At 51.1% G+C, this 127,910-nt stretch overlaps 6 protein-coding genes and 1 non-coding gene across 14 annotated transcripts; 4 read left to right on the top strand and 3 right to left on the bottom strand.

The window, feature by feature from the left end:
* Positions 1-5,227: 5,227 nt before the first annotated feature.
* LOC101442595 (myosin-7) lies at positions 5,228-26,167 on the top strand. Its single transcript, XM_058293716.2, has 40 exons — positions 5,228-5,289; positions 6,563-6,617; positions 7,040-7,248; positions 7,517-7,660; positions 7,945-8,101; positions 8,298-8,325; positions 8,924-9,032; positions 9,118-9,210; positions 9,317-9,380; positions 9,785-9,883; positions 10,107-10,210; positions 10,841-10,979; positions 11,081-11,199; positions 11,315-11,464; positions 11,718-11,888; positions 12,269-12,578; positions 12,820-12,887; positions 13,238-13,325; positions 13,986-14,103; positions 14,254-14,377; positions 14,655-14,791; positions 15,015-15,270; positions 15,903-16,145; positions 16,331-16,507; positions 17,283-17,428; positions 18,038-18,128; positions 18,861-19,250; positions 19,476-19,602; positions 19,815-19,933; positions 20,714-20,910; positions 21,416-21,599; positions 21,772-21,937; positions 22,056-22,180; positions 22,817-23,125; positions 23,376-23,579; positions 23,705-23,830; positions 23,963-24,238; positions 25,110-25,205; positions 25,315-25,449; positions 26,030-26,167. The coding sequence occupies exons 3-40, from the start codon at positions 7,048-7,050 to the stop codon at positions 26,045-26,047; spliced, it is 5,808 nt and encodes a 1,935-aa protein (XP_058149699.1). The 5' UTR covers positions 5,228-5,289; positions 6,563-6,617; positions 7,040-7,047; the 3' UTR covers positions 26,048-26,167.
* A 5,037-nt stretch (positions 26,168-31,204) lies between these two features.
* LOC101427411 (myosin-6) lies at positions 31,205-55,869 on the top strand. The gene is made up of 37 exons (XM_058293719.2): positions 31,205-31,405; positions 32,581-32,724; positions 33,047-33,203; positions 33,283-33,310; positions 33,579-33,690; positions 33,941-34,033; positions 34,680-34,743; positions 34,998-35,096; positions 35,628-35,731; positions 35,819-35,957; positions 37,402-37,670; positions 37,924-38,094; positions 39,268-39,577; positions 40,236-40,306; positions 40,598-40,685; positions 40,775-40,892; positions 41,042-41,165; positions 41,438-41,574; positions 43,257-43,512; positions 43,757-43,999; positions 44,166-44,342; positions 44,602-44,747; positions 44,978-45,068; positions 46,723-47,112; positions 47,494-47,620; positions 47,715-47,833; positions 48,211-48,407; positions 48,980-49,163; positions 49,336-49,501; positions 49,620-49,744; positions 50,741-51,049; positions 51,392-51,595; positions 52,424-52,549; positions 52,682-52,957; positions 54,564-54,659; positions 55,330-55,464; positions 55,792-55,869. The coding sequence occupies exons 1-37, from the start codon at positions 31,205-31,207 to the stop codon at positions 55,813-55,815; spliced, it is 5,820 nt and encodes a 1,939-aa protein (XP_058149702.1). The 3' UTR covers positions 55,816-55,869.
* On the bottom strand, positions 43,579-43,684 carry LOC111759456 (U6 spliceosomal RNA). Its single transcript, XR_002793432.1, has one exon. It is a non-coding gene; the product is annotated as a U6 spliceosomal RNA (small nuclear RNA).
* CMTM5 (CKLF like MARVEL transmembrane domain containing 5) lies at positions 46,412-61,300 on the bottom strand. Of its 7 annotated transcripts, XM_071214019.1 has the most exons (10): positions 61,036-61,300; positions 60,513-60,747; positions 59,394-59,546; positions 58,725-58,817; positions 55,846-58,528; positions 55,351-55,431; positions 48,087-49,472; positions 47,695-47,815; positions 47,500-47,553; positions 46,412-47,034 (listed from the first exon to the last, which is right to left on the bottom strand). In XM_071214019.1, the coding sequence occupies exons 2-5, from the start codon at positions 60,636-60,638 to the stop codon at positions 58,100-58,102; spliced, it is 801 nt and encodes a 266-aa protein (XP_071070120.1). In that variant the 5' UTR covers positions 60,639-60,747; positions 61,036-61,300; the 3' UTR covers positions 46,412-47,034; positions 47,500-47,553; positions 47,695-47,815; positions 48,087-49,472; positions 55,351-55,431; positions 55,846-58,099. The 7 variants fall into 7 exon arrangements, with proteins under 7 accessions (XP_071070120.1, XP_058149700.1, XP_071070118.1 ...); XM_058293717.2 differs by having other exon boundaries at positions 47,695-55,524; positions 55,846-58,334; positions 58,444-58,528; XM_071214017.1 differs by having other exon boundaries at positions 47,695-49,472.
* Positions 61,301-62,050: 750 nt separating this feature from the next.
* On the bottom strand, positions 62,051-64,847 carry IL25 (interleukin 25). Its single transcript, XM_023583505.1, has 2 exons — positions 64,459-64,847; positions 62,051-62,306 (listed from the first exon to the last, which is right to left on the bottom strand). The coding sequence occupies exons 1-2, from the start codon at positions 64,845-64,847 to the stop codon at positions 62,051-62,053; spliced, it is 645 nt and encodes a 214-aa protein (XP_023439273.1).
* An 8,031-nt stretch (positions 64,848-72,878) lies between these two features.
* Positions 72,879-81,840, top strand: EFS (embryonal Fyn-associated substrate). The gene is made up of 6 exons (XM_004474532.5): positions 72,879-74,408; positions 77,620-77,883; positions 78,142-78,252; positions 78,364-79,086; positions 79,406-79,495; positions 80,587-81,840. Exons 1-6 carry the CDS (start codon positions 74,391-74,393, stop codon positions 81,019-81,021), a joined length of 1,641 nt encoding a protein of 546 aa, XP_004474589.1. The 5' UTR covers positions 72,879-74,390; the 3' UTR covers positions 81,022-81,840.
* A 3,201-nt stretch (positions 81,841-85,041) lies between these two features.
* SLC22A17 (solute carrier family 22 member 17) lies at positions 85,042-91,519 on the top strand. 2 transcript variants are annotated; one of them, XM_058293721.2, is made up of 10 exons: positions 85,042-85,304; positions 85,504-86,019; positions 86,123-86,226; positions 88,484-88,638; positions 89,251-89,416; positions 89,607-89,752; positions 89,916-90,021; positions 90,176-90,393; positions 90,656-90,767; positions 90,906-91,519. In XM_058293721.2, the coding sequence occupies exons 2-10, from the start codon at positions 85,603-85,605 to the stop codon at positions 91,192-91,194; spliced, it is 1,713 nt and encodes a 570-aa protein (XP_058149704.1). In that variant the 5' UTR covers positions 85,042-85,304; positions 85,504-85,602; the 3' UTR covers positions 91,195-91,519. The 2 variants fall into 2 exon arrangements, with proteins under 2 accessions (XP_058149704.1, XP_058149703.1); XM_058293720.2 differs by having other exon boundaries at positions 85,048-85,304; positions 85,501-86,019.
* Positions 91,520-127,910: the final 36,391 nt, after the last annotated feature.

Below are 127,910 nucleotides of genomic sequence, written 5' to 3' on the forward strand. Positions count from 1 at the left end.
CCACCTTATATCTTCAGACTCCCCATAATCTAACCAGACATACGTCCTTTGAATCTTTACTCGCCACACCATTCTCCCACCGTGCCTTCAGTCATGAACTTGCACCATCTAGAGTATGTCTCAATTTCCATGGCTTCTCAAAGCCCTACCTTTCCTTCAAGCCCCTGTTGCATGTCCCCCACCTTGAAAATTTCAATTATTCCAGCCCACACTAAGCAAGAGCTTCTTTTCCTTTTACTTGTTCCAGATCTGGACACAAACCATTCTCCCTTGATTTCCACTCTGTTCCAGCTACTGCCTTACCAGATGGTAGTGCTGGTGAGTCAGAGGCCACGTGGCCCTCCACATACCCTCCGTGGAGTTGGGCATACAGCAGGGGTAACAGTAAGGCATCTGACTGACTAGGACTGACTGACTGGGACCCGGGTGGGGGGTGAAGGGAGAATGAGATAGTTTGAGCCATCTTGGAAGCTGGGAAGCCCTCCTGGTGAGCTCATCAAATACCAAGGCTCTGTCCTAAAACTGACTGTGGAAGATAGCTCAGACTGTGTGGTGTGTGTGTGCAGAGACGTATGCATATGCTTGTTTATATATGCATGTAGTATGTGTGTTTGTGTGCATTCACCTGCATTTATGTGTGTGGGGGAGTAGAAGGTAGGGACATAAGCAATTGTTCCAGGGAGGCCTGCTTAAGAGAGGGGGACCTCTGGTGAGAGGAATGAAATATAGAATCTATTTTCTCCTTGGGAAGGGGGCTACTGATTACCCAGCCTCTTAGCCCCTCACAGAGTAATTAATCTCCATTCCTCGCAGATCCCAAGGACTCTCCATGTTCTGTGCTTACTGGCAGCCACAGGATACTGCCCCAAGGAGGCCATGAACAGAGCAGAGATCCTCAGGTGGAGCAGGGACCTGTGTGGGTCCCTAAGTGGAACCCAAAGAGAGCAGATTGCAGGGTTCTGGGTCTAAATCCCAAACATCCAGCAGGTGACTCCAGTATGCTATTTATCAGTTTATTATTCAGTTTATTCTGAATAATTTATTCTGGTTATTTCACATCACAGTAACTTGACCATTCTCCTTCCAGAGGTTTCTAGCTCTTCTGCATCCTAAGATCAGTTTAGCTCCAGTGAAAGAAGTAATTGATACCATTAAATGAACTTTGCTCAGCCAGGGCTGGTTTTTGCCTGCCTCCCCTCAGCACCCTCAGGCCTCTGCCAGGCAGCTCCGTGTGTCCAGTATCCCTAAGATCTTCAGGCCAGGATGAAAAAAAAAAAGTAGCTGATGCTTGGCTCTATTGACTAAGCCACTTCCACCTCTCCTTCCATCAGGTGCCCTTGGCTGATGGCTCTACTAGGCCCGGACCAACTCCTCGTGGACCTCAGCTTAGCACCTTGGACTGTCATAAGGGCAAGTTCAGGGGGCAGCAGTTAGGACACCGTCTCCCAGCCCTGAGGCTGGGATGTGGGTCTGGACTGAGTTAAAAACAGCCTGGGGACCTTGGCCTCCAGGTCATGATGTTTCCAAGGGTAGCCACAGGCTGCTGGAGACCCTGGCGCACTCTGGCCCAGACTATCCCTTAAACCAAGTTGACTTGGTGAGCCTGGGAGAGATGGAGGAGCCGAGCAGGCAAAGAGCCTAAGGCAGGGGAACTGGCCCTGCCTGTCTGCAGTCTAGCTCTTTGAGTCCGTGTTCCTAATGATAAAAATGGTGAGAGCCTACTATGTGTCTGGCACCATGCTACACCCTTTACCTGTGCTACCTCTGATGACTCCAAAGAGGAAATGTGGCTTATCTCCATGTTATAAATGACTGAAGTGACTCAGAGAGGTTCTGTGACTGACCTAGACCACGCAGCTAGAGAGCGGAGGGTCTGGGTTTCAAGTGGGTCTTTGTGACTGACTCCAAAGCATGTCCTCACCCGGCTGCCCCTCCCATGTCCCTGAGGCCTCCAGCGCTGGAATCCAGACTGGCCACTCCCCACAAAGCCTCCCTTTGGGTGAGTTGTTCCACTCCAAGCACTCGATGATAACAAGATCTACCTTCCCAAGCCACCCCAAACCTGAACGGGGCAAGCCTCATACTCTGCCCTCCTCCCCTTTCCTCTTTCCAGTTGTCCACTATGGATCAGAAAGCCGAGACTATGGGGTAAAGGGTGGGTGGTGCAGAGGTACAGCAAAGTGTCGAGCCAGCAGGAAGACAAAAGAATGACAAGACGGAGCAGCTGTTTGTAAAGGGAAACCTGAGACAGGCACAAAGCTCAGCTCTTTAATCCCAGGCTCGTGTGGAGCCAGGGTAGGGGTCCCCCCAAGGTCAGGTATTCTAGGGGCAGGTGGGTGGGAGAGTTCTCTCTCCACTTCTCGGTGGGTCTCCCCTCCCATGTGTGCAAACAACTGGTGCCTCAAGCCTCTTCCTGGACCACGTCTCCTGGCCCTTTCTGTCTTATTTCTGTCCTGTCCTTTTGGGTTTCTCTCTCTGTGCTGAGAGCTCTTCTAATTTACCCTGGTGGCCCCCCACCATTCCTGGTAGTAATTTTAGCAACTTTTCCTCTGACCTTCCCCTGGCATGTCCACAGCAAATGGCTCCTGTTTGGGCCTGACACTTGATCAGGGTGGTGACAGAGGCCAGACAAAGCAGGCACAATGCCGGGGGCAGGAGGGGTGACAGATCACCTTCCTTCCACTCCAGGCCTTATTTGGTCTACCTTGGTGAAGTTGCCCTCCCTCCACCTCCGCTCGCCTCTTTTTATTTATAACATTCTACTCTGCCCTCCTTTGTCTTGTCTGTTCTCACTCTGCAGTGCAGTCTGGATGGCCCCCACCCCAGCCCACCCCGCCGCTCACTCTGAAGTTCTCCCCACTGGGAATGCATATGTGTACACAGAGCCACTGACTGTACATGCAGCCCTGAATTTCACTTCTGTAAAAAGTAGAAGAGAGTTGCCCTGGAGAGTGCTCTTTCTTTTGGTCACAATATCCTCATTGACTGGAACAATGCCTGGCACATAGTAGGCACTTGCCTGGCCTACTCAGTAAATACTTGTTGAATGAACAAGTCAGCAAAGCTGCTCCATCTTCAGACAGCAGCGGGCGGAAGGAAGAGAATCATAATGCAGCCAAGGCAGGTCCTGGAGGGGCTGAGCGATAAGTGGGGAATCTTTAAGGACATCAGGCCTCAATCTGCCTGAGACATGAGGCAGTGAGCTTAGAGGCAGGAGGTGGGTTCTATCCCATGACAGGGTGTGGAGAAAGTATCACCCGAACACCAGTAGGCCAATGCCCCCCAACCCAAAAAGAGGGAAACAGTGTGATTGATTCTACTAAATGGGGAAAAGGCTTCCCAAGGAGGCTGGGGGCTGGCCTGTGGTAAAGACACCGCTTTGAAATGGCCCACCTTTGTGTCCTTTGTGCATCTAATTGCCTGCTCGGGAGCCCAAGCCCCAGGGAAATCAGGGAGGGCAGCAGCCCCTTGCTTGGAAAGCTGGAAGAGGTGGAAGAAAAGATTTTTAACCCTATCATCGCCAGTCCCTGAGGGCCCTACCGGTGGGCCTGACTCAGCACCTGGCAGGGCCTGGTCGAGACCCTCACGATGTGTCCTGCTGGGCATGTCAGCAATAGGGCCCGCTGGGACCGCCTCAGCAGTTGTGTACCTCAGCACGGCCCAGCTGTGGCCGCATCAGCCACGGCGCCTGCGGCTCCTTGTTGTCCGTCCCCACCAGCTGCTCCATGTCCTCAGACTGCCTTGGTTACCAAGCAGCCCCCGCTGATCCAGGCCCTGCCTGGATTCGCTCTTCCCTGCTGTGTGCCCCCTCCTTCAAAATGTACCTGCTCTGTACCCCAAACCCCAGGCCTTCCTCTCCTCTTCCAAGCCAACAGCTAATCAGATGGATTAATCCACATGTGCCAAAGAACTGTGCTTGGGCCGGGAAGGAGGATTTCAAACCACCCCGCAAATTGGTTGCCTGGACACAGAGCCAATGGGGCTTGCACGCCCCCCAGCCGAGAGAGTGCGGCATCGGCTGTGTTCAGCGCTCAGAGGCTGAGCCCGAGCTCCCTTTCCTCACCTCCTGTGTGGCTGCTCATAAAGTTTGGAGGAAAGAGGGATGCCGTTCCTATCCCTCTGCCCCACTTGCCAACGCGCCTGGTGTGGGCAGAGGCTGCACCTGCACAACACCAGGGAGCGGGTGGGCTGGGCAACAGCCGTCTCGTGAGGGGCTCCCTGCTGGCCCTGGGCAGCCAGTGCTATCCACAGCTCAGAGAGCCTGGGCTAGGGCTGCTAGTACCCACAGGCAGGGCTCCAGAAATGAGGCAGGCAAAGAGCTCCAAACCCACGTTCCCACTGGGCAGCTGGGTCCTGCCTGCCTCCACACACAGTGGGTCCTCACCTCCTTAGAATGCCTGCCTTCCTTCCCTGGCCTCCTTCCACAGGCCGGGGCTCCATTTCCGCCTTCTGAGGTTTCCTTCCTTGAATCTTGCTACCCTGACTAGCAGTATGACTTCAAGCGAGGCGTTTCCCCTCTCCATAAAATGATGGGATTGGAAGGATTGCTAAGGCCAGTCTGGCTCTAAGGCTGGGTGACCTCAGCACATCGCCCGGCTTGTCCAAGAAAATCACTGCCAGAGCCAGAGTCCCCAGCTCTACACTCCCTAGTCATGGTTCCTGCCTTTTGGCTGGGAACTGCCTTCCAGTTGCCCCAATCTAGACCCCCACCATGGGACTGTGCCACAACTCTGCCCTACCCCTCTCTGCTGCTGACAATTAACCCCTTCCCATCTCACAGCTGGATGTGGGACCCAGAGCAGGGGAGCAGGGAGGCTCCTGGGGAAGTGGGCCCAGGTCAGCACTGAGGGCGGGGGGCCCAAAGGGCAACGGTGGCAAGGGCGGGGAGAAGCCTGCTGGAGGGCCTGGGCCCGGCCTGCCTGAGTTGGTGGTGGTCAGTTCCCTCTGCTGCTGGCTGTGGAATGTGAGGCCTGGCCTGGGAGATATTTCTGATGCACTTTGAGCCACCCCGCCCCCTGGAACTCAGACCCTGCATGCTCCATGCCAGAACAATGACGACCACTTCCAATTGTTTCCTAATGGGAGGGGGGAGGGGAGCACCGTTTGGGAAGGGGGGAGAGCCTGGGGGAAATGCTTCTAGTGACAACAGCCCTTTCTAAATCCGGCTAGGGACTGGGTGCAGGTGGGGGTGGGGGTGCCCTGCTGCCCCATATATACAGCCCCTGAGACCAGGTCTGGCCCCACAGCCTTTTCTCCTGCCCTCTGTGTCTCTTGCCTTGCTGCTCTCAGGTAGGAGTGGGTAGTTGAAGGCCTTCCTCTGGGATAAGGGGGGCCCAGGTTTAGGAAGGAGCTCCTCTAGGACACAGCAGGCTTCATCCAGGGCTTCACGCAGAGTGCCAAGTCTGCTCATCCAGCACACGTGTGCAGGCCCGAATGTGCGCATACGTGCCCCAGGAATGTGGATACTCGTGTGTTACAGTGGAAGATATCTACGAGCTTTTGGGGCCAGGACGTGTAAGAGGTGTATGTGCAGCAGGCGTGTGTTGAATGTGAGGGACGGGATTTGCCTGTAAGCATCAGGGCTCCCTTCTAAGATACAGAGATTCCAAGTGGGAGCCAGGGGGTTATGATCATGTCTGAGGACAGCGGTTCTGTTTGGCGGAGGGGAAAGAGAATTCTGGAACATATAAATACCCACGCATGTGCAGGTGGAGGTACTTGTATGTGCACATAGGGGTGTGAAAATTACTGTGTGTGAGCTCCTTTTCGCACTTGGATGTGGGTGTTCCAGGTCTTTGTATCCTTGAGAATATACACTAGCAGGTGTCTATTTACAGTCTACTATAGTGAAAGTGCACATCTGTTTTTGAGGCATTGGGCACCCGAGGAGGGATGTGTGTGTGCTGACGTATCAGTGTGTGAGGCATCAGTAAGTCTTTGTGTGGGTTGTGGGCACGAGTAGCGGGTTTGTGTGTTCATGGAGGATGTGTGGCAAGTGCCTGTGCAGTGGGTGTGTCTCTGAGAGGATACCCATGGTGTCTCCTCTCTGAGAATGTCATAAAGTTCTCATTAATAAAATGGGGACATGATGGAACTACCATGTTTCACACCGGGTTCCTGGGCAAGCAGGTCGCTTGACTTGATGGCCTCATCTGTAGAATGGGGTGAGGACTCAGTGAGAGAGCATGCGTAGGAGTGCGCTGTAGCCTGGAAAGCACTGAACAAATGTGACCATTAGTTTTTATCAGGTGGCTCAAAGGAAGAGAGTTTCAGTAGGTGGGGATAGGCAGGGGTGGGACCATCTCCCAGAAGTGAAGGGAATTAGGGCTTCAGAATGGAGTTGACAGCAGGATATAGTTACATCTAGTACTTGGGGGCGGGGGGGAGGGGGCGGGTAGGGACAGAGAATAGAGCTTGAAAAACAAGAAAGAGAATGCAACCAGAAAAGGCGACCACCAATTCCAACTGCTTAGGGCTGGAGGGAGAAGGGGGTTGCTGGAGGGCAGAGCTAGGAAGAAGCAGGGAGATGGCCCTGCCCTGACCCTGCCTTCCCTCTGTCCAGGTCGCTGCTGGCCTGGGCCCCTGTCCTCATCTATAGGCACATTTGAGAAGCCAAGGTAAGAAGAGCTGAAGATGGAGTATGGGAGGATTTAGGAAATTGGGCCTCACAGCCTTAGAGCCAGGCAATGAATCTCTAGTTGCTGGCTTGCCTTGGGGAGATTATGTCGGTTGCCAGGACCTCCCTACCTATCACTAGTGAAGGGAGCCAGGGACAGATGAGGGTCAGAGTCCTGCTCCCAGGAGAAGCCCAGGGCACTCATTGCTCCCTAGGGGATCCTCAGCCTGAACAACAGTTAGCTGCCCCTTGCACCCTGACAGGCTTGCTAGGCCCTTCTTCTGGTTACGGCAAGTCAGTGACCCCTCCTGACTCCAGAGCACTGTGCGAGGTGTGGGGCTTCCACTGCAGGGGAGAGTCCAGGGAGGGGGAAAGAGAGTGGCAGACAGGAAGGCAGCCAATTTCTTCTCCTGCACACCCCAGGCGCAGCCATGGTGGATGCGGAGATGGCCGCGTTTGGGGCGGCTGCCCCCTACCTGCGCAAGTCAGAGAAGGAGCGGCTGGAAGCCCAGACCAGGCCATTCGACCTCAAGAAGGACGTCTTTGTGCCTGATGACAAAGAGGAGTTCGTCAAGGCCAAGATTGTGTCTCGAGATGGTGGCAAAGTCACTGCCGAGACCGAGCATGGCAAGGTGGGTGCAGGGCTGGGGTGCAAGAGTTGCAACCAGGATTCTCCTTTCCTTTGGGAAGGCATCCAAACCCTCTGAACAGCCCTTCTCATTCCCAAGACTCAGTCTACCTTCTCTGTGAGACCCTGGATTCTCCTCTCCAACACCGTTGACCTGCCACTCTCCCAACTCCTATTCCTAAGAAACCCTCAACTCTGAGCCCTGTTGAGAGCAGGGAAAGGTGAAGGTGGACAGCCTGGGCTGACAGTATGGCTGGTGTGGGCTGTTGCAGACGGTGACCGTGAAGGAGGAGCAGGTGATGCAGCAGAACCCACCCAAGTTCGACAAGATCGAGGACATGGCCATGCTGACCTTCCTGCACGAGCCCGCCGTGCTCTATAACCTCAAGGAGCGCTACGCCTCCTGGATGATCTACGTGAGTGCCAGCACCTATCATGTCCCTCTGAACCTAGCAGCCCCCTGGTCCATGTGTTTCTACCTCACTTTCTGGAGCCAAGAGTCTCTGTTCTCTGTGTCCAGGCAGTATGGCCCTCTCATCCTAGTTTGGACAACCTTGGCTCCGTGCTGGTCCTCTGGGGGCTGCAATTACTCAGATTTAGTGCATTTGGAGCTGACTCTTTCTTTTCTTCCTCTAACTCTGAAACCCACCACACTTCCCCCTTCATCCCTGGAAATATACTCCTTCTTTTCTACCCCCAGACCTACTCGGGCCTCTTCTGCGTCACCGTCAACCCCTACAAGTGGCTGCCGGTGTACAATGCTGAGGTGGTGGCCGCCTACCGGGGCAAGAAGAGGAGTGAGGCCCCGCCCCACATCTTCTCCATCTCCGACAATGCCTATCAGTACATGCTGACAGGTGAGAGTCCACACAGGACAGGCCTTCCTGAAAGGGCTCCCCTGGAGAGAACTCACACACTTGTTCCCTTCTTCCTCCTGGAGAGACTAAGTAAACTGGGGGATGCCTAGGGAGAAGCAGGGACAGGGGTGAGGAGAAGCCAGATGGGTACATCCTGGACTGCTCCTGACTTTTCCTCTCCATTTTCTCCCCACAGACAGGGAAAACCAGTCCATCCTGATCACGTGAGTGTGACTCCATGGTGTTATGTTCCCTTCCAGAATCTCCCTGACCCAGCGCCCCACATGCATGGACCTACGGTCCTGCCCCCCACGCGCATGCCCATCTCCTCCTTCACTGAACTTTACTTTACTCTTCTCTTCACTCTCCCTCTTCCTTTCTGCTTTCCATTGCCTTCTTTTCCTCTCCCATCTCCTTCTCCCACTCTCCTCCAACTCATCATTCATATATCCATAACCCTCTCATCACCAGGTCTTCTTCACCCCTTCACTTCCTTTCCCTTCAGAAACCTTCCCCAGCCTTCTAGCCCCATCCCATTCTTTTTCCAAGCACCCCAGACCCAGCTCCTCCGATTGGTCTTGCCCAGCCAAACACAGGTTCCACATGTCCCGAGTCAGTGCCTGCTCACAGCACCCTTCTGGGTCACTCCCCAACCCTGTGCAGGTCTGAAGGCAGCCATGTGCCTTGGGTGTATGTTACCTGGCAGCTTCCTGCTTTATCTCCCACTCTCACGAAGGACCATGCATTCTTTCCTTACACGAGCCTTGTTGGTTTCAAGCAGTGTTTGCTCACTGTCTAATGAGCCCCTGGCTCTCTCAACAGCGGAGAATCCGGGGCAGGGAAGACAGTCAACACCAAGAGGGTCATCCAGTACTTTGCTGTCATCGCTGCCATTGGGGACCGCAGCAAGAAGGACCAGAACCCAGGCAAGGTAGGCCTGTGGTCCTCCCAGGACCTGCCCTGCAGAAAGGGAGTTGGAGGGCCTCTCAACTGCCTCTCCTTCCTGACCCCTGCAGGGCACCCTGGAGGACCAGATCATCCAGGCCAACCCCGCCCTGGAGGCCTTCGGCAACGCCAAGACCGTCAGGAACGACAACTCCTCCCGCTTTGTGAGTGATCACTGACCTTGGGCTTGGGGCTTGGGCTGCTTGAGGTTTGGCCTCAAATATGGGCCTTCTCCCCTGCAACTCATCTCCACCCCCTCCAACTCTCCAGGGGAAATTCATTCGAATCCATTTTGGGGCAACCGGAAAGTTGGCATCTGCAGACATAGAGACCTGTGAGTGCCGTGGGCCTGCTGGGGGCTGCCTGAGCTCACTCTCCTTCTAGACTGTCTCTGTCTCAACCTCTCTGTCTCACTGTCCTTCAGTCCTGCTGCCTCTTTCTGTCTCTCTCTATTTGCGTGTGAGTCTCTTCAGTCTGTATATTTGTTTCTCTCTGAGACTTCCTCTGAGTCTTTCTTCATCTCTGCCACGTCTGTGTGACTTTCTTTGGGACTTTTCTCTGGGTCTCTGTCTCCATCTCCACACATGATCTCTGTGCTTATGTATGAAGCTCTTTGTCTCTTCCTCTCCCTCTCCCTTTACCAGTTATTTGCTTCATTTATCATTCAATTTCCTTGATTTACTTGTACCTAATTGTAATCTTTTCTTTCTACTCCTTTTTCTATCCTCCTTTTCACAGACCTTCTGGAAAAATCCAGGGTAATTTTCCAGCTGAAAGCAGAGAGAGATTATCATATTTTCTACCAAATCCTGTCTAACAAAAAACCTGAGCTTTTGGGTGAGTCAGAGCTACCAACTGAGACCAACTATCTCCATGGCAACCTGGTCTCCTCTGCTTGTGGCTGGCTTCTGTTAATATGCCCTGGGTTTTATGGCACTTCTGGACTTGTTTCTGTGGGAGGTGGGCCATGTCCAGCCCTGCCAAGTGCTCTCCTGTGGGCCATGTGATGTGGCAGAGCCAGCGGCTCGCGTCCCATCCTAACCACATCTTCTCTCCTCAGACATGCTGCTGATCACCAACAACCCCTACGATTACGCATTCATCTCCCAAGGAGAGACCACCGTGGCCTCAATTGATGATGCTGAGGAGCTCATGGCCACTGATGTAAGTGTGGGTGAGGACCCAGCCAGGGGTGGGGAAATTGGTGGTGAGGAGAAAATGGGGCCTGCTCACTTCCCAGGAGCAGAGCTAAGACATAGGCTGTCTGTTCAAAATGATGTGGCCCTTTCTTAGACATACAGCATGTGCCCTCTGATCAGAGTGTGCTGGGGTATGGGCTGGCCAGGATTTGGCATGCAGTCAAGCTAGAGGGGGATTAGAATCCTACACAGGCAAACAAGCCAAGAAATAAAGCAATCATGCCAGGGTGGGTTGAGGGGGCAGTGGAGGGAGGGTCATGTGGACATCATGAGGCTGGGACAGACTGCTGGGTGAAGAACAGAGAAATAGACAGGTATGGGAAGCAAGTACAAAGTCTGAAAAAGGGGGAAGAGCAGCAACCATAGGTGGGTAACCTGGAGCGGCCCCAGAGAACACTGATGGCAGGGCTGAGGCATCTACACTCCATCTTGCTCTTGTATGCTTCCATCTTTGTTTAGGGGTCCCCACTTGGTCTGGGAGTCTCAGAACCTATAGGGATTAAGGAAACAAGTTCTCTCTATAACTTACAAGGGCTCTCATTTACCTGCCATACTTCTTTTTTCTGGGAACCACCAATATGTGGTTTTCCTACAGAACGCCTTTGACGTACTGGGCTTCACTTCAGAGGAGAAGAACTCCATTTACAAGCTGACGGGTGCCATCATGCACTTTGGAAACATGAAGTTCAAACAGAAGCAACGGGAGGAGCAGGCAGAGCCAGATGGCACTGAAGGTGGGAGGCAGGGACACTGGGGACAGCTGTAAAGTCACAAGGGCCAGGTCTGGAGAGAAGTCATCCCTTTCCCAAATTTGCAACCTACCCTTTCTGTCCAGAGGCCGACAAGTCTGCCTACCTCATGGGGCTGAATTCAGCTGACCTCCTCAAGGGACTGTGCCACCCTCGGGTGAAAGTAGGCAATGAGTACGTCACCAAGGGGCAGAATGTCCAGCAGGTGTGTCTTTTTTTTCCAGAAGATAAATGTGGGAAGAGGCTGACATGGTGGGGTGGAAACTTAGGAACACTCTTTCAATAACCCTGCTCCTTTGGGTCTCTCCCTTACTTTCCAGGTGGCATATGCCACTGGGGCACTGGCCAAGGCAGTGTATGAGAAGATGTTCAACTGGATGGTGACACGGATCAATGCCACCCTGGAGACCAAGCAGCCACGCCAGTACTTCATTGGTGTCCTGGATATTGCTGGCTTTGAGATCTTTGATGTGAGTCAGGGGAGCCCTGGGCACAGGGAGAATATATCTCACACATAAACATAGTTAATAAGAACTTTGTACCAGTCGTGGGCCAGGCTCTGAGAAAGGTGGCGTGGATTCAGCAAGGGTGGAGGCAGTTGTCCCTGTGACATCAGGGCAGTTCTTCCTCCCCTGCCCTGAGATGGGAGGGGACCAGCTCATCCCCTCGGCCACCCGGACACCCGTTTGCCTGACCTTCTCCCACCCCTCGTTCCTCCTGCAGTTCAACAGCTTTGAGCAGCTCTGCATCAACTTCACCAATGAGAAGCTGCAGCAGTTCTTCAACCACCACATGTTCGTCCTGGAACAGGAGGAGTACAAGAAAGAGGGCATCGAGTGGGAGTTCATTGACTTTGGCATGGACCTGCAGGCCTGCATTGACCTCATTGAGAAGGTGCTGCCTTGGCCTTACCACCTGAACTCTCTGCCCACACCCACATGACTGCCCCAGACAAAATAACAGCCTCTATCTCTTTTGGGGATCAAGGAAGTTTGGGAATGATCTGGGCGATCATAGGAGTCTACCTATTCTCAACCCCAGCATCTCAGGGTCTGCATGATAGAGTGGTGTGTGAAGCACTAGAGAACCACACTCCCATGCTTTCACAAAGGTCCCTCTATCATCAAAGTGTTCCACCTTGGGGAAGTGTTGGGCTGGTGCTAGTCAGTAGACAACCCAAAGGAATATCTCCTTGGGCAAATATTGACCCTAGAGCGGAATCCATTTCCATCCATGTGAAGCATGCTCAGTGATGCTCTTCCCTCTCTCCTCAGCCCATGGGCATCATGTCCATCCTGGAGGAGGAGTGCATGTTTCCCAAGGCCACTGACATGACCTTCAAAGCTAAGCTTTATGACAATCACCTGGGCAAGTCCAACAACTTCCAGAAGCCACGCAATATCAAGGGGAAGCCGGAAGCCCACTTCTCCCTGATCCACTATGCTGGTACCGTGGACTACAACATCCTGGGATGGCTACAGAAGAACAAAGACCCGCTCAATGAGACAGTGGTGGGCTTGTACCAGAAATCCTCCCTCAAGCTTCTTAGCAACCTGTTTGCCAACTATGCTGGGGCTGATGCGCGTAAGTAGAGACTGGGGCCTCTGGGGGACCAGGAACTGGATTTTCTGTCTCAGGTCAATTGCTACACCCCACTACCTCCATGTCAGGTTGTGCCCCAAAGTTTTCAGATTCAATGAGATGGAATTAGGTGGAGAGGAACCCACACTGAATAGCCTCACCTAGAGGCCAAATGTCGAAGAGGCTGTGATTTTCTGTTCTCTCTTTTTCTTTTTTCTCTTTTTCTGGCCTCTCATTTCCACAGCTGTTGATAAGACCAAAGGCAAGGCCAAGAAAGGCTCCTCCTTTCAGACTGTGTCAGCTCTGCACAGGGTGAGTGTGTGACCCTGGTCCCAGGCCAGCATGGCTCTACACCCATTCTGTTCCTCACTCACTCACCCTGCCTTTCATCCCCTGACTCTCCTCACTGCCTGGTCCTGTCTCCTCCATTCTTGATCTTTTCCAATTTGTTCTATTTTTCTCTTTCCTTCCTCTCCTGCCTTCCATCCCTTCTCTCCTCATCCATGTCTTTCTTCAGCATCCTTCATTCTCCTCTCCTTCCTTTCCATCCTCCCTGCTCTCCTTGCATCCTCTCCACCTGTACATTCCCTCTGTCCTCTCCTCTCCCTTCCCTGCTTTACTTTCACCTTCTTCACTATGCCCTCTTGTTTCTTTGGCCACAGGAAAATCTGAACAAGCTAATGACCAACTTGCGTTCCACCCATCCCCACTTTGTACGATGCATCATCCCCAATGAGACAAAGTCTCCAGGTAAGCCTTAGAGCTGGGCCCAGGCCACTGCTGGAAATGCCCCAGAGAAGGGTCTTCTAAATCATCTCCTGATCTATCCCCATAGTGTTTTCTAAATCACCTTCTTCTTCTCCCATCCCCTAGGCAGTCTCTCAGGCTCCTCTCCCACAGTGCTACCTTACACTTTAATGTGTAACTCAGGGTAATGGGTAAGGCTCGTTGATGGACATTGCCTCATTGGTGCCTTAGAGCCCCCAGTAAGATGTATAGGGCAAGGATTGTTACCCTTGTGTGACTGGTTAGTAAACGGAGATTCAGGGGACTGGGTTCAAGGCCTGGTTCTAATTTTGAGTTAGCTTGGTAAAGTCCCTTAACCTCTCAAGTCCCTTAATTCATTCATCCAGAAAACGGGATCTATCTGCCCTGGCTACTGCCCATGATACTAGGTTAAAGCCTATAAAACCAGGAAAGTGAAAATCTTTTGGTTACTCTTAAAAGTATGGCCAGAAAAAAAAAAAAATGAGACGAATAGAGGATTATTAGTAACTACTTGCTAAGGTTACAGACTAATAAGTGGTGGAGCCAGGATTGCAGCCCAGGTTTTTGACTCCTAATCTAGTGCTCTCCCTGTGTCATTGCCCAGCTTCTCACACACTTGTCTCCCCTCCCTTCCTGCCACAGGGGTGATGGACAACCCCTTGGTCATGCACCAGCTGCGCTGCAATGGCGTGCTGGAGGGCATCCGCATCTGCAGGAAGGGCTTCCCCAACCGCATCCTCTATGGCGACTTCCGGCAGAGGTAGGCATGGGGACCCTCCAGAGCGTGGGAACGGAGCTGGGGCAGCCTTGGAGGGAAAGGGGGTCTGAAGGTGGCCCCTGGAATTATTTGGGTGGAGAAGATCAGTGCAGAATGAGGGTAACTCCGGGCACTTCCTCCCACTTCCCCCAGGTATCGGATCTTGAACCCAGCGGCCATCCCTGAGGGGCAGTTCATTGACAGCAGGAAAGGGGCAGAGAAGCTGCTGGGCTCCCTGGACATTGACCACAACCAATACAAGTTCGGCCATACCAAGGTGAGGAAAGAAAGAAGACAAAGAAAGACATCTCTTGTGCTTTAATTCCTCACCTCATGCACCCTTTCCTTTGACTAACCATCTTAGGAAAACTCTGAACCATATGCTACTTCTCCCAGTGGAACATCCAGCACCCACTCCCCAATCCCAGCTTCAGCTGCCACTGACTCCCTTCCTCCAATTCTTTCCTAGGATGCTACCTTCCTAAGATAGTTCCCACCTCCTCTTTTCCCTCATGCCCCTTGCTAGTCATGCCCAACACACACGGTCTCTGCAGGTGTTCTTCAAGGCTGGGCTGCTGGGGCTGCTGGAGGAGATGCGGGATGAGAGGCTGAGCCGCATCATCACACGCATCCAGGCCCAGTCCCGTGGTGTGCTCTCCAGAATGGAGTATAAGAAGTTGCTGGAACGCAGGTAAGAGATCGCAAAAGGAGGTTCTTTCAGAGGCCCACCCTTCTTCAGGGTCTATGGCAAGAGAAAGTGCTCATACAGCCTTCAAAGAAACTGGGAGGAGGGACTCACATGGACACAGGGTGGACCTCAGGGTCAGAGTATGGGATGGAGGAAAGAAGTCAGTTCTTCAGAACGAGAAGGAGGCAGGAGGGCTCTTACCACCCCCCTCCTTGGGCTCCTGCAGAGACTCCCTACTGGTCATCCAGTGGAACATTCGGGCCTTCATGGGGGTCAAGAATTGGCCCTGGATGAAGCTCTACTTCAAGATCAAGCCACTGCTGAAGAGTGCAGAGACAGAGAAGGAGATGGCCACCATGAAGGAGGAGTTCGGGCGCCTCAAAGAGGCACTGGAGAAGTCTGAGGCACGCCGTAAGGAACTGGAGGAGAAGATGGTGTCCCTGCTGCAGGAGAAGAATGACCTGCAGCTCCAAGTGCAGGCAGTAAGGCTCCAGGGCCATTGTTGGCTCTTCCACCCTGCTCTGCCTACTCTTCACACACACCCTGCACCCCCTGCACCCCTACCCCAGGGGTTCAACATCTTTGTCTCCTCATAAGCATAGGATTCTGGGGCCAAAACTTCCAGAGATTTCCCAGAGATCCCTCAAGAAGAGGAAAGAGAAAGGGGAAGAATTAACTTTTAAATTAAAAGTACAAGCTTTATACCTGGGTTCAACCTGGATCCACTATTGAATACTCTTATGGCCTTGGACAAACCACCAGACTCAATTTCCTCATCATTAAGCAGAGAATAAAGATGCCCATCTTGCTAGGTTGTAAATATGTAAAGGGCTTGGCATCAGCAAATTTAAATTCCCTCCCTGGGATGGAGGAGATCAGAGGAAGAGAGTTAAATAAAGGGACCTCTAGTTCCCTTCCTCTCTGCTCCTCTCCCCCACTGCGTCCAAGCCACATTGCCCTAAAACCCTTCCCCTCTCCGTCCTTCTGAGGTTGTTCTCAGCTGGGACTATCCTGAAGCTCCCCTTCTGTAGTAAGCAATGAGCCTCTCCCTCTCTCTACCCACTGGGTGACAACTCTGCCACCAGACAGTCTCTCCTCTCTGCCTTGCCCTCAGGAACAAGACAATCTGGCTGATGCAGAGGAGCGCTGTGACCAGCTGATCAAGAACAAGATCCAGCTAGAGGCCAAGGTGAAAGAGATGACTGAGAGGCTGGAGGATGAAGAAGAGATGAACGCAGAGCTCACTGCCAAGAAGCGCAAGCTAGAGGATGAGTGCTCAGAGCTCAAAAGGGACATTGATGACCTGGAGCTGACTCTGGCCAAAGTGGAGAAGGAGAAGCATGCAACAGAGAACAAGGTGAGGACAGTTTTCTCCAGCTCCTGACCAGGTCTTTTCAGGGTTCCCAGAAGACACTGAACTTGAACAGGTCAGGCTGCTCAGGTGATCCTGAGATCACTGGTCCCTGACTTTGGAGGTCCTCACAGATGTCTCCAGGCTGGTGACATTTGATCCTAATGTGAATGGGGGTTCTTGGTCGGCAGGTGAAAAATCTGACAGAGGAAATGGCTGGGTTGGATGAAATAATTGCCAAGCTGACCAAGGAGAAAAAAGCCCTACAAGAGGCCCATCAGCAGGCCCTGGATGACCTTCAGGCTGAGGAGGACAAGGTTAACACCTTGACCAAGGCCAAGGTCAAGCTGGAGCAACAAGTAGATGATGTGAGTAGATTGAGTTATGGGGCCTTGATATATCATGCAAGTCTGTGCTCATATTTGGCCAGGGGGAGGCCGATTGGAGGATGTTCCCTTTCCTGATACCTGCCTACAAGGGAGTCAGGGAATAAAGGGGAAGAATAATCAATTCTGAAATATGCATCTCAACTCCACTAATATGATCAATAGTGGAGAGGGGCCTCCTTATTTGTGTTCAGGTTCAAGCCCACATTTCTCTTGTCTTCATCCACCACAGGATTTAAAAGATTGTCTCATGGGAAAGTGATTCATTTCTTTGGGAATCCTGTGAGACTCCTCGAGCAAGATTTTAGGCTCCTAAGATTTTAGGCGGGATCTGACCCTGAGTGATTATTGTTCCCACAGAAAGTCCTTTGAAATATCTCTATTGAATAATTTATCACTCCACATTATAATAATTTATTTCAATATCTGTCTCAGCAATAAGACAATGAGCTACTTTCATTCAAAAACTTGAATTTATTCAATTTTGTATCTGCAGTGCCTAGCACAGAGCCTGGCACCCAGTAGGTGCTCATAGGATGGTGAATGAATGAATGTAGATTTGGGTTTCATTTTATAGTCATTCATCCATTCATTTAGCAAACATTTGCCAAACATCCCCTACGTGCTAGTCACTCCTGGTAACCTTTGGAATAACTCTGGAGAAGACACTCCTAGAATTCCCCAACCCCTAGAATGACAGGGCTACAAAATGACCAAATCAGGATGCTTGGTCATGGCTGGTCCTTCACCCCATCAGCTGGAGGGATCCCTGGAGCAGGAGAAGAAGGTGCGCATGGACCTGGAGAGAGCAAAGCGGAAGCTGGAGGGCGACCTGAAGCTGACCCAGGAGAGCATCATGGACCTGGAGAATGACAAGCAGCAGCTGGATGAGCGGCTAAAAAAGTACCACATTGCTCTCCCTGCCACCTTCTTTCCTCCCCAGCCCTGGAGACTGTTCTGCCTATGACAGTACAAACTGAGCCAAGACACCCAGCCTCAGGAGCAAAGACCTCAGGCAGCCTAGATAGTGGATACTTAAACAGTGGTCAGAGGCCTCCAGGACGAATGCTTCCCTCTCAGACACACACACCAGGTCCTGGCAGTCCTCCCTGCCAAGGAGTCTAACTTGGGTTCCCTCAGGCTCTTTCTTCCTGTTGGACACTCCATAGGGATAGAAAATAACAGCTTACCCTCTATACACAACTCTCTTTGGAGACCACTTGCTTGACACAGAGGAAGTTTCCACTAGAAAACCCCTTTCAGGCTTTTCACAGAGACTCCAGAGGGGCACAGAGAAACTAACTCAAGAAGTGAAAGAGTCTGAGCCATTTCTTTTTCTGATTAACCTATGGTTCAATTTCTTATTCCAAGTCTTTCCAAAATGTATTGCTCCACTTTCTAGACTGGGTAAACAGTGAGCATGCAGAGCATATTTTGATCATTGATCCACTTGTGGGGCCCTCCTGGAGACCAACCAGCCTCCCTTGCCTCACTCTCCTCCCCTTTACACAGGAAGGACTTTGAGCTGAATGCTCTCAATGCAAGGATTGAGGATGAGCAGGCTCTGGGCATCCAACTGCAGAAGAAGCTTAAAGAGCTTCAGGTAAGGTCTGGGGTGCCCAAAGTGGGTACTAGAGTCCTTGGGCTGGTTCTCCTGACTCCTGCTTCCAGGGTGGCTGCTCCCCAGTCATTATGGAACTTGCCATGCGTCCATGAAGGACGACACAGAGCTATCACAGTATTACTATGGAGCATCCCCTAGAGAGGCTGGGCTGCCCAGTGATGACATAGGAAGAGACCCTGAAAAGATCAGAGGTCTGGAGGATTGGATTCCTGGCTTCCTGTTTCAGCTCTGCTTTAGCAGGGTCATCGAAAGCAGCCCACTCCAGATCTCTCAGTCTTCGTGTTCTCTCTATAACTTGGTAGCTTTTAGGGTCCCTTCCAACCCTGATGGTCTGTGACTTTGGTTCTTACCTCTAGAGCAGACCAGATGTTGGGTGTTTAGTTGTCTGGTCAGACAAACATGGATCTCTCATTTTTAAACTTTTGTTATTTCTTTATATTAAACTGTTAAAATATCCCTAGAATACAGATCTCTTTATCCCTCTTGAAGAGTGAGTCTCAAGAGTCAAGTAAAGAGAACAGATCTTGTTCTGTCCTAAATTGGCAAATCAAACCATTTCCCCAAATCCTTCTATTTGCATCTCTCCACTGGTAGAATAAAACAGACTTGCTACTCCAGACAAGCCAGCCAGGGGTCATTTAGAGACCTGGGGTGCGGGTTCTGCTAGACGTCTCTGGGTGGTGGATCTGAGCCCTTGATGTCCGGGTCCAGGCACGCATCGAGGAACTGGAGGAGGAGCTGGAGGCCGAGCGCACGGCCCGAGCCAAGGTGGAGAAGCTGCGCTCAGACCTGTCCCGGGAGCTGGAGGAGATCAGCGAGCGGCTGGAAGAGGCCGGTGGGGCCACGTCCGTGCAGATCGAGATGAACAAGAAACGTGAGGCCGAGTTCCAGAAGATGCGGCGAGACCTGGAGGAGGCCACACTACAGCACGAGGCCACAGCTGCTGCCCTGCGCAAGAAGCACGCTGACAGTGTGGCCGAGCTGGGTGAGCAGATCGACAACCTGCAGCGGGTGAAGCAGAAGCTGGAGAAGGAGAAGAGTGAGTTCAAGCTGGAGCTGGATGATGTCACCTCCAACATGGAGCAGATCATCAAGGCCAAGGTGGGTAGCCGCTTACCTCTCCCAACCTCCAGTGGGTCTCTCCACTACCACATTCTGTCCACATCCTCTCTCTTTGATGGGTCATTTTCCCACTTCCCTTCATCTACTTGGTCTCCAATCTCCTCCTTTCTCCCGTGCCCTCCCTCTGCCTTTCTCCTTCCTTTGCACCCTTATAATCCTCTCCATCTCCCCTGCACTAATCATTATCCCTCCTTCCTCTCTCAGGCTAACCTGGAGAAGATGTGCCGGACCCTGGAAGACCAGATGAATGAACACCGTAGCAAGGCTGAGGAGACCCAGCGTTCTGTCAATGACCTCACCAGCCAGCGGGCCAAGCTACAAACTGAGAATGGTGAGCCTAGAGCTGAGATCCACAGGACCCACCCCAGTCTCCCTCTCTTCCCGAGCCACCCTAGGCTTTGGTAGGCTCTTAAGAACACATGTGTGTGTGCACACATGCACACACACTCACACAGTATCTCCAGAACATAGGGCATGAGGGTTGGGGGGATTGGAGGTAGAGAGGAGTGACTGAGAATTGAGGGTGCCTTGGTGCCACCCCAGGTGAGCTGTCCCGGCAGCTGGATGAGAAAGAGGCACTGATCTCCCAGCTGACCCGAGGCAAACTCACCTATACCCAGCAGTTGGAGGACCTCAAGAGGCAGCTGGAGGAGGAGGTGAAGGTAAGGTGTGGATTTGGCTCCCAGCCAGGCAAGGAGCACCTCAGCCAGCCATGCGCTTCCTTTCCCCGAAACTGGCTTGCTGTCTTTGCATTATTCTCCCAGAATTACAAAAGGAAGAATAGCCCAACCCCCATCACATGCCCCTAGATCTATTTCCCAGGCTGAGGCCCTCTGCCCTTCTGCTGCCATCCCGGGGGGAGGGTGGGGGTGTGAGAGGAGGGCATGGAGAGGGGCTAGGGGGTGGGATAGGGAGGTAAGGGAGGTGGGGGAGAGGAAATAAAGACATATCCCCAGAATTCTGATACGTCCTGCCTGGGCACAGGTATCGTATGCTGGCAATCTGAAAACGGGAAAGAAACTGGAGCTTATTCTGGCACACCATGCTGAGCTCATAAAAAAGCTCACAAAAATTTAAAAAGAAAAAGAAAAAAAAGGCCAAGATTCAAATACCAAAGTGCGCCTTATAGCTCTGTGAACTTGGAGATATCACCTACATGCCTCTGAGTCACCCCACTCCGTCCCCCGAAAAAATGGCGGTGATATAATAATCCAGTTGCAGAGAGGAGCCCAGAGCGATGGGCACGAAGCATTTTATAAATAGTGCAGGGTCCGGTCGGCATTCCTTGTTACTAGTACTCAGTAAACCATGCCAGCCCCGCTGGGGATTTGGAGCTAGGTGGGGCCGCAGGGAGAACGTTGAGACTAGGGGGAGGAGACGGGCAAGGTCCGCGTTGCTTGATGGGGAAAGCTGAGCCCCTCCCGGTGCCCGGCCCTCCCCAGGCGAAGAACGCCCTGGCCCACGCGCTGCAGTCGGCCCGCCACGACTGCGACCTGCTGCGGGAGCAGTACGAGGAGGAGACGGAGGCCAAGGCCGAGCTGCAGCGCGTCCTGTCCAAGGCCAACTCCGAGGTGGCCCAGTGGAGGACCAAGTACGAGACAGACGCCATCCAGCGGACTGAGGAGCTCGAGGAGGCCAAGTGAGTCCCGTGCGCGGCAGGACTCCCCAGCCCTGTCTTCAGTGGATTCCCCTCAGAGGATGCTCGGCTAGTTTTTGACAGCACAGGAAGACCCTGCCCAGCCCCACCTCCTTCTCCTCTCAGGGAAGCTTTTTGCTCGCGTTATGTTTCTCATCCGAATATAAGACGAACAAAAGGTTTGTCTGAGGGCAGAGTGCTCCCACTCGGGGCAGGGTGCTGTAGGCTGCAGAAGCCCCTGCCGCCTCCATCCTCAGCCTAGACCCTGGCACAGGTCAGACATAACTCCACCTGCACCCCCAGAAGGCACTCCTCGGGGCTGAGGGCCTTCACGCCCTGCGATCCTCAGCCTGCTCAGGTCTCCGCCCCCTGGGTCCTGTCCTCAGGCTTCTCCAACAACTCTTCTGGATTTCGGGAATTGTTTTCCAGAAGGCTCATGTTGTTTCCCCTTGTCCCAAATCCACTCCCTTCCATCCTTCCCACCCTCTCCCCACCCTCCCCCGGGCAGGAAGAAGCTGGCCCAGAGGCTGCAGGATGCTGAGGAGGCCGTGGAGGCCGTCAACGCCAAGTGCTCGTCGCTGGAGAAGACCAAGCACCGGCTGCAGAACGAGATCGAGGACCTGATGGTGGACGTGGAGCGCTCCAACGCCGCCGCCGCAGCCCTGGACAAGAAGCAGAGGAACTTCGACAAGGTGGGCCGCGCGGTGGGGGGAGAGCGAGGGAGGGGTGGAGTCTGTGGGAGCCCCCCATGTTTGGCTCAGGGGAGCGGGAGGTTGGAGCCACAGGGAGGGTGAGGAGGGGAGAGCCAGGTGAGGGGCCTGGAGCAGCCCCTGGAGCCGCGCAGTGAGCCACCTCCCTGGGCAGATCCTGGCCGAGTGGAAGCAGAAGTACGAGGAGTCGCAGTCGGAGCTGGAGTCCTCGCAGAAGGAGGCGCGCTCCCTCAGCACCGAGCTCTTCAAGCTCAAGAACGCCTACGAGGAGTCCCTGGAGCACCTGGAGACCTTCAAGCGGGAGAACAAGAACCTGCAGGGTGCGCTGGGGTCAGCGGCCGGGAGGGGCCTGCGGCAGTGTCCCCATGTGGAGACCTGCCCCACCCCCTGCACTGGACCACAGCAGCCCCCAACCAAGTCCCCGTGCCCCTCCCACAGAGGAGATCTCTGACCTGACGGAGCAGTTGGGCTCTAGTGGAAAAACCATCCACGAGCTGGAGAAGGTCCGCAAGCAGCTGGAGGCGGAGAAGCTGGAGCTGCAGTCCGCCCTGGAGGAGGCGGAGGTGTGTGTGTGTGTGTGTGTGTGTGTGTGTGAGAGGTGTGTGTGCATGGGGGGAGTGTGGCAGGGGGTGAGGGAGGGGAGCAGAACTCTAGACTTGTGGTCCCTGTTCTCATCTCCTTTTTTTTTTCTTCCACTGTTCCCTCTCCCAGAACTCAGAACAGTTTCCGGCACCTAGTAGACACTCAGCAAATATTTTTGAATGAATGAATGAATCAATCCCTTGACTCCCTTCATACAAACATTTTATATACTGCATCTTAGACAAATAGTCCCTGTTCCACTCAAGGCCCTTTTCCCATCCCTGCCTCCCTCTTTGTTCTTTTTTGTTTTATTTATTTTTTGGTTTGTTTGTTTCTTTTTATTCTGTGCCTGATTGCCTGTTTCCTTGGCGACACCTTTCTTTTCACTTTCCTCTTTGTCTTCTTAGCTCTCTCCCCCTGCAAGAGCCTGAATCATCTCTCCTTAGGCTTGATTTTATTTTTCTTTCAAACACTCTTTTCGTCTTCCTCTTTCTGCCTCTTTGACTAAATCCTTTACCCCTGTCTTGAACTCATTTTGCATCTGTAATTCCTAGACACACTCCTAACCTGTGCTCTAATTGCCTGCCTTGGCCCCTCTCGCCCCACCCTCCTCCCAGGCCTCCCTGGAGCATGAGGAGGGCAAGATCCTCCGGGCCCAGCTGGAGTTCAACCAGATCAAGGCAGAGATTGAGCGGAAGCTGGCAGAGAAGGATGAGGAGATGGAGCAGGCCAAGCGCAACCACCTGCGGGTGGTGGACTCACTGCAGACCTCCCTGGACGCAGAGACACGCAGCCGCAATGAGGCGCTGCGGGTGAAGAAGAAGATGGAGGGCGACCTCAATGAGATGGAGATCCAGCTCAGCCATGCCAATCGCATGGCTGCCGAGGCCCAGAAGCAAGTCAAGAGCCTTCAGAGCTTACTAAAGGTACCTGGTGACTCTTGGAAGCAGTAGGTCGCCTCCCTGGGAGGTGGCTGGTGTCTGTGGCCAAGTTAGGTGGTGGTGTGACCCATAAGAGGCACCAGATCCCTCCTGGCCCTGGCCATTGTGAAGACATCCCACCAGCCCTCTGCAAGCCATGGCAGCAAGTTCCCCTCCAGCACTGAGTTCCATGTACCATCCTTCTGACGGGCCCAGAGGCCAATTCCCCACTCATGCCCATTCTCCTACTCCTCAGGACACCCAGATCCAGCTGGATGACGCGGTCCGTGCCAACGACGACCTGAAGGAGAACATCGCTATTGTGGAGCGGCGCAACAACCTGCTGCAGGCTGAGCTAGAGGAGCTTCGGGCCGTGGTGGAGCAGACAGAGCGGTCTCGGAAGCTGGCTGAGCAGGAGTTGATCGAGACCAGCGAGCGGGTGCAGCTGCTGCACTCCCAGGTGAACAGCTCCCCTGGGCATTCCTAGAGGGAAGCCCAGCCTGGCAGGACTGGGCAGTTGAGGGTTAGGAGCGACTCCTGGGTGCTCAGAGCTTTCCATGCTCTGCCCACCTCCCACCCCCGCAGAACACCAGTCTCATCAACCAAAAGAAGAAGATGGATGCAGACCTGTCCCAGCTCCAGACCGAAGTGGAGGAGGCGGTGCAGGAGTGCAGGAACGCCGAGGAGAAGGCCAAGAAGGCCATCACGGATGTGAGTCCAGCAGAGCGCAGGCCCCCTCCGCCTGCCCCTGCCCGTGTCTCTGGGGAGCAGGGGGGTGGGGGAGAGCAGTGAGCGCCTGAGGACCCAGCCAGACCCCGGGCACCCCTCTCTCCTGGTCCGCAGGCTGCCATGATGGCAGAGGAGCTGAAGAAGGAGCAGGACACGAGCGCCCACCTGGAGCGCATGAAGAAGAACATGGAGCAGACCATCAAGGACCTGCAGCACCGGCTGGACGAGGCTGAGCAGATCGCCCTCAAGGGCGGCAAGAAGCAGCTGCAGAAGCTGGAGGCCCGCGTGCGGGAGCTGGAGAACGAGCTGGAGGCCGAGCAGAAGCGCAACGCTGAGTCGGTCAAGGGCATGAGGAAGAGCGAGCGGCGCATCAAGGAGCTCACCTACCAGGTGCGGGCAGGCGGCTGGTGCCAGGCGCTCTAAGCTGCCACTCAAAACCAGGGCCAGTGCCCACCCACAAAGAATGAAGTGTTTTACCTTTTTCTGGGGGTAGAGGTGGGAGTGCAGCCCCTGTACGCCACCTGCACTCTGCCTAGCTCTTTCCTACCCCACACTCGGTCTCCTGGCTGGCCACAGTCAGTCTCTGCGCCTTCTGGCCTGGGAGCTCCACTTCAACACCCACCCTCAGCTGGTCCCTTGAGGACACACCCAGAGCTCCAGACAGGGCTCAATCAGCACAGATGACAAGGAAGCAAATATGCCATCATCCCCCCAAAATCCACCAAAGCCATTATCCAGGGAAAAGGTGTAGGCTGTAGCTTCTACTATATTTGCTAGATTCAGGCTTTCAATTAGATTTTGTTTCTTGTCCAATCCAGAATGTCACAATCCCTCAAAACCTTTGTCTTTAAGTTACAGAAAGCCTGTGTCATCTCCACTGCAGTCCAGAAAATTCCTTCATGCCTGAGTTCCTAGGGTTACTCCCAGCATATGTTGGGCTCTAGAGCAGGGGAATTTATCTTTAATGGGGGTCCCTTGACCCTCAAAGGCCTGCTGCCCAGAAAACTGCACACCATAATTTTGTGTACAGTTTCAGGAAAACTATCCACTTCTTGGACTTGATCCTGGTACAAATCTTTTAAAATAATCACAGTTTTTTTCTAAGAAACTAAAGAGAATTCAAGTGTTTAGTAAGGACCAGGAACTAGAATTAAGTTAAAACATTAGATTCAGGGGAAAGAGGACAGGGAGAAGTTGGGAGAGGGGAATACTGCTTCCTATGACTGTACCATCTTCCCTCCTGACTATCCCTGACCCCCAGACGGAGGAAGATAGGAAGAACCTGCTGCGGCTGCAGGACCTGGTAGACAAGCTGCAGCTGAAGGTGAAGGCCTACAAGCGCCAGGCCGAGGAGGCGGTGAGTGACCCTGCTGGACTGGGCCTGAAGGAGGAAACGGGAGAGCCAGTCCTGAGAACATCAGAACCCCAGGGCACCTCTCACCTCATGCCTCTCCCAACACCCACAGGAGGAGCAGGCCAACACCAACCTGTCCAAGTTCCGCAAGGTGCAGCACGAGCTGGATGAGGCGGAGGAGCGGGCGGACATCGCCGAGTCCCAGGTCAACAAGCTGCGGGCCAAGAGCCGTGACATTGGCACCAAGGTGGGCCCTCCCCTGGCTTCGCTTGTCCACCCCTACATAGGACACCCACCCGGCTCATGAGTCCCTCAGACAAGCACCCTTATACCAGGATGCCTCCTTTTCATCTTTCCCCCAAAATTGAACTATAAGGTCCCAGTCTGATGAGGCCCCTTTGCCTGAATCTCGCTACCATTGACTTGAGTGAGCTTATTCAGCCCTCCGGGATGTCTGAGCTTCTTCTAGCTCTAACTTTCAGTGATTCTGTGAATCCCAGCCCTAGGTTGTCAGCAACCCTAGAAGACCCCAATTTATGTGTACCCAGTATGTCCCAATTTCCATGTTCCTTCCACCTAATTTTGGCCCTCAGCCTTATAATTCAAACCTAACAGACATCCCAGATGACTCCCTTGTCCTCACCCAGGCAGCCAGCCCCAGAGCTCTGCTTTCCAGAACTAGCTCCCTCATTGACATCCCCATCAAGTCACACAGCTGTCCTCTATGTCATCTGGTCCTCCAGCTTCCTCTTTATTTTCTGTGCCCCACCTCTGAACAAACTCCCTCCTTCTCTAGAGCTAATTTGGGCTTTGTTTCCATTCACAAGGGCTTGAATGAGGAGTAACTGCCACATCTTCTTGATCTGCCCAGCCTTGAGGGTGCCAATGAAGCCCCCAGATCCAGAGCCCTGTATAGCAGCCCCTTTGGAGGAAGCAGAATAAAGAAATTTTCCTTAAAGCCGAAATCCTGCCTCCAGACTCTTCTTCAGTACCTGCCAGCCATCAGGATATGGGGTGTGTGAGGCCATGGAACTCCAGGAAGGGGCAGTTCAAAGGCCAGGCTAGATAGGCCTCCCCATGGGACCTCCTTTACCTCCTCTGAGTTGAATGAAACAGAGAAGTGATACTTCTCCTCCTGTCCCTCTTCCTGGCCTCCAGGCCTTCAGGGTTAGAGATTTAGGGAAGCTCTTCACCATCTTCTGGGGCCCCCTGAGTCCATCTACTACAGTCCTACAGCCCCAGCTCTAACCAACACCACTGAGAACAACCAAGTGGGCCATGGAGAGGAGGTTTAGTGTGTGTGGGTGCTGACCAGTGCCCTTTCTGAGCCATCTGAGGTGTGATCACTTGAACAGATGTGGTAATGACCCCTAAGCCCTGATCCAAGGCAAGTTCAGGGTCAAGGACTCACAGTTCTAGCCCATTCCTCATCCACATACCCTTCCAGACACAACTGCCACCATTTTCCAACAACCCAGAGAGGCCAGTCCCCTTCCCCACAACCAGGAGAAATGCACCCTCAGCCCACTTTCCTGTCCTCCTCATCCCTCCTGGTGCCAGGGTCCCAGGTGCTCCTTTGTTCTCCCTCACTTCTTCCCACTGTAACTTCCATCCCCAAGACCCTCCTCCTCTGGGCTGGAGGGAAGGTGGGGGTTCTTTGGCCCAGTTATGGAAAGCCATCTCGAGGGGAGGCCAAGCAGGTGAGGGACTGGGGGACAGTCACGTGTGAGCAGGACTCTGTGAAGAAGAGTGGGGAGGGTGGAACATCCCCAGAGGGCTGGGAAGTGGGGAAAGGAGCACAACCCTCTCCTAGTAACCAGGCCCAGCCATCTGGACTTGCTGCCAGAGCTGGGCTGCTAGGCTAGACCTGGGACGATGGGCCTTGGAGGGCAGGAGCTCGGGAGGCAGTGGGACTGTGGGCCTCCGTCTGGTGCGGCCCTGGACTGCATCTCCACCCACGCCGGCACATACACCTGGCCCCCACCTGCTCCTGCTCCACGGCCTGCTCTGAGCTTTGAGTTCTGAATGCAGCAGCCAGAGTAAGGGCCTGTCCCAGGAAGGACAGGATACTAGTGTTGGTGGGGGGGAGAGAAAGGAAAGAGGGGATGAGAAAAGGAAAGATCTGAGGGAGCAGAGGTGTCGGTGGAGATCATACGCATGCACAGAGAGAGATGAAGAAACTGGGAGAAAACGTGACCAGGAGAAACACACAGACACGAAGGAAAACGAGAAAATGGGGAGGACTCAGAAAGCTCCCCAGGCCCTCCCCCCTTCTCCTTGCACTGCCCTACAGTCTCTCTCCCTGGGACCATGCTTCTTCCTAGGAATAGAAGTCGAGAGGATGGGAGGGATACACAGAGAGAAGAGAGGAACACACTAGAAAAGAGAGATGTGGGAAAAATTCAGAGCATATAACCACCACAGCAGAAGAAATAGAGAGAAACAGATGCTAAAGGAAATGCCAGGGGTCCTGACAGCAGACAGTGAGGTACACAGGAGGGCAGGAGAGCTGAGCCGTGGGAGAATGAGGGATGCTGCGAGAGGGTGGGCAGAGAAGAAATGAGAGTGAGCCCTGGATGTAGAAGCTTGAAGAGCTGAGGGAGATGATACTGAGTACAGGAGAGAACAGTCACCTTCAGATGGATGGAGGAGCAGTGAGACCAGAGAGAGGAGGGACAGAGACCCTGGGGCAAGGTGTGGAGGCAGAGGTGCACCCAGCAGGCACAGCGGCGTCGGGCTTAGAGAAGACAGGCGCTTGTGGAGTTGGAGCTGTGCCAGGCCCTGAGATGGGTAGAGACATGGGCACCAGGGAGAAACGGAGACCAGGTCAGCCTTTGAGATGGGGAACTAGGCAGAGGCAAGGAAGGTCAGACGCAGTGTCAGAGGCCCCGGGGCCAGGTGGAGGAGAGGCCATCTGGAGCCAGAGGACACCGGCCCTGCCTCCTCGTCCTGCTCACCTGTGGCTGGAGTCGCCCTCTCCTGCCCTCACCCTCCAGGACTGCCCGCAGGAGGAGCTGGCTTGGAAGGTAGGGCAGGGAGGACGGAGAACAGAGATGTGAGTGCCAGGGAGAGGAGGGCGAGCCAGACCAGGCAGGGGCAGAGCCTAGGAACCTCGTTAACCCCCTTCCTTCCTCCTCCTCCCATAGGCAGGGGGACTGCCTGCCCACCCCTTGCCCCCCACCCATCCAGAGTCTTGCCTGCTCAGAACACGAGGTTCCCTGAGGTCAAAGCCTGGTCTTTGTCACCTGGACCTGACCCAGGCTCACCTGATTTTCTCAGCCCCTTATCATGTCCCTAGGGCAGCGACACAGGGCCAGGGGTAACTTCCAGTTTGCACACTGGGGCTCTGAGTGGCCTAGTGCTGGGACGGGTGGTCTGCATCCCCTGGCAGTAATGATTCGGCCTCTACACCTGCAAGAGACAAGGGTGTGGGTCAACTCTAGGCTGGTTTGTGAAGGTCTCTCCAAGGACACTGATTCTAGGATATAAGTTCCCTGGGAGAAAGGACGGGTGTTCTGGTCAAGGGGCAGTGGGTGTCCTAGAGAACTGGGGACCTTGAGGGAGAAGCCACCTCTTTAAAGGAAAGCTCTCCCACCCAGGGAAGCTGACCCGTGTCCATCCTACTTTCCTTTACACTCTAGAGCTATATTGAGAGGTGACAGTAGATGGGGTGGGAGGGGGGAGAGTGTTCCCAGGCATGGAGGTGGGGGAAGCAGAGCAGGGGAGTCTGGCTTTGTTCCCTGAACACAATGTCCACTTAGTCACAGCACGCATGGCCTGCTGGAGCCCTGACACCTACTGCCCCTGAGAGACGGCATCATAGGGGTGGGAGAGGTGCCTGAGGGTCGAGGGTGCTTGGGAACACCCACAAGAAGGGGCTGTGAGTGTGAGCCCCAGGGGGGTTCAGAGGGGGCACCAGAATTCCACCTGGGGAGGGGGGTAGCAGATGGCAGAGCCCACCCCAGCCCCATGGAATGTGGAGCCTGAGGCCCAGCTGGTGTAAATCCCCAGCCCGCCAGGCGCGCCAGCCACCCTCAGCGGCACCTGCACCCTCTGGCAGCCCAGCGAGGCGGAAGGGAGCAGCCGCCCTGTCCCTGCCCCCACCCCTCTTTCCTCAGGTCCCAGGATTAAACGCCTCCTGCCTCTCCCCACCCCCACCCCAACGCATTCCAGGCCAGAGGGTGGCAGTGGGAGGGCACAAGCCTATGTGGGCAAATGTGTACATTCATGTGTGTACATGCAAGTAGGAAATTTCACAACTGTAAGTGTTTACTTGTGAAAAATCCGTGTGTGAGGCTCAGGATGAACCTGTCTATATGTGAGGGGCCCAGACTGTGAGAAAACCTGCCCAGGGCGGTCTGGGAGAATCCCTTCCACTGCTATCAGGAGCATCAGAGAAGGTGCTGGGGGCTCGAGACACGTCCCCAAACCAGCGGCCTCCAGTCCCAGGGAAGACATCTGGAGAGTGAGGACAGCACAGAAACTCTTTTCCTGGAAGAGGGAAACTGAGTCATGGAGCCGGACTGTAGATTGCTTCCCTGGGCCTCCTGCCCCAGCCCCCTGACCCTAGCACTGGGTACTCTAGCCTAAGGTCTGTGAAGACAGGCCAGAGTGGAAAGCAGACGGGTAGAAGGGAGCAGTTCCTGTGGGTGGGGGCAGGGGATAAGCAAGAGAAGATGCCCCCTCACCCTTCAGGTTACAAATAACCGAGGGCAGGGGAGGTGGTGGGAGAAAGTCCTGTCTTACCACTATCTGCCCATCGGGCCCTTTGGTGGGGAGGAATGCGCCCAAGGACTAAAAAAAGGCCTGGGAGCTGGAGGGGCAGGGACAACAGACCTTTCATGGGCAAATCTGGGGGCCCTGCTGTCCTTCTGTCGCCTGCAGAGCCAAGGGATCAAGGGAGGAGGGGCAGGGAGGGGAGACAAGTGGGAGGGAGGGTCCCTCCGGAAGGACTCCAAATTTAGGCAGGAGGGTGGGGAAAGTGGGATATAAAGGAGCTGGGAGTTTGGGGAACAGAAAGAGTCTCCTCTGACCCAGGTAAGCGGGGTGAGGGTGGGCTGCCTGTGGCCGGCAGAGGGCCCCCGCCTCCAGGCACCCTGCCTTCACTGGGACCTGGGAGCAGGTCAGGCCCAGGGGTCCTGCTGGAAATGCCTTCTCCAGCCCCCGGGGAGTTCCCACTGGCAGAGGGGAGGTTCCAAAGGGAAAAAACAAAACCACACTTCTTCTCTAACGCTCTCCATCTCTTCTGCATCCCACCATGCCGGCTTTCTGCATCATCCTCACACTGTCTCCATCTTTCTCGTCCTTTGGATGGCTTTCCCTACGTTGTCCATGTGTCCTTTGGCCTCTTGGTCTTTGTCAATACGTGCTTTTGTCTTTACCTCTTGGCGGCCCTTCTTGGCCTTGTGTTCTAATCTCCCTGCCTCTCTGCTTCCAACTCTGCTGCGACACCCCATTGCCCATGTGCTTGCTCTCTCTGCATCCTTCTTTCCTGCCTAACTCCTTATTCTGGTCTGCCCTGCTTATCAAGCCTCGGGGTTGCCTCCCAGCCTACCTGCCTCCGCTATTCATTTACCTCGTCTCTTCTCTGCCTGGCTGTACCTCTGTGGCTGTGCTCCAGAGTCTTCAGGATTCTCTGTGAGGAGATCAACAGGTAAGAATCACCCCTATTTTCTCTCCCAGACAACAGAACATACTTCTCTTGGGAGCCAGGAGGCTGCGCCAGGGGCCGCTGTCTCTCTCCTCCGCGCGGCTCAGCACTCCCCTTAGCAAGCGCCAGCCAATTCCACACCATCTCCTAGCAGAGATCCTCGTTCAGCATCCGGTGGAGGGCAAGGGAAGGGAACCTTGAGGTGGGAGCGCCCGGCCCGGGCCCGTTACTTCATGGGGTGGTGACAGGAGAACGAGCTGGTCTAGGGTGGGTCAGGGAGTGGGCGTTCTGAGGACAATGCCACCCACTGAGCCCTGGGCCCCTCCTGTCTCAGCCCCAGAGCAGCGAAAAGATGACCGATGCCCAGATGGCCGATTTTGGGGCTGCAGCCCAGTACCTCCGCAAGTCAGAGAAGGAGCGCCTGGAGGCCCAGACTCGGCCCTTCGACATCCGCACGGAGTGCTTTGTGCCCGACGACAAGGAGGAGTTCGTCAAGGCCAAGATTGTGTCCCGGGAGGGTGGCAGGGTCACTGCCGAAACCGAGAACGGCAAGGTGTGTGGGGCACAGAGGGAGGGGAAGGGAACAGGAGGTGCAGAGGGGAGGGTGCAGCTGAGGGCCCACCCAATGGGACAGGAGGCTGAGGGGCCCTGGATTAGAGCCAAGGCACCCAGAAGCCAGGGCCTGACCCCTCGAGGAGCCCAGGGTCTACCTGAACAAGCGCGACACTGTGCACGCCCCTTGCAAAGAGGACGCTGGCAGGGCAACGGGGCTCTCAGCTGTTTTCTTCCTGAGAGGGGCTTGTAGATAAAGAGTTCACAGCATTAAATGTAGCTCCCCATCTTGCACTTGTATCCCCTTCCCCTCTGTGCCTCACTTTCCTCCATGGGCCCAATCTCCCAAATTCCTCTCACCCAAACCAAGAACAAACTCTTAGACCCAAGAAGACAAGAGTTCATTTTTGCTGAACACTCTGTCTCGAGGCTGGTGACTGGCACTCAGAAACCCCTGGTCCCTGGCCACTCACACTAGCCCTGAGAATTGCCACTGGTCATCAGCAGCGGCTCAGACCCATGTGCTTCCCAGACACACTAACTGAATCTTGTGTCCCATTAAGGTGTGGAGTAATGGGGCCACAGCTCCCCGGAGGCTTTGACTTGGATCCCCCAGATCTGTCACTAGCTAGCCACTGTGCGAGCAAATTGCTTAGAGTCACAGCTTCCTCCACTGGAAGACACAGGCTGGAATATCCAGCCAGGGGATCAAATGACACCAGGGCATGGCAAACTGGCCGGTGCCACTCAAACCACACTGACTGTGACCAAGGGGGGGCAGGGTGGGTGGGAGAGGGTCTGCATGAGCAGTTGACGCCCTCAGCTGCTGCCCCCGTGAGATGGCCTTGGGGTCAAGAGTGAGGTGTGTACCCCTAGACACTTGAAACAAAGGGACTGCACGTGATTATGACGGGGGCAGGGTCTGGGGTTCTGGCCAGAGAAGGGGCGTTAGGACAGTCTCTAGGATAGGAGAGAAATTGGGCAGACAACTTATCTGGGAAAAGTGTCCTGGAGGAGCTGTAGGGGAGGGGCTAGGGCACCGGTCAGGGTACCAAGGCCAAGTCCTGACCTGTGCTCTGAGCGGAGGTAAGTCGGAGAGGCTGGTGAGCATAGGCCGGCAAGGGCCTTGGTGGGTGTATGGCCGTCCCTGCCCGACGGCCCGTGCTCCCTCCCCAGACGGTGACCGTGAAGGAGGACCAGGTGATGCAGCAGAACCCGCCCAAGTTTGACAAGATCGAGGACATGGCCATGCTGACCTTCCTGCACGAGCCCGCCGTGCTCTACAACCTCAAGGAGCGCTACGCAGCCTGGATGATCTACGTGAGTGCCTGCTGCACCGCACGGGGCTCCCTGTCCCCCTCAAAAGTCAAAGTAGGCCCAGGAGGACTCTCTCAGAAGGAGGGGGTGGTCACTCACTGAGGACCAAGCAGGCAGAGGCAGGTTGCAGATGGGACCTGAGCTTCAGTCCCAACCACTGGGCCCTGGGATTCTATCCAGCCGCCTTGTTCCCCAATCCTCATCAGCCAGCTGCACGACTGGTCAGCACAAGCTGCGGTGTCCAGGGAGTGCCCTGCCTGCCACCCCTGCCCTTCTGGCTGCCCACCCACCAACCTTTCATGCCCGACCCTATCTCCTGCTCCAGACCTACTCGGGCCTCTTCTGCGTCACCGTCAACCCCTACAAGTGGCTGCCGGTGTACAATGCCGAGGTGGTGGCCGCCTACAGGGGCAAGAAGAGGAGTGAGGCCCCACCCCACATCTTCTCCATCTCCGACAACGCCTATCAGTACATGCTGACAGGTGAGTCCCACAGCCCCTGACCTGGGCCCCTCAACCTCGACAGCCCTGACCCCATTGCCTCTCCTTCATTTTCTTCCAGATCGGGAGAACCAGTCCATCCTCATCACGTGAGTGAGAACTGTTCACCCGTACAGGGGTTGGGGTGGGCGTGGGGACGCAAGCTGACCTCTGAGGGAGCAGATGACAGGAAGGGTTGAAGGCTGTGATCGCAAGGGGTGGGGGTGCTGGTCTCTCGCTAGAGGAGAGCCAGCATAATGGATGACGATGAGGCAAGCTCTGTAGGGCTCTGGACTGACAGAGGCATTTAGGAGGCTGGACTCTGAAAGGAGGGAGGAGGGAGGAAATGCTGAGCTCTGCCTGGCCCGTTGCCTCCAGCGGAGAATCCGGGGCCGGGAAGACTGTGAACACCAAACGTGTCATCCAGTACTTCGCCAGCATTGCCGCCATCGGTGACCGTGGCAAGAAGGACAACGCCAACACAAGCAAGGTGCCCGGGTGGGCCGCAGTCTCAGCGGAGAGAGGGTCTGGGGGCAAGCTGGCCCCTAACTGTGCCCTGGGGAGCGGTGCGCACAGCACTGCTGAGCAGGGCTCCAGAGGCCGAGAGCAGGCTTCCCAGCAGGAGAGGCACACTCTGCGGTCCCGTGTGGTCCCTCGAGCCCCACGCCCACTCCCTGCCCTCCCCCCATCACCCGGAGGTGGATGGAGGATGGATCCCATGGGTCCGCATCCCCCCGTAGGGCACCCTGGAGGACCAGATCATCCAGGCCAACCCCGCCCTGGAGGCCTTCGGCAACGCCAAGACGGTCAGGAATGACAACTCCTCCCGCTTTGTGAGTGCCCCTGATCAGCTGCCAACTTCCTCCCCAGGCCTTGAAAAAAGGAAAGGGAGGGGGCGCTGTTCTGCCAGTAGTCACCAACCTCAGTGGATCGGGCTGTATTTGGCTTTGGGGTGTCAGCAGGCAGGCATACACAAATGCACACACACACCAAACCCTCCTCAGTCAGCCTGGCTCCCCGGGTTCCAGGAACTCCAGGAAAGAGCACCCCGCGTCACCACAGCTGTCCCATAGTTAAGTAACAAAGCTGATTTGGACCACTTTTTAGGTTTTTCTTATGACATCATTAAGTGGGAAGAGAACATAGGTTTTGGTGCCAAATGCCACCCTTCCCCCTTGGCCAGCAAGTCCCCCCCCCCCGACTTCTCTGAACCCCAGTTCCCGCATCTGTGAAACAGGGGTAACAAGCTCTACCTTGAAAGCTGTTGGGAGGGTGGCAGAGATCATAGAAGAGGCATGGGGGAGGTCAGTTCCCGTGCCGTTGTTTCCACTCATTGATCCCTGGGCAATATGTGGGACTCGACACCCATTTCCCTGTTTTACTGATGTTAAACTGAGACACCAGGTGGGAACTGCACATTTCCAGAACCAGCTGGGTTATTCTGGCCAGTTCCTCATGCTTTGTCCCATCTTCCCCCAGGGAAAATTCATCAGGATCCACTTTGGAGCCACTGGAAAGTTGGCCTCTGCAGACATAGAGACCTGTGAGTGTGGGTGAGGGGGGCCCCATCTCTGCCTTCTTCCCCGACAGGGGTCCCATCTCGTCTCCCCTCCATCTTCTGTCTTGGTCCACATTTGTCCCTCGGCTTTACTGTCTTTCTCTTTTAAATCATATCTTCTCCCCGGGCCTCTCCATCTTGTTGTAGCCTTTCTCCACTGTCCTCCATCCTTTTGCTAGATCTGCGTTCTTTCCCACTTTCCTTCCTTACTCACCTTCCTCCCTTCCTCCCCACCTCAGACCTCCTGGAGAAATCCCGGGTGATTTTCCAGCTGAAGGCTGAGAGGAACTACCACATCTTCTACCAGATCCTGTCCAACAAGAAGCCCGAGCTGCTGGGTGAGCCTGGCCGATGGCCCTCCTGAGACCCGGTCTCCCCAAAGCCCACCTGTGCGCAGGGCCCAGTGACCTCCCCGCCGGGCTCCCCACCGCCCTCTCAGTCCCCTCCACTCTGCCCACCCCCCTGCCCCATGCTCTCTTCCTTCCCCACCTTGGACCTGCCTGTAGCTTCTCCGGCCTCCCCATGCCACTGCTACACACCGAACTCCTTCTCGACGCACTTCTCCCCACTCTTGCCTCTGCGATTTCTTCCTTGTCGGTTTTCCCTCCTGCTCTTCGTTGCCTGCCTGCTACTCAGACCCCTCCCACCACCCCTTTCTCTCCCTCCCTGGGCACCTCGGGTGCTTCCCTCCCCGGGTCTCTCCTCCTCTCTCATCTCTTTTGGACACTCCTTGGTCCTTGCTGATTCTCCTCTTCTCTGCCTGCTCCCCGTCCTTTCCTCCTCCCTCTCCTCATCGTGCCCTCCCCCTCTTTGCCCCTGCCCTGGGCCTCGCCCCCCACCCCCCTCTCCCTGCCCCTCGCCTGGAGCAGACATGCTGCTGATCACCAACAACCCCTACGACTACGCCTTCGTGTCCCAGGGAGAGGTGTCGGTGGCCTCCATCGACGACTCTGAGGAGCTCCTGGCCACTGATGTGAGTGAGGAGGGGCGCAGTGCCGAGGCGTGGGCCCCTGAACCCCACCAGCTCCAACCCCACCCCGGCCTCTCTCCCTCGTCGCAGAGCGCCTTCGATGTGCTGGGCTTCACTCCTGAGGAGAAAGCCGGTGTCTACAAGCTGACGGGTGCCATCATGCACTACGGAAACATGAAGTTCAAGCAGAAGCAGCGAGAGGAGCAGGCCGAGCCCGACGGCACCGAAGGTGCGAGGGTGGGGGAGCCAGGCTCGAAAAATGCCTGGTGTGGGGGCTGCACCCTCCTGCCGACGGTCGCCCATGTCCAGCAGTTCTCAAAGAATTGGGTTGACATCAAGGCTGATAGGGCCAAAAGAGAAAAAGTGGGAGAAAACCAGGAGAAATATGAGACTCTAAGGCTGGGAGAGGGGGTGGTCCCAGGGCCATGCCTTTTTCCAGGAGCAGGCTCTGCCCCCACCCCCAGCCGCCCCCAGGCTTTCTCGCCCTGGGAACCTAGCCAGGCCTCTGGCCACCCACCATCCACAGATAGCCTGGCTCCCTGAGGACCTGAGGCTTGTGGGGTAGATGGGTGTGCTGAGGAGGTGGGGAGCTGCTGGGACACGGGAGAGTTGGGCAGCCAGGGAGATCTCCCATCACCCTCCAACTTACCAACCCTGCTCCACCAACCAGAAGCGAGGCAAGTCGGGGATTTTTCCTCCTCTGCCCAAGACTCACCGGACCCCAGGAAACTACGGCCAGTTCTACTGAATCAACTGTCATTCATTCAGTGGGGGTTGACCTGCCCAGCCCTGGGGCGAGCACTTTACGGGGCTCTGTGCCACGTTCTGTCTGGGAGGTGTAGCTCAGGGCATTGGCATGTCGCCCCCGTCACTGGGCCTCGATTTCTCCCTTAGTGAAATGAGTTACAGCCCCTCCCAGTGCCCTCCCAGGACTGCTGTGAAGAGCCTTTGAGACAGAAATGTGAAGGTGAAAATGGGGCCACATGCCCAGAATATTCCTCTGGATCCACCTCCTGGGGAACTTTCTCCTTGTCTGTCCAGATCACAACTCCAAGTCTGGGTTTCAGGATAGAATGGCACCAGTGATCCCAAAATTCTTCAATCTAAATCAAATTAATTCACTCTATATTTTTAAAAATCCGTGTATTGGATGGCACTTTTGAAGAGCTGGGTGGAGGGGAGGTCCAATACACTGTTGGGAAACTTAACTTCCCAGGCAGTCAAGCTGGTGGATTGAGAGGACAGGGTGCCCCGTCCTGGGCTGGACACTGGGAAGAGAGACAAAGGAGGCAGGGAACAGAAAGCAGGGGACACCTACTCCCAGAGCCATGAAATCTTCCCTGGAGAGAGGAGGGGTGGAGTGGGGGCGGGGGCGACATCTGCAGCAATGCTGGTCAGGGACAGCCAGAGCCTGAGACGCCCTCCAGACAGAGACAGAGGAGTCGCCCAGTGGAGGGAGGCCCAGGACTGGACGGAGGCGACTGGGTTCCGGCCTGACTTGAACACGCACTGGCTGTCTGACCAGGGGCAAGTCTTCTCCTCTCCCAAGCCTCGGTTCCCTCCTCTTTAATGAAGGGGAGTTGGCCCTGATGCTTCCTTAAGGCTCTGAACTTGTGGGCCAGGAATGAGGGTTGGTTTGTAAGAGCCCATTCACTCCTTTTCTTCTCAACCAGATGCCGACAAGTCCGCCTATCTCATGGGGCTGAACTCAGCCGACCTGCTCAAGGGGCTGTGTCACCCTCGGGTGAAAGTGGGCAATGAGTATGTCACTAAGGGGCAGAGCGTGCAGCAGGTGTACTACTCCATCGGAGCGCTGGCCAAGTCAGTGTACGAGAAAATGTTCAACTGGATGGTGACGCGGATCAATGCCACCCTGGAGACCAAGCAGCCACGCCAGTACTTCATAGGTGTCCTGGATATCGCTGGCTTTGAGATCTTTGATGTGAGTCAGGGGGTCCCTGGGCACAGGGAGAATATAACTCACACATAAACACAATTGACAAGCACTTTGTGCCAGCCATGGGCCAGGCTCTGGGAAAGGTGGTGTGGATTCAGCAAGGGCAGAGGCAGTTGTCCCCGTGACATCAGGGCAGCTCTTCCTCCCCTGCCCTGAGATGGGAGGGGACCAGCTCATCCCCTCGGCCACCCAGACACCTGTTTGCCTGACCTGCTCCCACCCCTCGTTCCTCCTGCAGTTCAACAGCTTTGAGCAGCTCTGCATCAACTTCACCAATGAGAAGCTGCAGCAGTTCTTCAACCACCACATGTTCGTCCTGGAACAGGAAGAGTACAAGAAAGAGGGCATCGAGTGGGAGTTCATTGACTTTGGCATGGACCTGCAGGCCTGCATCGACCTCATTGAGAAGGTGCTGCCTTGGCCCCACCAACTATGCCCCCTTCCCCTGGCATCCCAGAGAAAGTACAGCCCCAACTCTTCTTCACCCAAGAAGCTAGAGTCCCCAGGATCCCAAGCCTCTCTTCAGGGCCCTTCTTTGTCATTGGCATACATAAGATGATCCCCCTCCTCCTTTCCCCAGGACTTAGCCCCTTACCCCCCAACATATTATGGAATTCCATTGTAATAGTGTTGGGAAGTCCAGTGTCCTGCAAGTCAATGTAGTGAAGGACTAGAACTCCAGGGCCCTCTTATGCCCCATCAGAAGCATTATTAATGGAAGACTGAGACTAGAGATGTGTGGTTTCCCATACCTCCCCATCAGATGAATTACTCTCTGTTCCCTGAGAAATAAGCCAATCTCCAAACCCTCTTGTCCATAGGCATACCTCAGAAGAGACAAGGAAGGAGTTGGTGGGATGTTTTCTGTGAGCCAGAGTTGATTGACCCTCAGTGTCCTTTACCTTTACTCTTTGCTGGTATGGGCCAGAGCCCAGAGTACTGACCTTCTCCCATCTCCCACCACGTCCCTTCAAAAAAGGGGCTTCTCCACAAGCCTAAAATCATTATCCAGGGATTCTTAACCAGGGTGCATTTCTGGAGAGACAGTCTGGCTTCACCAAATTCTCTAAAGGATTGCTGCCCCAAGAAAAGTCAAGAGCCACCGCATTTTCTGTTAGTGCAGCATTTTTTGCAGAGTTTCACAGAAGCAGGTCCCTCTAAACGTCCCTTGAAGAACGGTGACCACTGTCCTATATGCGGGGATCTGGGCTGCCTCTGCAGGCTGATGCTTTTGACACATATCTGTCTCTGCCCTTATGCCCATCTGGGGCAGCAAGCCTTTCAAGAAGAAGGGGCAGTGTAAGGAGGCCGCCTGGTCCTTGAAGATGATTGGGAATATGTGTCTCCTCACTGACTCCACTGGAGGAGAAAGATGTTATATAAACTAAATTGCATTTAGATTAACTCTGAGTATATTGCTGCTCTATCTTGGGGCATAGAGGTACCAGCTACCAGCGTGGGTTCCCTTTGGGCTGCCAGCAATACTGAATAGTACAGTCTTTGCTCTGGCATGGGTGGGACACTGTGGAAGTCTGGAGTTTTCTCACTGATGCTCTCTCTGCTTCCCCCAACCTGCCCTTAGCCCATGGGCATCATGTCCATCCTGGAGGAGGAGTGCATGTTTCCCAAGGCCACCGACATGACCTTCAAAGCTAAGCTTTATGACAACCACCTGGGCAAGTCCAACAACTTCCAGAAGCCACGCAATATCAAGGGGAAGCAGGAAGCCCACTTCTCTCTGATCCACTATGCCGGCACTGTGGACTACAACATCCTGGGATGGCTAGAGAAGAACAAAGACCCGCTCAACGAGACTGTGGTGGGCTTGTACCAGAAGTCCTCCCTTAAGCTCATGGCTACACTCTTCTCCTCCTATGCCGCTGTCGATGCTGGTAAGGGGCACCTCTGCACTAGGGCAGGGGACTTTTGGAGGTACAAGGGGTCAGGGTCCTGCTGCTGCAAATCATATGATTTGCAGAGCCAGGGGAGTCCATGGGCCATGGGCTGTGAGTCAGGAGATCCCACAGCAACCCATCTGTCCCTCTTCTGTGGTCCTGGCCATTTTCCACTTTGTGTTATGGATACTGGTGTACATGTCTCTGTCTCCTCAAGACTGAGCAACTGGAATTCACTGAGGATGGTACATACTTCATTGTACTGTGTCCAACAGAGAGCAGTGCTTGCAGGAGATCTCAATAAACATTGAGAGGATCACTGAATAAATGGTAGAATAATTGATCCTCCAGTTCAGAGAAGGAAGAGAAAGGGAGTGAGGTGAAATGAAGAGAAAATGCAAGGAAAAATTAGAGTGGAAAGATATAAAAATGAAGGGTGGGTTAGGAGAGGGTGGGGTCAGAGCACTGACGTCATTTCACCTTAAGTGCATGATGTTATTTAATCCTCCCTATAGCTTTCAGAGGCAGTCATTATCATCTTCATGAAAAACCTGAGGAGGCTCACTTGCCCAGGGTCACAGCTACTGAGAACAGAGCCCAAATCCCACCCGAGGGCGCCTCCATTTTCACTCATCATTCTTTCTCTTGTCATTAGGGGATAGCAGTAAAGGCAAAGGAGGCAAGAAAAAGGGCTCATCCTTTCAGACAGTGTCAGCCCTCCACAGGGTAAGAAGGACCCAGAGATGCCGGGAGACCTGTGGAGGGGGGAGGTGCAGTCCCGAGCCTGTTGGCTGCATTGTCTTAACCTGATGTTCGGGGTTTGGGGAGGAGAGAGGGAGGAAGAAGTTAAGGCTACATTGTTAGTGTGGGCATGTAAATTTGCACAAGCCTGAACTCACAGTCATAAATGGTGAGTGACTTATCCCTGACCGTTTGAGGGTGTCTGGGGTCCAGGGCTCAGGAGGCCAAAGAGATGGTTCCTGTGACTTCTAACTCCCCAACCCCATCCACCTCCAGGAGAATCTGAATAAGCTGATGACCAACCTGAGGACCACCCACCCACATTTCGTGCGCTGCATCATTCCCAATGAACGGAAGGCTCCGGGTGAGTGGTGGGTGGTTTAGTCTGGGGGGGGGGGTGGCTTGTGTTCGTTGGCCCAGAGGCTGACCCTTCCTCCTTTCTTCCTGCTGCAGGGGTGATGGACAACCCCCTGGTCATGCACCAGCTGCGCTGCAACGGCGTGCTGGAGGGCATCCGCATCTGCAGGAAGGGCTTCCCCAACCGCATCCTCTATGGTGACTTCCGGCAGAGGTAGGCATGGGGCCCTCCAGAGCGTGGGAATGGAGCTGGGGCAGCCTTGGTGGGAAAGGGGGTCCGAAGGTGGCCCCTGGAATTCCTTGGATGAAGCACATCAGTGCAGAATGAGGGTAACTCTGGGCACTTCCTCCCACTTCCCCCAGGTATCGCATCTTGAACCCAGCGGCCATCCCTGAGGGGCAGTTCATTGACAGCAGGAAAGGGGCAGAGAAGCTGCTGGGCTCCCTGGACATCGACCACAACCAGTACAAGTTCGGTCACACCAAAGTGAGTCTAGAACCCTACAGTTTGGGGTGGCAGGGAGCGTGGCCACGTTAAGTGGAGCAGTTGGACTCCCAGGAGGCAGAGCCCTGATTAGTGAGTGGCCTCCTGGTTCAACCCAAGGCCTGGATCCCAGGCTTCTTTTCGATCTTGTTTTTCACACTTTTACTCTCAAGTCTATGATTCACGGGTGATGGGTACCCTGAGAGCTAGGGTCTCCCATCTCCTTCCTTCCTCCTGAATACCCCACTCTGAAGCAATGGCTCCTTGATCCACAGGTGTTCTTCAAGGCAGGGCTTCTGGGGCTGTTAGAGGAGATGCGGGATGAGAGGCTGAGCCGCATCATCACACGCATCCAGGCCCAAGCCCGGGGCATGCTCATGCGCATCGAGTTCAAGAAGATCATGGAGCGCAGGTGAGTGGGGAGGGAAAGGATGGGAGCTGTGTCACCTAGATGGGAGAGGCAGGTAAACAATGACAGTGTGGCTCCACCACTCACTAGCTGTGTGTCCGGGCAAGTTATTTTACCATTCTGAGTCTCATCTTGAATTCCTTTAAAAAAGAAAAGAAAAGAAAAGTCATAAAGGAATACAAATTAAGATACCAATGAAACACCATCTTAAAACACTAGCTTAAGCAAAAGATTAAGAAGTCTGACCTACTCCTTATCGGCATGCAAATTAGTGCAAATTCTTTGGAAAACAATTTGTTGTTAACTATTAAAGCCAAATATTTGCATACTTTACGAATTCACTCCTGAGTGCATTCCTGCAGGGAACTGCATGAATATACCAGGAAACATGAAAAAAAAGAATTTTCATCGCAGCATTGGTCATAATAGCAGAGATCTGGAAATATCCCAAATTTCCATTCACAGGGGAATGAATAAATAGTAGTATATTCATTCAGTGAATTATTATAAAGCAGTGAAGAAAGCAGAGCTACAGCTGCATAATATGTTTGATGTTTTTGAACCTTAAAATCAGGAGAATAGGGAAGCGAACTTGGCCCAATGGATAGGACGTCCGCCTACCACATGGGAGGTCCACGGTTCAAACCCCAGGCCTCCTTGACCCGTGTGGAGCTGGCCCATGCGCAGTGCTGATGCCGGCAAGGAGTGCCCTGCCATGCAGGGGTGTCTCCCCCGTAGGGAAGCCCCACGCGCAAGGAGTGCACCCTGTAAGGAGAGCCGCCCAGCGCAAAAGGAAGTGCATCCTGCCCAAGAATGGTGCCGCACACACAGATAGCTGACACAAGATGATGCAACAAAAAGAAACACAGACTCCCAGTGCCACTGATAAGGATAGAAGCGGTCACAGAAGAACACACAGAGAATGGACACAGAGAGCAGACAACTGAGGATGGGGGGAAGGAGAGAGAAATAAATAAATCTTTTTAAAAAATCAGGAGGATAAAGCAAGTCACAGGATATATATATATATGTGTTTTGGTACATATATTTTTACTTGTATTTTTATATATAGTATGATATCATTTTTACACAGCTCAGAAATAATTTAAAAACCAACAGTGCATTGTATAAAGATATATGCATATGTGGTTCAAGTATTTTTGGAAACAGTAAGGAAAAGAAAACACAAGATGTCAGGGTAGTGGCTACCTCTGGTGAGGGAGCCAGGGAAGGGGATTGGGAGTAGCATATGGGTAGATTCAAAAGCTGGTAATGTTCTCGTTCTTGTTTGGGGTGAGGGTTTGCAGATATCCATTTTATCTTCATGCTTCATAACTCACATATGTATTACAGATATTCTGACATGCAAAGATTACATTTTTGTAAACATATTTGAGGTTCTTATGAGATTAGAAACACTGAACATAGTAGACACTCTATAGGTGCTACATTTTATTACTACTTCCCAGTAGGGAAGATACAAAGTGCCCTTGCATTGAATTGGTTGATTAGTAAATATTAATTGAGCAACTTCATACTCGGGGTGGTGGCGAGTGGGTCCAGGGATCCTGCCTTCAGGTGCCTACAGACTTGTCAAGATGGGTAGGGAGCCAAGTCGAGTTGGTTCCACGTTTGGGAAATGGTCCTTCATGGTGCCCCTCTCTGCTTCCATGTTTCCTTGTTAGGGATGCCCTACTGGTCATCCAGTGGAACATTAGGGCCTTCATGGGGGTCAAGAACTGGCCCTGGATGAAGCTCTACTTCAAGATCAAGCCACTGCTGAAGAGCGCAGAGACAGAGAAGGAGATGGCCACCATGAAGGAGGAGTTTGGGCGCATCAAAGAAGCCCTGGAGAAGTCTGAGGGTCGCCGCAAAGAGCTGGAAGAAAAGATGGTGTCCCTGCTGCAGGAGAAGAATGACCTGCAGCTCCAAGTGCAGGCGGTGAGGCAGTGCAATTATCTCTTTAGCTTTCCCCACCCCATCTCATCATCAGGAACTGAGAGTCTGGGAGCTTCAGCTTTCTTTACAAATTTGCATGTCATCCTTGAGCAGGGGTCATGATAACCCTCTGTACCATTCCCATTTTAGAATCTGTGCTTATCAAAGCCAGCACTCCAGCTTTCTTTAAGACCCTGGTGCTCTCTCTGTTTAATCACCAGCTCTACCCTCTGTGCTCTTCTCCCAGGAACAAGACAATCTGAATGATGCAGAGGAACGCTGTGACCAGCTGATCAAGAACAAGATCCAACTGGAAGCCAAGGTGAAGGAGATGACTGAGAGGCTGGAGGATGAGGAGGAGATGAACGCAGAGCTCACTGCTAAGAAGCGCAAGCTGGAGGATGAGTGCTCTGAGCTTAAGAAGGACATTGATGACTTGGAGCTGACGCTAGCCAAGGTGGAGAAGGAGAAGCATGCAACAGAAAACAAGGTGAGGACAGCTGCCTCTGGCTCCAACTCAAGTCTCCTCAGGATTCCTAGACCAGAGGGGATCCTGAGAGCTGTGTGGTCCTGGCACTTGGCATTGGCGGTCCCCACAGATGTCTCCAAGCTGGTGATATTTGACTCTAATGGAGGATGGGGGTCTTGGTTGGCAGGTGAAGAACCTGACAGAGGAGATGGCTGGGCTGGATGAGATCATTGCCAAGCTGACCAAGGAAAAGAAGGCTCTGCAAGAGGCCCATCAGCAGGCCCTGGATGACCTTCAGACTGAGGAAGACAAGGTCAACACCTTGACCAAGTCTAAGGTCAAACTGGAGCAGCAGGTGGATGATGTGAGTAGTAAAATTCATAGTCAGTCTGCCCTGGGTGAGGGCTTTGCTGGCAAAACCAATGGCCAAGGGGTTCCTGATCTTTAAAACTAACTTTTAAAAGCCGTGGAGCTTGTTTGCTTTCAGCAGTTCTCTCTGAATCCTTTGTGTTTGCAGATTTCTCTGCTAGTTTGACCCCCAGTCCCATTGGACTTCAGGTTTAGAAGGGAGCAGAAGAGCATGCAGGTTTTCCACACTCTGCCACTTTGCTTCTCCCCATTAGCTGGAGGGATCCCTGGAGCAGGAGAAGAAGGTGCGAATGGACCTGGAGCGAGCAAAGCGGAAGCTGGAAGGTGACCTGAAGCTGACCCAGGAGAGTATCATGGACCTGGAGAATGACAAATTGCAACTGGAAGAAAAGCTTAAGAAGTAGGAGCCTGCAGTGGCCAGGAGGGGCTGGGTCGGGGGTTAGAGCACAGGGTGCTGCCCCTTCACTGGCTGTGTAGTCTTGGGCACACTGGGAATGAGGAGGTCAATCACAGCCCCTCCCCTACTCCCTGGGCCAGTGGGGAGGTGGCTGGTCCTAGCAAGCTGAGGCAAGAGAAGAGGGTGGACTCAGAGGAAGGAGAACCACTTGTCACACCACCTTTCTCCTTCAGGAAGGAGTTTGACATTAACCAGCAGAACAGTAAGATTGAAGATGAGCAGGCCTTGGCCCTTCAGCTGCAGAAGAAACTAAAGGAAAACCAGGTGAAGTGCTTCCTGGTGCAGCCGAGGAGGAGTTCAGTGCTCTTAAGATGCCTGAGCTTGGGGTTCTAGACAGTATCTGGGACGCCAGGCAGCCCCAGAGAGCCTACCAGCCCTGACTCTCAGGTACTTGGGAACACCGGTGTCCCTCTTTAGGGCAAGAATGTATTATTCCAGCAAGGCTATTCTGGGGGGAAATGATACCTACTAAAAGTGCTTCTCTTTCTAAGATAGGCTCTGCCTCATGGGTTTTCTGTTCCAGAATGAATGTTGGGGCTCAGTTGTCCCCTAAGAGACCAGTTCACATTATTCCCAGGTATCAACCCCAGCTACTAACCCAGGTTGAGTCCCCATAGGACACCCATGCTATGGAGTCAATTCCTGCCATGTTCAGCAAGTCACTTACCGGCCCAGAGCCTCAGTCTCTTCTCTGTAAAATGGGACTAACAATCCCTGCCTCACAGAGAACCAGGAGACAACGTATGTAAAACCACTTTGTAAACTGTGATTCTCTATATAAATGTTATTTTAATTTAGCCCAGGTTAGAGAAGTCAGCCTCACTAGCAAAAAGTGTTCTTTTGTCTTCCCTTGGCCTTATCTATCTGCAGGAGGTGAGAAAATGAACAGAGTCCCTGTTACCTTTAATGCACCCCAAAGTTTAATGTGCTGTCAGTGCTGTGTGTGTCAGAAGAGCCCTGGAAGCACGTCAGGCAGGTGCTGTGACCCCCATTCTATAGCTGCAGAGGCTACAAGGCCAGGTCTGGACAGAATGGCCCCAGGGGCCAAAGGCCCTCAGCAGCTGGGCACAGCCTTGTCCTCTTGCTTTCCAGGTAGACCTCAGCACTCGTGACCCATGGGCCAGGCCTGCCCTCAGGGATAAATTACCTTCCCATCTTCTCAGGTGCCCCTTCTGGGTTTTCACCACAATATTGGGACATCCCCAGGTTCTCCTCAGCAGTTCTTGGCAATGGGCTTGTGACTCCTCCTTCCCCCTTCCCAAGGGCCTGCACACAGGTCCCATGATGACCATCCTGGGAGCAGAGGCCCAGCGCCCCCTCTCTCCTGCGCCCAGCACCAACCCACACACATTCCCAGCAACCCACCCATGACCCAGATGGAGGGACTCCCACCCATTCTCCCCCTTGTCCTTGGCTAGCCAGACTACAGGTCAGAAAGGGGATGGGACATTCATCCAATTTAGTCAAGGCCAACGCTGAGGCCAAAAAATGAGGTGGGGCATGATGAAGAGAAGGACGCCAACTAGCACTCATCCGGCGTGGACGGAAACAATCAAGCTGGAACCTCCCCTGGTATAAATAAAAAGCAAGTCCCAGAGAGTGAAGGATAGGTTCACTGAACTTTGTGATTAATGCAGTAGATTAGAAAAAAAGCATTTGGTTGTTTCAAGGCAGATTTTTGCATATTTTTGTAAAACAGTCTACAATAAGAGCACCAGCCTCTACTCAGTAGACATGTCATGACAATCAAAAACAGCTCCATTGCCAACTGTCCCCTGGAAGGCAAAACCACCCCCTGTTGAGAACCATTGCTCTAGAGGAACCTGAGGGCTTGCACCAGGAGCCTTTTGAGGCCTGGGGCAGGGGCTCTGCTCGAGGGTCCCGGCGGTGGATTGGAGCCCCTGGTGTCCATGTCCAGGCACGCATCGAGGAGCTGGAGGAGGAGCTGGAGGCCGAGCGCATGGCCCGGGCCAAGGCGGAGAAGCTGCGCTCAGACCTGTCCCGGGAGCTGGAGGAGATCAGCGAGCGGCTGGAAGAGGCCGGCGGGGCCACATCCGTGCAGATCGAGATGAACAAGAAACGTGAGGCCGAGTTCCAGAAGATGCGGCGAGACCTGGAGGAGGCCACACTACAGCACGAGGCCACGGCCGCTGCCCTGCGCAAGAAGCACGCCGACAGTGTGGCCGAGCTGGGTGAGCAGATCGACAACCTGCAGCGGGTGAAGCAGAAGCTGGAGAAGGAGAAGAGTGAGTTCAAGCTGGAGCTGGACGATGTCACCTCCAACATGGAGCAGATCATCAAGGCCAAGGTGGGTGGCTGACTGCTCGGCGTCTCCCATCCCTCTTCTCACTCGCGGCTTCAGCTTTCTCTCTGTCTGCCCCTTGCTTCCCTCCTTCCATCTCATTTGTCATTCCCACTCACTTCATCACTCTCTGGTCTCTTTCTTCCCCTCTACCTTGCTCCCTCCTTCTCCCTCCACTCAAATCTCTGTCTCCTAACCATCCCTACCTTGTTTAACTCATGGTCCCTCTTCACATTGAGCCCCCTCCCAGTGCCCCTTTCACCTTCCTCTCCTCTGTGCTCTCCCCTCCTCGGCCCTGTCTTCCTTTCTCTGGCAGGCCCATCCCCTTCTCCCTGCCCACTCCAGCCCCTCTCACACCCCCCCTCCCTGTGTCTCTTGCTGCCAAAGGCAAACCTGGAGAAGGTGTCCCGGACGTTGGAGGACCAGGTCAGTGAGTACCGTGTGAAGCTGGAAGAAACCCAGCGCTCCCTCAATGACTTTGCCACCCAGCAAGCCAAGCTGCAGACTGAGAATGGTGGGTGACTCTGACCAAGCCTGGGCCTGCCCCAGGGCTGGGGCATTGGTTAACCCCTTCCATGGCCCACAAACCTCTTGACTCCTATCTCCAGGAGAGTTGTCCCGGCAGCTAGAGGAAAAGGAGGCGCTGATCTCCCAGCTGACCCGAGGGAAGCTTTCCTACACCCAGCAAATGGAGGATCTGAAAAGGCAGCTGGAGGAGGAGGGCAAGGTGAGAACCAGCTAGGGGGCAGTGGGACATGCTCAATACTAGCCCTGAGGCAATTAGCCTCAAAGCCAGAGATGGAGGCTGAAGGCTGGAGAGAGGTCTCTGTAATGAAAAGACTCTCCAGTCTAGATTCTTCTACCCTTCCACTAAATGACACCCAAAATTTATGGAAAGCCTCTTTTCTGATTTGTAAGGAGGTAGGGTAGAAATTTTGAGAGGCTACACAGAGACCTGGAAATTTCACAGTAGCTCTCACCCTGAATGAAGCTGGGGCTTGGTTGAAGTTCACAAATAGGAGAAGGATCTCGAGAATGGGAGAGGGGCATTATTCCCCACCGTCCTGAGATGCTGAGCCCCTCCCGGTGCCCGGCCCTCCCCAGGCGAAGAACGCCCTGGCCCACGCGCTGCAGTCGGCCCGCCACGACTGCGACCTGCTGCGGGAGCAGTACGAGGAGGAGACGGAGGCCAAGGCCGAGCTGCAGCGCGTCCTGTCCAAGGCCAACTCCGAGGTGGCCCAGTGGAGGACCAAGTACGAGACAGACGCCATCCAGCGGACCGAGGAGCTCGAGGAGGCCAAGTGAGCTCTGGGTGACCCCCACCCTGACTCTCATGGAGGGAGGAGGCAGATGACTCGGGTGGGGACAGGCAACCAGTACAGAGAGAGGAGGCTGGAGGTGGGAGAGCCAGGGGAGCCCATTAAGACCCAGGGGAAACTTGGCACACAGTAGAGTAGGCCCAAGAAGTGCTTGAAAAGGGGCCTGGATCCTGTGCTCCTTGTGAACCCCGGCTGGCCCTGACCCACTTCCTGTGACAGGCGAGCTTTTGGCCCGGGTTATACCTGATGTTCACGTATAAGACGAGCAAAAAGCTTGTTGGTCAGAGGAGCTACGTCGCATCGGCCTGTCATGTGTGCCTGTGTGTGGATGCCACCCAGATGCCGCCGTGTGTTGGGAGGAGGCCAGGGCAGCCCATCCTGGGGCTGTGTTCTAGCATCTGCAGCCTCTGCTCCTTCTGGGCTGGAGTTTCGGGGCCTGAGCTCACCATCCCAGAAAGCCCTGGGAAGAGGGTGGGTCCCCCTCATCTGGGAGTTGTCCCCTAGCCCTGCTGTTCACAGGTAGAGTCATCTACACCCCACCCTCCCCCGGGCAGGAAGAAGCTGGCCCAGAGGCTTCAGGACGCTGAGGAGGCCGTGGAGGCCGTCAACGCCAAGTGCTCGTCGCTGGAGAAGACCAAGCACCGGCTGCAGAACGAGATCGAGGACCTGATGGTGGACGTGGAGCGCTCCAACGCCGCCGCCGCAGCCCTGGACAAGAAGCAGAGGAACTTCGACAAGGTGGGCCCTGCGGTGGGGGGAGAGTGAGGGAGGGGTGGAGTCTGCGGGAGCCCCCCATGTTTGGCTCGGGGGAGTGGGAGGTTGGAGCCACAGGGAGGGTGAGGAGGGGAGAGCCAGGTGAAGGGCCTGGAGCAGCCCCTGGAGCCGCGCAGTGAGCCACCTCCCTGGGCAGATCCTGGCCGAGTGGAAGCAGAAGTACGAGGAGTCGCAGTCGGAGCTGGAGTCCTCGCAGAAGGAGGCGCGCTCCCTCAGCACCGAGCTCTTCAAGCTCAAGAACGCCTACGAGGAGTCCCTGGAGCACCTGGAGACCTTCAAGCGGGAGAACAAGAACCTGCAGGGTGCGCTGGGGTCAGAGGCCGGGAGGGGCCTGCGGCAGTGTCCCCGTGTGGAGACCTGCCCCACCCCCTGCACTGGACCACAGCAGCCCCCAACCAAGTCCCCGTGCCCCTCCCACAGAGGAGATCTCCGACCTGACCGAACAGTTGGGAGAAGGAGGAAAGAACATGCATGAGCTGGAGAAGGTCCGCAAGCAGCTGGAGGCGGAGAAGCTGGAGCTGCAGTCCGCCCTGGAAGAGGCTGAGGTGGGGACCTGGCTCTGCCCCCACCCCTGCCTTGGGCCCGCACTGCCCCCACTCGGCCCGACTGACTCTGACTCCCTGCCTATCCCTCCCCTGGAGGTGACTCAAGACAAAAATCTCTTAGCTCTTGATTGCTCACTATGGCCTCTCATCACTGCCCCTTGTAGCCCACCCCTTCTTTCACTTCCTCCAAAGGCTCTTCTGCACAGGACCACAAGGTAACCCTACAGAGGCAGAGCCCTGGGACTTCCATGACCCATAGCTACCTCCAAAGTCAAGGTCTGCACAAAGGAGACATCACAGTCTGATCCTAGGCCATAAGGTTTTGTTTCTCACCAGGATTTTTCCAGTTTAAATTTGGCAATCGTAATAGCCACTCAGGCAGAGGTTTAGATCATGGGCTCCAGAGTCAAACAGACCTGAGTTTGAAAGTCAGCTTGTGGACCTCCCCTGTGTCATTGGACAAGCTTTCTTTACCTCTTTGGGTCTACATTTTCTTATCTAGAAAATGTAATTAACTGTACCCACTTCATAGTATTTTATGCATGTTATTATGAAAAGTAAATGAGGAAACATATTTAAGCACCTAATATGTTAGCCCTGTTTACTATTAATTTAAGAAGTTGGGAAAGCCCTGAATTTTCGAGCTTCTAACTTGTCTCACCAAGGGTAAAGGATCTGAGAAACAAAGATGAAGTTTTGAACTTGTAGTTATAAAAACCCCTTCCTTTTCTATGATATTTTATGTAGAGCAGAAATTCATGCAATGTTAGTTCTGGAGAGTCTTGGCAACTGTGAGGTCCAATCCCTTTCCTTGTCTCAAGATCATATGTCAGGAAGCCCCAGAAGTTAGCACTTCCCCCTGCGAAGCCCCCAGCTGGGGGTACAGGTCTCACCTCCCAGTCTCTTACCAGCTCTTCTTCTCCAGCCCATAGTCCTGGCTGACACCTTGCACCCTGTCTGCCTGCCTGGGCCCCTCTCTCCCCACCCTCCTCCCAGGCCTCCCTGGAGCACGAGGAGGGCAAGATCCTCCGGGCCCAGCTGGAGTTCAACCAGATCAAGGCAGAGATCGAGCGGAAGCTGGCAGAGAAGGACGAGGAGATGGAGCAGGCCAAGCGCAACCACCTGCGGGTGGTAGACTCGCTGCAGACCTCCCTGGACGCAGAGACACGCAGCCGCAATGAGGCGCTGCGGGTGAAGAAGAAGATGGAGGGCGACCTCAATGAGATGGAGATCCAGCTCAGCCAGGCTAACAGGACAGCCTCGGAGGCCCAGAAACACCTGAAGATCACCCAAGCCCATCTGAAGGTAACGGAAGTTCAGGCTTTCAGAAGGCGGATGAGTCTAAGTGTGAGTGGGGGTACTCAGAGGAATGGTCAAAACCAGGAAAAAGGGTCTCAGGCCAACAGAGGAGGACACAGGAGTCGCCTACCTCCTGGCCTGGAGGCTAGAGGAGCAGAGAACTGACCAGGCCCTAAAGAATATCCTGGACATTCCCAGGGAATACATGAGGTATGGGCCCCTTTACCCACAACTGGGTAAGAGGTTTGTGAATGGGGGGGGGGTCACACCCAGACACCCAGAATGGGAGAAGTGAGTGGCCCTGATGGGATGGGTCTAGGCCTCTCCACACCACCTTTTTCCTGGCAGGACTCCCAGATCCAGCTGGATGACACGGTCCGTGCCAACGACGACCTGAAGGAGAACATCGCCATTGTGGAGCGGCGCAACACACTACTGCAGGCTGAGCTGGAGGAGCTACGGGCTGTGGTGGAGCAGACAGAGCGGTCTCGGAAGCTGGCCGAGCAGGAGCTGATCGAGACCAGCGAGCGGGTGCAGCTGCTGCACTCCCAGGTGCGAGGGTCAGGGGTGGACACCTGCAAACTTACTGAGTGGCAGAGCCCAGGACTTCTGTAGAAAGCAGATGTTCTGAGCCTGTCCAGCCAGCCTCAAAAATTATATCATCTCTTGGGCCAAATCTCATCTGTCATTAGTGGCTGCCAAGACCATTATCTCGAGAAGGGGGTCTGGGCTCAAAGGCTAAGAGTATCATGATTGATTGGTGATGCCTGCCAAAGTCACAAATTTCTGGTTAGTGGAATACACGTTGTTATTTGATATCCTTGCTCTAGAATACAGCCTCAAATTTGTTCTCTAAAGATGGGAGTTTGGGAGTTGAAAGAAGCATAATCACATCTACTTGCAAACCCAAATCTGGATAGAACACCATTTTTCTGCAATCCCATCCACTGTTTTCACTTATACTCTGCAGTGAGTTTTTGTGCCCATCTGTTGTAGCATTCCATGGAGTATTGTTCTGTAAGCCGATATATGTGAGAATGGCATCATCCACTGACATGGTTCCCTCTTCTTCACCCCACATACATTCTTTCTGTAACGACAATTATTTCTAGAATGTTGTCCTGATAAATTGGTGTTTCCATTTTCCTTGGAGTATTTGCATGCTCCCACATAAACATGTTACTAACAAGCTCAAGAATACAACTGCAGTCCCTCTGCTGTTTGAAGCCTTTCTTCAGAGCTGAGTAATTTTCAATGTAATGTCTACAACATATCCGTTTTCATAAGAAAAAGGAAAACAGGTACCAAACAAGGAATATCCTAAGAGCATGGCTGGTTGTTTAAAAAAGGATAAAGTATATTTTCAGTCATTTTCTCTAGAACACCAGCCTCATCAACCAGAAGAAGAAGATGGAGTCAGATTTGACCCAGCTCCAGTCGGAAGTGGAGGAGGCGGTGCAGGAGTGCAGGAACGCCGAGGAGAAGGCCAAGAAGGCCATCACGGATGTGAGTCCAGCAGAGCGCAGGCCCCCTCCACCTGCCCCTGCCCGTGTCTCCGGGGAGCAGGGGGGTGGGGGAGAGCAGTGAGCGCCTGAAGACCCAGCCAGACCCCGGGCACCCCTCTCTCCTGGTCCGCAGGCTGCCATGATGGCAGAGGAGCTGAAGAAGGAGCAGGACACGAGCGCCCACCTGGAGCGCATGAAGAAGAACATGGAGCAGACCATCAAGGACCTGCAGCACCGGCTGGACGAGGCTGAGCAGATCGCCCTCAAGGGCGGCAAGAAGCAGCTGCAGAAGCTGGAGGCCCGCGTGCGGGAGCTGGAGAACGAGCTGGAGGCCGAGCAGAAGCGCAACGCTGAGTCGGTCAAGGGCATGAGGAAGAGCGAGCGGCGCATCAAGGAGCTCACCTACCAGGTGCGGGCAGGCGGCGCCACCGCAGCCCATCAGGAGTGGATGGTGACTATGTCTTCTCTAGCTCCATCTCCTGGCCCACACAGCCTCGTGCTCCAGAGAATGGAACTTCCAGGAAAGCCACTCAGCCCAACTTGCACTGGCTCCTTGAGATTAATTCTCTTTCACACTCTTTGGCATCTGTTTAGCTTTAGCCTATGAATTTTTCTAGCAAATGGAGAATCTTCTTCTGTTTCCTGAGAACTCTTTTTACTACATTTCCCTAGGCTTTTAAAAAATATATTTTATTGTCTTTTTTTTTTAAGATGCATAGATCACACAAAATGTTACATTAAAAAATATGAGGTTCCCATATACCCTACTCCCCACCCCACCCCCACTCCTCCCACATAAACAACCTCTTTCATCATTGTGGCACATTCATTGCATTTGATGAATATATTTTGGAGCACTGCTGCACAGCATGGATTATAGCTTACATTCTCCCCCAGTCCATTCAGTGGGTTATAGCAGGATATATAATGTCCTGCATCTGTCCCTGCAATATCATTCAGGACAACTCCAAGTCCCAAAAATGCCCCCATATCACATCTCTTCTTCCCTCTCCCTGCCCTCAGCAACTGCCGTGGCCACTGTCTCCACATCAATGATACAATTTCTTCCATTGCTAGAGTCACAATACTTCTATAGTAGAATACCAATAATGTTACCATCAAAGCTTCAGACCAGTCCAAGGAATGATTCCACCTTCCACCAGCCTGAGAGTGTGGGGCATTATGTGGTACTTTATGGGAAAGAGTTGGTGGGGGGTGGTGGTGAGGAAAGACTCCGAGCTCTTCCATGGAATTTCTGGGATAATAGAAAGCAAGGTCTTAGAGAAAGAAGACCTAAGAAGGTTCTAAGACAGCCATCACATAGCTCAGAGTTTTTACCCTTGACCTGTTATTTTCACAGTGCACCTGGGAAGGAAAGAGAGAGGAGACAGGGGATATTGGTTCTATTGACAGGTGATGCCAGAGGCACAGGAAAGAGATATAGATGTAAAATTGCAGACTGATTATGAACAGAAATGGGAATGGCATCCTTGTAGAAGATCAAGGGGCAGTTGAGTCAGGGAAACTGGCATCAGAATTTCCGTCCTAGTACAATTTAGTGAAGTAAGACTCTAGGCTATGATGATGACCTGGCCCCCTTTCTTTCTACCCTTTTGTTATTCCTTTTCTAGTCATGCTAGAACCACTGGCCAAGAACATTTATGCTGCTACCTTTATCCTCCAGGTTGGAGCTGGGACAGATGTGATGACTCCATTTTATTACATTAGGAAATTTTGTTGGGTTCTGAGCCCTTCCGTCCAACAAACAGCCTTCATAGGGTGTCTTCCAGCTTTAGAACTGCAGTCCTTAATGCTTTTTAGATCCTTGACTGAGCACTTACCTTTCTCCCTTAAGCTACAAGTAGAGTCAGAAAAGTAATCTTCCCCCACCGCCTCTTGGGCCATGGGAGGAAGGGGAAGCTAGGCATGGGGAGAGGAGTGGAATCGTGAGGGAGGAAAAGGTGGAGGCATTTGCTTCTCCTCCAAAACTGGTTTCTCCCCACCCAACTCCCCAGACGGAGGAGGATAAGAAGAACCTGCTGCGGCTGCAGGACCTTGTGGACAAGCTGCAGCTGAAGGTGAAGGCCTACAAGCGCCAGGCCGAGGAGGCGGTGAGTTCACTGTTTTCTCCACTGTTTCATAGCACACTTGATATGTTTGAGAATCAGTGAGTGCCCACCACAGCATGGGTCTGGCATGCTGTGGGTCCAGGGCTACATCAGGCAGTCTGAGTTAACAAAGTCAATGTGATATTTGACCCAGCACCTGCCAACAAGGAGCTTATAATCCATACACCAGAAATCCCTAGAGAAGGCAGTATAGGTGGTGCTAATGCCAGGATGGCGGGAGACAGGGGGCAGACAATTCTAAAGGCAGGAAGGGAGCCAGGGATGGGACCTGGCTAGGCACAGGGCAGTGGGAAAGACATCCTGGTGGGGACAGAAGTGTGGATGTGAGGCGTGAATGTGCCACCTACACAGGAAAGCCTGGGGTGGGGCAGCATCTGTGTGAGTCACGGTTGGATGGGTACAGAAAAGCTGGATTCTGAGGGAGGCCAGGCCAGGCAGGGTGGGATTCACCTGGGTCACTGGGTGGCATGAACTGTGAGCGCTGGACCAGTCTGAGCAGGGTGCCGAGCCAGGAGCGGGATGCCCTTGGGAGGCTGAGAGCCCTGAGCCCCTGGCTCGGTGACAGGGAGCCAGTCCCCCAGACTGGGAGGCTGGGAAGCCTTCCATGGCCCCTCTCACCTCACCTTCACATCTGTCCCCCCAACACCCACAGGAGGAGCAGGCCAACACCAACCTGTCCAAGTTCCGCAAGGTGCAGCACGAGCTGGATGAGGCGGAGGAGCGGGCGGACATCGCCGAGTCCCAGGTCAACAAGCTGCGGGCCAAGAGCCGTGACATCGGCGCCAAGGTGGGCCCTCCCCTGGCTTCACTCGTCCGCCCCCAAGTAGGACGCCTGGACACAGGTGCCCTGCAGAATAGCACTCCTCCCTCTAGCCCTGGACGGCCCTGAGGGTCCCGTACCCCCATAAGCTGCTCGGAGCAGCCCCCTACACACTGGAAACTCTGCAGAAAGCCCCAGCCCCACCTCTAAACCACAAGGAGCCCCTAGCGTGGGAACCCAAGATCCCTGAGCCCTAACCTCTCCCACCCAGGCCCGAACCTGAAAGCCCTAGGGGTTCCTCTCATGCCCTTCCCCCCTTGTCATCTCCCCTCACCCCTCTTATTTCTTTCTCAGCAAAAAATGCATGATGAGGAGTGAAGGCACCTCAGGAACCTCGTTACTGCTCACCTGTAATAAAGATGAATGCCCGATCCTGCCCGAGTCCCTCTGTGCTTCCCGCCAACCATCCATCCTGGAGCAGGGGGACTGGTGGCCCAAGAATAGGGGGCCCCCAGCCCCAGAATCAGAGCTGCAGAAACCACATCTGCAGGGGGAACCGAGGCCCAGGGAAAGGAGGTGTCCTGTCTTAGGCAGACTTAGCCATGGACGCCCCTTGGGGTCCCCCCTTCTGCTCAATCCACCATGCAAGAGAGGAGGGGGGAGATACTTCAGAAGTAAAGAAAGCAAAGGCACCAGAAGGGTGAGCCAACTGTAGGTGCTGGGAGGCAGAATTTTGGTGACGAAGCTGAAGCCAGCACCCTCCGCCTATGCCATCCCTGAGGCTGCAGGCTTAAATGTGTACTCCCTCCAAAGTGAATTTCCCACTGATGTCAGGAGAGCCTCAGAGCCAGCTGGGGAAGGAGGTGCAGGGATAGGGGGTGGGCCAGGAACTGACCTGTGAGTCCCCCTCCCTGTCATCCCAGGCTCTGGGGGTCACTGCTTCCCCAAAGGGCACCCTGAGGCTCTGGCTATAGATGACTAAGCCCGAACCCATGCATGGCGTGGTCCAAACCCGGGCTTCACAGGAAGTGATTTGGCCTTCACACAGGCAGAAACAAGCCCAGGTGCACGTGCAGTCCACAGCCACAGAGGCACTTCCTCTCACTCCAAGCTCCTGGCAGGTGCAGTCTGACCCAGGTCACGAAGCTGCTCAGTGGACAGGGCTGGTCCGGAACCCATTCTGCCCAGGCAGTTCCCACCCCTGGGCTGGGCCCTAAGGCCAGGCTCTCCAGCCTTCCTTGTCGTCCCTTCACCCTGACCCCCTAGCCAGGCCTTTCCTAGCCTGCCTCAGAGCCCTTGCCCACGCCCACCTCCCAGGGCAGTCAACTGGTCTTGAGAACGGGATGTACAGGAAGGCCTGAGATCTGTGAGCAGAGACCAGAAAATCAAGGCCCACTGCTTCTCGCCCTGGAGAGGCTGCTGGCCCTGGTCAGGAGTCAGGACGTGAGTATAGGAGAGCAGGGAGCGGGAGGGAGGAAAAGTCAGAGCAAGGGAGGAGCGCTTTTCACCAGGTAGCAGAGCACCAGCGCAGCGTTCCAGGGCTCAGGCAGGGTTTGGAGGCTGGAGCTGTGCCTGGAAGGAGCACCAAGGAAGATGAAGGAAGGGTCTTTCAGGGCAGAAACAAGCAAGGATCAGAGAGAAGGAAGGACAAGTCAGCTTGGATGGACGCACTGAGCTAGACTGTGCTGGGCTGTGCGGGGCTGGGCAGGGCTGTCTGGCGGCACTGTCTATCTTCGGCCACAGCAGGGCCTGCCCTGGACTCTCTCTGAACCCAGCTCTCCCCTGGCTTCATCCTGGGGAACCACTATTGCCCTTTACCAGTCGCTCTCCTTGTCTGGCCTGTGTGCTCTCAAAGACAAGCCTGGCTGTCACCTCTGAATCTCCGGTGCCCAGTACATGTCTATACACAGGAGATGCTCAGGAAATATTTGCTGAAAAGCTAGCAGGCTGGGAAGGTGAGTCTGCTGGTGGAGGGAGGTAGGGGCCGGGGGATTTTTTTTCTGAGCTACAGTGGGGACTCAGTACAATATCCAGAACACGTGTTAGGGGCAGGGGAGCTAGGTGACAAATTTAAAAATCACTTGCCCTGATGGGACCTCAGTTATCTCTTATGTAGAATGAGGGCATTGGACCAGATGCTGTCTAAGAGCTCTTCCAGAACCAACATTTGGGGAATCTGCCCTCATCTAACCTCACAGACTGACCCCTCATCTGTAGCCTACCAGCCGCGTTCTTCACACACCACGAGGGGGAGCTCTACACACACTGTCTCCTCAGCCCACTAACAAACCTGTGTGCACAGGTAGGGCAGGCGGGCACTGGCATCAGGAAGGCTTGTGCCTTCCTAGACACAGAAGTCCAGGTGCCCAGCCACCAGGCACACCACAAAGTGGCCTTGCCCACGGAGACCCGTGGCGGAGAAGTTTTGTCTTGGACAATGTCTCCCGCATCTTCATTCTATCCCCCACCACCTCATGGCCCAGACCGCGTCCCAGAGAGGGACTGTGACCTGCTGCTGGCACCATTTCCATGAATATAGCTTGACATTCCAGATAGGCCTCATATCTGGGAAAGACAAAGACTAGCCAGCAGGATTTGAATCTTTTAATTTGGGAAGAACCTGGGGCTCAGCTTTCTCCCCTCCATCCTCCATGAAACCCTCCTACCCCCACCCCGGCTGGAGCTTCGTCAGGAGCCAGATCCTAGAGGGCCAGGCCGCACCGACGAGTCCTGGGGCCTTCTCAGGCCAGGCTTCATCTCTGAAGGCCTGGGGTGGGGCGTGGGGATGGTAGGCAGGGGGTCTAGTGAAGCCAAAGGAGATGTGTCTGGGCTCCACTGTCCCCTTTGTCTGGGTGGGCCTGGGGAGCCGGGGAACCCCAGGGGTCACTGCTGGTCTCCTGTGAAGATGGAGCCGGGCAGGGGAGGGAGAGTCAGGACGGGGTAGATGGGACTGGGGTGGGGGTGGGGTGGGGTGGGCGTTTCCTCTCCCAGAGCACTGACACTCACCCTGGGTGGCCCTGGGCCCCAGCTCTGTCTGGTAGATCTTGAAGGCATCATAAGCAAAAACGGAAACCAGGATGATGCCAAAAACCTGTGGGGTCGGAGCAGGGATGGCACACCAAGGCCGGCAGATTTGGGAAGAGGGAGGTGGGTGGTAGGGAACACGGTGTGAGCCACAACCCTGGATACTGACTTTGGCTCGGGGCTTGGGGAGGGGAGGCACAGAAAGTGTATAGCCAACAGCCAGGGGTCCTGGGGGCTGGAGAGCCCTACAGGACTGGACTCACAAAAGCAGCAATGGCAGCTCCATCCCGGGAGGTCACAGCAGCAAAGGAGACCACCAGGAAGATGACGATGGCGCTGACACAGCGGAGGAAGTCCTGGGGGGGGGGGGAATCACGGGCACAGGGTCAAAGTGAAGGTCAGCGGGCTGGGGCACCCACCCTGAGGTTTTTCCAGGCTTGTCAGCAGGTTTACAAGGGGCTACCCCTGCACACACAAAACAAGGCACTTTCCAGATAAAGCACACACCGCTACACAGGGAATGTATGCTATGAATGAATCCAGAGCTACCCAGGACAAGAAGCCAGGGGTCTGGGTGGGAGGTGCCGCTGATCTGGCCCAGTGGCTGGAGCCCAGGGACAATCGCTGTTGCCCCCAGCCAGGACTTGTAAGTGGGCAGGACTGACATAGCACTGGGGCTGGACCGTTGGTGAGTGGGAGAGCAGATAAGGGATGTGCGAGCTCCTTGTGGTTGGCAACCCTTGTAATCGTGAGATCAGCATGGTTTTTGAGTTAGAGGCGCAGCAGCATCAGGCAAAGAAAAGCTGGGATGTGGGAGCAGGGCCCCACCTTCACCAGGCCCAGGAAAAGGAGGGAGCCTGGGAGAGGAAAGGAAACCTCAGCGTTCAGAGAAGGAAGGAACCAGGACGGGGTGGGAGAGGCAGGTTCCTCACCAGACAGGGCCAGTTGAGCCGATCGAAGCGCCGGTAGTACTGGGTGGCGTAGAGGAAGAGGAAGGCGAGTGTGATGAAGAACTCAAGCAGGGCCGCGGCCATGTAGGCAGAGATGGAGGCCGTGAAGCAGATAAAGATGATGAAGGTCAGGGCCTGCAGGACCAAACGTGGAACTGGCCAGGAAGGAGACACAAGCCCACAGGCTGGGAGCCCCCGCAGGCTGGGAGCCCCCGCAGGCTAGCGCTCACCACCCGTCCTTGGAGAGGAGAAGCAAGAACTCCAGCAAATGTCCCCACCCCATCCTACCTCCTTCCCAGTGGCAGGATCCACCATTCCAGGGCACCCGCCCATGGAGGGCAGTCTCTAGCCTCCCACTGCCAGGCCAGGCTACTCCCTGCCCAAGGATTTCAGCAGCCCTAGCAGTCAGCAGAACGGCCAAGTGCGCAATGCTGGGAGGCACCATTCAGATGGTAACTCACAAGCGCTGGGCCCAGCGCAGCCCTGGGTCCCAGGAGGCATCCCCTGCCCCATAATAGTTTGCCCACTCCAGATGCCTAAAATTCCTCCAAGAAGGACCAGACAGAGCCTTTGATCCTGCCAAGGGGAAAGGCTTAGTGGACTCATCACTAAGAGTCTTCAGCTCTGGGAATACAGGATGGCATATGTGCAGAGAACTTAAGTTTACACTAAGATCTTGCTTAGTGACCAGGAGAAGATCCTTTCCTGAAAAGTTTTCATGAGAAGTAGACAACAGATAAAGTGGGGCTGCAGGAAATCTGCCCTTTTTGATAGCTGGAGTTCTTGGACATGCCAAGAAGTGGCCATCTTAGAGCCCAGGGAAAGACAGGCCAGCAGTCCAGATCCCTGTCCCATCCCTGGGTCTCACATCCCCTCAATGTCCCAGAATTAGTCTAACTTCAGTCTCTCCTGCTGCAACTGCCTCCAGATGGGGAGGGGGCCAGAAGGCAGGGCTGGGGAGGGGGAAGGGGGGAGGGGGTGTTCAGAAAGCTGGGAAGGAAAGCTGTTGGGGACGAGCCTGGGAGAGGCTCCGGCACAGGGCTGGGCCAGGCAGCCAGGGATGGGAGAGAGGGAGCACTGGGCTGGGGAGGCGGCTGTTACCAGCTCAGTTTCCAGCAGGATGCCTCTGAGGGAAGAGAGGAAGGTCTTGTCCACGGCGAAGCCCTGGAGCCCTGCAGCTGCCCCCTCTTCAGGGGGCCGGTCCTGGTGGTCCCGAGCACTGAACATCTCCGTGGGGCCCTCCCCGGGCACGGCACCCCTTCACCAGCAGCGACAGGGAAGCAGAAGCCAGGCAGGTTGGGGCAGCAGACAGGAGCGAGAAGGCACTGTGAGGAGCCTGGAAGAGAAGCCAAGAGGCCGCTCCTCAGGGGCCCCAGGAAGAGGCGGCAGCCTAGGGAGGCTCGTCGGGTGGGTTCCCCCCAGTCGCCCGGAGTGCCTCCCCCACCCCCACTGGTGCCTGCACCGGCCCCCTGGGAGGCACAGTGGGCGTAGGGGGCCGGGTGGGCGGGGGAGAAGCTAAGCCCTCCCCTTACTCACAGCGGCTCAACCTGGAGAAGGGGAGAAGGGGAGAAGGGGGGAGGGGGGAGGGGGAGGGTGCGGGAGAGGAGGAGGTGGGCAGACAAACCCGGAGGAGCAGGTGAGCCGAGAAACAGGGCGCGACCCGGAGCCCTTCAAGGACCCAAGCCTGGAGAAGTTTGTGGCCCCCTTTCCTCTTCCTTGGCCCCCCCTTTCTCCCCTTTCCTTTTAGGGAGGATGGGAGCTGGAGCCCGGCCCAGGCAGCACCCTCCCTTGGACCGAGCTGTAGCAGCCAGGACCAGAGGACAAAGGCGGATTGTTGGGGGGACAAGGGGATGCTGTGTGCCTGCCGCAGTGCCTCAATGGACCTCTGTGTCTCCAGCAAGCCGGGAGGGCAGCCTGACCCCCACCCTGGCGTTCAGGAGTGGGCCAGGGAAGCAGAGGGCCAGGGCTGGGAGGGCACAGCGGAAGGCGGGGGGAGGGGGGGGGGGCGCGGAGGGGGCTGGCTAGGTGAGGGCTGGGGAGGGACCAAGCTGGGGGGCCACAAGGTGTTCAGGTATCAGGGATGCAAAGACAAATTAGGCCACTTTTAAAAACAGATTATTTATTTGGAGAAGTCTCTCCGTGCCCATTAACAACCTCCTCCTCAGAATCATCCGGGTCAAAAGATTAGTAACTGTGCTGCGATGTGTGCAAAGGGGACGCTCACTGAGTGTTTGAGGAATGAATGAGCGAATGAACATACGAACGAGTGAACAGTAATGGGGGAGGCTCCCCAATGGCGGAGGGGAAACGTCAAGAAAGTGCGGGTGCTGCACGGAGGCAGGTGGGGTGGAGAGCAGACAGGAGTGGTAGCCTCGGGGCGCTGAGCTTTGAAGACCTTTCCCCACACCAGCTTTCAGCGGCCAGGGCAGCAGCCACTCCCTCACTTCACCCACTCCAAAGAGTGCGGGTGCCCCGGCCCCCAAACCCCCATCCTGTCCCAGGATCCTGCTGCTCCAGGTGGTGCTCTGGAGGAGCCAAGCATTCGGACAACCTGGCCCACCGCGTCGGTCGGGCTGTGCGGCCCTCGGCTTGCCCAGCCCCAGTGTTCCCGACACGGGACCAGCCACAGGCAGGCCGGGCTAGGCCATTACACGTGGCCGCACACACACGCAAGCCAAGGAGACGCGGTAGAGCCTGCGCTCCAGGCAGTAACCAATGGGGGCACCCTGGTCGCTGGCACACTGCCGCCGGTAGAAGACAGTCTGGTTGTGGTAGAGCAGCTCCGAGTTGCCCAGGGGGTCCATGTCCGAGCCCGTCTGCAGGCTGACGCAGTGTGGACACAGGCAACGGGCGTGGTACAGGTCCTGAGGGAGCCGGTTCAAGTCCCTGTCCAACCTGTGGGGATGGCACGCATCAGGCCCTGAGAAAAGGCTTCGGGTGGGCCAGGAGCAGTAAGGGGCCCGCCTAGCGGTGCGAAGTTAGAGGAAGGAAATGGTGTGGTGGGTGGCCTGGCCTCTAGCCCTAGCTCTGGTGCCAACCTGCTGTGTGACTTTGAGCCAGTCACCCTCCTCCTCTCTGGGACTCCCCTGGTTGTAAATGAGAATGGTTTTCCAACTGGGCCAGGACTTTAGGGAGGCAGGAGAAGGCAAGCGGGCTCTGCCCCATCTGACATATACACTGAGCTTTAGCGTGAGATTTCTTTTTGTAATTGCTATTACATTTGTATGTGTTTGTTTAATTATAATAGTAAAAACTGCTCTTAAATCCAAGTGTAAAAGAATATAAAGTGAAGACTGTCTCTTTCTCCACCAGTGTTGCTCCCCAGAGGAAGACACTCTTAGCATGTCTTGCACAGCCTTCTAGACTCTGCCCATGCATATATTATAAGTACATGTAAGGGTGCATGGCAAGGTTATTTACTTATTTTAATTAAGGATGAATTTACTTATCTAGCCAAAATTTTTTTTAAAAAGACGACTTGTAAATTACTGGAAAGCTGGATGCTCCAAAAGCCCAGGACTCCAGCATCCCAGCAGAAAACAGCCCCTGAACTGTGGGACCATTCCCCACACAGACAAGCCCTGGCAAACTGCTGCTCCGCTAGCACTGCATTTCCCGAAGTGGATTCCCTAATGAGTACTCCACAAGAAAACGGTTCCAAGTGAGCCTGGAGAACACTGGATTAAACAGTTTCTTTTCTGTGGACTTCCTGAAGCTCTTAATGTACTGTGGGCTAGAGCGGCCTTTCCTGAACTTATTTGAAATTGTCATCTTTTTTCTCAGGAGCTGCTGGTGGGACTAGCATTGTACAGAATACCTTTTGGGAAAGGCCAGTCTAGTGGTTAGCAGGAGTTTACAGCCTTCCAGTAAGGCATCTGGAATCTAGCTGAGACAGCCATCTGGCACCCGGGCTCCACTAAGAGATTCCCTTCCTTTGCATTTGGGCCAGAACCCGGCTAGCCTTCTGAGCCTTCTCCAGAACATAATGACCTAAAGCCTCCACCCTGGATCTAATTCCAACAAAAGCTGACCCCCACCCCCCACCCCACACACACACACTGAACATCTCCATTCACCTTCAAAGCCAAGTCTAAGCCAGAAGTAGACTTACAGGGAGTGGGAACACAGATACCTGAAGAAGACACAAAACAGAAGATAAATGTTTGGGATCCTAATTTTTTTTTTTTAAGGTACCAGTGCCGGAGTTTGAACCTGGGACCTCATGCATGGGAAGCTGGTGCTCAACCACTGAGCCATATTGGCTCCCCTGAGTTGGTGTTTTTATTCATTTGCTTGTTGTTTGTGTAAAAACAGAAAGTCATTTTTTAGGAGGCACCGGGAACCGAACCAAGACCTCCTATGTGGGAAGCAGGCGCTCAACTGCTTGAGCCACACCTGCTCCACCCTAATTTTTAATATTTTACTTCATTGTCCCTATTTCAGTGCTTCCTAATGTTTTTCACATCATAGCATAAATAGAAAATGATAATAGTTGTGCAGCACACTGAGTGGAAAAATAAAACCACTCATGATCAACGATAACCAGCCTGGGGCCCCAGCTATCCAGCTGACCCCAAGGGCTGAGGATTTCAATATCTTAGTATGCTTGTAATCCTCTTCCCTCTCTCCTCCCCCATGGCTCAGAGCTTTTGGTACTGGGATACTCTGTGCCTGTATCATACCGTTATTCCCTAATACATTAGTTATAAAAACGTGCCCACTATAGGGATAAGAAAAGGAGAGAATCAGCTTTCCCTGGACTAAGTACAGACTTTGTCATTTGAGCTGCACATTAGCCTATAGGGTATTATCCCCATTACACAGATGGAAAAAAAACTGAGCTTTGAAACCTTGAGTAATTGGCCCAAGGTCACCCAATAAGGGTCAGAGAAAGGTTTCTAATCCAGGCCATGTTGAACTCCTGAAACGAGGTAGGCTTTCTGACATTAAAAGGGGAGAAGGTGGGCTGGACTTGGGTGGAACTCCCTGCCCTGTCACACACACCCTGGCAGGCACACTCATTAGAAGTGGGAGACAGCACACTCACTCGTATCTCCAGGGGGAGATGGCCCTGCTGTGGAGAGGTCCGTCCTCAGTGGCCCGGCAGGACTCTGGGTGGTGGGTGAGGTGGTGGGTGACACTAGTAGCCTCCGGGGAAGACGGCACAGTGTTCCACTTGAGCCACTCGCCAGAGGGGTCCTGCCCTTTGCTGGAGCAGCAGCTGGGCTGACGGCTGTAGGTCCCCATGACCATCACCAGAAAGGCAACCACCTGTAAAAAGGCCAGGGAGAGAGCTGCTCTCACCTCATTTGGGACCCTCCCACCCGAGCCACTCCCCCAGCTGTCCCCCGACCCCCCCAAAATCCTGGTTTGAAGCTTCTTTTGGCCCGCAGTCCCAAACCAGGGTGCCCGACCTGCCTCCACCCTCAGCGGCATCTCTGCTGCTTTCCTGCCCAGTCCCGAGCTCTGTCAGCCCTCAGCACTCTCACCTGGTACATGCTGGATGCAGTTCACTCTGCCTCCAGGTCCTGCACTGCCGGGCAAGGCCTGGTGGAAGCAGACTGGCTAGGGCATTTAATAGTCTTGTTTTGAGCAAACCTGTTTTGTTTATTCAAATTTATTTCCACTACCTTTTGGAGGGAGTGACTAGAGATTAAAAAACTTGAAATTGTTTCCAAAAGCTGCTGAAAACACTATACTAACGGAAGTTGTGATGATCATTAAATAGCCTGGTAACCTAGTGAGTAAACTTTGCTTTTGTTCCCTGACCCCCTTCTTCATTTTCTAGGACCCCCCATCATCTAGGACCTCTCCCCCATTGTCCATTATCCCCTCCAACTTTCCCTCACCCTCTTCAGTGGCCACCCCTATTCCCAGGCTTTCCCTGGCCCCCTCCCCTGGGACAGAGATACTGGCCTAACCCCAAAGGATTGCCAGGAAGTCCCTGACTACATTAGTTTGTCAGCTGAATGTGCAGGAACTGATGGAAGCAGTGGTGACTGTTCCCATTGCACCAATGAGAGGGTAACGCAAGGAGGAGGACGAGCGCAGTGACAGCACCACCTAAAGATCCAATAAGAGGCCCAGCTCCAGGGACCTGCCTGTCCCCATTCCCACTCACAGGACTTTGGGAAGGACTATGACAGGGATAGCTGTTGTTCTCAAGCCACAGAGCGAGCCCACCCAGTCTTAGCCTCCACAGCTCCACCAGCCACTGTGGGCCAGGAGGCAGTATATGTGCTCTGGGAAGGCTCAAAGCTTGGCCTGACTCTAAAGACACAGAGTCCTAGAGTCGGCTCAGAATGGGGGGCACTATTCTGAGAGTGGCCAGAGCCTACTTCCTTGCAGGCCTATTTTCTCCAAGGGCCCCCCTTTACCCCCCACACCCACGACCTCCCCCCACCCCAACATACTCATATACAGACATTGTCCTAGAATGATGTCTTCTGATTTGCATGTGCTTTCCCTTAGAAAATACTCATCCGGTAACCAAGGACTCAGAAAATAAACATAAAGAACCAACGAGGGATAACTTAACTGCTGAGTGAAAGGGGAATCCTATCAAATGCTTCAGGGTGAAGCAGCCCCAAAGCAGAGGAGTGATGAGGTCAGGGGGCATTCTGGAGAATTGGGGGAAGCTTCTTGGGGATCTGGAACTGGGGGGTGGGGGGACTCTTAGGCGAAACAGGTGGTGGTGGCTGAGAAGGCAGGGGCACTTAAGAAAAGCAATGAGGCGAGGAACAGCATCAGCTGTTCCCCTTGCCCCACCCTCTGCCGCTGTGCTCCCAGACATCCTCTCCCTTCCCTGCACTGCTGGCCTCAGCTCCTGGGCACTCTCATATGCCGGGAGTGCTAAGCCCGTAAATGCATCATCTCATTTAATCCTTATCATAAAGCCATGAGATGGAAACTGTTATCCCCATATCACAGATGAGGAAACTGAGACCCAAAGAAATTCAGTAACCTACCCAAGGTTAGGCAGAGGCAGGGGTGGTTTTCAGATCCAGCCCTAACCAATTCCAAATCCAAGCCCCTGGCTTGGAGGTGCCACACTGGGCTGCCCCATGGTTGGCTACAAATGGAAGGGGACCCCCCACAGTAAATGCTTTGCTACTTGCCTGAGCTTGAGTTAGGACAGGTCTCACCTGAACCTGCCTGAGACCACCAAGCATTCCTGCCCACTTAGGCATTCAGCCCTGGTTGCTGAGATTCCCTGCTCCAGCTTCCTTCTCCCCAGTGTCTAAGGCATGGTCCCCAGGGTGGCTTCTGGTGCTCCTGAGCAACCCCCACCCCCAGAACAGACTTTTAGGAGGCAGTGCTCTTTCAGAAGAGCAGGATTCCTGTGGGTCCCTTCTTCCCCAACCTGAACCAAACCAATCAGAACCCTGGGGCCAAGGGAGCAGAACTGGAGCCTGACCTTGACCCAGATCTCCCAATCTTGGCCCCCAGCCAGGAGGGGTTGCTCAAAGGGACTGGAAGTGATCCCAGCTACTTGTTTCACTTGCTGACAGGGCAAAAAGGACCCAGACTGGGTTGCTGGGGACATTGCCCTTGAGAAGAGCCTTCTGGAGTGCCCTGCACCTCTGTACCAGGCCCTCCTCTGAGGAAACCCCTGAAAGACAGAGGAAAGGCCCCTCCAAGCAGGGCTTGACCTGGCTTGACCTGAGAACCTGTGCTCTGGGCCACACATTCCCACCTCATCCTATTTGCTCAGCCTCTACTCTTATCTTGGTAGCAGCTTTGTTGGACTCCTGCCATGAGAAACATTTTCCACCTGGAGTGACTGGTTTTGGAATTCCTGAGTCACTTCAACTTCCAAGGAATCCTTGGGGGTGTAGGGAGATGGAGATGGCAGTGAGAAGAATGCTGCAGGTGGGTGCAAAGCAAAGTTTGCTAAGCATCTGACGTCCCAAGTGTACCCTCCCAATGTATCCCCAGCAGCCTATGCTTGACCTAACGGTCAGAGAGGGCTGGCTGGGATTCCCAGTTCCACCCTCATGGGAAGAGAGATTAGTGCCTATCAGGGAAGGTGTGATGGAATTTACCCCCCTCCCCTTGACCTGGAAAAGGCTCTTGGAAGCTGAGCTGCCCCTTCCCCAAGAAGACATTCAAGTCCTCCCCTGCTGCCTTGAAGTCCTGGCCCTGCCTCTGACCAGCCCTTGGCCTTTGGCCCTCTCTGGTCTTCCCTCCTCAGCTGTAGAAGATTTGGGGCGGGGTGACCTAAGGACCACAAAGGAGCCACCCAGCTGAGCTCATCTGGACCTCAGCTCCTAAAATAATGCTGAAAGCCACACGACTCAGCAGGGTCTACTGAGGTCTATCTGCACTCACCTTATGTAAGGCTGGGCACTAGTTATTAAAAGTGAAATGCTTCTGCACCTGCTAGTCTATAGATGATGCTCTGAGCCTCCTAGTACACCCCCTTGCCACCACCTCTGTGTGATGCAATAACTAAAAGGTGCACAACTGGCACAGTTTGCTCTTTGAATCTCATCTAATTGGTAGGTGATCATGGTACAGGTTGCTAAATATTTTTAATATCACCTTTGACAAAAAAGATGCTTAGGTTCAGGGACTTGCCTTCAAGGGGAACCCAGTTTGGCCTGGGAGACAACTCACAGAGAGTCAGAGTGAACAGGACAAAGAGCCTGCAACCCCCTCCCCCCAGCCCAGGGCTGTACTGCCCCAAGAAGGGCCCTGGGTTTATTCAGCTTTGCCCTATAGTTATGGCTGCACTTGTTCATTCAGCCATTCACCAAATACTTATTGAGCACCTTCTATGCACCAGGCACTATGCTAAATGCTAGGAATACAGAGGAGGAGAAACCCAATAGGGTCCCTGCTTCGTGAAGCTTATGTTTTAGGAGGAGATAGATGTCAAACAAGGAAACAAGGTAATTCCCAATAGTAACAAGAGCTATGGTCCCAAAGATGAAACAATTAGTGTGGAACATTTTGCATAGGGCCCAGAATCTAATAAATACATGCTTTCATTCATTAATATTGCAAATTGACATTATACTAGTTTATTTTAATTAATTGACTTTTTCTGAAAAATACGTAGAGATGCAACATATACGACAAGTCAAGGAGTTACTGTCTTTAAGTTGAAAAAGTATATGATGTCTTATAGGTTATCATTACTGCTCTTTTTGTTCCTGGGTTTGGGGACAGGGGTGGAGTTAGCCAGCATGTTGCTCACGACTTTTCAGTAACATCAACTATTTGTGCACTGCTGTATCTAGTGCCTGTAATAGTGACTAGCACAAGGAAGTGCTCAATAAATATTTGTAGGTTTAATGCTTAAGGTTTTTTATTTATTTTTTTTTATTTTTATTTTTTTTAAAGATTTATTTTTTATTTATTTAATTCCCCTCCCCTCCCCCGGTTGTCTGTTTTCTGTGTGTTTTTGCTGCGTCTTGTTTCTTTGTCTGCTTCTGTTGTCGTCAGCGGCACGGGAAGTGTGGGCGGCCCCATTCCTCGGCAGGCTGCTCCCTCCTTCGCGCTGGGCGGCTCTCCTTATGGGTGCACTCCTTGCGCGTGGGGCTCCCCTACGCGGGGGACACCCCTGTGTGGCACGGCACTCCTTGCGCGCATCAGCACTGCGCATGGGCCAGCTCCACACGGGTCAAGGAGGCCCGGGGCTTGAACCGCGGACCTCCCATGTGGTAGACGGACGCCCTAACCACTGGGCCAAAGTCCGTTTTCCCAAGGTTTTTTTTTTTTAAATAAACGTGATTCCTTCCTCAAATGACCTTGTGTTTGAATCCCAAGGATTACAGTTCTAATAGCAGTAATCTTTTCCCCCTGTGTAGCGGCACATTGCTCAGCTCTGAGAAGAGCTGCTAAAACTTCCTGCCCTGAAGGCTTGGATCCTGATTCTGACGATGCCTCAGAGATGTGCCATGCCAGAGTAGGTGCTGAGGAAGCTCTCCTGCATGATCAGGTCAAATCCAGCAGCAGTAAAGAACCCCCCACTGACTTCAGATTATGAGCTGCATTGACATGGACTTCACAAACGTACAGTATTTGAAGCACAAGCCAAATATGTCAATATTTGTGTGGAAGAAACTAATTATGTAATAGATAATGAAACTGAAGCTACGCTATGCCCTTAAGGAGATCTAGTTTAATTCAAGGTGATCTTTTATTTACCTGTACAAGAGTGTAAACTTTTTTGTGCTTTTATTTTTCAATTGTGAGAACCACTGATTGGTATGTTCAGCAAATTTATGTATACAAAGAAATGGATAAATCACTGGTATACAAGGGAAACTACCTTAGGAAAGAATGTTTACTGGATGTTTATTTTATTTTATTTTTTACTATAGAATGAGGAGCTGTTAATAAAGAATATATATTGGTCATTCTCACAACTACTATTTAAAGTCAACAACTTTTCACTCAATTTGATAGATTTTATGTTTGGCCACATCTTCATGCTCATATATGATTTCCAAAGACCTACAGTTCAATAAAAATTAAAAGGATATACTCCCTCTTTTTTTATATATTGGTTCATTTTAAAAATAATAAATTTGCCATAAAATGCATTATAACTGGGGGAAAAAAGAGCTATGAAGAAAATGAAATGGTGCTATGAGTCAAGGAGTTACTTTAGCGAGGGAGAGGGGACAACTTTAACTTGGAAAAACAAGGAAGGCCTTTCTGAGGATGCAGAATTTGACATGATGGTGGAAAGGGTCTGGGGGAAGAGTGTTCTAGGCAAAGGGAGCAGGACATGCAGTCCCAGAGGTGGAAAAGAGTAAGAACCAGAAAGGACGCTGTGGACAGAAAGCAAAAGGCAAGGGGGGAACCAGTGTAGCTTAAGTGGTTGAGTGCCAGTATACCACATATAAGGTGCTGGGTTCGGGAAAAAAAAAAAAAAAAAAGGTAATGGGAGAGTGGGATAGATGTAGGGGAAAGGTGGGCAGACCAGATGACACAGGATCTTACAAACTCTGGTAGAACATCTGAATTCTATCCCAAGGCCAGTGGGAATGTATTGACTGGATACAAGCATGACCTAGGGGATGAGTTTCTTGAGGACAGGCAAATGTCCTTGGCATTCTGTGTCCCCCACAGAGCTGGCACCAAAATTATAAGAATAGTTGTTTTTATCCAACATTTACGCATCATGGTCCAGGCACTCTTCTAGGGTTTAAGATGAACTCTTAATCATCACAGCAAGCTGATGAGATAGGTTCCATTATTATCTCCATTTTCTGGACAAGAAGTCATGTAACTTGCCAAGGCCACAGCCAGTGTTGATACCAGGATTATAACCCAGGCAATCCAGGTGTTGTGGGGGTCCAGGACTGAAGAGGCCAGGAAAGAATTAGTGCACACTTGAGAAGGTTTGGGAAGCAAGAGAAACGAAATCAAGTCCAGAAAGTCATGGGTGGGGTGAGAAAGAGACCAGCTGGTCAGATCCTGCTGGGAAGGAGCAAGAATAGAAGACTGGGACCCAGAAAGCCAGATGGGGGAGGGGGTGTCTTCCTTCCTAACCCCTGCACATGGCAAGGGCAGAGCCTAAATCTGAGGACCCAGCTGCCTGCAGCTGCCACCCATCCAGGGACTTAGCTACTCACTCAACCTGAGTTTCCTTCAGCCTTACCTGGAGCCCAGCATGCTCTCAAGTTTGTATCGCCTTAGCTTCTGCTGGTGAGGGAGAGGTCAGAGATGAGGCATAAGGGAAAGAAAAGGCTCCTCCTGCCCTCACCAGGAAACACACCTTCAGTTGTCATATAAGCACAAGTTGGAGGGAGAGCCAAGGTGAAGAGGAAGAGCCATGGAAGAAAATCACTATGCTCAGCACTTTATATAGTTACTCCTCATGAGAGTCATGGTTATAGATGAGGAACTAAGACTGGGTGACGTTCTATAACTTGATCAAGGTCACACAGCTTATAAACTGGACTGGCTCCATTCCATACCCAGGGACCCCAGAAGCACAGTCTTATTTTTCCACTGGTTTGTCCTCTGGAGCTTCTCATCTACATTTCCCCAGGCCTTGGGCTGCCTCACTGTCCATCTCCCAAGCCTCCAGTCTTGCCTGGTCCTAGCAGCTTCTCTCCTGCTTAGCCTTTTCTGGCCTCCACCTATTTCCCCTATACCAGTTTACATATTGTCTTTGGCACCAGGGTTTCCTGCACCCCCTGACGTGGGCCCCAGTTTGAGTTGGCAGTCCCCTGGACAGAGACTACACCAAGCCACTCCCCAGCGGCTGAACGTCCATGTTCCAGGCAGTTGGCTCCCTTAGGGCTGGGGTCTGGAGGAGATTGAAGAGCCTTCCCTAGCGGCCACCTCAGGCCAGAGTGGAGCTTGATGGGGGGGGGGGGCTCTCCCCTCACAAGTAACTAGAATTTGAAAGTTCCTAAACCATCCTAACTGGGTCTGGGTCTGTTCAGGAGTCCCAGCCCCACGCCCAGGTCTGCACCCCATCACTGAGCCAAGCCCGGAGCCAATATTGTCCATCCCCATGTTCACCCCAGAACCTCTCTCTAATCTACCCCCACAAGCTCCCCTCCGAAGAGGGGTCCTCACAGGTGCCCAGGCAATGGGGTAAGGAAGGAGCTGGAGCAGGTATCGCCCTCACTATCCTGGGAAATGCCTGGGTGTGTGTGGGCCTGTGAAATGGGGGAGGGAGGAAGGGCGGGGAGTATTTGTCCCAGGCCTCAAGTTCATAAGGGGCCTTAAATATGGATTTCTGATGTTATCTCCAAATGATGTTATACAGAGTTGTTGCCCATTTTGTGTTTGAAGTGCTCATTTGTTAAATGTAAACACTGAAAATACACTACAGCTTTCCCACCCTGTTTAGCATCTCCTTTTTCCAATATCAGGAGCCAAAACCTGGACTTGAGCAGGCTCCTCTCAAGCCTCTGAGGGGCCCTAATATGTGTGCCAGGAGGAGCAACCCCAGAGGGAGGCAGCCGGAGGCAGTCAGAGCACACCCAGGAGGACAGAGAGAAGAGGTGTGGGCGTTGAAAGAGCAGGATCCTTTCTGCTGAAATTCCAGGGAGGCCAGATGCCAGCCCCCCTGAAAAGGTTCTGTCCTTCTGTGCCCAGGGTCCCCACTCCTGCTCCTGGCAGCAGCCGGAAGAGAGCCAGGGTGAGGGCGGGGGCAAGCCCAGACTGGCAGAGGAGCGTGAGAGGCTGCACAACCGGCCGCCTGCAGCTCTGGGGCCAGACGCTCAGGCTTCATCTTCTCTGGTCAGGGCCAGACTCCCGGTCTGGCCCCTGCCGTCCATCCCCAGGAGGGATAACCCTGCCACCGCGGCAGAAGCAGCACCAAGGGAGGGAAGAGGCTCGGTGGAGGACCCCAGCAAGGAGGAAGGCGGGCCCTCGCCCTCCCTCGGGAAAAACAGATGTGGGGCTAATGAAAGGGAGGCAGAGAGACGCGCGGGGCTGGCGGGGAAGGCGGGGGCTGGCGGGGAGAGGAAAGCCCCGGGGAAGGAGCTGACCAGACCACCCGGAGGGCCGCCGCGAGGGCGGGAGGAAGGAGACGCGGAGCGGAGGGGCCAGGAGGGGGCGTGCAGTTTGGCCCCAGGGTCCTGGGCTGAAACTCAACACCCGCCTTAGAAGGGATAGTCCTTTCTCCTCCGCCCCCTCCCCTCCCCTCCCTTTTCCCCTCCCTCCTTTCTCTTAATCCCGGGGACTGAGTCGGAGCCCCGCGCTGGAGAGGAGAGGGCTGGAGGGGAGGAGGAAGGAATTGCTCTGAGAGGGAGCTGGGAGCCCGAGAAGGGGAGGGACAGGGAGCCGCGCGCGGGCAGGAGGGTGAGCCTGGGGCCACGCGCGACGCTCGGAGCCTTGCCAGCCCGCCTGCTTCGGGGTGGGACTCTCTGTGTGCCCCCCCCACCCTCAGGCGAGTCCACAGGGCCTGGCCCCTGCTCGTCCTTCGCCTTATCTTTACCCCTTCTTTTGCTTTGAGACCTTTCTCTTCGTTCCCTGAGACACCTGGGAGCTACCCCGAATTCTGGGCCCGCCGAGGGGTCTCCCAGGGTGCGTGTGAGCTGGACCTGCGCGGCCGAGGGTGGGAGAGCGGGAGCGCGTGGCCCTGCGTGCTGGGACCGAGGGGAGGAGGGCGCGCGTGCTGCCCGGGCGCGGGCAGCGAGCTGGTAAGGCCGTGCTGCCGCCCGACCTGCCTGGGCGCAGGGTTCTGCAGGCCCCGCAGCCCGGGCGAGACGCCGTCGCGGCGTCCCCGAGGCCCTGGACGTGTGTGACTCCCCCTCACCGCCGAGAGTGGAGGGTCTGAGCAGGAAGCAGCAACCCGGCCCAGCGGCCACGCTCTCAGAGGCCTTTGGCGCCAGCCCGACCTCTTTTCGCCAACTTGGGCGAGTTTGAAGAGGCCCAGACCTCCCAGTTCTCGCTTTCTCTCCGGCCCCGCCGCAGTGCCCGGGCGCCGTGACCAGAGCCCCGGGAGCCCCGCTCTCCGGCCCGGCCCCCGGGTGGGGACGCTTGGCGCCTAAACTCGCTCGCCCGGCCCAACCGCTCCGGCGGCCTCTCCCAGCCCTCGGGGCCGCCCCAAGCGGCCGGAGAGGCGTCGAGCGCAGCGCTAGCGCAGCGCCAGCGCCCGCCTCCTCCCCTGCCCCGGCTCCGGGAGGCAGCTTTGGGGCAATGCGAACCCGGGGTGCCTCCGCGGCCTAGGGCAGGCAGCTCCGGGGCCTTGCCAGCCCGGCCACCCCCGGGAGGCCGCGGCGACCGTGCAGAGCGCTCGCCCTTGGATGAGGTCCCGCAGCGACGCCCTGGCCCGACCCGCTCCTCCTCCTGCCTGGCCAGGCTGCCTCCCATTTGGGAAGTTTTGTGGGTTTTCTTTCTCCTCCTCCAACCTTGGCGGAGGCCACGACTCCGGCGCCTCAGCCGGGACCCGCCTCCTCGCCTGGAGGCCGCAGACCATGGTGCGGGGCAGCAGCTGCTGAAGTCAGCGAAACCGAGCCTGGCCAGGAGCAGGTCGCGCGGGAGGTCGAGGCCGGGGCCATGGCCATAGCCACGTCGGTGAGTCCACCAGGGAAAGGAGGCTGCCGCGCGGGGACCTCCACAGCCTCCCATCACTTTTAGTTCTGCCTCTCTTTGTCTCTCTGGTCCCTTTCTTCTCGGAGAGACTGTATCCCCCTCTCTCACTTTTGTTTCTCTCTTGCCTCTCACTCCTCGTCCCCTGCTTCTCTGGTGCCGGGGTTGCGCCTCCTCCCCTCCTCCCCATTCTCCTCTTTCTCTTCCTAGAGGCTGCTCCTGGAGTGAGGGGAGGGGGCAAGTATGGCCAGAATCCTATCTGCTCTTTTATGGGTGGGAACAAATGGACTCTTGTGGTTGTCAGGGGTTTGTGATTGGGATGGTAGTAAAAGGTTGGGAGGGGGCTGGAAGGATGAGGTGGCTCAAGGAAAACGGGGGAAACCAAAGGATCGAAGGAGGCCCCTAGAATGGATGAAAGGGGGTGAGTAGAGGAAAGGAAAGAGATTAAGCCCTGAGAAAGAGAAAATGGGAGTGGGGGGGCGGGAGGTGATGTCAGCCAGGCTCAAGGCACTTTCTGGGGACTGAGGACAAAGGGAGGAGACAGCTGGCAGGATGGGACAGTGGGAGGAGTCTTCCCAGAGAACTAGTGGCCCACTGCCACCCCCAGTAAGCCAGCAATTCCCCTCCTGTCAGCCGGTCCCTTGAGGAGGATGAGAGCAGGCTGGGCCACACCCATCATCAATCAGTCTATCAGCAACTCTGGCCTGTGTTCCTGCCAGTCCAAGGCCGGGAGGATTGGCCTCATTGGACAGAATTCAAACCTAGCGCAGGGAGGAGCGCGCCACAGCCCCACCTCTGCTTTCTGTCCTTCACACTATGCAGCCTTAACCCAGACAATTCTGTCCCCTCTCCCCTTCTCCTAGGCCTTACGAAAGCAAGATTGCCACCCATTTTTCTGGCCCCCTCTACCTGGGGACTCTGAGAAAGATTGTGAGACTGGAAGGAGAAGCACAGAGCCATCCAAAGTTCTCCTGTACCCCTGCAGGGGCCACGATGGGTTCAATTTTGGCTCCTTCGTAGACCAAACTCCTTGTAGTCCCTCAATCTGTATGATGGTGAGAGGATCCCAGCTCAGAGCCAGGAGAGAGGGGAGGTCCTGAAAACAGTGGGGGGACTAGAGCTGGCTGGTCACCTTCATAGTCCCAGGAGGTAGGTTTTTCCTTTTACTCAGAAGTAAGCCAGCTAGGGGTGGGGAGAGGATTTAGGCTAATCAAACTCAGCTCACAGGATCCTAATAATTGCTAATATTTATTGAGCATTTGCTATACTTGGCACGATGCTAAACTTTGTTGTGGGTTTTTGACGCATTATCTCATCCAGTTCTTGCAACAACCCTGTGAGCATAATGATATCCGAGTTTTACAGAGGAAGAAACTGAGGCTTAGAAAGGTTAAACAACCTGCCCAAGGTCACCCAGCTGGAAAGGATAGAGTCAGGACTCAAACCCAAGTCTGCCTGCCACTAGAATTGTGCTCTCAACCCCCTGGCTAGATTCAGGAATTTGCATCATCTGTTTAGCCTGTTTTCTTTCTGTGGAACAATATCCTTCAGAAGCCAAAATACAATGAGAAAATGGTTTGATGAGTTTGGGATTAAGCAAGAGGAGGAGTTAGCTCTGAAGGGCTGGACAGCCTGTCCACCAAAGGGAAACACCCCCTGAGAGGAGCACGCACTCATGTTGACCGCGCAGGGTCTCTTCCCCAGGCTGAATGCAGCCTTCCTGAGCTCTTTAGCTTGAAGTCAGCACATGTGGCTTACCCTGCCAGTCGTGCCTACCTGCTCTCCACCATCACTGTATAAGCCATCACTTGTGGGGTCCTGCCAGTGGGCACAGTCACCAGGCGTAACTCAAGCTGAATGTGAGAAACTTGACATTTTTGATTGATACAGCTTGAGTCTACCAAAGCACATCATGGAACCAGAGCAGTATGAAGGGTTACCAGCAGAGGGAAATTGGGAATGAAGCCTTCATACGTGTTTGACTCATGTTTGAGTCATAGACTCTGTCAACTCAACCACTGTTATTAATTAAAAAAAAAAAAGTAGGCCCATACATTTGTGATATTGCAGAAGGGCAGTAGAGTAAGTGATTGAAAATGCAGGTTCTGGAATCAAACAGCCTGGGGTCTGAATTGTGTCGCACCAGCTGTGTATCTTTAGGCCAAGTGCTAACCTCTCTGTTCTAGTTTCTTTTCCAAAATGGGGATAATATGGCTCCTCCCTAATAAGGTGTTGTGAGGATTAAATGAGATGGTTAATGTAGAGACATGCCCCATGTCTGGGCACACAGTTAGCGCTGCCTGGGTATCGAGTATCTATGATTTATCACCTGAGCTTGTGTCCTCGATGGAAAAAGCTTAGATTCCCCCACCGGCAGGCCGGGCAACAGACTGATAAATATTTGCTCTCCACACGCACATACACACACACACACACTAGAACGTACACATTTTTCCCTTCTCCATGGTAACTTCAGTCTCTTCTGCTAGAACCTTATTTGCTCAGACTGAGAACAAAACAATTGCTTCGATTTCTGTTTTCTTCATTTTTATGCTTGGACTTTCCAGCCTGGGCTTCTCCTGGTCTCTTCAGGGTGAGGGCACTGGCAGGGGAGCGGAGGGAAGATAAAGGATTCTGTGGGAGACTGTAGCAAAATTTCCTTGCACCCATGAGGTTTTAAAGGAAATTCTTTCAACACATTTACTGAGGACTGGAGTCATGTCAAACTCTTTTGCAGGTGCTAGGAATATAGCTATCCCTATTCAAACAAGGCTTAGAGTGTAAAGGAAGAAATCAATAATAAAATAGTAAATAGGCAAATAGTATAAAGTATTGTGATGAAAACAATGGGTGGAAACAGAATAGAGGTGGGGGAGAAGTGAAGAAAAAGCCTCTTTGAGGAGAAGTTATTTAAACAGAAATGAAGTATGAAAAAGGACTAGTAAGATGAAGAGTCAAGGGAAGAGCATTCTGGGTAGAGGGAACAGCAAGTGCAAAGGCCCTGAGGCTGGAAAGAGCTTGTCTAGTTCAAGGAATAGAAAGGAAGAAGGGAGAGTGCAGGGAATGGAACTGGAGACAGGGCAGGGCCTGTTTTTAGCCGAAGGCAAATGCGAACCCTACAGAGTTTTGAGCAAGGGGTGATGTGAGCCGATATGTGTGTGAAGACACCTCTCTTCACTCCCATCTCACCCTCCAGGCCCAGCTGGCCCGGGCACTCTATGACAACACTGCTGAGTCTCCCCAGGAGCTCTCCTTCCGCCGAGGGGACGTGCTGCGAGTCCTGCAGAGGGAGGGCGCTGGTGGGCTAGACGGCTGGTGCCTCTGCTCCCTGCACGGCCAGCAGGGCATCGTGCCTGCCAACAGAGTGACGCTCCTTCCCGCTGGCCCGGTGCCCAAACCCAGTCTTTCCCAGGCACCCCCAGCCCAGCCATTGCCAGCACATGGCAATGAGGACCAGGAGGTGAGAGCTGCAGCACCCCACCCCACCCCGCAGCCCCAAACCTGGAGAGCCCATACTCAAGCCCGTTCTCCTCGAGCCTGCAGCAAGGCAGGGAGAGCCCTGAGGCCTTGGCACTCATCTGACTACCAGCTCTTTCTGGGCTATGTTCCCCCATCAGTACAGGGAGGGCAGAAGGTCTCTAAGATCCTCCAAGTCAGGTATTATCTGATTCCCTGGCTCCTCACTCCTCCTGACCCACCTACCTACTTGATCCCCCAGGTGTATGTGGTGCCACCCCCAGCTCGGCCCTGTCACACTTCAGGACCCCTGGCTGGACCCTACTCACCCTCCCCTGACCCCATCTACAAGGTCCCCAGAGACACCTTGGAGGTGAGGAGTAAGGCCCCTTGGGCCTAGAGGTCTGTGTTGGATGGGGACAGCTGGCCCTCAGGGAGGGCCATCGCCGAGCCTGAAGGGTAACCAACCCCTCCCTTTCTCTAGATCTACGACGTGCCCCCCACTGCCCTCCGGCTTCCCCCCAGTGACCCCTATGACTCCCCCACCTCCTTTTCCCGCCCTCTGGCCCGGGTGGCCCCGCACTCCCCTGGAGAAGATGAAGCTCTCTATGATGTGCCTCTGGCCCCAAAGCTACCCACAGAACTAGAACCAGATCTGGAGTGGGAAGGGGGCCGGGAACCAGGGCCCCCCCTCTACGCGTCCCCCTCTAACCTGAAACGGACGTCAGCCCTGCTCAATCTCTATGAAGCACCTGAGGAACTGCTGGTGGATGAGGAAGGCAGGGGTGCTGACGAGGGCATCTACGACGTGCCCCTGCTGGGGCCGGAGGTGCCCCCTTCTCCAGAGCCTCCAGGCGCCTTGGCTTCCAGTGGCCTGGACACCATGGCCCACCTTCTGGCCAGAAGCCCTCCACCCCCACACAGGCCCCGGCTGCCCTCCACCGAGAGCCTGTCCCGCCGCCCTCTGCCTGCGCTGCCTGTCCCCGAGGCCCCCAGCCCCTCTCCGGCTCCCTCTCCTGCCCCAGGCCGAAAGGGCAGCATCCAGGACCGGCCTCTGCCCCCACCCCCGCCCCGTCTGCCTGGCTATGGGGCCCCCAAGGCTGAAGGGTCTCCAGAGGGCAGGGAGGTGGAGGGCGATCCGGCAGGACACCACAACGAGTACGAGGGCATCCCGCTGGCTGAGGAGTATGACTATGTCCACCTGAAGGTGAGCGTCTCTGGGAGAACTGGGAGAACTGGGAGAACCAGGGTGCAGAGGAAAGAGGCTGGGTTGCAGGTGCAGAGCCCTCCCTTGGCCCTCTACCCATGCCTCAGCCACCCTACTCCCCCCACCCCCCAAACCCAGCCTGTGGTCCCCAAGCCCCCTGACCTGCCAGCAGAGCTCTCCCAGACTGGAGCAAGGGCTGCAAACTGGTGACAAGAGAGTCCTTGAGAAGGTGGGGGGATGGGAGGGACAGAAAGGCCAGGGAGGCTACCCCCCCCCCGGGCCCCCACCATTGTCCTGAGACCCTGCTTCCCTCCCACAGGGCATGGATAAAGCTCAGGGATCTAGACCCCCGGATAAGGCCTTCCTGGAGGATCCTGAACTGCTGGAGAGGGAGCTACCAAGGCAGCAGGTAATGCCAGTGGGGGTGGGGCTGGGAAGGAGGAACCAGAACTTGGAAGAATTCTTAATCAAACCATGGATGGAAATAAATGAGGATGATATGAGCGGTGAAGAGAAAACAGAATTCAACAGGAAAGAGCTAGAACTTGGGAGAGGATATCAGGAGTTCAGAAAGAGAGAAAAGAATTGGTTGGCGAAGAGTCAGAAAACCAGTCTGCCAGGGAAGCAGGAAGCTTGTTGGGCTGTGGGGCCGAGCTGGGCTGGGTGACTTCCGAGGCTCCTGCCAGCTGTGAATTCCTGGGTACCTAAGAGACCTGGTTCCTAATCCCAGCCCTACCACTAAGAAGCTGGGGGCTCTGAAGCCACCATTTAACCTCTCCCACCTCAGAAGTGAGGCGGTTTCCTGGACCCTGTCTAGAATGGTCATGATCACAGTGGCTACCAATTATTGGGCAATTAACAAGAGCCAGACCGCAGCTAGGCATACGGCAAGCATTGTAAATACTTATATGGTGCTTACAGTTTGCAAGGCACAGTTCTAAACCCTTTCTAGATACTATCTCAAGCTTTACTGTGGCCCTGCATGGTAGATACTAAAACTGCACCACCCAGTACAGTAGTCACTAAGCCCTCGAAATGTTAGTCTGAATTAAAATGTGCTGATTTTGAAGACTTAAATGGAAAAAATGAAATTTTTATACTGATTATTACATGATGAAATGATAACTTTTTTTACATTTTAGGTTAGATATTAAAATTAATTGCACCAGTTGCTTTTTACTTTGCTCAGTGTGGCTACTAGAAAATTTTAAATCACACGTGGTTTATATTATATTTATATTGGACAGTGCAGTTCTAGGATCCCCATTTTCAAGATAAGGAAAGAAAAAATTCAGAGACTTGTCTGAAGTTAAGACTGAGGCTGTTTGAATCCAGATCTATCTGACATCAAGTCTGGGTACCTCACCACCGTTTTTCATACGTATCTAAATCTTCTGATGGGCAGAGGGAAGAACTAAGGGAGGGAAGGGGATATGAAGGGAGAGGGGAAGTGGCAGCACTAATGGGAACATCCCCACTGACCATTCCTCTTGCCCTCAGGAGACGCTGTCCCCAGAGGAGCCGCTAGCTCTGCCTGCTGGAGATCTTCAGCTCCTGCACTTCTATGCAGGGCAGTGCCAGAGCCACTACTCCGCGCTGCAGGCAGCCGTGGCCGCCCTGATGTCCAGCACCCAAGCCAACCAGCCCCCGCGCCTCTTCGTGCCCCATTGCAAGCGGGTGGTGGTGGCAGCTCACCGCTTGGTGTTTGTTGGGGACACCCTGGGCCGGCTGGCGGCCTCCGCTCCACTGCGAGCACAAGTTGGGGCTGCAGGCACAGCACTGGGCCAGGCACTGCGGGCCACCGTGCTGGCTGTCAAGGGGGCCGCCCTAGGCTACCCATCCAGCCCTGCAGCCCAAGAGATGGCACAGCGTGTGGCAGAGCTGGCAGGGTGGGCCCTGCGATTCACCACCCTGCTCACCAGCCTGGCCCCCTGAGGATCCTTGGCACAGCTCTGCCCTCCCCTGTCTGCCATTTCACCACCACCAGGCCCTGGGCAACTGGAGCATTCTCTTTCAGAGCCTGGGAGGAGTGGAAGTTTCTTTCTCCCTTCCCACCCCTTCCAGTCATCTCAGCCTCTCACAGAGGCGACTCCTCCCCCTAACCCAGCTTTTTGTACGAGCCATTTTGTATAAATTATTTATATTTAATATTATTCCCTGTTTTGTCAGGGGCAGGCACCGTACCCTCTGGGGCAGGAAGGAACTGGACTACCCTCCTCTCAGCCTGGTGGGGGAGTTCCTGGCCGCTGTACTGCCACCTGGCTCTGGAAGCTTGGCCCCACAGATGGTTGGGGGCCAGAAGTCTGGGGTCACATGGAATCCCTTTCTCGTCCTGTTTCTTGGCCACAGAACTTCAGCACCTCCACCTCACTGTTAGCTGAGAGCAAAGACAGGACATGGGCTGCTGGGGATGTGCAGGTCTGGGAGAGGCCAGAGGGGATCCCCCCAAAGGCCTCAGGAACTGACAGTCACCTCAAATCTTGCAGTTTGATCCCCTGGCTTTCTTCTTGGGAGCCTGGGGGGCCAGGCTGGTACCTCTCAGCCAGAACTATGGGATGTACACTATGAGCATGGTGCCTTTAGGACTTGGGGGTAAAGTTTACTCATTTCTTCAACAACGATTCATTCAGCAAATTGCCAGCTTGCATGAGGTGCCAGGCGTGATTCTGAAGGTACATTGTGACTGTTCCATTCTAGTGGGGTTGAGACAGATAAACAAGTCCCTTTAAAAAGTAAATAAAAAAATAAACCTGCCATAGATTTCATGATTGCTGGTGGTAGAAATAAACAGGGTGATGTGCAGGGACTAACTAGATGAGGAGAAAGGGCAGTGAAGGAGACTTGAGGCAGGATGGTTGGGAGATGAGCCCTGAGCTGAGATCTGGAGAATGGGGGAGCCAAGAAGAGCCTGAGAACTAGCATTCCAGGAAAGCAGATACCGATTACTGGTATGGGGACCTTTCCTCTAAGATCTCATTTTCAAATGATGACAATGGAAAGACTGGCCACACAGGAGCCTCAAAAGGTGCCATCTGGAGGGCTCACCCCCCATAAGGCCTAAGCTTTGCACCATGGGACACCCTGGCCAGTTGGAGAGTGCTGCTGGCAGACTGGGCTCCCTCTCTGTGAGGTGACCCCAAGGGGCTTCTTGCTGATCGCCCTTCTGAACAAAGCATCTTTTAGAGGAGCTGAGGTGGCAAGGGAATGCAATGTGCCAGAAGTCTAGTCCTCAGGACCTCAGTGAACTCAGACTGTGGCTTAGTTGGGTGGTCACTCGCAAGTCTGAGCCACAGATCCATCACTTCAGTTCTGCTTTCTCAAGATGACACCCTGACACAGCGATTGGATTGGGGTGCCCCAAATTTCAATCACAATCTTAATCTCTTGGGACCCTTGTGTATTTGACTTGGCCACTTTGGGTTCCTTCTTATTTCACTCTGAAAGAAGAACTCATCTCCAGATTCAAGGCGCACCTAAATTCATCCCTGTAGGTTGAAGACTTATAACTGGAGTCATATCCATCCTCTTCCAGAAGGAGTTTAAAGACATTAGCTTAAACCACTGAAGTCTATTGAGCAGGAAAGGAACATGATAAGATCTGCATTTTGAAAAGATCACTGCATTATAAATAACAGGAAGGGATGGAAACAAAGTGGATGCTGAATATTAGGAATTAGGAGGCTAAAGTCCTTGCAACAGGTAGCTTAGCTAATGATGGTAGAGATGGGCAGAAGCAGAATATCTGAGACCTATATAAGAGGTAAAATAGGATTTTTTAAACAATTGGACATAGGGGTAAGGAAGACGTTGTAAGAGCTGTTGCCTGAGCATCTGGCCACAACTGGATGAGCCAGAAGTCTCAGATCTCCAGGTACCTTTGTGTCTGGGCAAATCACATTAGCCCCTCTGAGTCCCAGTTCCATTTTTATGTGAGTATGATCATAAATGTCTCATTATTGTTGGGAGGGCCTGTCAAGATAATGCATGTGAACAGTCCAGCACCATATAAAGTTAAGGGAGTACCGTTCCAGGACAGACACAAGGATACAGATCCCCATGTTGGCTGTGACAGCACCAAAGTAAATCCTGAAGAGATGTTGAAATGAGTGGGGCCAGGGGAGAGACTGATGCATTAGAAAGGGTTTCCTTGCATTTGGAAAACTTATAGGAGACAAAAGGTGTGATTTGGTGGGGAGAAGGAGAAATGGATTTCTTGGCTGAGACTGAGAGAACTATCCTTTCCAGCCCCTTACCTGAGATGAAAGTGCCTATCTGATATCAAATCCCTTGGAGAAAGGTACACACACCTGGGGGTCTTGTTAAAATGCAGATTCTGATTCAGTTGGTCTATAAGCCTGGTATATTTCATTTCTAACATGTTCTCAAGTGATATGGATACTGCTGGTAAATGAACCACACTTTGAATAGCAATTCCGGGGGTTACAGTAGCCTTCTTGGAGACAAAGATGCTTGAGCTGACAGTTGAAGGATGAGAAGAACTTGACTGAGGGGAAGGGGAAGGTAAAGCCTTCAGTCCATAGGGAACGGTTTGTGCAAAGGTCCTGTAGTGTTGGAAAACCTGAAAGAAGGCCAATGAGGCTGGTGTGCAGAGTTTAGGGAGAGAGGTGAGAGATGGCGCTCCAGAAAGCATGGCACCAGGCACACAGGACCATGTGTGAGGTGTTTAGAATATTGCTATCTACCTTGACAAGGAGGTGGAACCACTGAGATCTGTTGAGCAGGAAAGGGACTCACATGATCAGATCTGCATTTTGAAAAGATCACTCCGTTTGCACTATAAATAGCAAATGGGAAAGCATGGAGACAAAGTGGGTGTAGAATACTAGTTAGGAATTAGGGGGCTAAAGTAGTCCATGCAACAGGTAGCTTAACTAATGGTGGTAGAGTTGGAGAGAAGCAAAGTATCTGAGAAGTATATAGGAAGTAAAGTGGACAGGATTTTGTAAAGGATTAGATATGGGAGGTAAGGAAAAGGGAGTTCTAAGAGCTGTCACCTGAGCATATGGCCACAATTGGATAATGAGTGTGCCAAAGAAGCACTAGAAGACAACGAGGCTTTGGGGATGAACCTGTTTGGTCTTGGATATATTGGGTCCCTGCAAGTCACCCAAGGGAGAGGTCAAAGAGGTCGTTTCATGAGTCTGAGACTCAGAAGAGAGGTGGGAGCTGGAGTTGTAAATTTGTAAATTGTCTTGGTGGTAAATGAATCCGTGGGCATGGGTGAGATCCCAAGGTGGAAAGGACAGTGTGAGATAAGAGGAGAGCCTAGGATCATGCCTCTGAGGAATGCAGACACTGAATGATGGTGAGAAAGAGGAGGATGACACCTGCAATGGAGAAAAGAGGAGAGTGAAAAACAGGTGAGTGTGGGACTTAGCCGCCAAGAAAGAAAATGTTTAGAGGAAGGGAGAGTCAATATTGCCAAATGCTGCTGAGAAATGATGGCAACTGGACTAGGGTGGGGATTGTGAAACTCAGAGAAATGGTTTCCTTGTAGAGGACTGAAGCTGGCTTGAGTACAGTGGCCAACCAGCCCTCCGTCCGCAGTCCCTGTACTGTGCTGTGGTTGGCCTGACTCCAGTGAACTCCTCCAAGGTGGTCTTGTCCATCTATCCCAAAGCCGGGCGGGCAAAAGGCCTGGCACATAGTAGACCTTTAATAAGTGTTACTGAATGGATGGATGAGCTGATGGATGAATGAACAAATGATGGAGAAGGGGAACCAAAGGAAGACTCTGAAATCTCCCTGGACTGGGTTTTATCTTTCCAGTCCTTTTTCCTTTTTACTGCAATGGCCGGCAGACCCAGGGAACAGACAAGGGAGCCCCATTCCCTCCTTCCTCTGAGCCCGGGCCCCCACTTCCTCTCTCTGACGAAGAGTCTGGACCAAAGGTTCTGCTGACGTGGAAGGGGAGGAGAGTCTGGAGGAAGAGGAGGGGAAAGCAGCGCACAGATCACAGAGACGAAGGAGGTGCCCGCTGCTGCAGGGCTGCAGAACAGGGTCTCTCTGGACTCTGCGCCTCCGGGCATCCGGCGCGCAACTGGGCCGGAGGACAGCGCATCCTTTCGGGGCGGGCCCGCAGGGTCCCTGCGGTCGGCAAGCTGGCTCCCCGGGTGGCCACCGGGACCCCGGAGCCCAATGGCGGGGGCGGCAGCAAAATCGACAGCACAGTAGAGATCACCCCCAGCCCCAATGGAGTAAGTGCCCGCGCCCCAGGGGGCTACGCCATCGTCTCCCCGCACCCCGCCCCCGCCAAGCGCCCGGCATTTTCCTCCCGCGCAACCCTCAGCCCCTAGCTGCAGCCCTCGCCCTCCCTCCCGCCGGCCCCCTTCCCTTGCTCTGCAGTTTTCTCGGCTTCACCCTGCCCCTGCACACCCCTCCCCACGCCCCCAGCAGGTCGGGACCCTCGGAGATGCGGTGCCCACGGAGCAGCTGCAGGGTGAGCGGGAACGCGAACGCGAGCGGGAGGGGGGGAGCGTCGCGGGCGGCGACGGGATGGGCAGCAGCCTGTCGCTGGCCGTGCCCCCCGGCCCCCTCAGCTTTGAGGCGCTGCTCGCCCAGGTGGGGGCGCTGGGCGGCGGCCAGCAGCTGCAGCTCGGCCTCTGCTGCCTGCCGGTGCTCTTCGTGGCGCTGGGCCTGGCGTCGGACCCCATCTTCACGCTGGCACCCCCACTGCACTGCCACTACGGGGCCTTCCCTCCCAACGTCTCTGGCTGGGAGCCGCCCCCCAACGCCAGCGGCGTCAGTGTCGCCAGCGCGGCCCTAGCCGCCAGCGCCGCCAGCGCCGCCAGCCGCGTCGCCACCAGTACCGACCCCTCGTGCAGCGGCTTCGCCCCGCCGGACTTCAACCATTGCCTCAAGGACTGGGACTATAACGGCCTGCCGGTGCTCACCACCAACGCCATCGGCCAGGTGAGGCGGCCCCGCCGGCTGCGGGCTCGGGGCGGGGCGGCGGGCGGGCTGAGGGTGGCCGGGGCGGGGCCTCAGCCCCTCTCCATCCCTCTCACACCTCCAGTGGGATCTGGTGTGTGACCTGGGCTGGCAGGTGATCCTGGAGCAGATCCTCTTCATCCTGGGCTTTGCTTCTGGCTACCTGTTCCTGGGCTACCCTGCAGACAGGTGGGGGCTTCAACAGGGGCAGGCGGGTAGAGAGGAGGGGGTGACGGGTTTCACAAGAGGAGGAAGAAGATTCCCTGGACTCTGCAGTCTTCTTTGGACTTCTGTCCATTGAACTTCTGTTCAATGATATGCAGCCCCACCCCTGATTCACCTTCACTCCCCAACAAGAAAGACTCCTTCCATACCCCGTACACACAAGGAATGACCCCACCTGCACAGACTTTTAGTCCCATTCTCACTATCAGCACTGGCTCAATGGGCCTCGTCTTCAAAGGTCAATAGTCCCATCTTTGGTGACCAAAAACCTTATCTCCACACATCCAGTCTTACTTTTCCCCTCTGATGTCCCCATCACCACTAACCACCTCCTTCAACATCTCCATAGATTAATAGACTCATCCCCACTGACTAATAGCCCCATCACATGGGCTGGTAGCTCCCGTCCCAGTGGCTTCATTCCTAAAGATTAATGTGTTCAGGGAGCAGATGTAGCTCAAGTGGTTGAGCACCTGCTTTAATCCAGGATTCAATCCCAGTACTTCCTAAAAAAGAAAAAAAAGATTAGTATGTTCATTTACTATACTAGATATCAACAGCCCCATTCCCATTGACCAATAGCTCCAATCGACAGACAAATAACCCCATCTCTGACATGTTGTCCCATCCTCATAAATCAATAGCCCTTTCTCCAAAGAACAATAGCCTCATCCCCAATAGCCCCACACCTGCCTACAAATTTCTCTAGTCTCATGAGTCAATAGCCCAAACCTATAGATCAATAGCCTCATATTCATAGATCCTCAGTGCTGCTAGATCCTCTCAGACCAAAAGTCTCATTCCTATTAGTCAGTAGCCTAATCTCCAAAGACTGACAGCCCAGTCCCACCAACCAATAGCTCCTCTCATGCCCAAAAATCCCATATCCTGATTCTTGACCCCATCACCACCAACTAGTTGCTCCATCTCCACTGAGCATCCCCATGAATTATAGACTCTTCCCCACTCATTCACATTTCCATCCAAATGGATTAAGAGCTCCACACCCTTGGAGAAAAAGCAACCCATCATTCAATAACCAATTTCCTAAAATCAACACCCTATTCTCACTGCTGAATCATCACACAAATAATCCCAAACCCACAGGTCAGTAGACTATTCTCATGTATCAGTGACCTTATGCCCAAAGACCAATAGCCTCATAATTATGGGAAAAAGACCTCATCCCTAATGATCAATATTTCAGTCTCCAAAAATCATTAACCAGTAAACCAATCCTGCTGGGAAAATGGCCCACCCCATTTAGTCAGTAGCTTTATTCCTATGGATCGGTGTCCCCTTCTTACTGACCATTGGCCTCAATCTTCATTTCCATAGATCAGTGGCCTTACCCCCAACCCCCAAGGATCAGTTGCCCTGTCCTCACCTACTAATAGCCAGTGACCACCATTACTGACCAATCATCTCATCTCCCCTGGCCTGTGACCCCATTCTCATTGATTAACCCTGTGCATTAATAGATTCATCACCATTGACCAACAGCCCCATCCCATGAATCAGTGTCTCCATCCCCAAAAATCAATTATCCAATCTCCAAAGATTAATGGTCCTATCCCCACAGGTCAATAGTACTAACTTACGGATTAAATAGTTCCATTCCCATGAATCAGTGGCTCCATCTCCTTATGAATTAATAGGTCCATGTTCCATCCTTGTGAACTAATAGTCTTGACCTCATAGAACAATGACCTCATCCCACAAAATCAGTGACTCATTACCCTAGGATCGATAGCTCCATCTTCACTGACCAAAACTATCCCCATGCACAAATGAACTATGGCCTCACCTCCACAGATCAATAGCTCCAACCCCACATATCAATGACTCCATTTCCACTGACCAATCTTAGCAAGACAAGTTTTACCCCCAGTGACCAATAGCTCTATTCCCAAAGATCAATGGTCCTAAGTGTCCTCACTCCTATCCCATTCTCGCTGGTGGGTGGTCTTACTTCCATAGATAAATGTCCTCACCTCTGACCAATAGTCCCATTGAACAATAGCTGAATCCGAGTGACCAGTAGCCAGTCATGCACTTACCCATAGTCCCCATCCTTTCCCATCTTCTCTAGCTTCAGTCCAACTCTTGCTCCCAGAACCACATCCTCATATTTCCAGTTTTGAGGTGAGCAACTTGGCCCCACCCAGCAACTCCTCACCACAGGGAGTCTGGGTGAACACAAGCCCTCTCCACTTTCCAGGTTTGGACGCCGTGGGATTGTATTGCTGACCTTGGGGCTGGTGGGCCCATGTGGAGTGGGAGGAGCTGCTGCAGGCTCCTCGACAGGTGTCATGGCCCTCCGATTCCTTCTGGGCTTTCTACTAGCCGGCGTTGACCTTGGCGTCTACCTGATGCGTGAGTAGCTCCCTCCCAGAGACCTTTTCCTTGAAGTCTTGCATCCTTGAGTCTCACACCTGCCTATCTACGTGCTCAAGCCATTCCCACTGCCTTCCAGACTCCCCTCAGTTCCTTCTTTAGTCCCCAGTTTCAGCTGGCCAGAATCATCTGTCATTCTGCGCAGGTCTTTGAAGGACCTAGGGGCCCTGCGTCTCTCTACACCCGTCTCGCTCCAAGATCTTTAGGACCGTCCTTGCCCTGGCCTTATGCTGTAAGGAAGTGGCGCCTTATTTTAAAAGTAAAATCCTGACTAGCTGTGTAACCTCACTACTCTCAGGGTGACGTGAAAGTCAAATAAGAGGTCAGATGTGGCAGGGCCTGTAAACCGGGGATGCTGAACACCCACCAGGGACTCTTACCCTAGAGTCCTCCCAGGTTTGAACAGGGGGGAGAGAGGACTGAACCACCTGGCTGCTCTTTGCTATCCAGCTGTTGGTGTATGGGAGGCAAGGGCTACAGCCTCTGCTCAGGTCTGACCTTGCCCTCTATCCTTCTCCCTCCCTCTCTCCTCCTCTCTCATGCCTCCTCCCTCCCTGACCTCTCCTCCCTCTGTCCCTGCTGTATCTCCAGGCCTGGAACTGTGCGACCCAACCCAGAGGCTCCGGGTGGCCCTGGCAGGGGAATTGGTGGGGGTGGGGGGACATTTCCTGTTCCTGGGCCTCGCCCTCGTCTCTAAGGACTGGCGATTTCTGCAACGAATGATCACTGCTCCCTGCATCCTCTTCCTGTTTTATGGGTCAGTATCACCCTCCACCTGCTGTCTGGCCATTCTCCTCTACCTCTAACCTAGCTCTAGCCCAGAGACCCTCCTCTTCTCCAACTGTCCCCATCCAGGCTGCCCTCGCCCCAACCCCTCAAAGTTTCCCATCCCTGGGTCAGGAGACCGGAGCCCTAATAGTGCCCCTGTCCCCCACCCCACCCCCCAGCTGGCCTGGTCTATTTCTGGAGTCTGCACGATGGCTGATAGTGAAGCGGCAGATCGAAGAGGCCCAGTCCGTGCTGAGGATCCTGGCTGAGCGCAACAGGCCCCACGGGCAGATGCTGGGGGAAGAGGCCCAGGAAGCCCTACAGGGTAAGAGGCAGGGTTCCCTACAGCGACATCTCGGGTGCACGCACAATGGTGCCTTCTGCATGGTCATAGCTGTGCCACCTTCTCCCAGGGCCCCACCTCCCAGGGAGGATCCTGGGCTCTGGGCTGTTTCTTCTAACAGACAGCTCCTCTCTCTTCCCCAAAGACCTAGAGAACACCTGCCCTCTCCCTGCAACACCTTCCTTTTCCTTCACGTCCCTCCTCAACTACCGCAACATCTGGAAAAATCTGCTTATCCTGGGCTTCACCAAGTGAGCATGGGTGTTTGGGCTGAGAGCTGGGCAGGAGCTAGGATGGGAGACGGCTGTTGGGGAAGGCCCGAGGACCGCAGCAGAGCACGCGGCGTTGTAGAAGTCTGTGGGTGGGGTTCTGACACTGCTACTTGTTCCCCACCCCCTCTCACAGCTTCATTGCCCATGCCATTCGCTACTGCTACCAGCCTGTGGGAGGAGGAGGGAGCCCATCGGACTTTTACCTGTGCTCCCTGCTGGCCAGCGGCACGGCGGCCCTGGCCTGCGTCTTCCTGGGCGTCACTGTGGACCGATTTGGCCGTCGAGGCATCCTACTTCTCTCGATGACCCTCACCGGCATTGCATCCCTTGTCCTGCTGGGCCTGTGGGATTGTGAGCATCCTCCCTTCCTCACGTGTGGGCTCAGCCAGGGGACCCCACCAGAGCTGCCGCAAACAGAGTCTCCCTCTGTTTCTGGCACAGGCCTCCCAGGACAAGTCTCAGGCCTGCCCAGACCTTCCACAATCCTTCACCTGGCCACATTAGTGAATGAACGCCCAGAACCCACCCTGCTGGGGCTGAGGGGGTGATTCTGGGGACTAGCCCAGGCCTGATCACCCCAGTTCTGCTCACACTGTCCATCTGGGTCCTCCAGATCTGAATGAGGCTGCCGTCACCACCTTCTCTGTCCTTGGTCTCTTCTCCTCCCAAGCTGCTGGCATCCTCAGCACCCTCCTTGCCGCTGAAGTCATCCCCACCACTGTCCGGTGAGAGTGGGGGTGCTGCCAGGGGGCAAGACCAGACTTGCCCAGGACAGGCCCGAGCGGTGGAGGAGGGGAAGACTGCTGGAGAAGGGTGGAGGTGAGGCCCCCAGCAAAGGCTGAGCACCCCTCCCTCTCTTCCAGGGGCCGAGGCCTGGGCCTGATCATGGCGCTGGGGGCGCTTGGAGGGCTGAGTGGCCCGGCCCAGCGCCTCCACATGGGCCATGGAGCCTTCCTGCAGCACGTGGTGCTGGCAGCCTGCGCCCTCCTCTGCATCCTCAGCATCATGCTTCTGCCCGAGACCAAGCGCAAGCTCCTGCCCGAGGTGCTCCGGGATGGGGAATTATGCCGCAGGCCTTCCCTACTGCGGCAACTGCCCCCTAACCGCTGTGACCACGTCCCGCTGCTTGCCACCCCCAACCCGGCCCTCTGAGCAGGCCCTGAGCACCCTGGCAGGAGGCTGGCCCACACAGAAAAGAGGCGAGGGCCCTGGAAGGGAGATAGGGAGGATGGAGTGAGGGCAGCCAGGCTGACGGGAAGGCTGAGGGGCGCCTGGCACCAGCCACTGCGGAGAGCTCAGAGGGCTGTCCCCACCTCCCAACTCCTCCCTGCTGCTTCGTGTTCACTTCCTTGACAAGAGTTAGGGGACAGGGAGAAGCTCCAAACTGTAACCACTGGGTCTGGGCCCAAAGACATCTTCCCAGACCTCATTCTTGCTCTATCATTGTTTCAATAAAGACATTTTGAATAAATGAGCATATCATGGCCTGGATTTCCCTCCCTTCTGTCTTCCTTCTGACTGTCTCTTGGGGTAGGAATTCTCTTAGTGGAACCTAAACCGTAACCATCTCCCCTACATAGCCCCCACCCCCAAGAGTTAACTTACAGCCAACTACCACCACTTACTGATTGCTTGCTATGCTGCCAGGACTGGGCTAGGTGCTTGATAAACTTGCTATCAGTTAATCCTTACAACACTACAAGGTAGGTGTTTGGATCAGTTAGGGATTTTGTTGTTATCATTGCAAGCATAAAAACTGACTGACTCTAATAACTTAAGCAAGAAGGGAATTTATTAGAAGGATGTGGTGGGGCAGGGTTGAGGTGGAGCACTCACAAAATGGAAGAAGCCAAATTAGTCACAAAAGGTCAGGAACTGGAGAGGCTTCCAGAACCAAGAGGCAGGAATCAGTAACATTTTTGTCAGGGCTACTGGATGAATGAACTCCAGTGGGATTCCATCTTTGGGCCACTGCACTGAAGATTCAGATCCAGAGAGCATGTGACTGGCCTAACTTGAGTAACATGCTACTGCCACCCATACTACTAACCAGTGGGAAGAGGAGAAGGGAGACCTGTGGGCGGTTAGCAGAAGCAGGACTGAATGTTGTGCAGGAAAAAAAGAATGTGTGACCACTGCAGTATTAGTTAGTCTTCTGCAGATGAGAATACTGACAGAGATTCAATAATTTGTCCAAGATTACAAAGCTAGCCAGTAACCCATCTAATCTGAGACACTATTAGATCTCAGAGTTGGAGCTTTTTTACCTCCCCAAATCCTTCTAATCTGTGGGCACTTCTCTTGAAGCAAGGATTGGACTTTGAGGCACTCCTGGGAGGTGTCAATAAGAGACTAGGACTTTCACTTTAGTGTAAGGGTCTAGCTCCCAAACTAGCCCTGGCTTAGCTTTCCCACTCTGGGTAAACCTGTCAACCTCTAGCTTCTTCAAACGTTACCATGAGGATCAAACCAGATAATATGTCAGTGCCTCTTAAACTACCCCACTAAACGGTAAACTTGAGGGCAAGAAGTTTGGAACACCAATACCTAATGCATGGTAGATGCTCAAAAAGTTGTTGAAATAATTGAAAAAAAAATTAGAGAATAGCCTAGGGACTGAATAACTGTACCCAGTGGTGGGTGAGGAGTGTGGTTAAAGTACAAATACAAGAATGCTCTTCTATGAATTAGAACAAATCCACATCGCTATTACAAGGTGATAAGAATATGGTGATACAAGGGAAAAATACAATTAATGTAACTTACGGACTGTAGTTGACAGCCATATTATAATATTCTTGCATCAATGTCAAAGAAGGTACTATATCAACACTAACATGAACAATAATAAGGGATATGAGATTTTTTCTTTTGGACTAAGGAAAACAACAAAAGTGTACACACAGTAAATTACGAGGGAATGACAGCATAACTCTGTGATGAAAGAGAGTCACTGAGTGTACACTTTGAATGGATGATACAGGTTTGGGACTGTATAAAACAGTGAACCATGTGGGGAATGATGGACTGTGGTTAGCAGTATAAATATGAGAGTGTTTTCTCATGAATTATAACAAATGTACAATACTAATACATGGTGTTAATAATAAGGGGGATATGGGAAAAATATACCAAATGTACACTATGGGCCATAGTTAGTATAATAGTTATATTTTGAAGTTCTTTCATAATCTATAACATGACCCACAACAGTGCAAGGTGTTGGTGTAGGGGTGACATATAGGAATTCTGCATGTTATTCATGACTGTCTTGTAAGCTCACAACTTCTCTAATAGAAAAAAATTTTTAATTAAAAAAATGTTGAATTAATATTTGTTCATTCAATATTCAGCAAATATTTACTGTGCCTGATATATTATCATTGCTATTTAGACAAAGGCCATCCTTCAAGGAGTTATAAATCCATCTAAAACTTGGACTATTAATGGGGAGAAAGAAAGGCTGATGGTTTGGAGCATCAAGAAACTACCTCTTGAAGGATATGAAACTTCATTCAGGGAGGCAGAGAACCCTTGGGCAAAGGACTAGAAGACAGGTGGAGACCTCCTTCTGTGCCCTCAGCTCTAGGCAAAGGACACAATGAGAACGAAGTCCTGCTGGTGGGAATGGTTGAAGAGTTCCTGGAAGAGTGGTCCAGGAGAGAGGGATTCTTCAAGAAAATCTAAGTCTTGAGGCCAGCCCCTTCCAGAGACAGGATTCCTGCAATACCAGTGTTCCTGTCTCCTTCCCCTCTGCCAATCCAAGCCTGAAGCCCAAAGCTCTATGAATTAAGCCATGCTCCTGGGTTCTTAATAATAATCATGGGGAAACGGACTTTGGCCCAGTGGTTAGGGCGTCCGTCTACCATATGGGAGGTCCGCGGTTCAAACCCCGGGCCTCCTTGACCTGTGTGGAGCTGGCCATGTGCAGTGCTGATGCGCGCAAGGAGTGCCGTGCCACACAAGGGTGTCCCCCGCGTGGGGGAGCCCCACGCGCAAGGAGTGCACCCATAAGGAGAGCCGCCCAGCGTGAAAGGAAAGAGCAGCCTGCCCGGGAATGGCGCCGCCCACACTTCCCATGCCGCTGACGACAACAGAAGCGGACAAAGAAACAATACGCAGCAAATAGACAGACACCAAGAACAGACAACCAGGGGAGGGGGGGAAATTAAATAAATAAATAAATAAATCTTAAAAAAAAAAAAAGAATTAAAAAAAATAATAATAATCATGTTACTGGAAACTCACAAGGACCTTTCTTATTTACTCTTCGCAGCCCCATAAAAACAGGTATTTTTACTTTTATCCCTGTTTTACCACTGATGAAATGGAAGATGAAAGAAATGAAGGGGTTTGCCATTAATTGTCAGAGACAGGACTCAAACCCACGTCTTCCGGTTGTTCTTTCTACCTCACTCAGTTCCTCACAGTTATGTACTCTGTATTACCCACTCTCTTTGACAATGTCATTGGGGTTTTAACCAACTCCAGTAGTCCACAGTCACTGAGAAAACAAGAGCTCATACTCATCTCTGCCTAACTCCAGAGATTCTGTGAAAATCACCAAGATAGTAGATGAGAAGCCTTTGTGCATCTGCGGGAGAACCCACTGAAAGCCAAGGTGTTGTTTATATGCTGACAACACTGTCCAATACAAACTGTGAAGAGTGGTGTCAAAGAGGCACTTCAATGAACCTATTTTTTGCACAGCAGCTGGAGAAAAGTCCAAGGAAGGAAGGCAAAAGCAGAAGAAAAAAAAAAGAGTAGGTGAAAGAAAGCAAGATTCCATGATTTTCATCCATAGAGGTGAAGGCAAAGTAAATGAGACATTTGAGAAGCATCAGTGAATCACAAAAAAAGAAACTTTCCCTCAATACCTGAACAGTTCATAGTCTAGGTGGAAAGGGTCACTGTGTGCAGCTGAAACAACTGACATCTTGTTTCTTGCTTTGAAGTTCACCAGCCACTTGAACTTATGTGATTGCATTAGGTTCCTATCAATAACCCCATGAAAAATGGTTATTCTTTACTTTTTATACATGGAAAGACCAATGCTCAGAGAGATAAATGACTTATCCAAGGCTATATGGATGCTAAGAAATTAGAGGAGCCAGACCTTGAGAACAGAGAGCCTGCAATCTTCTTATAGGGTGGAAGATAGAAAATATTTCTAAGAACCATGAGAGAAAGTATTACTCTATAATATTAAGCTTAGGGGGAAACGGACTTTGGCCCAGTGGTTAGGGCGTCCGTCTACCATATGGGAGGTCCGCGGTTCAAACCCCGGGCCTCCTTGACCCGTGTGGAGCTGGCCATGCGCAGTGCTGATGCGCGCAAGGAGTGCCGTGCCACGCAAGGGTGTCCCCCGCATGGGGGAGCCCCACGCGCAAGGAGTGCACCCATAAGGAGAGCCGCCCAGCGTGAAAGGAAAGAGCAGCCTGCCCGGGAATGGCGCCGCCCACACTTCCCGTGCCGCTGTCGACAACAGAAGCGGACAAAGAAACAATACGCAGCAAATAGACACAGACAACCAGGGGAAGGGGGGAAATTATATAAATAAATAAATCTTTAAAAAAAAAAAAAATTAAGCTTAGAAGGTAACCCAGGAACTTTAAGGACACAGTTTTCAGGAAATTAAGAGGAAAGACTACTTGGGAGAGGCTGGACTAGTTGAAACATGAATAGATTTTAGAAATGTGTTCATTGGATTTACAACTAAGAACCATAATGGATTATTAGGGGGGAAATTAAAAAGGTATATGGGGTACATTTCTAACCTTACAGAGTTCCATGAAGAGACATGCAGGCCACTCCCAGGCCTTCCCAATCAGTCTAGCTCACCTAGTCACCAGAGAGTCAACTATTGCTGATTAATCACTCTCTGTTGTCTAGCACCATTTCAGATGTGGGGAATGGGACATGATCTTTACCTGCAAGAGCTCAGTCTGGGTAAAAACCAAGACAAATAATTAAAATCCTATACGATAAGAGCAGAGAAATGGATGGTGGTGATGGTAGCACAAAGTTGTGAATGTAATTATTAGCATTGAAATATATATCTGAATGTGGTCAAAAGGAAATGTCAGGTTGTATATATAGTAATAGAATAAAAATACATTTTTTTAAAATCCATGGTACAGCACTATACAAAAAGCAAACCCTAAAATAAACCATGGACTACAGTTAATAGCACAATCATAAAATTGTGCTTTTGGGAGGCAGATTTGACCCAGTGGCTAGGGTGTCCACCTACCACATGGGAGGTCCAAGGTTCAAACCCAGAGCCTCCCGACCCATGTAATGGGCTGGCCCATCCGCAGTGCTGACACATGCAAGAAGTGCTGTGCCACACGGGGGTGTCCCCCGTGTAGGGGAGCCCCACGCGCAAGGAGTAAACCCTGTAAGGAGAGCCGCCCCATGCGAAAAAAGTACAGCCCACCCAGGAGTGGGGCTGCACACCGGAGAGCTAACGCAGCAAGATGACACAACAAAATGAAACACAGTTTCCGGGTGCCACTGACAAGAGTACAAATGGACACACAAGAACACACAGCAAATGGACACAGCAGACAACTTGGGGGGGGGGCGGGCAGGGAAGGGGAGAGAAATAAATCTTAAAAAAATTGTGCTCTTATTAGTTGTAACTAATGTATCATACCTATGCAAGGCGTTAGTGATAGGGTGGTTTGTGAGAATCCTGTATTTAATGTATGATTGTTCTCTAAACCCACAACTTCTCTAATAAAATAAAATTTAAAAATAAATTAAAGTACTGTGGTAGCTCTGAGGAGGGAGTGATTTACTCTATTGGAAGCAGTCAAGGAAAGCTTCTGGGATATTTAGATTGAACCTTCAAGGTACAAAATGGGGAAGGAAGAAAGTGCAAAACCCAGAGGCATAAAAGAACATGGTGTGAGGGAGGTAGTTGTGGCTCAACAGATTCACTCCCGTCTACCATATGGGAGCCCTGGGTTCAATTCCCAGGGCCTCCTTGTAAAGGCAAGCTGGCCTGCGCCCGCAGAGAGCTGACTGCCCACGCCCACGGAGAGCTGGCACAGCAAGATGATGCAACAAAGGGAGAGAAGCAGACACAGAAGAATGCACAGTGAATGACACAGAGAGCAGACAGCAAGCAAGGGGTGGGGGTGGGGGTGGTCAGGATAAATAAATAAATCTTTTTAAAAAAACAAGAACATGATGTACCTGGAAAACAGAAAGTTTTTAATATCTGTAGAATGAAGGGCATCTATGAAAAACTTACAGTTAATATATTTAGTGGTGAAAGAAAACTTTTTCCTAAGAGTACTTGCATAAGGATAGGCATATAGACCAATGGAACAGAATTGAGAGTCCAGAAATAAATCCATATACATTTATAATATCAACTAGTTTTCCATATGGGTGCCAAGACAATTCAATGGGGGAAAGATAGTCTTTTCAGCAAATTATGGGACAACTATTTATTCAAATGCAAAAGAATGAAGTTGGATCCCTACCTCATACCATACACAAAAATTAACTAAAAAATGGACCAATGATTTAAATGTAAGCGCTAACTATAAAACTCTTCTTAAAATGTGCATAAATCTCTGTAGTTTCTTAGATATGACACCTAAAATACAGGCAACCACAGAAAAAATAGATAAATTGAACATCAAAATTAAAAACCTTTGTGCTTCAAAGGATTCTCTCAAGAAAGTGAAAAGACAACCCACAGTACGGGAGAAAATATTTGCAAGTCAGATATCTGGTAAGGTCTAGTATTCAGAATATGTGAACTCTTAGAACTCAAAAATGAAAAGATGAATAACCCAATTTAAAAATGGGTCAAAGATTTGAACAGATGTTTCTCCAAAGAAGATATACAAATGGTCAAAAAGCACATGAAAAGATGTTCAACAATATTAGCCATTAGAGAAATGCAAATCAAAACCACAATGAGATACCACTTCACACCCAGTAGGATGGCTTTAATTTTTAAAATCAACAATAGTAAGTGTTGATAAGGATGTGAAGAAATTGGAGGCTTCGTAATAGCTGGTGGAAATGTAAAATGGTGAAACCGCTGTGGAAGGTAGTATAGCAGTTCCTTAAAAGATTAAACACAAAGCTACCATATGACACAGCAACTCCACTCCTAGGCATATATCCAAAAGAAATTAAAATATATGTTGAGAGAAGCAGATGTGGCTTAAGCAATTGGCTCTTGCCTACCACATAGGAGGTCCCAGGTTTGGTTCCCAGGGCTTCCTAAAGAAGATGAGCAAGACAGTGGGCTGACACAGTGGGCTAGTGTGGTGAGCTGATGCAACAAGATGATGCAACAAGGGACAAAAGAAGCAAAACATAATGAGAGACACAACAAAGCAGGGAGTGGAGGTGGCTCAAGCGATTAGGCACCTGTCTCCCACATTGAAGGTCCCAGGTTTGGTTCCTAGTACTTCCTAAAAAGAAGACCAGCACACAACAAACAGACACAGTAAATGCAAACAATGAGGGGGTGGGGAGAAATAAAAAAATAAAATAAATCTCAAAAAATAATAATAAAATATATGTTGAATTAGTCAGGGCTTTCTGGGGAAACAGAACCAATAGGAGCTATCTGTAAATAGTATGAGAGTTTATAAAATTGTCTCACACAACCAAGGGGATGCACAAGTCCAAATTCCATAAGGCAGGTTGCAAACCAGGGTTTCCAATGAAAGTCCTTGATGAGTTCCCAGGAGACACTGGCTGTCTGAAGTAGAGATGGGAATTCTCTGTCTGAATGCTGAAATCGTTTTCCTTTTTAAGGCCTTCAAAAGATTGGATGAAATGTCACTCATTACTGAGAGCAAGGCAATCTCCTCAGTTGATTGTAGATATAACCAGCTGTCTATGCAATCAACTTACTGATGATAAAGTTTATGGAATGCTCTTGTATTACAATTAGCCCAGTGTTTGCTTGACCAAACCACTGGTCACCATTATCTGGTTGAGTTGACACATTAGCCTAACCATCACAGTTCACCCCTTCTCAACTTGGTAGCCATACACATCACGTTAAACCACACTTAGTCTCTAAATAAAACAATAACAGATAGAGAGAGAGAGAGAGAAATTTCCACCTAACAATATTCAAACTGTCCTGTGTACAAACAGAAAGGCACTAAATCCCTCCACATAGGGCGCAAGTCCTTGAATAGTATTCACTCTTAAATTTGACATCCTTAAATACTACAACATGAAACTAATACAATTTATGTCATATGATAAAGGGAAAAGTTAGGGAAGAAAACAAAGATATTCATTTTATGTACATATGCAAATATACTCATAACAAAACAAGAAGAAATATCGATGACCATTACAATCCTCATTTTTGTAACAGGTCACATGGTCGAAGTCCATATTTATCACTACCTTCTTCCATTACCCATTTCATGTTCCCTTTACTCTCAGCAAGCACCTCAGCTGGCCGTGGTTCTTTGCCTGGTGGAATGACCCAAACTTTCATTCCTGAAGATTCTGGGCCATTGTTAGTTCTGCCTGGATTTGGGTTGTTGCAATTTTCCATTGACTTTAGTCACAAGGCATGATAGTACAAAGAGATGCCCTACGGGATCTTCTTCATTCCAGGCACACTCTTCTTTACCTCCATTGTGCGCAGCAGTCCTATTTCCCCTTGATAGTCAGGACCAATCATCCCAACCAGTACAGTAATCCCTTCTTTGCCTGTTGATTCAGAGGCTCAAAGAGCCTGAAGTGGCCAGGGTGCAGTATTAACTTCCAGTTCAATGAAATCATTGTTGTATTCCCTGGTGGAAGCACTCCTCCTTTTGAAACTAAGACCTTAGACCAGCAGAGCTTAAGGTTGCAGGGACAGGAAGCAAAAATTTTCCTTGTGGATCAGTAGGGATAATAGTGTGTAGAGATAATAGTGAGTCCCATTTCCACACCTTGATTCCTGGACTAGTGAATCCTGGAGAAACAGTACTATAGAGTGGAGGCTGATTTAGAGCATACTTAGCCTTCTGGAAAACATTGCCCCAGCCCTGCAAGGTATTGCCACCTAGTTAGTGCCATAATTAAGTCTTCAAAAGGTCATTCTACTATTCCATCAATCCAGGAGCTTCAGGATGATGGGAAATGTGGTAAGACCGGTGAATTCCATGAGCATGTGCCCATTCCTGCACATCATTTGCTGTGAAATGGGTTCCTTGATCAGAAGCAATACGATGTGGAAAGCCATGGCATGTATGAGACATTCGGTAAGTCCATGAAAGGTAGTTTTGGAAGAAGCATTTCATGCAGGGAAGGCAAACCCATATCCAGCGTATGTGTCTATTACGTTACAACAAATTGCTGCCCCTTACATGATGGAAGTGATCCAATGTAATCAACCTGCCACCAGGTATCAGGGTGATCACCTCAGGAAATAGTGCCATATCAGGGGCTCAGTGTGAGTCTTTGCTGCTGGCAGATTGGGCACTCAGCAGTGACTGTAGCCAACTGGGCCTTGGTGAGGGTAAATCCATGTTGTTGAGTCCATGTATAACCTCCCTCCTACTTCCTTGGCCACTTCGTTCATGAGCCCATTGGGCAATGACAGGAGTAGCTGGGGAAAGAGGCTGAGTGCTAGTCACAAAGCAGGTCATCTTATCCACTTGATTATTAAAATCTTCCTCTGCTGAAGTCACCCTCTGGTGAGCATTCACATAGAACACAAATATTTTCATGGTTTCTGCCAACTCAGAAAGGTCTAGCCACTTACCTCTTCCCCAGACCTATTTTCACCAATTTTCCAATCATGTTCCTTTCAAGTTTCTGACCATCCAGCCAAGCCGCTGGCAATAGTCCATGAATCAGCATACAAATGCACCTCCAGCCATTTCTCCCTCCAAGCAAAATTAACAACCAGAGGCATTGCTCAAAGTTCTGTCCACTGGGAGGATTTGACCTCACCACTGTCCTTCAGGGATGTCCCAGAAAGGGGCTGCAATGATGCTGCTCTCCATTTGTGGGTGGTACCTGCATATTCTGCAAAACCATTTATAAACCAGGTCTGAGTTTTTTCTTCCTCAGTCAATTGATTGTGAGGAACTCTCCAAGAGACCAAAGCTGTGGACTGGGAAAGAGAAGGTAGTGAGGCAGGAGTGGTGACCATGGGCATTTGAGCCACTACCTTGTGTTACTTGTGCAGTCATGACCCACTCGAGCCCTATCTTGTATATATCACTTCCACTTTATCATGATGGAGTCCTGCTGTGCACGACCAACTTTATGATTTGGAGGGTTAGATAATACTCCGCTCATGATAGGCAACTCAGGTTTCATGGTAACTTGGTGGCCCACAGTTAAGCATTCAGTCCCTACTTAGGCCCAGTGGCAGGCCAAAAGCCATTTCTCAAAAGAAGAGCAGTTATCTGCAGAGAATAGCCGGGCTTTGCTCCAAAACCCTAAGGGTCTGCATTGTGATTCTCCTATCAGGGCCTGCCAAAGGCTTCAGATGGCATCTCTATTTGCCCCTGACACTCCCAGCACCTCTGGATCTGCTGGATTACATGGCCCAAGTGTCAGTGCAGCTTGCACAGCAGCCTGGAACTGTTGCAGAGCCTCCTCTTGTTCTGGTCCCCACTCAAAACTAACAGTTTTTCTGGCCACTCAATAAAAGGGCTGGAGTAGCACACCCAAATAAAGCATATGTTGTCTCCAAAACCCAAAGAGACTAATTAAGTGTTGTGCCTCCTTTTAGGTCATAGGAGGGGCCAGATGCAACAGCTTCTCCTTCACTTTAGAAGGGATATCTTGACATGTCACACACCACTGGACACATTGAAATTTCACTGAGGTGAAAGGGTCCTGTATTTTTGTTGGATTTTTCTCCCATTCTCTCTCACACAAATTCCTCACCAATAAGTCTAGAATCTTTGTTACTTCTTGCTCACTAGGTCCTATCAACATGGTATCATCAATATGATAGACCAGTGTCATGTCTACTAGGAGGGAGAGACAATCAAGTTCCCTGCAGAAAATATTATGACACAGGGTTGGAGAGTTGATATAGCCCTGAGGCAGGACAGTTAAGGTATACTGTAAGCCTTGACAACTGAAAGCAAACTGTTTCTGGTGGTCCTTACTAATGGCAATTTAAAAAAGCCCTTGCCAGATCAATAGCTGCATACCATGTACCAGGGGATGTGCTGATTTGCTCAAGCAATGATACCACATCTGGAACAGCAGCTACAATTGAAGACACCACCTGTTTAAGTTTATGATAATCCACTGTCATCTTCTAAGATCTGTTTTCTGCACTGGCCAGATGGGGATGTAGTGGGAATCATGACCACTGTATTTTTCAAATCCTTGAGGGTGGCACTGATCTCTGCATTCCCTCCAGGAATCTGGTAATGCTTTTTTTTTTCTCTCTCTCTCTCTCTTTCCCCTCCCCCACCCCTTGTCTGCTCTCTGTGTCCATTCACTGTGTGTTCTTCGGTGTCTGCTTGCTTTCTTGTCAGGTGGCACCAGGAATCTGTGTCTCTTTGTTGCATCATCTTGATGCATCAGCTCTCTGTGTGTGTGGTGCCATTCCTGGGCAGGCTGCGCCTTTTTCACATGGGGCAGCTCTCCTTGCAGGGCATACTCCTTGCAAGTGGGGAACCCCTATGTGGGGGGCACCCCTGCATGGCACGGCACTCCTTGAGCATGGCAGCAGTGTGCATGAGCCAGCTCACCACACAGGCCAGGAGGCCCTGAGTATCGAACCCTGGACCTTCCATATAGTAGGCGGACACTCTATTAGTTGAGCCACATCCACTTCCCTGGTATTGCTTTTGTTTTATTATTTTACTAGGTATGGGCAGTTCTAGTGGCTTCCCCTTGGCCTTTCCTACCATAATAGCCCTCATTCCACAATATGGGGAATCTGTCAGTTACTGGGTGTGTCTATTCCAATTACATTCTGGAACTGGGTAAATAATGACCAAATGGGTTGGGGATCCACCTGAACACACTATGAGATGGACCTGAGCTAAAACTCCATCAATCACCTGACCTCCATAAGCCCCTACTATGACTGGTGGACCACAATGACATTTTGGATCTCCAGGAATTAATGTCAACTCTGAGCCAGTGCCTAACACTCCATGAAATGTCTGATATTTCCTTTCTTCCAATGCACAATTACCCTGGTAAAAGGGCATAAGTCTCCTTGGGGAAAGATGGGAGGAAGATTAACAGTATACTTTTTTGGCTGTTTAACAGAATCTTTCCCCAAGAGGACCTGGCCTTCCCCTCATTCAAGGGTCTCTGGGTCTCTCGAGTCTGGGAATTAATTAAGGGGCCATGACTCTTTGTTTTGGTAATTCAAAGTTAGGGTTTTTTCCAGAGGACCTAGAACTCTTCTGGTTATACAGATTAAGCAGGAATTTAGTAGACTGCCCATCTATTTTACTTCTAAGTACCCCATGATCTATTAGCCAACACCATAGATTTATATGACTCTGACTCTTTTGACTGCTGCTTTGAGTCTACCTTTCATTATGGTAGCCATGCCCACCTTGCCTTTAGCGATTAAGTGCTGCTACCTGGCTTTTGCCAGCTTGGAATCCAGTCATCCCCATGGTGTTTAAGAATTCTAGTTCCAAGACAGCAGTTCCCACAGTAATATGTGACCTACAGAGAAGAGCAACCACAGAACTCTTCAGGGAAAATGGAATTAGTCTCACAAATTTATTCCTCATAGTCCTGGTATAAGGTGTGTCCTCTGGACATTCCTGAGGAGAGTGGGTAGGTCTGAAATGGTAAATCCATTCTAGAATTCCAATCTCTCTAAGCCTTTGGAACCCTTCAGCTACAGTATACCATGGTGAATCAGGCATCTTGACCTCAGACATGCTAGCCATTTTTCGGTCCATGTTTCAGTCAGCCACCCAAACTGTTAGAGCCCTTTTTAACCCTTCAAGTTACAGCATTGAATCCAGAATCTCTGCTTAGCGAGCCCCTGTATTAGTCAGGGTTCTCTAGGGAAACAGAATCAACAAGGAATATCTGTCGACAGCAACAGATTTATCAGAGTCTCTCATGCAGCCGTGGGAATGCACAAGTCCAGGTTCCGCAGGCAGGCTGAAACCAGGACCTCTGATGAAAGTCCAATGAAGATTCTTGATGAGTTCTGGGAGATGTCAGTTATCCAAAGAAGAACTGGGAAATTTTCTTTCAATGCAGGAATCACTTCCCCTTTTAAGGGATTCAACTGATTGGGTTAAGCATCACTCTCTGCTGATGGCAATCTCCCTGACTGATGTAATTATAACCAGCTATCTAGGATTTACCACTGCAGTGAAGTCAATGGTGACTAAAGTCCATAAATGCCCTTGTATTACAGTTAGCCCAGTGCTTGCTTGACCAAACAACTGGGTACAATTACCTGACCAAGTTGACACAATAGCCTAACCATCACAGCACACCCCTTGTCAACTCAACAATCATACACATTACCTTAAACCGTACTCAGTCTCTAAGTAAAAACAATAACAGACATGCATATATATACATATATTTCCACCTAACAATGTTCAACTCTTCTGTGTACAATTGGAAATGCATTAATTCCATACAGACTAGGGTGCAAGTTCTTGGGTAATATTTACTCTCAAACTTGACATCCTCAAATATTATGACATGAAATGGATACAACTAGTTATACGATAAGGGGAAATTTGGGGGAAGAAGACAAATTTATTTTGTTTATACATATACTATCATCATAATGAAACAAGGAAGAAAGATTCATGACCATTATAGTCCTCATTTCTGTAACAGATCACGTGGTTGAAGTTCATATTTATCACTACCTTCTTCCACTACCCATTCCATGTTTCCATTTCCCTCAGCAAATCCTTCAGCTGGCCGTGGTTCTTTGCCTGGTGGGGTGATCCAAACTTTCATTCCTGAAGATTCTGGGCCATTGTTAGTCCTGCTTGGATTGGGTTGTTGCAATTTTCTATTGACTTTAGTCATAGGACATGGCAGTATTAGGAGATGCCCTAGAGGATCTCCTGTATTCCAGGCAAACTCTTCTTTACCTCCAGTATGCAGATGCAGTCCTATTTCCTCTTGATAGTCAAGATCAATTACCCAGCCAGTACAGTAATTCCCTTCTTTGACTGTTGATTCAGAGGTAAGAGGAGCCCAAAGTGGCCAGGTGGCAGTTTTAACTTCCAGTTCAGTGGAATCATTGTTATGTTCCCTAGTGACAGCACTCCTCCTTTTGGAACTAAAACCTGTAGACCAGCAGAGTTTGAGGTTGCAGGGACAGGAAGCAAAATTTTCCTAGTGGGTCACTAGGGGTAATAGTGAGTGGTGCCACTCCCATTTCAACCCCTTAATTCATGGATCCATGGATCCTAGTTATGGGAGAAACAGCACCATAAAGTGGATGCTGATTTAAAGCATACACAGACCCCTGGAGAACATTGCCCCAGCCCTGCCAGGTATTGCCTCCTAGTTGGCACCGTAATTGAGTCTTCAAAAGGCCATTCCACCATTCTATCAATCCAACTGCTTCAGGGTGATGGGGAACATGGTAAGACCAGTGAATTCTATGGGCATGTGCCCATTCCCGCACATCACTTGCTGGGAAATGGGTTCCTTGAGCAGAAGCAATGCTCTGTGGAATGCCATGGCAGTAGATAAGACATTCAGTAAGTCCATGGATGGTAGTTTCAGAAGAAGCATTGCATGCAGGAAATGCAAATCCATATCCAGAGTATGTGTCTATTCCAGTTAAAACAAATTGATGCCCCTTCCAATTGATTGGAAGTGGTCCAATGTAGTCAACCTCCCACCAGGTACCAGGCTGGTGACCTTGAGGAATAGTACCATATCAGGGACTGAGTGTGGGTCTCTGCTGCTGGCAGATTGGGCACTAAGCAGTGGCTGTAGCCAAGTCAGTCTTGATAAGGACAATCCATGTTGCTGAGCCCATACATAACCTCCATCCCTACCTCCATGGCCACTTTGTTCACGAGCCCACTGGGCAATGACAGGAGTGACTGGGGAAAGAGGCTGAGCTTTAGCCACAGAGTGGGTCATCTTATCCACTTGATTATTTAAACCTTCTGCTGAAGTTATCCTCTGGAGAGCATTCACATGAGACACAAAAATTTTCATGCTTTTTACCCACTCAAAAAAGTCAATCCACGTACCTCTTCCCCCGATCTCCTTGTCACCGATTTTCCAATCATATTCCTTCCAAGACCCTGACCATCCAGCCAAACCATTGGCAACAGCCCATGAATCAGTGCACAAACGCACCTCTGGCAATTTCTTCTTCTTCTTCTTCTTTTTTAAATTTATTTCTCTCCTCTCCCCTCCTCCCCTCCCATCCCAGTTGTCTGCTCTCTGTGTCCATTCGCTGTGTGTTCTTCTGTGACCGCTTCTATCCTTATCAGTGGCACCAGGAACTTGTGCTTCTTTTTGTTGCATCATCTTGTGTCAGCTCTCCGTGTGTGCAGCACCATTCTTGGGCAAGCTGCACTTTCTTTCGCACTGGGTGGCTCTCCTTACGGGGCGCACTCCTTGCACATGGGGCTCCCCTACGTGGGGGACACCCCTGCGTGGCAGGGCACTCCTTGCACGCATCAGCACTGCACATGGGCCAGCTCCACATGGATTAAGGAGGCCTGGGGTTTGAACCGCGGACCTCCCATCATTTCTTCTTCTAAGCAAAATGAACAACCACATGTACTGCTCTAAGTTCTGCCCATTAGAAGGATTTGCCCTCACCACTGTCCTTCAAGGATGTCCCAGAAAGGGGCTGCAGTGCTGCAGATGTCCACTTTTGGGTGGTACCTGCATATTATGCAGAACCATCTGTAAACTAGGCACGAGTTTTCTCTTCCTCAGTCAACTGATTGTAAGGAACTCCCCAAGAGGCCAAAGCTGTGGGCTGGGAAAGAGAAGGTAACATGGCAGGACGGTGACCATGGGCATTGGGCCACTTCCTCATGTAACTTATTCATGCCTTCAGGACCCGCTCAAGCCCGATCTTGTATAAACCACTTCCACTTTATTATGCAGTGCTGCTGTGCACGACCAACTTTATGGTTTGGTGGGTCAGACAATACCCAGCTCATAATAGGCAACTCAGGTCTCATGGTAACTTGATGGCCCATGGTTAAACGTTCAGTCTCTGCTAAGGCCCAGTAGCAGGCCAAAAGCTGTTTCTTAAAAGGGGAGTAGTTATCTTCAGAGGATGACAGGGCTTTGCTCCAAAATCCTAAGGGTCTGCATTGTGATTCTCCTATAGAGGCCTGCCAAAGGCTCCAGACAGCATCTCTATTTGCCACAGAAACTTCCAGTACCATTGGATCTGCTGGATCATATGGCCCAAGTGGTAGTGCAGCTTGCACAGCAGCCTGGATCTGATGCAGAGCCCCTTCTCGTTCCATGTCCCAATCCAAACTAGCAGCTTTTCTGGTCATCTGGTAAATGGGCCAGAGTAGCACACTCAAATGAGGAATGTGCTGTCTTCAAAATCCAAAGAGACCAACTAAATGTTGTGCCTCTTTTTTCATCATAGGAGAAGCCAGATGCAACAGCTTATCCTTCACTTTAGAAGGAATATTTCAACATGACCCACACCACTGGACACCTAGAAATTTCACTGAGGTGGAAGGACCTTGTATTTTAGTTGGATTTATCTCCCATCCTCTCTCACGCAAATGTCTTACTAATAAGTCTAGAGTCTTTGCTACTTCTTGCTCACTAGGTCTTATCAACATGATGTCGTCAATATAACGGATGAGTGTGATGTCTTGTGGGAGGGAGGGATGATCAAGATCCCTGTGGACAATATTATGACATAGGGCTGGAGAGTTGATATACCGCTGAGGCAAAAAGTGAAGGTATACTGCTGGCCTTGCCAGCCTAAAGCAAACTGTTTCTGGTGGCCCTTATTAATAGCAATTGAGAAAAAAGCATTTGCCAAATCAATAGCTGAATACCAGGTACCAGGGGAAGTGTTGATTTGCTCAAGCAATGATACCACATCTGGGACAGCAGCTGCAAATGGAGTCACCACCTGGTTAAATTTACAATAATCTACTGTCATCCTCCAAGATCCATCTGTTTTCTGTACAGGCCAAATAGGAGAATTGAATGGGGATGTAGTGGGACTCACTACCCCTGCATCCTTCAAATCCTTGATGGTGGCACTAATTTCTGCAATCCCTCCAGGAATCTGGTATTGCTTTTGATTTACTATTTTGCTAGGTAGGGGAAGTTCTAGTGGCTTCCACTTGGCCTTTCCAACTATAATAACCCTCAATCCACAAGTCAGAAATCCAATGTGGGGATTCTGCCAGTTACTGAGTATGTCTATTCCAATTGTGCTTATTGGAACTGGGGAAATAACCACAGAATGCATCCGGGGACCCAATGGACCAACTGTGAGACAGACCTGAGCTAAAACTCCATTAATCACCTGACCTCCATAAGCCCCTACTCTGACTGTTGGACCACAGTTATATTTTGTGTCTCCTGGAATTAATGTCACTTCTGAGCCAGTGTCTTTTAACCCCCAAAATGTCTGATCATCTTCTTTTCCCCAATGCACAGTACTCTGGTAAAAGGCCATAGATCTCCTTGGGGGAAAGTGGGAGGAAGATTACGAGTATAAATTTTGAACAGTTTAACAGGATCCTTCCCCAACGAGACCTGGCCTCCTCCTCATTCAAGGGGCTCTGGGTCTGTAAACTGTCTCAATTCTGGGAATTGATTAAGGGGCTGTGATTCTCTACATCTGTAATTTGAGTTAGGGTTTTGTTCACTCAACCTAGAACTCTTCTGTTTATACAGATCCTGAAGAAATTTAGTAGACTGCCCATCTATTTCACTGCTAGGTACCCCATGATGTTTTAGCCAACACCATAACTCTACATGATTCAGACTATTTTGAGTGCTTTTCTGAATCTGCCTTTCATTGCGGTAGCCATGCTCACCTTGACTTTGGCGATTAACTGCTGATACTTGACTTTCACTGGACTGACATTCAATCATCCCCATAATGTTTAAGGATTCTAATTCCATCACAGCCTCACCCCCTACAGTTATATCTGGACTACAGAGAAGAGCAAACACAGAGCTCTTCAGGGAAGATGGAGTTAGTTTTACAAATTTATTTCTCATAGTCCTGGTTAAAGATATGTCCTATGGACATTCCTGGGGTGAGCGGGCAGCTCTCAAATGGTAAGTCCATCTCTAGTATTCCAATCTCCCTAAGCCTTTGAATTCCCTCTTCTACAGTGTACCAGGGCAAATTGGGCATCTCAACCTCATACATGCTAGGCCATCTTTTGGCCCATGTTTCAATCAGCCACCCAAACAAACTGTTAGAGCCCTTTCTAACCCCTCAAGCTACAGTGTTGAATCCAGAATTTCTGCTTAGTGGGCCCATATCAATAAATTCAGCCTGATCCAACCTTATATTCCTTCTGCAATTATCCCACACCCTTAGTATCCATTCCCATACATATTCCCCTGATTTCTGTCTATATAAGTTGGAAAACTCATGCAGTTCTTTCTGAGTATACCTTACTTCCTCATGGGTCACACTTTGTATTTCATCTTTGGGGGCTTTTTGTGATTTTAGTCTAGTAATAGGTCTCCAAGACAAAAGAGGTGGTGGGGTAAGGAGAATTAGAAATGCCTTGCCAGCTACTGACCTCAGGTCATTCCCTTACATTTTCTTCTGGTGAGACTGGATTAATCTCTTCAAGTAGGGGTCAGAAGGCAGTTTCCTCAGGACAGACGGGAGGCTTGGCAGTGCATGCTGGAGTTTGGCTGGTACATGCCTCAGGGCTGGGAGGAGGTCCAGACTCCCTGGGGCAGGTCAGAGGCTGGGCAGGGCAGACTTCAGTTTGACTTGTACCCACCTCAGGGCTGAAAGTTGTTTCAGACTCCCTGGGGCAGGCTGGAGGCTAGATGATACAAGGCTGACAAGTTGTGGCCTTGACAGGGCAGGCCATGGCAGGCTTATCTGGCAAAGTCTTATCAGAATTCAGGGTCCAATGTCTCCATCAATATCATCATCATCCCATATGTCTCCATCCCAATTCTCTAGATTCCATTCTTTTTCAATCAATGTCTTCACTTTAACTGCAGAAACCCTGCAGGGTTGAGATTTTAGTTTCCTTTGTAACTCCATTACTCAAACAATGAGAGTCTGAGTTTGGATCTCAGATATTTCTAGCCTGTGGCTACAGGAGACAAGGTTTTCTTTCAGGGCAAAATTAGAAACTTTTGCATCAACCATTCGGTGTTTAAGTTTCAAAATTGAAGCCTTTAACTGATCTCTTCCTTTGGTAACAGTATCCAGAGTATCTAGGAGGAGCCATCCAACATCATTATACTGTTTGACTCCACAAAACTCTGTTAAGGTGTTGAAAACACTCACACAGACCCTTGCTTCTTACAAGCATGGAAGTAGGGGAATCCAGTGATGCTATTTTGTGGATCTCAATTGCCAACTCATGCCATGGACTGTTAGCAGCCTCTTCATAATTGGAAAGGGAGTCATCAGTACCGTTGAGTCCAATTAGAGTAGAAAGACAATTGCAAAGCTCCCAGAACCACCTCAGACATCCCATGTTTAAGACTCTGCTCCTCGAAAACCACTCTCAGTACCAAGCTGTATTAGTCAGAGTTCTCTAGGGAAACAGAATCAATAAGGGATATCTGTCAATAGCAACAGATTTATCAGAGTCTCTCCCACAGCTGTGGGGATGCACAAGTCCAGGTTCTGCAGGCAGGCTGAAACCAGGAGCTCCAATGAAAGCCTAATGAAGATTCTTGACGAGTTCTGGGAGATGTTGGCTGTCCAAAGAAGAGCTGGGAATTTCTCTTTCAATGCAGGAATCACTTCCCCTTTTAAGGGATTCAACTGACAGTCAAGCTGCTGACGGCAATCTCCCTGACTGATGTAATTATAACCAGCTATCTATGATTTACCACTGCAGTGAAGTCAATGGTGACGAAAGTCCATAAATGCCCTTGTATTACAGTTAGCCCAGTGCTTGCTTGAGCAAACAACTGGGCAAAATTACCTGTCCAAGTTGACGCAATAGCCTAACCATCACAGCCCCTATCAATAAATTCAGGCTGATCCAACTTTATATTCTTTCCACCATTATCCCATAACACTTAATATCCACTCCCACACATATTCCCCTGATTTCTGTCTTTATAAGTTGGAAACTCATGCAGTTGTTTTAGAGTACAGCATATTTCAACATGGTCACACTTTGTACTTCACCTTCAGGGGCTCATTGTGATTTTAATCTAGCTATAGGTCTGGAAGAGAAGATGGGTCATGGGGGTGGGTAAGGAGAAGGATTAGAAGTGTTTTGCAGGAAGCAGATTTGGCTAAACTGATAGAGCATCCACCTACCATATAGGAGGCCCAGGGTTCAAACCCAGGGCCTCCTGACTCATGTGGTGAGCTGGCCCACATGCAGTGCTGATACACGCAAGGAGTGCTGTGCCAAGCAGGTGAGTACCCTGTGTAGAGGAACCCCATGTGCGAGGAGTTGGGATTGGATGGTAGACTCCAAGTCACAATGGAGATTAGGTGATGGCTTCTTCAGGGCAGGGAGGAGGTGGAGACTCCTTGCGGCAGGCTGGAGGTTGGGTAATGTAAGCACCTAGCTAAGCCAGTCCTAGATTCCTAACCTACAGAAACCACATGAGAACAAATATTATTGTTCCAACCCACTACATTTTTCCAACATTTTGAGAAAATTCATAACATGGCAATATTTAACTAGCACAATGCTAGCCTACAAGGTGCCTGGGCAGGGTATGACTGAGGAGGTAACCAGGAGATGAGCCTGAGGGAAACCTCACCAAGGCCCACATAGTCCATGCTGTTGACCAGAAACTAAGCCAAGGTTTCCTCAGTTCCCCATGGGGGCGCTTTGGAACCATTCTGAGACCAGGGCAAGGACCATGAGTATCAGAAGCTGAGTTAGTCAGTGTTCACTGGAGAAACAGAACCAACAGGAGCTATCTGTAAATAGTATGAGAGTTTATAAAATTATCTCATGCAACCATTGGGATGCACAAGTCCAAATTCCATAAGGCAGGATGCAAACTAGGGGCTCTGATGAAGGTCCTCGATGAGTTTCCATGAGACACTGGCTATTTGAAGTAGAGATGGGAGTACTGTCTGAAGGCTGAAATCACTTTCCCTTTTAAGGACTTCAACAGATTGGATGAGATGTCACTCATTACTGACAGCAAGGCAATCTCCTCAGTTGATTGTAGATATAACCAGCTGTCTATGCAATCAACTTACTGATTATTAAAGTTCATGAAATGCCCTTGTATTACAATTAGCCCAGTGCTTGCTTGACCAAACTGGGCACCATTACCTGGCCGAATTGACTCATTAGCCTAACCATCACAACGTTTGTACAAAAACTTGTACACAGATGTTCATAGTAGCATTATTCATAAAATCAAAAAAGTAGAAACAACCCAAATACTCATCAACCGATGAATGGAAATGTATCCATACAATGGAATATTATTCAGTGATAAAAAGGAATGATATACTTATAAATGCTATAACATGGATGAACCTTGAAAAAATTACGCTAAGTGAAACAAGTCAGACACAAAAGGCCACATATTGAATGATTCAATTTTCAGAAAGTGTCAGAATAGGCAAATCCATAGACAGAAAGATTAGTGGTTTTGCCAAGGACTGGAGGAAGGTGGAAATTGGAAATGCTTGTTAATGGGCATGGAGTTTCTTGGTGGCTTGATTAAAATGTCCTAAAATTAGGTAGTGGCAATGGCTAAAAACCACTAAACTACATACTTTGAAGAGGTGAATTTTATAGTATGTGAACATTACCTGTTACTGTTTTTTTTTTTTTTAAGATTTATTTATTTTTCTCCCCTCCCCGCTCCACCCCTGTTGTCTGTTCTCTGTGCCTATTTGCCGCGTATTCTTTGTCCACTTCTGTTGTTGTCAGCAGCACAGGAATCTGTTTCTTTTTGTTGCGTCATCTTGTTGTGTCAGTTCTCCGTGTGTGCAGCACCATTCCTGGGCAGGCTGCACTTTCTTTCGCACTTGGGGGCTCTCCTTATGGGGCGCACTCCTTGCGCATGGCGCTCCCCTATGCGGGGGACACCCCTGCGTGGCAGGGAGCTCCTTGCGCGCATCAGCACTGCGCATGGGCCAGCTCCACATGGGTCAAGGAGGTCCAGGGTTTGAACCGCGGGCCTCCCATGTGATAGACGGATGCCCTAACCACTGGGCCAAGTCCGCCGCCTGTTTTTGTTTTTTGTTAATCAAAAGAACTTTCTGGTTGGATGCAAGTCAGAGATGTGGCAAACTGACACTTTTCTTCAGCAAATAAAAGTTCCTTTAGGGAAGTGGATGTGGCTCAACTGATAGAGCATCTATCTACCGTATAGGAGGTCAAGGGTTTGGTACCCAGGGCCTCCTGACCCATGTGGTGAGCTGGCCCATGTGCAGTGCTGCCACATGCAAGGAGTGCTGTGCCATATAGGGGTGTCCCCTGTGTAGAGGAGCCCCACACACAAGGAGTGCACCCCACAAGGAGAGCTGCCCTATGTGATAAAAGCACAGCCCCCCCCAGGAGTGGCACCGCACACACAGAGAGCTGATGCAGCAAGATGATGCAACAAAAGGAGACACAGATTCCTGGTGCCACTGAGAATGCAAGCGGACACAGAAGAACACACAGCGAATGGACACAAGAGAGCAGACAACAGGGTGGGGGGAGTGGAAAGGGAAAGAAAGAAATAAAATAAATCTTTTTTAAAAAGTTCCTTTAGTGATTCCTTTTCCTGTAGTATGTTCTACCACCTCGAACTCAATGTCCATTTGAATGAATGATGGCCAATGGACATAAAGACAGGGGAAGAGGCATGGGAAATCGGCAGGGTTGAAAGACATTTTAAAATTTGATCAAGATTTGAAAGAGGGGAAGCGGACTTGGCCCAGTGGTTAGGGTGTCCGTCTACCACTTGGGAGGTCTGTGGTTCAAACCCTGGGCCTCCTGACCCATGTGGAGCTGGCCCATGTGCAGTGCTGATGCGTGCAAGGAGTGCCGTGCCACACAGGGGTGTCCCTGCACTGGGGAGCCCCATGCACAAGGAGTGTGCCCCATAAGGACAGCTGCCCAGCATGAAAGAAAGTTCATCCTGCCCAGGAATGGCACCACACACATGGAGAGCTGACACAACAAGATGACGCAACCAAAAGAAACACAGATTCCCATGCCACTGACAACAGAAGCGGACAAAGAAGGAGATGCAGCAAATAGACACAGAGAACAGACAACTGGGGCCAGGGCGGGGGGGAAGGGGAGAGAAATAAATAAAAATAAATAAATCTTTAAAAAAAAAAAAAAGATTTGAAAGAGGCTACTGGTTTTAACCATAAAAGCCAGGAAATCTTTTATATCACTGAAAACCAGTAACTGCTTTTTTCTCTACTGCAGATGTTAGATTGGGAAAACCCAGCCTGAAAGAGCACTGGTTTCTCTTGGTTCATTTTCCATCACCCAGAGAACCTCTAAGGATCTGACTCACAGAACCTTACCCCGGACAAGAAATCTTGTAGACTGGGTCTTCTTGTCACTCTTCCTTGAAGACCCTCCCCTCCCTAGAGTGCCAATGAAACTGGACTCATTCCTATCCCACAGTTAACTCCTGGATCTTATCAGGAGTAATTTGACAGGAATCTACCAAAATAACCTTCTTTCTCCAGGAAAGCAGGTTTCTTCCCATGCTTATTTCTCTTAAACCACTAAGGATGGTAAAGAGTGGGAAGGGGTGGGGCATATGGGAATCCCCTGTATATATGTTAGTTTTTTTAAAAAAAAATTTATTGAAGTATATCACTCATGCATAAACATACGTAAACAATAAGTGTATAATAGTAGTTGTGAACTTACAAAACAAACATATATAACATCATACAGACTCTCACACCTCACCCTACCACTGATACCTTGCATTGTTATTAAACATTTTTAACTAATGATAAAAGAGCATTGTCAAAATATTACTACTAACCAGAGTATTTTCCCCAACCCCCCATTATTATTATCTTTATATCATTTATTTATGAACATATATAAACAATAAGTGTATAGCAAAAGTTGTGAACTAACAAAGCAAACATGCATAACATCATACAGGAGTCCCATACATCAATCCTCCATCAACACCTTGCATTGTCACGAGATGTTTGTTACAAATTATGAAAGAATATTGTCAAAATCTTACTATTAATTACAGTCCTTATCTTATATTTGGTGTATTTTCCCCCAACCGACCCTATTATTATTATTTTAAATATATTTTTTACGACAGAAGTTGTAAACTTATAAAACAATCATGCACATGTGGAGAATTCCCAAACAACACCCATCTATCAACATCCCACACTGTGGTGGAACATGTTACAAATAATATAATATCCTATATCTTGAAAACAAAAAGACCCATTTAAAAAATGGGGAAAAGATTTAAACAGACACTTTTCCAAAGAAGAAATACAAATGGCTAAAAAGCACATGAAAAAATGCTCCAAATCTCTAGTTATTAGGGAAATGCAAATCAAAACTACAATGAGATACCATCTTATTCCCATAAGTTTGGCAGCTATGGAAAAAACAGAAGACTACAAGTGCTGGAGAGAATGTGGAGAAATAAGAACACTCATCCACTGCTGGTGGGAATGCAGAAGGATCCAGCCATTCTGGAGGACAGATTGGTGGTTTCTCAAAAAACTAGCTATAGATTTGCCATATGACCCAGCAATTCCACTGCTAGGTGTATACCCAGTAGAACTGAAAACAAAGACACAAACTGATATATGTACACCAATGTTCATAGCAGCATTGTTCACTATTGCCAAAAGTTGGAATCAATCCAAATGCCCATCAACAGATGAATGGATAAATAAAATGTGGTATATACATACAATGGAATACTACTCAGCTGTAAGAATGAATACACTACAAACACATGTGATAACATGGATGAATCTTGAGAACCTTATGTTGAGTGAAGCAACCCAGGATTTGAAGGACAAATACTACATGACCTCAATGATATGAAATAAGTAAACCAAGCTGCCTCAAGAGCTAGAGACTGAATTATAGGCTTACAGGAAATTGGGGGGTAGAGGAAGGATGTAAGCAGACACCTACATGGGTGAAATCTATGATAAGCTGGAGGTAAGTATTTGTACAAGGAAGGGATAAAATGGGGGCATAGGGTTACCTTTGGATGGGGCTATGTATGGGCTTGAGGTGGGCTAGGGATGGGAGGATGGGTAATATTGCCCAAGAAATTGGGGAGAGGGTGGGGGAACATATGAACGTAGGAGATGGTCAGATATTTGGTTGAGAGTATAATGCTGAGAAAACTATTTCAAAAATATAATAAGGAAGGTTACCTGTTTTAGATGCTTAATGGGGATAATCTGATGCAGGACAGGCTTCTAGGGAGTGTATGAGTGCTCATTTTATTGTAGTGGGTTATATCATTGGATAGAGACCCATATAATGAGAGTGAAGGTATGCCCACATCCTGATGTTCTCAAATAGAGGGAATCATTAGGGCAGTCCAGCATGTCAAGCCCTCAACATTGTTGCAAGTATCTTTGAACATGGCCCTTCAAGCAATGAAGATTGACTGTCACTGTAGGCCCTGAGAGGAGGGGGAAAGAGGTATTGAATAGATGGAATCAATGGAACTGTGTGGGCAATAGAATTGTTCCACAAGATTATGCAAGGATGGATATAAGACATGTTAAATGACACCAAAAACGTATAGGGGCCTATAGGCTAAAATGTAAATCTAAAGTAAAACATAAGATAACTAAAAATTTAGAAAATTGTGGAGTCTAAAATATAAAGCATAATATAAACCCAAATGTTACCTTGTTTGAAAGCTATTGTTTCAATATCTGTACATCACTTCCAGTAAATACAGTACGAATATGTAAAAAGATTATTGCTGTGGAAGGGAAAAGGGTTTTCTGTTGGATATGCGGGAGTACTATATATTGTATATATGAATTACTGTGATCTAAAACTTTTGTGAAGACAAGCTTAATAATTAGAAAAAGAAAAGAAAAAGAAAGGACATAGACACTGAGGAAAAGATGGAAGAAGTTGCCTTGCCAATTTGCATACAGGGCAACACTTACTGCAGTGATGGAAGGCAAAACATCAAAAACAAAGCTTTTGCATTTTTAAATTTTTTTATCCCCCAATTTATTTTTATCTTAATTTTTCTAAATTAATATGTATTCTATATCTAACCTTTAAACTCATCATTATATTCCATTTTACTATTAATGGAACCTGGCAATATATTGGGCTTCATTTTTGAAGAAGTTTTGGATCACAGAGAGGTTCAACAATGTCAGGGGAGGGAAGCAGACTTGGCCCAGTGGTTAGGGCATCTGTCTACCACATGGGAGGTCCACGGTTCAAACCCCAGGCCTCCTTGACCCGTGTGGAGCTGGCCCATGCACAGTGCTGATGCATGCAAGGAGTGCCGTGCCACGCAGGGGTGTCCCCCATATAGGGGAGCCCCATGCACAAGGAATGCGCCCCATAAGGAGAGCCACCCAGTGTGAAAGAAAGTGCAGCCTGCCTAAGAATGGTGCCACCCACACCGAGAGCTGACACAAAAAGATGATGCAACAAAAAAAGAAACAGATTCCCGTGCGGCTGACAACAACAGAAGCGGACAAAAAAGAACACGCAGCAAATAGACACAGAGAACAAACAACCGGGGTGGGGGGGGGGGGGGAAGGGGAGAGAAATAATTAAAAATAAATAAATCTTAAAAAAAAAAAAATGGCAGGGGAGGAATATTGTTGTGGGATATTATTGACAGGGGACACATGGTGGGCAGGGAGTTCTCCAGGGCATATATCCAGGGTACATAAAAATATTTGGATATTTTCATAGTGGTTACAATGAAAAACAACAACTGAGGGAGTGTTGAGTTCCTAGCCAGGGGAGCTCTATCACATTCCCTAAAGGAACAGCAACAATCCCCCAAGTGCAATGGCAAAGACCAAAAAAGAAGGAAGGTCCAACAATGAGCCCTTGATACTAATGACTATGCTTGTCGGCCTGTGCACCTGAAATAAGAACAAGGCCTAGAGCTGCAGGATCCCCAAGAGTTACCTCCTGAGAGCCTCCGTGTTGCTCAAATGTGGCCAGTCTTGAAGCCAAACTCAGCATGTAAATGCGTTGCCTTCCCCCCAGCATGGGACATGACTCCTGGGGATGAGCCTCCCTGGTGCCAAGGGATTACTACCAAGTACCAGCTGATGATGTGACTAGAAAATGACCTCGAATAAAAGGGTAAACTCAGACCAGCAGAATATCTTAGTCTACATATAATACCAGGAGTTAAAAATGCTTTTTGACCTGAATAAAAGGGGGAAATGGAAAGGACAAATGAGTTTATATAGCTATGAGTCTCCAAAAAGAGCTGGGAGGTTATCAGAGGGGTTGCCCTTATGCATACCTCAGCAGAATCCCAGAGACAGATAAAGTAGATACAACCCTGGGTATTGGTTCTTCTGAGGGCTGCAGAGACCCACAGGTTCTATGGTCATGGCAGATGGAGTTCAGTGCTATGTCAGTTGGCCCTACGTTGGAGTTTGTGTTTCTGTGTGATGGAGCTGGACTCAGATGTGATCTTTGTTCACAAGCCTCTCCTGTTACTTTTACCGGAACTGTAGTTGGTCCTGGGGTTTAATATATACCCAGGGGAATCTCCAGACTGACCATGTGATAGCTAGGCCCTGAGCCCCAACAGACTTGCAACTCCTACACTCTGGTTTATTGGACTTACCCCACTCAGCTAACATGGAGGTGAAGAAGGGCAACCACCACACCAGGGAGCCAAGAGTGCTTACAACTGAAAGCAGAATTGCATCCAGCATTCATGTGGAATCTAAGCCCCCTCTTGATATAGATGTGGAGTGGACACAACCATTCCAGGGCCCACAGGATGGAGGAATAGAGTATGGATTAGAGTGGACTGATATTCTATTCATGAACTATTGTGATTAGTAATAGAAGAAAATGTGGCATTGGTGTGGAGAAAGTGGCCATGGTGGCTGCTGGGGGTAGGGAGTGGGAGGAAGAGATGTGATGTGGGGGCATTTTTGGGACTTGGAGTTGTCCTGGGTGGTGCTGTGGGGACAGTTACCGGACATTGTATGTCCTCCCATGGCCCACTGGGTGGACTGTGGGAGAGTGTGGGCTATGGTGTGGACCATTGACCATGAGGTGCAGCGGTGCTCAGAGATGTATTCACCAAGTGCAATGAATGTCTCATGATGATGGAGGAGGTTATTGTTATGGTGGGAGGAGTGGGGTGAGGGGGGTTGGGGGGTATATGGGGACCTCATATTTTTTTAATGTAACATTTTAAAAATTAAGAAAAAAACTAAGAAAAAAATAATATATCTGATTGTTACCATGTCCATAGTGTACACATTTGGCACACATTTTCCATACTGCCCCATTATCAACACAGTTCATCTTTGCCATAGATGCAAGAATATTATATTATTACTGCTAACCACAGTCATAGGTCACTCCAGTTGTATCTTTCCCATGCTTCTCCATATTCCCACCACCCTGCAATAGTGATGTACATTTGCTCTAGCTAAAAAAGGACACTCTTGCATCCATAAACCATTCTCATCCACCTCTTATTGTGCTATTCTGTTCCTAGAATATTCTCTAGCATTCTGTTAATTGGCATTTACATACCTAGACCACCATTTTCAGCCACATCCCCATTTATAAAACTAGCTGTTATTATGTGTTACCATCCACTCTACACATTTCCACACTTATACAGTAAAGCTAATTAAAACTGCTACATAGGAAAACGGACTTGGCCCAATGGATAGGGCATCCATCTACCACATAGGAGGCCTGCAGTTCAAACCCTGGTCCCCCTTGACCCATGTGGAGCTGGCCCATGCACAGTGCTGATGTACACAAGGAGTGCTGTGCAATGCAGGACTGTTCCCCACATAGCGGAGCCCCACGCACAAGGAGTGCACCCCATAAGGAGAGCCGCCCAGTGTGTAAGGAAAGTGCAGGCTGCCCAAGAATGGTGCCACACACATGGAGAGCTGACACAAGATGATACAACAAAAAGAAACACAGTTTCCTGGTGCCACCGATAAGATTAAAAAAACAAAGAAAACTGCTGCATACTTTAAACAACAGTAGTCCATCTCAGTTCTCTTATCTCTTTTAAGAATCTAACACCTACCACCAGGTCTTAAAACTATTTTCCTACAATTTCTTTTAGAAGATTTATGCCCACCTCTGTTTGTTCTCTGTGTCTATTTGCTGCATCTTCTTTGCTTCTGTTGTTGTCAGCAGCATGGGAATCTGTTTCTTTTTTTTGTTGTTGTGTCATCTTGTGTGTCAGCTCTCAATGTGTGCAGCACCATTCCTGGGCAGGCTGTACTTTCTTTTGCGCTGGGCAGCTCTCCTTACGGGGCACACTCCTTGCGTGTGGGGCTCCCCTATGTGGGAGACACCCCTGCGTGGCAGGGCACTCCTTGCGCGCATCAGCACTGCGCATGGGCCAGCTCCACACGGGTCAAGGAGGCCCGGGGTTTGAACCGCAGACCTCCCATGTGGTAGACGGATGCCCTAACCACTGGGCCAAGTCTGCCACCCCTCCATTGGTCTATTGTGTCTGTCTTTATGCCAGTACCATGCTGTTTCTACCACTATAGCTAGGTAATATAATTTAAAGTCTAGAGAGGAGAGTTTGCTTTTCCTTTTTAAGACTTTTCTGGCTATTCAGGACTACTCACCCTTCCAGATAAATTTGATAATCATGTTTTCAATTTTTAAAAATGCTAGTGGACTTTTTATTGGGATTGCATTGAATCTGTATATCAATTTGAGTAGAACTGGCATCTTAATGATATTTAGTCTTACAGTCCATGAACATGGAATGTTCTTCCAGTTATTTAGACTTTTTAAAATTTCTTTTAACATTGAGTTGCAGGTTTCTAAATACAAGTGCTTTATGTTGTTGGTTAAATTTATTCCTGACTATTTGAGTTTTAACTGTCATATTTTATTTTCACACTTTTAATACTTTTAGTTACTTCTATTGATATAATCTTCATTTCTAGACCCTCTTCTAGGCCTCTCTCTCTTTTCTTTTCAGGCTCTAGTACACCCTTTAGAATTTCCTGAAAATCTGGTCTCTTGCTTAGAAATTCTCTATTTCTGTTTATCTGCGAGTATTCTAAACTCACTCTCATTTTTGAAAGACAATCTTGCTGGATATAAGATTATTAGCTGAAAGTTTTTCTCTTGTAGTATCTTAAATATATCTTCTTGCATTCATGGTTTCTGGTGAGAAATCAGTGCTTAACCTTATTAGGTATCCCTTATATGTTATGCATTGCTTTTCTCTTGCTGTTCTCAAAATTCTCTTTGTCTTTGGCATTCGACATTCTGATTAGTGTGTGTCTTAGAGTTGGTCTATTCAGATTTTTTCAGATGGGAGTATGTTGTGCTTCTTGGACATGGATAGCTATGTCTTTCAATAGGGTTGGGAAATTTTCTACCATTATTTCTTCAAATATTCCTTCTGTCCCTTTTCCTTTCTCTTCTCCTTCTGGGACACCCATGACACATATGTTTGCATGTCTTTTGCTGTCATTTAGTTCCTGAAACCTTGTTCATTTTTTTCCATTCGTTCTTCATCTGTTCTTTTGTATGTTCACTTTCAAAGGTCATTTCTTCAAGCTCACCAATCCTTTCTGCTGCCTCCTCAAATCTGATATTATTCCAATTTTTAAAAAAGATTTATTTTTTATTTACTTCTCTCCCCTCTCCCCCCAGTTGTCTGCTGTGTCCATTCACTGTGTGTTCTTCTGTGTCCAGTTGCATTCTTGTCAGCAGCACCAGGAATCCATCTCTTTTTGTTGCATCATCTTGCTGCATCAGCTCTGTGTCGTGCAGCACCACTCCTGGGCAGGCTGCATTTTTTTTGCTCGAGGCAGCTCTCCTTACGGGGCGCACTCCTTGTGCATGGGGTTCCCCTATGTGGGGGACACCCAAGTGTCATGGCACTCCTTGCGTGCATCAGCACTGCACATGGGCCAGCTCAGCTCACCACATGGGTCAGCGGCCCTGGGTTTGAACTGTGGACCTCCCATGTGGTAGGCAGACACCCTATCAGTTCAGCCAAATTAACTTCCCTCCAATATTTTTTTAATTTCACTTATTGTGCCTTTTATTCCCATAAGATCTGCTATTTTTTATGTGTATTTTCAAATTCTTCTTTTGTTTCTCCAATGTCTTCTTAATTTCCTTAATCTCTGTAGCCATCTCATTGAATTTATTAAGATTTGTTTGAACATCTATGATTAGTTGTCTAAATTTCTTTATGTCATCTGGAGGCTTATCTTATTCCTTTAACTGGGCCATATCTTCCTGTTTCTTGGTGTGGATTTTAATTTTTTGTTGGTGTCTTGGCACCTGGCTTATTAGAGTATTTATTCCGGATTCAGTTTTTCTCTTTAGTTTAGGGCTTACTGCCCTTTCTCACTTGCTGGTTGTGCAGTCTGATCCAAGCATGTAGTTGGTGCTGTAAGCTGTGGAGGCTCAAGCTGCCCTCATTGCACCAGGGAACAATGAGACTTCTCCCAACTTTTCTCCTTTGCCAGGGGTAGGGACAGAGTTACAGGTCGTGCAGGCCTAGACTGTAGTGGCCCAGAGAGACTGATGAAGCTTCATTTCCCTTTCTTCCCTGCCTGGGGTGTGGATGGAGCTGCAGGTGTGGGCAGCAGTCTGTGCTGTATGGGTCCAAGTGACCATGGTTGCCCTGATAGACTTCCTATTATCCAGTCTGTGCCAGTCAACTGTGCCTGCAGTTACCTGGATAGGCTGGTGCAGGGCCTGCCAGCCTCCTCCCTGCCAGAAGTGGGGCTGATGCCTCAGCTGGGGCTGCAGGCTGATCTGGGTGAAAGAAACCGTTTCCTACTGCCACTGTGATTTTCTGTCCTGGCTTCCCCTCAGGCTGGAGGCAGAGTCAAAATGCTGGCCACTGGCCTCTTTCTGACCAGGACAATTTCAAACTTTAGCTGTTCTTAGGGGTATACTCTAGCCAGCCAAATTCACCGGTCAGTAGCTGAAATTGGTGGCCAACCATCTCTTCCTCCCCATTTTTGGGAAATGGAGCTTCCAATTCCACCACAGAGTAGTTCCTGGGGCAGCTTGCACTGCCAAAGTAGGATGATCACCAGCCCTGCAGCTTGGCTAGTAATTTCCTGAAGAGGCTGGCGCAGGTCCTCCCAGCTTCCTCCCTGCCTGAGGTGGGTTTGGGGCTTATGCTACAGCTGCAATCTGATCTGGATGGAAAGAAGCCAGTCCCCACCAGCACTGTGATTTTCAGTCCATCCTGCTTCCCCTTGTGCCAGGTGCAGAGTTAAGATGGTGGCTCCCAGCCTCTTTCTGGCTTGGACAGATTCAAAATTCAGCTGTTCTTAGGATTATACTTTAGCCTGCTGAATTTACTCAACAATAGCTGAAGCTGGTGCCCAACCATCTCTTCCTCCCATTTTTTGGGAAGTGGCGTTTTCAATTCCAGCCGCGGAACAGCTCCTGAGGCAGCTTGTGCCTCCAGTGGAGGAGGGACACTGGCCTCTGGGGTGTGGAGTGCTCTACTTAGGAGTCTTCTCTGCAGATGGGCAGTCTCCTCCTTCCATTCCTTCGAGTATGTTGCAGGATGCTCTTCTGGTCTCCTGGAGGCCCCAAACAGGTGCTTCAGCTAACTCCAGAGAGCTCTGGATGTTTAATAACTGCCCTGTAGCAGGAGCTGATTCTAGGAGAGCCTTACTCTGTCATCTTGCTGGTTCAGAATCCCCTATATTTTTAACATAATATTAATATAATCTAAAATTTCTTTAAAAATTAAAAAATAAATTTTAATTAAAAAAATAAAGGATGGTACAGGAATATTGAAGAGCTATTAGATGATGTAGGAAGTCTGACTCCTACAGAGAAAGGAACTAGCACATCTAAGATGAAGCAAACACTTTAAGCTCATTGACTTCTCTTGCACAGGGAGAGCCCCAAGGTGAACTGACATCTTTGGAGCAGCTACTAAACAGCAGGCAATGGAAGGCAGATACAAAGTCACAAGCCATGCCCTCAAGGAGCTGGCAGTCTAATGTGGAGACGGGCATGTAATTAATTTAAAAACCATGTTCTCCTTCCTCAGAACAAACCTTCCAAACCACCCCCACAATGAGCCACACTGTAGGGTCATGTTCCCTCCTAAGGTCACCATAGGGCTTGGGCTGGAGAGGGCAGAGGTCTGTCCCCTCATCCCAGTCCAGAGAGTCAGCTCAAAGGGAGATTAACAGGAAGGTGGTTAGTATAGGGATCCGTGGAGGGGAGGGGTCCCTTTGCCTCAGCTCCTCCAAGGGCATTTTCTATTTTGACTTTTCTATTATCATATTAATTTTGCAATTCTTCATTCCTGCAAAGATAAATTTTACCTGCACTAGACCTTACATTTCCCTAAGGAATGATTTCATCACATCCATGGCTCCTCTCTGCTTGCATGACAATATCCAGTTGTTCTGGTCTTTCTATTTCCCTTCTTTCTACTTTTTTCTCAAATTTATTTTGCAACTTTTTCATGTAAGCTCTTACATATTTAATTTGAATTATTTGGACTTAGGACTTTAAAATAATAAACTGCATTTATATCTTTAAAAAAAAATGAGGAGAGCAGCTGTTGCTCAAGCAGTTGGGTGCCCACCTCCCACACGGGAGGTCCCGGGTTTGGTTCCCAGTGCCTCCTAAAGAAGATAAGCAAGACAGTAAGCTGACGCAAAGGGTTGGTGTGACTAGCTGACACAAGATGATGCAAGAAGATGACACAATGAGGAGACACAAGAGACACAAACAGGGAGCAGATGTGGCTCAAGTGATTGGGCACCTCCCTTCCACGTGGGAGGTTCCAGGTTCAGTTCTCAGTGCCTCCAGAAACAGAGAGCACACAACAAACAGACACAAAGAGCAGACAGCAAGTGCAAACAACGGGGGTGGGGGGATAAATAAATAAAAATAAATCTTTAATTAAAAAAAAACAACTGGGGAAATGGATGTGGCTCAAGTGATTGGATTTCCGCCACCATATGGGAGGACCCAGGTTCAATCCCTGGGGCTTCCTGGTTAAAAAAAAAAAAAAAAGTGTGTCTGCGCAGCAAGCCAAGTGCTCATACGGTGAGCCGGGTGCCCACATAAGCGCCTGCATGGCAAGCCAGTGCCCATACGAGTGAGTCACCAGAAAGATGACTTAACAAAAGAGAGACAAAGGGGAGAGATAAGGTGAGGCACAAGAGGAACCTCAAGAACTGAGGTGGCACAAGTGACAGGGAACCTCTCTCCATATCAGAGGTCCCCAGGGTCGAATCCTGGTGAATCCTAAAGGAGAAAAACAAGAAGACAAAAAGAGAAATAGATACAGAAGATAACACAGCAAATGGACACAGACAGCAAAAAAACAGCATGGCAGGGGGAAGGGGGAAAAAAAGAAGTGTATTTCTTATTAAAAAAAAAAAATGAAGTGAATTGAGATAGGAGTAATTTCTCTAAATGTAGGAGTGATTAACTCTGACTTGAGAATCAAGAAAAGCCTGAGGTATTTGGCTGATACATCAAAGGATGAGCCAGATTTTGATAAAGTTAGGGATAAAGTATTAGTTGGCCAGAGGAAGGGCCTAAACAAAATATGACAATTCAACAAGTATGCACAGTGCATCACAGGCAGGGCAGGGAAACTGAATATCAAATTCAGAAAGGTTTTTAGTTCTACACTTGAGTTTGCACTTTGCACAAACTGGTGGCAGCAAAGGGTTGGTTCTGGCAATGTGAACAGTCCTGAGACATATGACAGGAGAGCCCTGCAAATGAAGATAAAGCATAGTTCAAGAAGTGAAAAGTAGAAATGGAGAACAGACAAAATATTTGATAAACAGAACTGACCAAACACAAATTAAGACCAAAAAGGGTCAAAAACCAACATTCACCCGCAGGAACCAACCCACTTATAGATAGGCATTTAGTGCCCCCTTGTGAAGAGGTGAGACCTTCCCTGCATTAGCAACATCCAAATGTTAGATTAGGAAAATCCTGCCTGAAAATGCACTGGGTTCTCTTTCAGAGCTGTTTCATTCCCCTGGTGAAGTTAAAATTGAGTGCAGGGAAGTAGATGTGGCTCAAGCTATTGAGCTCCCACCTACCACATGGGAGGTCCAGGGTTTGGTTCTCAGCGCCTCCTGAAAAAGACACGCAAGACAGGCAGGCATGGCACAAGAGGCAGGCACGGCAAGCTGACACAACAAGATGATGCAACAAGACACAAAGAGGAAAGACAATGAGAGACCCAACAAAGCAAGGAGTTGAGGTGGCTTAGCGATTGAGCACCTCTCTCCCACATGAGAGATCCTGGGTTCAATTCCCAGTGCTTCCTAAAGTAAAAACACACACACAGCAAATGGACACAGAGAACATACAGAGAGCACAGAGAGCACAAACAATGGAGGGGAAGAACAAATAAATTTTAAAAAATAAATCTTAAAAATTGAGTGCATTATCCAGGCTCTTGCTAATTAGCCTCTGCAGCAGTTCACACACTCAGATTACCAGGCACTATTCAAGTTGAATATAGTTTAAAAAGATCTACTTTGGGAAGCAGATGTGGCTCAAGCAGTTGGGTGCCTGTCTACCACATGGGGGAGGGGGCAGTCGGGGGAGGTCCTGGGTTTGGTTCCCCATACCTCCTAAAGATGAGCAAGACAGTGAGTGCAAAACATGGAGGAGGTAACAAATCTTATATACATACTATATATATATATATATATACACACACACACACATATCAAATGCCTAATCTATCACTGGAGTAATAAAAACACCATAATATTGAAGTGATGAATGCACAACTGTGAATTATACCCAATACCATTGATAGAGTGTACAATCAATGTAAACACGTATTGTTTCAAGACCATGTATCAAAAAAATTGACTTGGTAAAAATGCAGTATTTTTCCCATTTATTTCACTGTCTGATCCCAACAAAAATAACAAAAGATCCTAAAGGATGATAAACTCACCCAAACAGTAGGCCAACTGCAGGTGCTGTTAAGTGGTATTTTTGCTACAACAGAGTAACAGCCTCTAGTGTAGGTCATCCAGTCATTAATCTGGAGAAGACATTCTTGTCCATCTCTATTCAGAAACTCAAATTAACATAGGAAAAGTTTAGGTAAGGGATGATGGTGAAGGCATACAACATTGTGAATTAATGTCATTATTGTGTACAACTAAAATGTTTAAAATGTAAATATTATGATTAAATGTTAAATACCTAAATAATCAAATTGGAGGTAGCATCATAAATTATCAAATGTTAAAGCGTAAACACTACCCCCGTGAGCTGTTAAAGGTTTCATGGGCATAAAACAGGGCCACTTCTTTGAGAGGCAGTCAAGAACACCCAGAAAATAATAAATGATGGCAAGTAGAGCATGCTGAGGTTGCAATATTCATGACCAAAATTGAGAGCTAGATTAAGAAATCCTGTGGGTAAATCTAGGAAGGCTTCTGCTGGGGAACACCATAGAATCTAAGGATTTTAAAACCAGATTACCCAATATAAAATGGAGGAATTAGGTTATTAACATGGCTCACTAAAACACTAAACATAAGGATACCAAAACAATGTCAGGTGTGAAGT

This window comes from Dasypus novemcinctus, chromosome 3 (genome assembly GCF_030445035.2).
Source record: "Dasypus novemcinctus isolate mDasNov1 chromosome 3, mDasNov1.1.hap2, whole genome shotgun sequence".
Lineage (NCBI taxonomy): Eukaryota > Metazoa > Chordata > Mammalia > Cingulata > Dasypodidae > Dasypus > Dasypus novemcinctus.

Coding starts and splice junctions, on each gene's coding strand:
- IL25 (XM_023583505.1), bottom strand. CDS start 64,847: ATGCCGCTGAGGGTGGAGGCAGGTCGGGCACCCTGGTTTGGGACTGCG. Junction 62,307..64,458: donor ATCTCCCCCTGGAGATACGA/GTGAGTGTGCTG, acceptor CCATCCCCACAG/GTTGGACAGGGACTTGAACC.
- CMTM5 (XM_071214019.1), bottom strand. CDS start 60,638: ATGTTCAGTGCTCGGGACCACCAGGACCGGCCCCCTGAAGAGGGGGCA. Junction 59,547..60,512: donor TCCTGCTGGAAACTGAGCTG/GTAACAGCCGCC, acceptor TTGGTCCTGCAG/GCCCTGACCTTCATCATCTT. Junction 58,529..58,724: donor GAGCTGCCATTGCTGCTTTT/GTGAGTCCAGTC, acceptor CCGACCCCACAG/GTTTTTGGCATCATCCTGGT.
- LOC101427411 (XM_058293719.2), top strand. CDS start 31,205: ATGACCGATGCCCAGATGGCCGATTTTGGGGCTGCAGCCCAGTACCTC. Junction 40,307..40,597: donor CAGTGTCAGCCCTCCACAGG/GTAAGAAGGACC, acceptor ATCCACCTCCAG/GAGAATCTGAATAAGCTGAT. Junction 49,745..50,740: donor CCGCCCTGGAAGAGGCTGAG/GTGGGGACCTGG, acceptor CCCTCCTCCCAG/GCCTCCCTGGAGCACGAGGA.
- SLC22A17 (XM_058293721.2), top strand. CDS start 85,603: ATGGGCAGCAGCCTGTCGCTGGCCGTGCCCCCCGGCCCCCTCAGCTTT. Junction 89,417..89,606: donor ATCCTCTTCCTGTTTTATGG/GTCAGTATCACC, acceptor CCCACCCCCCAG/CTGGCCTGGTCTATTTCTGG. Junction 90,022..90,175: donor CTTATCCTGGGCTTCACCAA/GTGAGCATGGGT, acceptor CCCCTCTCACAG/CTTCATTGCCCATGCCATTC.
- LOC101442595 (XM_058293716.2), top strand. CDS start 7,048: ATGGTGGATGCGGAGATGGCCGCGTTTGGGGCGGCTGCCCCCTACCTG. Junction 10,980..11,080: donor AGAGCCAGATGGCACTGAAG/GTGGGAGGCAGG, acceptor CTTTCTGTCCAG/AGGCCGACAAGTCTGCCTAC. Junction 20,911..21,415: donor GAGGAGCTCGAGGAGGCCAA/GTGAGTCCCGTG, acceptor TCCCCCGGGCAG/GAAGAAGCTGGCCCAGAGGC.
- EFS (XM_004474532.5), top strand. Junction 78,253..78,363: donor TCCCCAGAGACACCTTGGAG/GTGAGGAGTAAG, acceptor CCCTTTCTCTAG/ATCTACGACGTGCCCCCCAC. Junction 79,496..80,586: donor GGGAGCTACCAAGGCAGCAG/GTAATGCCAGTG, acceptor TCTTGCCCTCAG/GAGACGCTGTCCCCAGAGGA.